This window comes from Antechinus flavipes, chromosome 1 (assembly GCF_016432865.1).
Source record: "Antechinus flavipes isolate AdamAnt ecotype Samford, QLD, Australia chromosome 1, AdamAnt_v2, whole genome shotgun sequence".
In the NCBI taxonomy this organism is placed as follows: Eukaryota; Metazoa; Chordata; class Mammalia; order Dasyuromorphia; family Dasyuridae; genus Antechinus; species Antechinus flavipes.
Window position 1 is genome coordinate 322604474 of NC_067398.1, and position 144179 is coordinate 322748652.

At 34.0% G+C, this 144179-nt stretch overlaps 1 protein-coding gene across 2 annotated transcripts; it reads right to left on the reverse strand.

Annotated features, from left to right (window-relative positions):
- Nucleotides 1-41619: 41619 nt before the first annotated feature.
- Nucleotides 41620-81525, reverse strand: CEP78 (centrosomal protein 78). Of its 2 annotated transcripts, XM_051966601.1 has the most exons (17): nt 81373-81525; nt 79834-80119; nt 76784-76959; nt 76603-76675; nt 75748-75851; nt 74805-74979; nt 69971-70084; nt 68921-68985; nt 68519-68627; nt 65389-65406; nt 63624-63759; nt 61920-61965; nt 60260-60391; nt 48620-48697; nt 47336-47502; nt 46650-46818; nt 41620-42604 (listed from the first exon to the last, which is right to left on the reverse strand). In XM_051966601.1, the coding sequence occupies exons 2-17, from the start codon at nt 80084-80086 to the stop codon at nt 42065-42067; spliced, it is 2355 nt and encodes a 784-aa protein (XP_051822561.1). In that variant the 5' UTR covers nt 80087-80119; nt 81373-81525; the 3' UTR covers nt 41620-42064. The 2 variants fall into 2 exon arrangements, with proteins under 2 accessions (XP_051822561.1, XP_051822569.1); XM_051966609.1 differs by lacking the exon at nt 65389-65406 and having other exon boundaries at nt 81373-81524.
- Nucleotides 81526-144179: the final 62654 nt, after the last annotated feature.

Consider the following 144179-nt stretch of genomic DNA (forward strand, 5'->3'; position numbering starts at 1 on the left):
GAGATTGCACCATCAGACAATGGTTAGGGGCGGCCCTGTTCTCCTTCTCCCATCTTTAGCTCCCAGACTGTTTCTTTATGCAAGAGAACCGAGAAAAACAGACTGCTGCAAACTAATGCTTGGTTGTGTTGTTGTCGTTGTTGTTGTTGTTGTCGTCGTCGTCGTCGTGTTGTTGTTGTTGTTGTTGTTGTTGTCGTTGTTGTTGTTGTTGTTGTTGTTGTTGTTGATGTGTTTTGGGAGTTGGGGAGTTATAAGCTTGTGTTGGTCAGTAAGTCACTTTGTAACGCGCGTTTATTAAGCGCTAGTTAAGCGTCATTCCCTCTGCTAACTGCTGGGAGAAAGGCAAAAACATAGTTCTTGCCCCTGATAAAACTTACATGTTGATGAGGAAACTCCCCCACAGATGTAGGATCTTTGGCAGTGATCTGTAGCCACAGCTAAGACAATACAACTAACTTTATTAAGCTCTTAATTACCTTGGAGTTATAGCTATATTCTTTTTTTTTTTTTTTAAAGAAACTCGGTACCTTCTTGAATTTAGGGGAAGGAGCAATAGAGCCTCTATTGCTTCGATTCAAGCCTCAACTCTTGGAAAAATTTGGGAGGGGGAGGAGAGGAAGGGCTATCGATGAAGGGCAGCACAACCTAAAAGAAACACTGTCTTCTGGAGGGTGCTCCTTTTGCAATTAGAAAAAAAAAAAAAAGTAATTCTAAAATTCTTGCTTTGAAGCCCAGAAAGTAAACTCGTTCTAATTTCACTATAATTTTTTTAGATATTTATTTATTATTATTATTGACTTTTTCTTTATTATTATTACCATTAAAACTTTTTATTTTCAAAACATATGCACTGATAATTTTTCAACATTGATCCTTGCACAGCTTTGTATTCCAAATTTTCCCCTCCTTCCCCCTACCCTCTCCCCTAGATGGCAGTAATCCAATATGTGTTATACATGTTATAATATGTTAAATCCAATATATGTAAACATGTTTGTACAATTATCTTGCTGCATAAAATAGATCAGATCAAAAAAGATAGAAAAAAATAAGAAAACAAAATGCAAAGGAACAACCACAAAAAGGGTGAAAATGTTATATTGTGATCCATACTCAGTTCCTGCAGTACTCTCTCGGGGTGTAGATGGCTCTCATCATCACAAGATTATTGGAACTGGTTTGAATCCTCTCATTGTTGAAGAGAGCCATGTCCATCAGAATTGATCATCGTATAATCTTGTTGTTGCCCTGTACAGAGATCTTCTGGTTCTGTTCATTTCACTAAGCATCAGTTCATGTAAGTCTCTCCAGGCCTCTCTGAAATCACCCTGCTTGAACGTTTCTTATAAAACAATAATATTCCATAACATTCATATACCATAACATATTCAGCCATTCTCCAACTGATGGACATCCATTCAGTTTCCAGTTTCTTATCACTACAAACAGGGTTGCCACAAACATTTTTGCACATGTAGTTCCCTTTCCTTCCTTTAATATCTCTTTGGAATATAAGCCCAGTAAAAACATTAATGGATCTAAGGGTATGCACAGTTTGATAATTTTTTGAGCATTCACTATAATTTCTTTTTTTATTATTATTATAGATTTTTATTGACAAAACATATGCATAGGTAATTTTTCAATATTGACCCTTACAAAACCTTCTGTTCCAGCTTTTCCCCTCCTTCCCCCCACCCCCTCCCCTAAATGGCACTTAGTCCAATACATGTTAAATATGTTAAAGTATAAGTTAAATCCAATATATATATATACATATTTATACAGTTGTCTTGCTGCATAAGAAAAATTGGATCTAAAAAGAAAGAAAAAACCTGAGAAGGAAAACAAAAATGCAAGCAAACAATAACAGAAAGAGTGAAAATGCTATGCTGTGGGCCACACTCATTTCCCAGTGTTCTCTCTCTGGGTGTAGTTGATTCTCTTCATTACTGAACAATTGGAAATGGTTTGAATCATCTCATTGTTGAAGAGAGTTATATCCATCAGAATTGCTCATCGTATTATCTTGTTGTTGGGTATAATGATCTCCTGGTTCTGCTCATTACACTTAGCATCAATTCATGTAAATCTCTCCAGACCTCTCTGAAATCATCCTGTTGGTCATTTCTTACAGAACAATAATATTCCATAACATTCATATACCACAATTTATTCAGCCATTCTCCAATTGATAGCTATCCATTCAATTTCCAGTTTCTAGCCACTACGAAAAGGGCTGCCACAAACATTTTTGCACATGTGGGTCCCTTTCCCTTCTTTAAGATCTCTTTGGAATATAAGCCCAGTAGTAACACCCACTGGATCAAAGGGTATGCAGAATTTGGTAACTGTTTGAGCTTAGTTCCAAATTGCTCTCCAGAATGGTTGGATCCGTTCACAGTTCCACCAACAATGACAGTGTCCCTGTTTTCCCACATCCCCTCCAACGTTTGTCATTATCTTTTCCTGTCATTTTAGCCAATCTGAGAGGTGTGTAGTGGTATCTCAGAGTTGTTTCAATTTGCATTTCTCTGATCAATAGTGATTTAGAGCAGCTTTTCATATGACTAAAAATGATTTCAATTTCTTCATCTGAAAATTATCTGTTTGTATCCTTTGACCATTTATCAATTGGAGAATGACTTGATTTCTTATACATTTGAATCAATTCTCTATATATTTTGGAAATGAGGCCTTTATCAGAATCTTTGAATGTAAAAATGTTTTCCTAGTTTATTGCTTCCCTTCTAATCTTGTCTGCATTAGTTTTGTTTGTACAAAAACTTTTTAGCTTAATATAATTAAAATTATCTATTTTGTAATCAATAATGATCTCTAATTCTTCTTTGGTCACAAATTCCTTTCTCCTCTTAGAGGTAAACTATCCTATGTTCTTCTAATATGTTTATAATTTCATTCTTTATGTTTAGATCATGAATCCATTTTGACCTTACCTTGGTATAAGGTGTTAAGTGTGTGTCAATGCCTAGTTTCTGTCATACTAATTTCTAATTTTCCCAGCAATTTTTGTCAAATAGCAAATTCTTATCCCAAAAGCTGGGGTCTTTGGGTTTGTCAAACACTAGATTGCTATAATTATTAACTATTTTGTCCTATGAACCTAACCTATTCCACTGATCAACTTCTCTATTTCTTAGCCAGTACCAAATGGTTTTGATGACTGCTGCTTCATAATATAGTTTTAGATTTGGTATAGCTAAGTCACCTTCATTTGATTTTTTTTCATTAATTCCTGTAAAGGGCTGAAACTCTTGAGTTGATGCACTGAGGTTGGACCACTGAGCACTTAAGGCTAATTACCAATTGGACATTCTCTATAAGCATAGACTTGGAAAATGGCCCTTCCCACTATCCTGTGCTGGCTCGATAATTGGTGTATACAGAGAATTGTAGGAGGGACTAGGGGGTGGAGTAAGACTAGCCAGGGTCACTTTTGGGCGTGCGACAAAGAGGAGAGGTCGTGGAGATTTTGCGTCCATCCATCCATCCAATTCAATCTTATCCTTAAAGACCAAGAATAAAGACCAAGGACTTTTGCTTATCCTGACTCTGGCTGATTCTAAGGTATCCAGGGTGCTAATGTGGTCATCACAAATTCCCTTGAAATTCCCTTGAAAGTTCCGTTTTGTTCTTCCAGATGAATTTTGTTGTTATTTTTTCTAGATCAGTAAAATAGTTTCTTGGGAGTTTGTTTGGTATAGCACTAAATAAATAGATTAGTTTAGGTAGTATTATCTTCTTTACACTATAATTTCTTAATAAAGAAATAAAAAATTCCTAATTTTCTTCACTATACTTAATAACAGTATTTAATTTCTTTATAGTGCAAACATTATCTCATTTGATCCTTCTGTGAGGAACAATCCTGTGAGGGAGGTGATATTATTAAACTTATTTTATAAATGAGTGAATCAAGGCCCCAGAAAACTAAAATGACTTAAACAGCTAATAAGCTTCTTAGACATTTGACACACATTTGAATGTGGATTTTCCTGATTCAAAATCCTGTGCTCTATCCAAAAATAGGAGAGTTACAATAGATTTATTAAAGTCAACCTATGCATATATATGCTTTTAAAGGCTGTACAATCAAATCTATCATGAGGAAGCTCTCAAGATTAAGTTTTATAATTTCTGTACTTACTATTAGTTGACCTTTTTTCCTCTTTTACTGCATTTTCCACTGCCTCCCTTTGACTCATTCTGCTACACCAGAAATGCAGTTGTAAACCAAAATGGAGGAAGAAGTAAAAGAGAATGATTGAGTAATTCAGCTGAATTTAATGGTAAGGCCAATTACTAAACTTTGCTATAGTGACTTATCTCCAAAGGCAGTTATCTGAGGGAGAACAGTGCCTTTAAGGAAAAGATGGGGAACCTGCCACAACTTTAAGTCCAATTGAATTATTATTCAATTTTTAATTAGAACTCCTAAAGATATGTTGCCAAAATATTTAGATTTTATAATGCATTTTAAATTAATATTAGGGAAGACTTGAAATTGCAAGATTACTTAATGCAGACCTCAATTTGATTCAATCTCCTTGCTAACTAAACAAATTCTCTAACTTTTAAACTAATTTACCAACTACTCAAATTCTAACTTTTAACAAATTCTCCAAAGTGACCAAGTGGCTGAGTGAGAGGGTGAATGGAAAAGCGATTGTGAAAGGTTGTTATGGGTGGGGGTGTATGTCAGTTTTTTTCCAATTCAGGGGGTTGAAAGAAGCTGGAGTTGTCAATTTGTGTTTGTCTTGGTACTTTTAGGCATGCTTAACAATCTGCAAATTTCTGCAATGAGACCTTTGTACAAAGCAGATCACAAATTGCTGCCACAGGGACTTTGGAGTAGAAGATTGTATCCTACAAATCCAGCAAATGTAAATAGATAACCCGCACTGGAAGAATTTGTGGGCTGATCCCACCCTTGATCCCACAGGAGCTTTGACCTATTCCATTTTCAACTTAGTTAGATAAAGAGCCCTGAGCCTGTTGACCCTGGTTTGGGGGCTCACCATATTCATTAGGAGAGTGCATTCAGGATCAAGAGGCCAGAATAGTTTAACCTATTACAACAGAGAACTTGAAAGCTCAAGATGCACCAGCTTTGCACGAGACTTAGTGTATGTACTAGAAGCAGGATCAGCTTAACCTACTGCAAGAGAGAACTTCCAAGCTCAAGATGCACCAGCTTTGCATGTAAGCCCTTAATAAATGCTTCATTCGTTCATTTCAGCCTCTGCCTTCCCCAGTAACAGAGACTACAAGCATGAACCACCATACTGAAAGGCATTAATTCTTATAATGATGGATGGGCTTTCTTTAAGCTAGCATGTGGAAGTCAAAGAGAACTGTATCTAAAAATCAAAATACAGGTTCAAATCCAGGATGTGTCCTAATGTCTGTGTGGCCTCACACAAATTACCACTCTTCTGGTCTTCAATGTCGTCATTTGTAAAATGGTGAGTAAAACTAGGTGATTATCTAAGCTAGCTCCCTTATTTAAATCAATGATTTTATAAGTCTTTCTAAGGGGTATTCTTAACAAAACCTGATTAAGCAGAATGAGTAAAATGCAATGGATTGGCACTAGATTGCAAAAGGATTTTAATTACCAATAAGAGGAGTTTATAGCTACTGGAATTTCTTGAGCAGGAAAGTGATCCGCTCAGACATGCATTATAGTAACATTGCTTTGGCAGCTATGGGAAGTATGGATTGAAAAGGGGAGAGAAATTTGTAGCAGGGAAACCAATTAAGAGGCTATTGCAAGGCAGCTAAATGGTGCAGTGGATAGAGCACCCTCCCTTGTGTCAGAAAGATGTGAATTCAAATTCAAATGACACTTACTAGCTATATGACCCTGAGCAAAATCGCAGTAACCCTGATTGCAACTCCTCCCCCCAGCAAAGGCCATTGCAAGTCTAGTTGAGGAGTTCTTAATTTACAATAAATTAAAAATAATTTTTGGTAACAATTTCAATATAATTGGGATTTTTTTTTGTCCTATATATTCTGTTTTATGCATTTAAAAGCATTATTCTCAGAAGATGTCCATAGGCTCACTAGACTTCCAAATGAGTACATGAGACAAAAAAAGTTAAGATCTGCATTAGTGGATGTGCGAATGGAACTGAATTCCAGCTTTACAACAACCAGAGGTAAAAAATTTGGAGATAGAAATAACAAAATTTGTACATTGGCTACATGGGATGAAGGAGTTAACACAATTATAGAACACTCTTCACACAAATAAAGTGGGCCAAACAATTGAGAAAATATTAATTGCTCAGATAGGCTGAGCAAATATAACAAAAATGAAAAATATAACAAAAAAATAACAAAAATGACAATTCCACCAAATTTACTTATTCATTGCTATACCAAACTACTAAAAATTATTTTATAAGGTCAGAAAAAAATTATCAAAATTACTCTGAAAGAACAAAAAGTCAATAATATCAAAGGAATTAATGAAAAAAAGCCATAACAAATCTCAAACCAAATTACAAAGTGGTAATCATTAAAATAATCTGGTACTGGCTAAAAATAGTGATAGATCAGTGATAGAGACTATATACACATCATACAGTAGTAAATGACCATGGTAATCTAATGTTTGAACCACTATTTGACAAAAGACTTACTATTTGACAAAAAATGCTGGAAAAACTGGAAAGCAGTTTGGCAAAAACTAAGAATAGACCAACATTTCATACAATATATCAAAATGGGTACATGATTTAAACATAAAAGATAATATCATAAGCAAATTCAGGAAATTGAAATAGTTTACCTGTCAGATGTATGGATAAGGTAAAAATTTATTACAAACAATAAATAGAGAGCATTACAGGATGTAAAATAAATAATTTTGATTACATTAAATTAAAAAGAGATTGAATAAGAAAAGCCAATGCAACCAAGATTAGAAGGAAAGCAGAAAACTGGGAGTGGAAAATTAGGGGGGTGGGGAAGGCGGCACATTAAAAATTATTTTATAAGGTCAGAAAAAAATTATCAAAATTACCCTGAAAGAACAAAAAGTCAATAATATCAAAGGAATTAATGAAAAAAAGCCATAACAAATCTCAAACCAAATTACAAAGTGGTAATCATTAAAATAATCTGGTACTGGCTAAAAATAGTGATAGATCAGTGATAGAGACTATATACACATCATACAGTAGTAAATGACCATGGTAATCTAATGTTTGAACAAGTTTCTCTGGTAAAGAGTGCATCTCTCAAATATATTGAGAATTGAGTCAAATTTATTATATGAGGCATTCTCCAACTGATAAATGATCAAAGATATGAACTGGAAGTTTTCAGAAGAAGAAAATTTAATCATATTAAAAAATGCCTCAAATCACTATTGATTAGGGAAATGCAAATCAAAACAATTTTGACATAAAATCTCACACCTATCATATTGAATAATATGACAAAAGAGGAAAATGACAAATGTTGGATGGGATGTGGGAATATTGAAACCCTAATGCATTGTTGGTGGAGTTGTGATCTGATCCAACCAAACTGCATTGATACCAATGCCGATATACGAGATACATATATATATCTCAACCCTTTTAAAAATAATTGCTTTTTATTTTCAAAATATATACACAAGTAGTTTTCTGCATTTACCCTTGCAAAATCTTGTGTTCCAAATTTTTCTCCCCCCACTTTTCTCTATCACTCTCCCCTAGACAGCAAGTAATCCAAGATAGGTTAAATGTGTATGATTCTTCTAAACATATTTCCATAATGTTGTACAAAGACAAATAAGATCAAAAAGGGGTAAAAAAAATTTAAAAAGAGAAAAAAGCAAGCAAACAACAACTAAAAAGGTAAAAATAATATGTTGTGATCTCCATTCAGTCTCCACAGTCCTCTCTCTAGATGCAGATAACTCTCTCCATCGCAAGTATGTTGGAATTGACCTGAATCACCTCATTGCTAAAAAGAGCCAAGTCCATCACAGCAGCCCTTTTCATAAAAGCAAAATATAGTAAATTAAGGAGATGCCCATCAATTGGGGAGTGGCTGAACAAGCTGTGGCATATGAATGTAATAGAATATTATTGAGCAATAACAAATGATGAATAGGCAGGTTTCAGAAAAACCTGGAAAGATTTGTATGATCTGATACAAAGTGAAATGAACAGAGCCAGAAAAATACTGTACATCAACTATATGTGATGATCAATTATAAATGACTTGGCTCTTTTCAGCAACATAATGATCCAAAACAAGTACAAATGACACACAAAAAATGTTATTCATATCCAGGTAAAGAATTAATGAATTCTGAATGCAGATTGAAGCATATTTTTTCACTTATTTGATTCTTTCTTGTGGTCTTTTCTCCTCTTTGATTTTTTCTTCTTTCAAAACTGTGACTAATATGGAAATATGTTTTACATGTAGCACATGTATAAACTTTATCAAACTGCATACCATTTTTGGCAGAGAGGAAGGGAAGCAGGGAAGGAAAAATTTAGGACTCAAAATCTTGCAAAAATCTAGCAAAAATAAATGCTAAAAATTTTATTGCCATATAAGCAGGAGAAAATACTATTCAAAAAATACTAGGGAGCATAGGAAAAAAAATTTTTGGTTACATTGGTTTTGTTTCAGCAAAACTTTTTTATGTAATCAAAATTATCTATTTTATAATGCTTTCTATATCTTGTTTGATACTAAAGTCTTCCCTTATCCATAAATCTGCCAATATATTATTCTCTGCTCTCTTAATTTGCTTATGTTATCAACTTTTATGTGTAAATCATGTACCCATGTTGATCTTATCTTGGTGTATGGTATCTTGGTGTGAGATATTGGTCAGTACCTATTTTCTGCCATACTGTTTCCCAGTTTTCCCAGAAGTTTTTTTTTTTTTTTTCCAAATACTTAGATCTTTACATTTATATACTGCATTACTATGGTAATTTATTGTAATGTATAATTTGCATCTATTCTATTCCACTGATCCATCACCCTTTTTCTTAGTCTGTACCAGATTATTTTGATAACTACCACTTTATAATGCAGTTTGAAATCTGGTATGGCTAAATACCTTTCTTTTGTATTTTTAAAATTGATTCCCTTGATATCCTTGAGCTTTTCTTCTTCCAGATGAACTTTGTCCTTAACTTTTCTAAGTCTATAAAATGACTTTTGATAGTTTCATTGGTATGACATTAAATAAATACATCAAGTTAGATAGAATGGGCATTTTATATTGACTAGTCCTACCCATGAGCAATTCACATTTTTCCAATTATTTTCCAGTTGTTCCATTTGTCTTACTTTTTTGTGTAAAAAGTGTGTTATAGTAGTGTTCATATAATTTCAGGGTTTGTGTTGGCAGGTATACTCCCAAGTATTTTATACTGTATACAATTATTTTTGATGGAATTTTTCTTTCTGTCTCTTGCTGCTAGACTTTGTTGGTAACATATAGAAATGCTGATAATTTATGTGAGTTTATTTTGAATCCTGCAAATTTGCTAGTAATTTCAAGTGATTTTTTAATTGATCCTCTAAGATTTTTTAGTTATAATATCATATCAAATGCAGAGTGATAGTTTTATTTACTCTTTGTTTTTTCTAATTGCTTTAATTTCTTTTTTCTTCTCTTTGTGTTATAGTTAACATTTCTAGTACTATACTGAATAATAATCTGGGCATCCTTACTTCACCCCAATCCTTATCCATTACAGAAAATGTTTGCTGGTAGTTTTAGATAAATATTACTTATCATTTTAGGGTAAGTTCTGTTTATTCCTAGTTTTCTACTATTTTTAATAGAAATAGATGCTGTACTTTATCAGAGACTTTTCCTGCATCTATTGAAGTAATCATATGATTTTTATTGACTTTGTTATTGTTATGATCAATTATGTGGATAGTTTTCGTAACACTGATCCAGTCCTGCATTCCTGGTATAAATCCCACTGGTCATAGTGGATTATTCTGATGATTTATTGCTGTATCTCTTTGCTAGTATTTTATTTAAAATTTTTGCATCAGTTTTTGTTTAAAAAATTGTTGTATGATTTTCTTTCTCTATTTTGGAATTAATTGTTCTTTAAATTTTTCTTAGAATTCACTTGTGAATCCATCTGGCCCTAGAAATGTTTTTCTTAGGGAATTTATTGATGGCTTGTTCAATTTCTTTTTCTAAGATTGAATTAAGTATTTTATTTCTTCTTTTAATCTGGGTAATTTATATTTTTATAGTTATTTGTTCATTTATTTTAGATTGTCAAATTTATTGTCATATAATTGGACAACATATCTTAATTTTCTCTTCATTGGTGGTGAATTCACCCTTTTAAATTTTGATATTAATAATTTGGTATTCTTTCCTTTTTAATCAAATTAACCAATGGTTTATCTGTTTTATGGGTTTTTTTCTATAACATCTTTTTCTAGTTTTTTAAATAATTCAATGATTTTCTTATTTTTAATTTTATTAATATTTCTTTTGATTTTTCAGGATTTCCAATTTGGTGTTTAATTGAGGATTATAACCTATTTCCCCTCTAGTTTTTATTGTTGCTGTTATTGTTGTTGTATGCCCAGTTCACTGATCAAATTTTCCTTTATTTTACTGATGTAAGCGATTACAGGTATAAATTTTTCCCTGAGTATCACTTTGACTGCATCCTGTAAATTTTGGTATGTTGTCTGATTATTATCATTTTCTTTAGTGAAATTATTGTTTCTATTACTTGTTTTTTGATTCATTTGTTAATTTCTAATTAATTTTTAATCTTTTCCATTGTCCATTATTGAATGCAACTTTTATTTCATTACGGTGTTAAAGGGATATGTTTTCTATTTCTGCTTTTAACATTGGGTTGTGAGGTTTTATATTTTAATAAATTACCAATTTTTTGTGTAGGTTCTATGTACTGTTGAGAGAAAGGTATATTACTTTTTTTTTTCCCTGTTCAATTTTCTCCAGAGATCTATTATATCTAGGTTTTGCAGAATTTTGTTGACCTCCTTAATTTTCTTGTTTATTTTTTAGTTAGATTTATCTAGCTCTGATAGGGAAAACTGAGTTTGCCCACTAGTATAGTTTTAGTCTCTATTTACTCCTGTAACTCATTCAACTTCTTCAAAAATTTAGATCCTATACCATTTGGTACATATATGTTTAGCATTGATATGACTTCATTGGCTAGGGTACTTTGTTAGATATAGTTTCCTTCTTTAGGTTTTAAAATTAGGTCTACTTTTGCTTTTGCTTTGTGTGAGATCACGATTGGTACCCATGCTGAAACATAATAGATTCTGCTCCAGCCTCTTACCTTAAGTGTATATTTCTAATTCAAATGTGTTTCTTATAAATAGCACATTGTAGGATTCTGTTTTTTTTAATCCATCTTGCTATCTGCTTCATTTTATGGATGAGTTCATTCTATTCATGTTTATAGTTATGATAAACTCTATTTCTCTCTATACTGTTTTTCATTTGTTTATTCCTCTCTTTCTCTTACCTTTCACTTTTTACCCCCTCAAAAGTATAATAGCTATTTTCATTAATACAATGATCCAAAACAGTTCTGAAGGAATTATAATTAAAAATGATCTTCATCCTTCAAAGAAAAACCTGATAGGATTTGAATACAGATCAAAGCATACTTTTCCCCCTTTTTTGTCTGTTTTCTTTCACAACATGACAAATATGGAAATTTCTTTTGCATGACTGTCCATGTATAACCTACATCAAATCGCTTGCCTTCTCAATGAGGTGGGTTGTGGGAGAGAAAAGATAAAGAGAAAATTTGAAACTCAATTTTTGTTAAATGCTAAAGAAAATTTACTTGAAATTGGAAAAATAAAATATTTTTAAAAGATAAAAGTATATTAAAATAACGAATAAATTGCATGCATACCAGTAACCAGACAATTGATAATATCGAGTGACAGGTCAAGATAAGCCTATTTTTCTTCAATATTCCATTATCACAGACAGAGAAAAAAATTCTGTTAAGAGCTTAAGAAGAACACAACAATAGATGATAATACTGTTTTCCTACATCAATGTTCCTTAAAATTGTATTGGTTGAGTGCTTCATTTTTTAGTTTTGACTTTTTTTTTTTTTTCCCTTGAGACTTCATCACTGCAGTGAATTGTAACTTATGGTCTTAGGGGCAGCTAGGTGACGCAGTGGATAGAGCACCAGCCTGAAGTCAGGAGGATCCGAGTTCAAATCTGGTCTCAGACACTGTCTATCTGTGTGACCCTGGGCAAGTCACTTAACCCCAATTGCCTCAGGAAAAAAAAAAAAAAAAACTTATGGTCTTACACAGCTTTCTGGGATTTGCCCATGTTCGTACAAGTAGTATATACCAGAGGCAGGATTCAAATCTTGATTCCATACATGATCCTGTATACCATGTTTGTATACTTGTATACAATACCAGGGTAGCTTTAATTACTCTTTAACTATCTTTTAACTTTAACTACCTTTAAGAAATATGGAGCTGGAAGGAGACTTGGGTATAATCTAGTCTATAATCTAGTCAAATCCTCCTATCTCCTCCAATTTAATGATAAAGAAACCAAAGCCTAAAGAAATGAGAAGTTCCTCTGGGATAGTCAAGTTACTAGTATTTTTTCCTTTCTCAAATAATCAGATTTATACAATATATTCCCCAGTTGAATGTAAGTCCTGAAAGCACTGGGAATGTTTCTCACTTTGTTTTTGTAACAGTATCTAAAATAATGTCTTGTTTTTAGTAGGCAATTAATAAATACTTATTGGGATTAGAATGTAGACAAGAGTCCAGGCTTCCTTATTCTAGAGAGTCAATGTTCTTTCTAATATGCTATGCTGGATAGTATTATTCTTTACATTTTACAGAAGAGAAAGTCAAGACCAAGTTTTAATTTACTTAAAATGCTCATTAATGATTAATCTTGAAAGAAACCCCTCCTAAGTAAGTGAATAACCCAGAAAAAAAAAATTATCAGAGGCATGCTACCCCAGCTGTAGTGATTTAAAGCAAAATGACTGCAATATTTTCAAAGAAATCCGTGCTACAAAGAAATAGAAAAACACAAAGTACAATTTTTTTTTTGTTTGCTTGTTTTGCTGAGGCAATTGGGGTTAGGTGACTTGCCCAGGGTCACACAATTAAATGTCTGAGGTCAAATTTGAACTCAGATCCTCCTGACTTCAGGGCTGGTACTCTATCCACTGTACCATCTAGCTGCCCCAAAAGTACAAAATTCTACAAGATGAAATTTAATGCAGCATATTAAATATTTGAGGAGAGGAAAATGCAGGAAAATACTTGTCTTACTTTGCCCTAATCTTTTTACAAGACTGCCACTCCCTTCATAAAATATCTTACTGGCTACAGCATGCTCCTTTGAATGAATATTAGCAGGAGAGAAAAAGTGAATCTCCATTTGACATTTCAGATGACAGACCCACAAACCCTCTTATTTTCCTATTCTTGGGCTAAAGGATAGAATTGTAGAATCAGAGAATGATCCATTCAAATCCTGCTTCTTCCACACCTCTAGCTATATGACCTGAACAAATCAAGCTTTCTTGTCTTTTAAGTGGAGTTAATTGTTGTATCACATGAAATAATGCATGGAAAGCGCTTTGCAGGCCCTGAAACTTTGTATAAATGTCAGCCACCATGATTCTTGATATTGGCTCCCTATCATAAGCACCTTTGACTAGGGGGCTTCCTGTCTCACACTTTCTCTGGTGCCTTTTACATTAATTTTGTCCGTTCCATCTCCAAATTGGTCAGATCCACTACTTCCTCATACTTAGCAATTATTAACATTTACTCTTTTTTCACCACTATTAGCATCATTATAGAAGTCTCATTCATTTCTATAAATGACCAGGAAGAAGAAAGTAAATGTATACAAAAGAAAGGCAGAATATGTAGCATCTAGAATTGTCCACAGAGTCAGGATTCCCTGATTTTAAGCCCTGCCTATGACACATAACTGGCTGAATGAATTTGGCAAGTCACATCTTCATAGTGTCCCCAGGCAACTCTAAGGCTCTACCTTATGCAAGAGCTAGCTGCTGGGGTGTATTGAAAGGAGGAATTTCCTGATGGAGAGCTCCCAGGGCTGAAGTTTCACTCCCTCTACAACATTTATTTTGGAATTGTTTCCACAGAAAAAAAGAGGAGATCAACATACTACAGCACAGGATCTAAATGTATGGTTGTGATACACGGGAAGCAGGTAGATCTTTTGGTAGGCTCTCCCTTCCATTTCTCACCCAGAGCTATTACTTAAGGTGTTTGTATGCTCTTTGTGTTAATAAGATATAATATATTATCCCTGGTTGCCTGGAGCTACTGCATTAGTTTTTCTAAAAACTGGAAAAAATTACTCTCGAAATCTTCATATAATAGACTAAGATTGAATAAGCTTCATGATTAAAAGTACAGAAGGTGGCAAGCTTGGGAATGGGAAGGGGAGAAAGAATACCTCTCTTTCTTGAGCTTTTGCTCCTTCTACACACCCAGTAACTCTTTTAATTCATCTTGAACTCTTTACTTAAGTTTAAAAGCAATCTCTCCCCCAAACTGCTCCAAATTGTGACTGATTCCAGGCAAAGGAACTTAGAAAGTCAGCAGAAAAGGTCTATGACACCACAGTGGAAGTCCAGTGAGCAGCCTGGTACAAGCTGTGCCAGCTCTGCCTGGGCCCTAGACACAGGCCTAGACACAGGCCTAGACACAGGCCCAGCCCAGCCCTTGCCCCAAGTAAGGCAGGAATGGGTCTAGGGTCTTCTGAATCAACAGCAGTTCTGCTGGCTTACAGACCTTTCATCCCAGAGACGCCAAAAAGGACCTGGAAGGTCAGCAGAAAAGGTCTGTGGGAGTCCACCATATAATCCCAGCACAGCCCAAGCCAGTGTAGCCCTGGTCCCAGTGCCAGTAAAACAGGACTCTGTTGCTTTAGCACACTAGATCTTACAACTACTGTGAGACACTCCTAACAATTCCAGGGCAGAAAAGAGTGCTTGTGATCAGGTCCCTAGAAGGATTTCTGAAAACAGCTGCATAAAATTCCTGAAGCTTGGGATAATGCACCCTCCACCCTGGAAACAGAGCTCTACATTTACAAAGGGTTAAAAACCAAGTAAGTAATAGGCTGGGAAAATGAGCATAAAATAAAAAAAATCTTTCTGACCATTGAAAGTTATTATGGTGACAAGGAGGAGGATCAAAACACAGACTCAGAAGACAATAAAAAAGTCAAGAAAGAAGAATTGGTTTCAGAGTAGAGCTCAAAAGGACTTTTGCAAATCAAGAGAGATAGAGGAAAAATTAGGAAAAGAATTGAAAAGGGTGCAAAAGGAAACACAAAAAACTAATAAGGAGAAGAATGCCTTAAAAAGAAAAAAATGTTCAATTGGGAAAGGAGTTTCAAAAGCTCACCAAGGAAAATAATACTTAAAAATTAGAACTGAGCAAATGGAAGCTAATGACTTTATGAGAAGTCAAGCTACAACAAAGCAAAAAAAAAAAAAAAAAGAAAAAGAAAAAAGAAAGAAAAAATAGAAAAAAATGTGAAAGATCTCATTGGAAAAACAAGTGACCTGGAAAACAGATCCATGAGAGATAATTTTTAAATTATTGGTCTACCTGAAAGTCATGATCAAAAATAGAGCCTGGACATCATCTTTCAAGAAATTATCAAAGAAAACCATCTTGATATTCTAAAATTAGAGGGTAAAATAGAAATTGAAAGAATCCACTGATCTCTTCCTGAGATTCCAAAATGAAAACTCCCAGGAATATTATAGCCAAATTCCAGAACTCTAAAGTCAAGGAGAAAATATTGCAAGCATCCAGAAAGAAACAATTCAAGTATAGAGACTACAGTCAGGATAACACAAAGATTTAGCCACTTCTGTATTAAAGAACTAGAGGCCTTGGAATATAATAGTTCCAGAGAGCAATGGAGCTAGGATTATAACCAAGAATCACCTACCCAGCAAAACTGAGTGTAATCCTATAGGGGAAAAGATCAATAATCAATGAAATAGAGGATTTTCAAGCATTTGTGATGAAAAGACCGAAGGCGAATGGAAATTTCATATATATATATATAGTATTTACAAAAGAAGCATAAAGAGGTAATCAGGAAAGTAATATCATAAGGGACTTAAGTTTTATCTGTTTATATTCCTACATGGGAGGATAATACTTGTAACTCATTAGAATTTTCTCATTATATAGACAGAGGTCACAGGTGTGAGTTGCAAATGAAGGGATAATATCTAAGAAATTATGAGATTAAGGGATGAGAGGGGAATGTACTGAGAGGAAAGGAAGGAGAGAAGTAGATTTGGTGTAAATTATCTACCATAAAAAAAAGAGAGGCAAGAAAAAGCTTTTAATGCAGGAGAAAAGGAGGAGAGGGTGAATGAGTGAACCTTAATCTCATCAGAATTGTCTCAAAAAAGAAATAACATACACACTCCATATATGTATAAAAATCTATCTTATCATGAAGGAAAATAGGAAGGAAATGGGATACAAGGAGAGGGGAGGATGATAAAAGAGAGGGCTTCATGGGGGAGAGAGTCAGTAGCAAAACACTTTTGAGGAAAAGCAGGGTGAAAGGAGAGAAAGAATAGGGAAATGTAGTTAGCAATAGTAATTCTAAAAAGAATTTACAAGCAAATTTTTCTGATAAGGCTTTATTTCTCAAACATGGAGGGAACTGAGTCAAATTTATAAAAAATAAGAGCCATGCTCCCATTGATAAATGATCCAAAGATATGTTCTGTGCCCAAAGAACTATAAATGTATGTATATCCTTTGACCTAACAATGCCAATACTAAGCATGAATACCAAAAGATATATTTTTCACTTATATGTGAAAAATATTTGTAGCGACTTTTTTCTCAGGGCAAAAATTTGGACCTTGAGGGGATGTCCATCAATTGGGGAATGGTTGAATAAATTGTGGTATGTGATTGTCATGGAATATTATTGTTCTATGGGTAATGATGGGCAAGATGCTCTTAGGAAAAAAAATCTGGAAAGTCCTCTGTGAACTCAAGTAAAGTGAAATGTACCGTGTACAAAGGAATAGCAATGTTCTGGGATGATCAGCTGCACATGACTGCTATTCTCAGCAGTAAAATAATCTACAACTACTTTGAAGGACTTATGATGAAAAATCCTTTCCATTCCTAGAGAAGAAATTGACTTTCTGAATACAGATAGAAGCTCTCTCTCTTTTTCTCTCTCTTCTCCTTTCTTTAACTTTATTTTTGTTTTTGTTTTTGTTTTTTAATTATAGTGGGAGATCTATGTTTTCTTTCATAATATGATTTTTATGGAAATGTTTTGCATTACTTCAAATATGGTTTCTTTTGTGTATGTGAGGCAGCTGGGGTTAAATGACTTGTCCAGAGTCATACAGCTAAGAACTGTTAAGTGTCTGAGGTCAGCTTGGAACTAAGGTTCTCATTGCTCTATCCACTGCACCATCTAGCTACCCCACACAATCGGTTTCATAAAGAGGGCTGGAGGTAGTGATAAGGAAGAGAATCTGAAACACAAAAGTTTAAAAAACAAATGTAAAGATAATTGATTTCAATGTAACTGGATGGAATATTAAATAAATGATTTTTTAAAAATAAAAGTAATAAAGAATGGTTTAGGCAGGGCATAGAATCATTCAAGTGAGAGTAGGGTCAGAAATAGGACCAGATGTCAGTTATGAACTGTTAGACTAAATTAACAATGGGGGGACAGCTAGGTAGTACAGTGGATAGAGAGCTGGACTTGGAGTCATGAAGAATAAATACAAATCCTGATGAGACACAACTAGCTGTGTGATCCTTGGCAAATGATTTATCCTTTGGCCTAGTTTCCTCAACTATAAAATGGTAATAATAACAGCACCCATTGCACAGAGTTGCTGTGAGGACCAAATGAAATATACAAAACCCTTTATAAATCTTAAAACCTTACCAAAAGTTTTAGTGTGGTATTAAGCTATTAAAGTTTAAATGCTAGCAATTATTAGAAAGGTCCTAAGCTGTTGGAATCTTTACAAACTGCTAACTCATTAGAGTTGATAGATTATTGATCTGATCTTACAAGAAGATGTTTTGGGCCAGAACCTGAAACAAGGTACTAAGTAGAACTAATTGATACAATGCTTGTGTTCACAACTTTACTCATTGGAGTTCACAAGTATAGGAGATTCACAAAGTAAACTTTGTAACTTTGTGAATTCACACCTCCCTTGAAGCTCTTTGGGCCAGAGAGCACTATGGGAGAAAACCCACAATCCCTCTCTCTCGTATCCCACAATTCCTCCCTCTTGTATAAAAGAAAAAGACAGAGGCTCTCGGTCAGATTTTAGCGGAATTACGCCAGAAGCCCTCTCTCCAAGGCAAGAGAGAATATTTTCCACTTGGCTGGCTGGTGGCAGAAGAGAGTTCAGCTGGATTGGAGAGGAGCATTCTGGTGCAGACACAGAGCACTTTGGGAGATTTTCAGCAGAATTACGCCAGAAGCCCTCTCTCCGAGGCAAGACAGATTCAACTTGGTGCTGGCTCTGGAGGCTGAAGAAAGCAGAGGCAGAGGCTGAAGGACAAAACCCTTGGATTTGGAGATATTCGGAGGGCTCTAAGCTTAGAGTGTTTTGCAAAGAACAAGAACTCCAACATTTGAACTCCAACATTTTGGTGCCCAACATGTGGCGTGTGTCTGCACCAGAGTGCTCCTCTCCAATCCAGCTGAGCTCTCTTCTGCCACCAGCCAGCCAAGTGGAAAATATTCTCTCTTGCCTTGGAGAGAGGGCTTCTGGCGTAATTCCGCTAAAATCTGACCGAGAGCCTCTGTCTTTTTCTTTTATACAAGAGGGAGGAATTGTGGGATACGAGAGAGAGGGATTATGGGTTTTCTCCCATAGTGCTCTCTGGCCCTAAGAGCTTCAAGGGAGGTGTGAATTCACAAAGTTACAAAGTTTACTTTGTGAATCTACCATACTTGTGAACTCCAATGAGTAAAGGTGTGAACACAAGCCTTGTATTAATTAGTTTTACTTAGTACCTTGTTTCAGGTTCTGGCCCAAAACATCTCCTTGTAAGATCAGATCAATAATCTATCAACTCTAATGAGTTAGCAGTTTGTAAAGATTCCAACACTAAGCTTCTGCATCTAGGTCTCTCCCTTTGCCCAAGGATCCTACATCAATTCCAAACAAGCCAGAGGGGTTCAGGGATGATGTGCTGCTGTGCTATCTTTTACATATTACAATTCAGACAACCATTCACTATGTTCAGAATGAACAGAAGCCAGCCAAGGAGAATTCCAAACAATTCTAAAAAAAAGATTCTAATTATGATAATAATAATAGCTAGCATTTATATTAAACTTATACAGCATTTCACAAATCTCACTTGATCCTTACAATATCTCTGGGAAATGGATGCTCTTATCTCCACTTTACAGATGAGGAAACTGAGGAAAGTAATTTGCTTGGGGTCAAACAACTAATGTCTGATTTGAACTCAGGTATTCTTGAGTTACAGGCTAGTGGTCTCCTCACTGCATCACTAATTGATGTTAATTAACATTCTCTGATTACCAATGATTATTAACATTCGACACATATCAAAGTGCTAGGTGTTTGTATGCAGTTTTATGGTGTGTGTTTTTTTAACTCTCCTTATTGAATGAGATATAGTGTCAATGTGATAGTTTCAACTTTAAAATTACTACATTTTTGTTGCCAAAATCTGACATGACTTTTATTAATAGAGCATCCATTTCTCTTTAGGATTTATTATAATCTTGAAGTGAATGGAGGAAACTGAACCAATACATTGCTTAAAGCAACATCAAACATAATATATGTAACTGTATTTTGTATCTTTAACTGAATCAATAACAAAGTACTCACTCTGTCCTCCTTTTTAGTCATGCCAGATTTGAGTTACTGAGATTGTTAGTAACTTCCCACTTCAGGAAACAAAAGTCAAAAACATGTTCATACATTTTCTCTCAATTATTTACTACTATTTACTACTATTTACTAGGCATGTATCCCAAAAGATTTTTGCCAGTACTTTTGTAGTTAAAAATAAAACAAAAACCTGGAGAGGCAGGACCAAGATGGTAAAGTGAAGGTTCACCTGGCTTTTCCCCCAATGCCTCCAAATAGTTTTAAATAATGACTTTAAATAAATTTTAGAGCATCAGAACCCACAAAATAGATAGAGTGCAACAATTTTCTGGCCAAAGGCAGCTTGGAAGGTCAACAGGAGGAGCCTGTAGCATCAGGGTGACTGGAGCACAATCTCAGTAATCCCTCACCAGCACAAACAGGTCCCAGAAACCCAGGAAATGGGTAATGACCTCCAGACAGTTCAGAAATAGGGCCAAGAACAACTCAGCAAAAAAGTTTTGGTGTACTAAGGTGCAGTGCGAGCCCCAGCCCAGGATCGGGATTTTGCTGCCACTGAATCAATAGCATCTACAGCAGCACTGTGGTAGGAGCAGCCACCATGGCAAGACCATTGACAGCAATGGTTCCAAAGATCTTTGGTCACAGGCAAGGAACTAGACAACTGGGAAGAGAGAGATTTGCAAGGGCCTCTTTGCTGGCACTGGGGCAGAATTCTGTTGCTTTGCCCATTCTCAGCTAGGTAACAGTGCTGGCTCACAATAAAGATCCCTAGAAGGATCTCTGAAAACAACAGCACAAAACCTTCAAGCTTAGGACAGTGCACCCTCCACCCTGAAAACAAAGCCCTACTTTAATAAAGAGTTAAAAACTGAATAATAGGCTTCAGAAATGGATAAATAACAAAAAAAGATTCGAACCATAGAAAGTACTATTGTGACATGGGAGTTAAAAATACACACTCAGAAGAAGATAACAGAATCAAAGCTCCTAAATCTAAGACCTCCAAGAAAAAATAAGAATTGGTCTCAAGCCATGGAAGGGCTCAAAAGGGATTTTGAAAATCAAGTAAGAGAAGTAGAGGAAAACTTGGGAAAAAAATTAAAGTGATGCAAAAGGAAATACAAAATGCCATTGAGGAGAAGAAGGCCTTAAAAAGCAAAATTCCCCAAATGGGAAGGAGGTACAAAAATTCACTGAGGAAAATAATTCCTTAAAAATTGAAATTGATAAATGGAAGCTAATGAGATTTATGAGAAGTCAAGAAACAATAAAACAAATCAAAAAAAAATTGGGCAGGGGGAGGAGAGTGAAATATTTTATTGGAAAAACAACTATCTTGGAAAATAGATCCAGGAGAGAGAATTTTAAAACTGTTGTTCTACTTGAAAACAAAAAAAGAGTCTGGACATCCATTTTTCAAGAAATTATCAAGGAAAACTGCTCTGTTTATTCTAGAACCAGAGGGTAAAGTAAAAATTGAAAGAATCCATTGATCAGCTGAAAGAGATACCAAAATTCCATATATATGGGAAAAGTGTAATGGAGATACACTCAGGATAATACAAAAAATTAGCAGCTTCTATATTAAAGAATCAAAAGGTATGGAATATGATATTCCAGGGGGCAATGGAGCTAAGATTATAACCAAGAATCACCACCAAAACTGAATATAATCCTTTAGGGGAAAAGGTTAATAATCAATGAAATAGAGCACCATCGAGCATTCAAAAGACCAGAGCTAAATAGAATATTTGATTTTCAAATACAGAACTCAGGATAAGAATAAAAAGGTAATCAAGAAAGGGAAATCATAAGGGACTTAAGATTTATTTGTTTATATTCCTATATGGGAAGGTGATATTTGTAACTCATAAGGATTTCCTCTTTGTTATGGCAGTTAGAAGTATACATAGAGCAGTGTGAACTGAGTATGAAGGGATAATATATTAAAAATAGAATAAAATCAAGAGGAAAGAGAGGAATGTATTGAGAGAGGAAAAGAGAAAGGTGGAATGGTTTAAATTACTTGCCATAAAAGAGGCAAGAAAAAGCTTTTACAATGGATTGGAAGAAGATAAGGGAAGGGGAGTGAGTAGAACTTACTCTCATCAGAATTGGCTCACAGAGAAAATAACATACGCTCATTATGGATATAGAAATTTATTTTATCCTGATAGAAAATAGGAAGGGAAGGGGATAAGAGAAGGGAGGAGGATGATAGAAGAGTAGAGAAATTTAGAGGAGGGAGTGGTCAGTAGCATTTTTGGTGAGGATCAGGTGAAAGAAAAGAAAAAAAGAATAAATAGGAGTGAGGGGATACAGTTAGCAATAGTAATTATGAAAATAATTTTGAAGTAAATTTCTCTGATGAAGGTCTCATTTCTCAAATTACAGGGAACTGAGTCAAATTTACTAAAAAAAATCGATTTCCTAATTGATAAATGATCAAAAGTTTTGATCTATGCCCAAGAGGTTATAAAATCATGAACTAACAATCCACTAATAGGCATGAATCCCAAAAGGGCAGGACAAAAATTTGGAAATTGAGGGGATGTCCACCAACAATACATTGTGAATACATTGTTGAATGTTGAATGCATTGTGATATGAGATTATGAAGAAATATTATTATTCTCTAAGAAATTATGAGCAAGATGCTATCAGAAAAAACAGTTTTTCTCAAATCTCTTTTTTTTTCTTCAGGGTTGTTTTTTTGTTATTGTTTTGTTTTGTTTTGTTTTGTTTTTCAGGGAGGCTGAGAAATCTGTTTTCTTTTGCAACATGACTTTTCTAGAAATGTTATGCACAACTTCACATGGAGAGAATTTGGAACTCAAATTTTTAAAAACAAATGTAAAAAAATTATTTTACATGTAACTGGGGAAAATAAAAAATTTTAAATAACAAAAAATAATCCTTGGAAATAAGATGCTTTTTCATTGGTTGATAAATGATTGAAAGAAAAGTGATATATAGACATGAAATATTTTTATATTGTAAGAAACAATAAATATAAGGAATTCAGAGAAACTAATTGGTATAGAGTGAAGAACAAAGAGAATGACATGCACAGTACAAAGGTGGGGGATTATGAGTACAGCATGCACTGATAAACTTGGAATAACATTGTCAGTTGGTTTTATTTGACTAGTTTTTGTTGAAATGGAGTATATAGGTGTGGGTAGATGTGAGTGTAGGTATGGGTATGAGTGTGTCTGATAGGGGTTGGGGAGAAGTAGGGAATATATCCAGAGATGATTGTGATATAAAAAACAAAAAAGCTCAATTAAGTTTTTTTTTATTTTTATTTAGGTGTATTAGTAACAAAACAAAAATGAATGAAGCTATTGTTTGAATGGCTCAACTAAATACAAACATTCCACCCTCAATTATACTTGACTGATGCTTGAGGTTAAGTCTGTCATTGCATCCAAGGCCATCTCTAGTCATTTTGATCTCTATCTGGTCACTGGTTGCAAATGGCTATGGAGAGGAAAGTGAAGCAGGTTACCTTGCATAGCCCTTTCTTAGTTAAATCCAGTTCACTTGCATGTCACAGCATCACTTCCTTGATGGCAAGGTCCTCTTCAGGAATGAAGGACAAACAATAATAACATTTAATTGACAGAAAATAAAGAATTGGGGGGGGGGGAGGGAGAGAGGGTTATTTGTTTTGATTTTGATTTTTACAAAATCTCAGTGGTTTTCTTTAATTCAAGAAATCAAAGGTCTATTTAGCTACTTGTCTTTCAAGTACCAGGTCTAGTACAGTAAGTTGTGAACACTTTTCATCCATACTTTGCTGGTTTTCCCTAGCTTTTCAAAGTTTTACCAATCTTCTAGTTATTTTAACATGGAGAAGAGTTGCTTGATTGAACTGTATGTTAGGAAAAAAATCTACAAAAGTAAAACTTCATGTTTTGTCCATCCCAACTACCAAAATACTCTAAATTAACTTTCATGTCTTGACAGTTAAAGTTGAGAATAATAAAAAAATATCTCTTTTTATAAAGAAACAAGGGAAAGGCAGACTAAATACATCAGTACTAAGTAATCATGTGAAAAATATTTCAGAGATCATGGCATCATGGGAAAAATACAATATTAAACCTATCTTAATTGATATTCCCTACAAAATCTTATTCTGATGCATCATTATACTTTCCCTGCTTTGTTTGGGGTTTTTGGCTTTTTTTTTCCCTCCAAAGACTCCATCAGCAAAGCAGGTGCTCTATCAGTTTTTTTTTTTTTTTTTTTTTTTTTGCCAATAGTTTGAATATTATCCCAGAAATGGATTGTAGCTCTTCCAAATTGTGATGAATATTTTAGCCATGCCAGGTCATGAAATGTAACACCACTACATAACACAACAAATATCCCTGGAGTCTTATGCAACACCCTTATGTGTCTACAGGTACGGTAGCAGAGTGTCAGGGAAGAGATCAGGGAGAATGAGTATCACATGTGTTTTGGACTATCAGTAAACTTCAATTTGGTTATTAGTATTTTGCTGGAGAAATTAAATTATGTCAGCCGTGACCTCCTTATTAAAAATAAAACTAGAATAAAGAATGTGTAACTAAATCCTATATGGAAAGATGGTGTATAGATACTTAGTGGAGAACCAGATAAAGAATTGGCTGAGTGGGTTTTATCATATACTCAAAGGCAACAAGACTAATTATTTCATGATGTTACAGTATTTATAATAAATATTTTCAAAAGGTCCACTATGAAAAGAGTTTATTGCTGAGAATAAAAGAGGTAGAAAATTCCATGAGGACTTAATGAAACCTTCCAAACCAAGTCAACATATACTATAATGGTTGGTGACTTTCATGAAACTGTGGGGCAAGATGAAGATGAGGAGGGGTGTGTGTGTGTGCGTGTGTGCGTGTGTGTGTGTGTGTGTGTGTGTGTGTGTGTATAAATCATGGTTTGTGATGAGATAATGAAAAAAGACAAAGGAAGATTTAAAGATTATGCAGAAACTTCAAGCCTCATGAACACCTCTTCAAGAAAAGAATTGATAAGTGCTGGACACGGTAAACACAAAATACATGATATTTAATGGAAAAAATGTTATTGAAGTAGGAGTTACTTCTGAGTCACATGGTCATCAGACCACGAACTTGTCAGCTATAAGATCAAAAACTGGTAAAAAGCAAAAAGAATTATAAGAAAAAGAGACAAAACATAATTGAAAATTCAGTCCTCAACTATTTAGGAAATTGATCACCAAAAGTGGGAAATAATCAACATAAATTACATTGTCACTGATTATAATAATTTAATGCATAATTTGAACCAATGTAAATTAATTGCTACAATAAGGATTCCAAAAAAAAAAAAGCTAGAAAGTACCTTAGTCAGCAATAGATGATTTACTTGCCAAATGGAGAGAGATGTCTGCCAAAGGCAATGCTGAATTATAAGAGAAACTAGTTTGTGAGGAGGATGATGGGTAATTATAAGAAACATTGCCTTATAAAGCAGAGAGAAATGGTTTCAAGAAAGCTCTCCAAGATTTCCAACTAAGCAAAGTAATCCCAAGGCCATTTAACAGTGAAAATTGGCTGGGAGAGTAGAAATTGTTTTCTCTGTCAGAAACAATGGAATCATCACATTTGGCCTTCAAAATCATAGTCCCAGAAGTAGTTATAGAGAAGGGGAAATGATACTATAGAGAATAAAGATGGGGAAAGCAGCCTGATTGCGCCAATACAAAGGAAATCCACTACTGATGTGATATAATTATGAGAATGTTGAGGAACTTGTAATGGGCTGAGGCTTGAGTTGATGCACTGAGCTCCCAAGCACATGAGGCTAAATAGTAATTGGACCATACTCTATTAATATATAAGCTTGGAGAAAGAATGGCCCCCACCCACTCTTTGTGCAAGTCCTGATGTGTTGTATAGGAAATGACGATTTTGGTGGGTGGAGGCAGGGGAGTGGAAAAGGAAGGGGAGGAGAGACTTTTGGGACTGCCATTGCCACGGTTGGCTCCACAGTTGGCTCTGCTCGAGTCGCTCTCTCTTAGCTGGCTTCCTGTCGCAACTGCCTATATTTGCTATCGCAATCTTTCTTGCCTATATTTGCTATAGCAATCTTTATTCACCTCTTCACTTCCATAAATATTGAAGATTTTTCCCTTAACCTGAATTCCTGACTCCGGCTGACTTTAAATACGTGGTCATTACAGGAACTAATAGAAGGTACCTGAAGAAGAGGAAGATTCCAAGGATACAGAAAAGATCTCCTATCCTATTAATACCAAAAAAGGGTGACTAAAAGAACATCAAAAACTGTATTAAAATTGTTTTTACTAACTATTACCTATATTATATTATGAAACTATTTTATTAGATTAAAATCAAATCAAAATTATATTATTAAATATTAAGTAAAACATATTGTTATATGTAATAGTAAAATATTATATTTTTAACTATATCATTTAAAAGATTTCTAAGAGGACATTAGAGTGCTGACATATACCTACCCTCTTATCTTCACAAATACCTTTTCAAAGTAACCTATATGTGGATGGAGGACATCCTCATGAATGGTTTTGGTAGGGAGAAAGTAGGCTTTCATATGTCTTATGTAAAGTCACACAAGTTTTCAGAATAAAGATAAGATATGAATTCCAGAGATTTAAATTCCAGAGCCAATATACTTTCCATTCTACCATGCTACAAACTTGGAGTTGATGTTACCCTAAAAAAAGAGGAAATACTACACTAATTTTGGTAGTGTTTTTTATCACTTTGAATAAAAATATATGTTATAAAAGAATAGAAAATTTATTTTACATGTAAGAGTCCATATCAATGATTAATTTCAAGGAATTTAACATGGACAAATTGTTTTTTACATGGAAATGTATATCATATGTTTACGATTGACAGCAGCAATTGGATAACTCAAAAGAAAGATTAGAACAGAGATGAGTAGATTCTAAAAAAAAGCAAAACCTCCTAGAAAAAGATAAAAATAGTTATTATGTTATTCAAATGAGGTGCAGAGGAAAAATAGACACAGAGGCATTAGAAGGGGGAGAAGAGCTAGTAGTTCTGAAAACCTATTCACATCAGAGTTAAATAGGCAACACTACACCAAGGGTATAGCACTAACCAAAATCTATAAAGAAACAAGGAGGGAGGGATAGGTAGAGGAGGAAGCAAAGGGTGGGGGAGGAAGATAAGAGAGGGATTTATGGATGGAGGTAGGTTAAGTAATAAAGAGGCAAATTAAGGAGGAGATTTAGAGCAGAAGAGTTAGCAGCAATCAGAAAGAAAAGATAAGTCAAACTAAAAGATTCAATTAAAAAAGAAATCTACATTATATGTCAGCCATACTGTTATTGTTTTGGCTGCATGTTTGCATGTGGGTGAATGCATATGCATACATATATACATATATGTGTACATATATGCAGATATACATATGTGTTTATGTGAGAGTATATGTAGATATATATACATTTTGCTCTTTGTAGGTATGTATAGATGTGTGTATGTTTGAATGGGTCTGTGGGTAGGTGTGAATATATAGATGTGTATGTCCATGTATATATATATATATATATATGTTTATGACATATATTTATAAAAATTATCATCCCTATGCACGTGTTTCTCTTCTGAGTGTTTCAATATTTCTCAACATACACTTGACATTATCCATGTATTAATGTTGAAATTGGTCTGGAGGATTTTTTCAAGTTTTTTTGTAGATTTTCTTTCATTTTTCATCTTCTGAAATAGAAGCTGCAATCATTTTCATGCTGGTTCCTTTGTCTATAGCCAACCTAAGCATTTTGAGATAAGAGATAATGACTAAATGTCATACAGTGATGTCTTTTTTTGCCCTTAGGAGCATAATGAAACTAGACCCACCAGTAGCTATTTGTTCTCCTATTTTGTTGTTGTTATTCAGTCATTTCAATAGTATCTGACTCCATGTAATCTCATTTGAAATTTTCTTGGCAGATAATGGAGTCATTTTGCCATTTCCTTCTCCACCTCATTTTTTACAGAAAAGGGAGACAGAGGGAAATGGGATTAAATGACCTGCCCAGATTTCACCTAATGGAAACCCTGTAAACTGTCCATCCATTACTTGTAACTTTTTTTGTCTTCTAGTTTTATTTACATTTGAAATATCAATATGGAATTGATGATCATTAATCTAAGGTCAGAGAGGTAGGAAAAACTAAAAGAAATAAATGACATGAAAACTCAGAGAGGAGGAGATTTCCAGGGAGAGAAGAGGTAGACAATGTCAAATATGACAGAGGCCAAAAAAGATCATTATTGAGACCACCAATGGAGCCTCAATAAACATTGCTGAAATTCTTTTTATTTCCTAGAATATGGGCTATCTAACCTTGGTTATTTGTATTCAGAAAACAGTTAAACTACTTTCTTACTGTCTTTTCACTTATCGTGGATTGTAATTCTCTATTAACCACTTTTATTCTATTCTCAGTCCATATACCAAGAAAACCAAGATTCAAGGCCTGTCTCAGCTACATATTGACTATTTGGCCTTCAACAAATGCCTCAATACTTCAAATGACTCTCTAACGCTCTAAGTTGCAGAGGAAATGTGAATCTATGTTTATATAGGAATCCTTCCACCTCATTCCTTTCCCAGGCTATCATCTCTGCACTAGCTATATATACTCTCCTCCCTTCCCTATCTCAACCCCTTTCTTCTATAGTTAATAATGTTTTGCAGAACTCCATCCCTAAATTACTTTCACTACTTGCCTTTGTCTTTCCTATTCACATGCTGCTGAACAGATCTGTAGGAAATCATGAAATCCTGCCGACTGTGATCCACCACAAATGTTATCTAATCTCAACTGACACTTTACTGTAGCTAGACAAACATTCTCTTCCTCCTAATTGATACACCATCCCACTTTTCACAGCAGCTATTCCAAACTAACTCTTCAATCCTCCCAAAGAACACCGTCCTCCCACTGTCTAAGCCGATGACCTTGCCCTGAATTTCTTTTTTTAATTTTAGTTTTTATTTTCAAAACGTATGCAAGGATAATTTTTCACCACTGACCCTTGTAAAATTTTGTGTTCCAATTCCTCCTTCTTCCCCCCACCCCTTCTGCTAGATTTGCCCTAAATTTCAATGAAAAAAATGAAACTAATTCTACTCCTCCAGATCCATTCCTCCTCATCTTACAGTATTAAAATATTTTCTTCATTCTTATCTCTGATAAAAAAGGTGGCATTTTCCCTTGCCAAGGTCCCTGGACCTTGCCCCCTCCACATTTATCCTTGATCCCATTTACTCTAGCAAATTGCACCTACTATCATTCCCACTCTCCTATCTTCTCTCTATTGACTGGCTCCTTCCCCAGTACCTACAAACATATCCATAATCTCCATCATCCAAAAAAAAAAAAAGAAAAAACCCAAAAACAAAAACAAATCTTCTTATTCTCTCATCCCTAATACCTATTGACCTATATTTCTTCTTACATTTGCTTTCTCCAATTCCTTTATTTAAAAAAAAAAAATTCTGTAATATGGCTTACATCTACATCATTTAACTGAGATTTGTCTCCAAGTTACCAAATTTTACTTTTAATTGTCAAATCTAACAGCCTTTTTTCCATTTTTCATCCTGTTTAACCCTTCTACAGCAGTTGGCCTTGTAGACCATCTACATGAATACCCTTTTTTCTGTGTGTGTGTGTGTGTGAGACACTGATCTTTTCAGGTTCTTCTATCTATCCAATTGCCCCTTCTCTGTCTCCTTCCATCTATATCATGCTCACTATTCTTGGCTATCTTGCAAGGGTTTATCCTGAACCTTATTCTTCTTTCATTCTATATGATTTTACTTAATGACCTTATCAGTTCCCATAGATTTAGTTATGTCCATGCAAATGATTTCCACATCTATATGTCCAACCTCTCTCTACTAAGCTCCAGTCAACCACTAGTAATTGCTTTTTGACACTTAATACTCTCAAACTAAACATCCCTCAAACATCTCAAACCCAACAAGTCCAAACCAAAACTTCTCTTTCCCCAAAATGCTTCCCCACACCTCCCAACTTCTCTATCATAATCTTTTCTTTATGTTTACATACATTTAAACTCTGTCCTTACCATCAAAAAATAAAACTTTTACATAAACATACACTATACATCAAAACAAATCACATTAGCCATTTCTGAAAATATATAACTCTCTCTGCATTTTATCATCTTTCTTGCTGGAAGTGAATGGTGTATTTCATCAGTCTTCTTGACTGGTGATTTTATTATTTCATTGGTCATAATTACAAATTATTTTATAGCTGTTTTTCTTTGCAATATTATCACTGTGTAAGTTGAACTTCTGCTTCTCACTTTGCTCTGTATCAGTCCATGGAGGTTTTTCTAGTTTCTTCTGAAATTGTTCATTTTCTATTGTCTCAACAATTTTTTCTTTGACCTACAGTTATTTTATTTGGTACCCAATAATTTTTTTAAAAATGCTTTCTTTAAAGATCTATATTCAATCAATCAACATTTCTAAAGTATCAAGTATGTGCCACATACAGTGCTCAGCTCTGATGACAAAACAAGAAAACAAGAGATAAAAGGCAGTCTCTAGTACCCTAGTAGAGTTTACAATTGAATGTGGGAGACAACATGCAAATGTGTGTATGTGTATGTATGTGTGTATACATATGTATGTATATATCTATATACACACACAGATACATATACACATATGTATATGCATACATACAAAGGATACGTATGTATATTTTTGTCTGTGTATATAATTGAGAAGAAGAGCAATAGAATTAAGGATTTGAGAAGGCACCCTATAAATGATGGAATTTTAATTGGGACCAGAGAAGTCAATAAACAGAAACAGAGCACTCCAAGATTGGGTTACAGAAAAAGGAAATGTGAAGATCCAAGAGGTGGAGTATCTTGTTTGTGGAACAGCCAATATGTGGCAAGGAATAAGGTATAAGACTGGAAAGGGAGGAGGGGCTAAATCATGAAAGGCTTTGAATGGCAAACAGAGGGTTTATGTATTTGATTCTGGAAATAATAGAGAGTCACTGGAGTTTATTGAGTAGGAGGTCATAATCAGATCTGATCATGATCAGATAGGACCAGACATGCACTTTCCCACCTTAGTACTTGAATGGAAGATGAGTTGAAGGCAGACCCACCAGCAAGCTATTAGAATAGTCCAGGAATGAGGTGGTAAGAGCCTATACCTGAATGTCAAGGGAGAGAAGAGGGTCTATTTGAGCGAGCAATGTTGCAAAAGAAAAATTGACAGGCCTCAGAAAGAGACTGATATGGGAAGGGGAAAGATAGGAGATCGTGAGGAATGCAATAATTCTTTGTAAACATGAGAGACTGGAGGATTGTGTTATTCTTTATAGCACTATTATCAGTAATAGGTGTATTTAGTATTTCTGCTTTTCTACGTTTTTAAGAAACTGTATATTCTAAATAAAAATTTATATTTTATAAACTTTTGTAAAAGTTTTATGTACAGCTGATTATATTCCTGTCCAGTATTCATCAGGCATTTATCATCTTCCTCCCATTCCCTCAAAGTTTGATTTAGTTATTTAATTTCTTTCTTAACTTTTGGCTTGTTTTGATTAGGTCTGAAAAAGGTATATCCAGATGCCTCTCTATTATAGTTTTATCAATTTTCCTTTCTAGTTTAACTCTTAGACACTGTTATTAAACATGTATATTTTAAGGATTTATGTTCATTCCTTTTTATGGTGCCTTTATTATATTTACTGTAGCCTTAATTAAAATCAGGATTATTACATCTGCTTTTTAAAGATTAGCTGAAACATCAGATTTTTCTCTAGACTTTTATATCAACTCTATGCAAATCTTTGTGTTTCAAATCAGTTTCCTGTAAATAGTATATAGTTGGATTTTGTTGCTTAATTCATCTGGTATATTCTTCCATTTTGTGGGTGAATACACCCCATTTACATACATGAGTATATACTGTTTATTCCTTTCCATACTGTCCTGGTATACTTTTTCTTCTTTGTTCCTGCTTCTTACTTCACAAATAAAAAGATGATAAAAGAAATAGAAATTTGCCTAATATTTGTAATCTATTTAGGAAATAACCTGTTCCTTCTCCTTTCAGCTTTTCTCTTCTTTGACCAACCATTGTTCTCAAGATTTTATTCATTTCCTTTCAATCCCTCCGTTATGTTCCTTCTCCAACATTTGCATTTGTTTTGATTTACTTTTCCTTACCTGTTTTGTAATTTCTCATAGAATTCTCTCTCCTTTTTTGTTCCTATCCATTTTTCTTCTGAGTTTAATATATTTCTGTACTGAGACTACATGGATGTATCTAATTGTGTTCAACCTTCCTTTATTTTTCTTCAGATAAAAGAGAAGTTCATGGGATCCTAGTTCCTCTTACCTGTTCTTCTATGATTAAATACTCTTCCTTTTATGGACCTGTGATATTGATTTCCCTTCTCTTCTTTCTTCTTTCTTTCCCAGCATAATCCCTTTTGTCTCCTATTTTTATTGTCTCTTAGTCTTCAGTCACTTTTTTTTTTTAATCAATCTCTATGACCTTTAAAGATATTAGGGTTCTCATTCTGGAGAGCAATTTGAAACTATACTCAAAAAGTTATCAAACTGTGCATACCCTTTGATCCAACAGTGTTACACTGGGCTTATATCCCAAAGATATCTTAAAGAAGGGAAAGGGACCTGTATGTGCAAAAATGTTTGTGGCAGCCTTTTTCGTAGTGGCTAGAAACTGGAAATTGAATGGATGCCCACCAATTGGAGAATGGCTAAATAAATTGTGGTATATGAATTTTATGGAATATTATTGTTCTACAAGAAATGACCAGCAGGATGAACCTGTATTCAGGCTTAGAGAGACTTACATGAACCAATGCTAAGTGAAATGAGCAGAACTGGGAGATCATTATACACTTCAACAACAATACTATATATATATGATGATCAATTCTGATGGACATGGCTCTCTTCAACAATGAGAGGATCCAAATCAGTTCCAATTGATCTGTAATGAACAAAACCAAGTACACCTAGAGAAAGAACACTGGGAAATTAGTATGGACCACAACATAACATTTCCACTCTTTTGGTTATTGTTTGCTTGAATTTTTGTTTTTTCTTCTCAGGTTATCTTTACCTTCTTTCTAAATCCGTTCTTTCTTATGCAACAAAATAACTGTATAAGTAGGTATACACATATTGTATTTAACATATAATTTAACATATTTAACATGTATGGGATTACCTGCCATCTAGGGGAGGGAGTGGAGGAAAGGAGGGGAAAAGTTGAAACAGGTTTTTGCAAGGGTCAGTGCTGAAAAATTACCCATGTGTATGTTTTGTATATAAAAAGCTATAATAAAAAATTTTTTTAAAAAGGTACTAGGGTTCCAAGAAGACATTTCTTCTTAGAAGAAATTCCTCTATTAATACGTAAATAATCCACTCCCAAATTTCCTTTCCATTTAAGCAAATGTGTATTGTTCTATGTTTCTCTTGTTGCCTGCATTCCATGTTCAGCCTTTTTGTCAAGAATATTTGGAAATTTTCCATTCTATTAAAGATCCATTTTTTCCTCCTCTCCCCATGGAGGATTATACTTAATAGTTTAATTATCAGTCCTTATTTTTTGCCTTTTGGAACACTGTATCACTTTATAATGGTAATTTCCAAATCTTGTGTAAGATTTACTGAGGTTCTTGGTACTTGGAACTTTTCTTTTTTTGGTGGATTGTAGTATTTTTTTCTTTGACTTGGAAGTTAATTTGACTACAATATTCATGTTTTTCATTATGGTGTTTTAGGAAGTGACCTTTGGATTCTTTGTTTTAACCTTGCTCTTTGGTTCTAAATATTCTAAACAACTTTCCTTTATAATTTCTTGAAATATGGTATCAAGATTTTTGCAGTAAGAGGTTTGATTTTCAGATAACATGATTCTTGAATTATCTGAGTCCTCCCCATTTCCCCAGATTGGTTATTTTTGATCCAGTTGTTATATTGTCTTGTGTTTTTTCTCCCTTCAATTCCCATCTCATCCTCCCCCTGATTTTAATATTTCATATTGTCTTAAGAAGTCATTGCTTTCTGTTTGGTCTCTCCTAATTTTCACGGCATTTACTTCTTAGGAGAGTTTGTACATTCTTATATAGTATGAATTTTCCTTATTCTTTCCTCTCTGGCCTTCCATTTTGTACCTCTTATTTGATCTTTTCCAGGTACTCCTGTAAATCCTTTTGTTTTCTGTGAGGTTTTCTTGAACTTCTTGTGGGGTCACTCTCTGCTTCAGTATTTACTCTCTAAGCATTTCTCATGGTGTCCATGGTTTGCTCATCTCAGCAGCCTGAGAATCAAATTTGAGGAAGTATGGGAGCCTGTGCTTAGGTCAAGTTTTGCCACTAAATGGCCTGGGAAGGGTCTACTTGATTTTTAGTATGGTCCTTATGTTTAGACCCCTCTTCTACATAGTAGTTGTTTAATAAATTCTTGTTGGCTTTACTCTGATATAAGGCTTTTTCCTAGGGATTCTCTCTTGCCCCAGGTTATAGGATCTATCTTCTTGAAATTCTGCCATCCTGCTGCCAGCCTCAATGACTATCCCTGCATTGGGGTCCAAGTGATTCAGAGACAACTGGCCTTTGCCTAGGCTTTTCCTCTTGCTTCTGGATCTAGTACCCTAGTGCTCTGTCAAACCTTGCCTACAGCTCCCTGTTTTGTTCTCTGCTAGAATACTGAGCTGGAGTGCTCTGTCTTGAGTATTTCTTTTCCAAGCTCAGTATTGCTGGTAGTCAATGATTCTTGGCCTAATAACTCCTTTCCCACTCCCCATGTCCTGAACTCTACTTTTTCTCTACCATTTTGCCTCCATCAGAATCTTGCAGGATTCTGGAGTCCCAGGACAAGTAATGTTTCTTATAGTCTGGTGCATGTCTAAGCTCCAAGGGAATATTTGTAGGAGATCCGACTTCTAGTTTGATAACATGTTTCCTCACTATTACTTCTGAGGTTAGTGCCAAACTCCCAGTCATCTAAGTCACTGTTGTGTCACTGTTAACTTTTCATTGCCAAATACTGTCATTCGTACCTTTGCATCAAATATATATGTATACATACACACTGTACATGAGATGTATATATGGGTATACACACACACACATATATATATATGAAACACGTATTATACACAAAGATAGGTAGATATCCCTCTTTTCATCCACACAGCCACAACCCTGGCTTAGGCCATTTTTCTGGGCAACTGCATTAGCTTTCTAACTGGCCTCCTCACCTTCTCTTCTCACTCCACTTCATTATCTGCTGCTGCCTAGGTGATTTTTGCAATGCATTGGTCTACTGGCTTCCTATCTCACCATGAGCTCTAGTGGCTCCTTTCACTGCCAAAATCAATAACCAACTCCTCTGTGACTTCATGCTTCTTCTCTGGCCCTTTCCTAATTTCCCACTTGTCTTCTCTATACTCCTTTCCAAAGACTCTACATCTAGCTACAAATTAACTGCTCACTTTCTCAATGGGATATTCTCTTTGCACTGGCTATCCCCATTCCTGGCATATCAATCCCTTCATCTATTGATGCCCTGCTTCCAAGACTCAGTTGGAAGCCTTTCCTTTTTTCCTCTCCCACTCACAACTGCTAGTGCTTTCCTCTCTCAGATTACCTCCTTTGTTTGTACCTAGTTATAACATGTAGATAACTAATTATTCACATATTATTCTCCCATCCCCATTCTCCCCATATAGGGCATGGATCAAAAAAGATGGAACTAGCAGTGTGGCAAGAACAAGGGATAACTGATGAAAAATTCATATACTCTACTGAGATGTTGAAAGAAAACAAAGAACTGTAATGTTCTTGTTGGTTTTCTGGAGGTCTTGGAGCAGCCTTCCTTTCGGCAGGTTAATCACCACAAGAATAGCCAGGTATTAAAGTCCCAATCCTTTATTTTCTCCTTCACAATCTAGTTTCCTTGCCTGGGGCCTGGGCCAACTTTCTAGAGAGCCTTTCAGACTGGCCTTGGTCTTAGTGGGGGAGGTGCAGGAGGCCAGGACTGCCACCAGGGTGATGTGAGATGGAGCGAATGAATCTGGCTCTCCGTGGCTCCGAGAGCTGGAGCTCCTGCTTCCAGTCCTCTTGTCTTCTCTGGCTCTGTCTCTGAGCCTCTCTGTCCCCCAGGAGAGCCACCAAGAGCCTGACTGAAGATGGAAGGAATCTGGGTCTGGGTCCCTTTCGAGTCTCTCTCTGAGCTCTTCTGAGTCTGTCTCTGGCTCTGACAGGCCTTGGTCTCAGTGGGGGAAGTGCAGGAGGCCAGGCCAGTCACAGTGCCGTGAGATGAATTTGGCTCTGAGTCTGAGTCCCAGCTTATATGCTTTACAATGAGTATAAATCAATCATTATATCACTAGGAAACAGTTATTTGTTGTAAGATTAAATCAATCATACTAGAGAACTATTAAGCACCATGCTAAACTGGATAACCAATGTCTCATCAATTCCACTGACTTAACACCTTGTAAGAATCCTTGTTTCAGAGTTTTGGCCCATAACAAAGAGCCATAAGTTAACAAAGAACTTACAGAAAGACTTGAACAGGATTTACACAGGATGGCATGCGTGAAAGAACTGCTACTTTAGAAATGAACTTGTTCAACTTGGTTTTTTTAATAGATGAGGACATTAAGGCCCAGTGAAGTGACTGCTAGAAGCAACATAGTAAATAGTAGTGATAAAATTATGCTTTCTTCAAATATTTAGGTAGGAAGATATTTACAGAAACATAAACCTAAGGCAAGAATGTACAAAGCAATAAAACCTAATTATTTTTCAAGGGAGTTATTTGCTACCATGTGGTATTTTAACATAAGGCTCATTGTTATGTGCTTCACTTTTAATATTCCCAACCTTGAACTGGCTATATAGTTGTTAATTAGGAAATATTATAATTTAAGAAGATCTTTTCTTTACAAAAATCCCTCTATGGTAACCTTGTCATAATGTAGAGGTAACCTGGAATATTCAAAGTCTGTATTTATTGGGACAAAATTTCTGACAGACTTTACCATCTTGTAAAGATTTCAAGTATGGCACTAATGATAAAACTGTATGTTTAATTTTTAAGTACCAGCCAGTTTCATTAAATTTAGAGTGGCTCATTACTACGTGATGATGAATGTTTTTAGTCATTCCAATTTTTGCCTACTAACTCCTGAAGAATTTATGTCAGTGAAGGATATACCTACACCAAGGAAAATATATAAGCCTGTTTTTATTTGGTTATAGAGAAGGCATGAATAATTTTACTCCACTAATTAAGAAAGATTGAATTTTATGTAAAAGTTTTCTGAAGCACTGACTGCACCTTGGCAACTATAACTGTCAATGTACAGCAGTTTTAACATTCTGAACTGGAGAAAAAATAGTATTTTTTACTTGTCTTTAAAAGACAGTTTGAAGGCAGCACAAACTCCATATTCAAGAACATTCATGGTAATGTGAAAATGTTAAACAGTGCAACTTATCCTTAAAAGAATTTCAAAAATTCATTTACCTATTTTAAGTGATAACCTTGTATTAGAACTATCTTTGCTATTTTCCTTATTTCATGATAAAATTAACAAACTGGCATAAGAAACCAGGGTAAGAATGATGTTTCCAACCTCTTCAGTACATTATGCAATACATTATATAAGAAATCAAGAATACTGTATGTATCTTAGGTGGAAAAACTTTTAGCAAAAAAGTTGAGTGCTTTTATGATTTTAATTTATTTAACCTTTAGCCAAATGATGTCTTAACATCACCTACTAATGTATTTCTATTAAGACTCTTCCAGAAAAGTATAACCATTAGTAATTGTGTATTTCAGAAAGTGAGTTAATAATAATTTACTTTATCCCAACTAAGAAAAATTATTCTGTTTAACATTTCCTAGTTACAGTTTTAACTGATTTAGCAGCAAGTTTTACACCTCTGCTGTGGAAGATCCAATGAAGTAGAACATAGTACATAGATACTACAAGGAGTTGGTACTATTTCCTATACTTTCTATAATTTCCTAAATCTTATTTCTAGTCTCAATTTGTTGATTCTACATGGTGCTCCAAAAATAATCTTCCTCAAATGTCACTCCTATTTAAAATCCTTCAGTGATATCTGATTTACCTACAAGATAAAGCTCTCTACACTTCACATTAAAAGGCCAAACTGAAACCACTTCTATTCTGAGCGCTTTCATTTGAGTTCTACTAGTTCTCAGGTAGCATATTATGAAAAAAAGAGCCAAGATCAAAAAAAATTAAGACTAGGAAAATTAGTATATGACCATAAACAAGTCTATTAACCTCTTGTTATTCCAAGCAAACAACAATATAGTTCAGAGAAGATGCCAGCACAGGAAGTAATTTCATCTGGGAATTCTCTATATTAAGTCACAGGTTCAGACCTTATCTCTTTTCTTATTTAATAGTTCTGACTACTAACAACATTCATGATATGGAATATATTCATAGGAATGAGCTCTCTACCCTATTTTAACAATTAAATGCAAATGTCAATTTAGTATTTTCTAAAAAAAACAGAAAGCACCAACGTATTAATTTGGTGATCTAATTGCATAAAGGAATTAAATATACTTGAAGCTTATTAATAATTTCAATTGTTTTATAAACAAAATTGGGGGTGAATGGAGTGCAGTTCAGCACAGACCTTGGCAGTGTAGACTGTGCCAAACCAATCCAGCAGCACGCCTTGGGAGGCAACTGCCTTGATATTAATGACAATTATTCCAGAAATCTCAGCTCATAGACACTAAGGGGGCAGGATAACTACTCAGAAGTAAATTACAGGGAACCTTTGCTGGCATTGGGAGCAGGACTCTTGTTGTCCCTATACATAGTTCAGGATCGCAGCACTAGAATGAGGAGCATTAGCAGAAACAGGGGTCCTGGTCACAGTTCTAGGGCAGAAGAGAGTGCATGGGGTCTCTCACAAACTAAAGCATAGGCCAAGAGAGCAATAACACACCTCTCCTTAGTTCATGGAAGAACTAAAAACTTACAACCCCCCAGAACTAGCTCTGAAAACAAAAGCATGAAAAACCTGAAGCTTGAAATAACACCTATTACACAAAAATTAAATGTTAATAAATAGGTAGGAATAAACAACAACAAGAGAGCTTGACCACTGAAAGTTACTATGGTGACAGGAAGTTCAAAAAACAAACTCAGAAAAAGACAACAAAATCAAAGCAGCTACCTGCAAAGCCTCAAAGAAATATGTGAATTATTCACAAGTCCTAGAAGAAATCAGAAAGGATCTTAAAAATCAAATAAATGAAAAAGTGGGAAAATAATGTAGAGTGATGTAAGACAATCATGACAAAAGAGCCAACAACTTAGGAAAATAGGCACACCCAAATAATTACTGAAAATAACATCTTAAAAAACCAAAATAGATCAAATGGTAAAAGTGGTGTAAAAATCCATTTGAAACAAACAAACCCAAAAAGCAAAATTGGCCAAAAGAAACAGAAGTACAAAAGTTCAGTGAAGAAAATAATTGCTTAAAAATAGAACTGGACAAATGAAAGCTAATGACTCCCCAGAATATCAAGATACAATAAAACAAAATCAAAAGGATGAAAAAAATAGAAAAAATGTAAAATATTTCTTTGCAAAAACTGATCTGAAAAAGAAATTCAGGAGAGATAACTTAGAATCATTGGGCTACCAAAAATCAATAACCAAAAGTCTAGATATTATATTTCGAATAATTATCAAGGGAAACCTGCCTTGGCATCCTAGAATAAGAACGCAAAATACTGAAAATTTATAAAATTATTCCTGGTGAAAAGATCAGAGCTAAGTGAAAACTTTTACTTTCAAATACAAGATTCAAAAGAAACAAAAAAGAGTAAACGGGAAAGAGACATCAGTGATCCAATAAGGTTAAACTGCTTACATCCCTAAATAGGAAGAAAGTACTTTGAATTTTATCATTATTAATGGCAGTTAAGAGTAAGAGGACATGGGTGTCAATTGACTATGATGGGGTGTTATCCAAAAAAAGTAAAGTTACGGCATATACTAAGAAAAGGGAGGCAGAATGGTGTAAATTATTTCATATTAAAAGAGGTAAAAGAGCTTTTACAAGGTACATGAAAATGGAGAGGAAAAGGGGAATGGGGGGGGGGAGGAATAGCAATGCTTCAGATTTTCTCAATTGGCTCAGAAGGAATAAGATATACCATCAATTGGGTATAAAAATCTATCTTACCCCTAAGGGAAGTAATAAGAGTAATAAGGTGGTAAAGTGAAGGGAGAAAGGGGGAATGATTAAAAAAAGAGGTTTGAGGGAACTGGTGGTCATAAGCAAAACGCTTTTGAGGAGGATGAAATAAGAGTGAGAAAAGAATAAATAAGAGAAAATTATATTCAATTAAAGAGGTTTTGCACAAACAAAACCAATGCAGCCAAGATTAAAAGAAAAGTTGAAACCTGGGGAAAATGTTCATAACAAGTTTCTCTGATAAAAGCTTTTTACTCAAATATATAGAAAACTCAGTCAAATTTATAAGAATATAAGTCATTCCCCAATAGATAAATGGTCACAGGGCATAAACAATTTCCAGACAAAGAAATCAAGACCATCTATAGCCATATTAAAAATATGCTTCAAATCACTATTAGAGAAATGCAAATTAAAACAGCTCTGAGGTACCACCTCACACCTATCATACTGACTAATACAACAGTAAAGGAAAATGACCACTGTTGGAGGGGATGTGGGGAAATTGAGACAAATCTGTCTATACTCTTTGATCCAGAAATAGCACTACTAGCTCTATATCCCAGAAATCCAAAAAACAAGACTACTGTCTTGTGTTGTTTTAGTCACATCCAACTCTTTTGTGACCCCGTCTGAAGTTTTCTTGGCAAAGATACTGGAGTGGTTTGTCATTTCCTTCTCCAGTTCATTTTACAGATGAAGAAATTGAGGCAAACAGGGTTAAATGACTTGCTTAGGGTCAACTAGAGTCTTCCTAACTCAAGGGCCAGCACTATCCTTTGCAGCACTTAGCTGCCTGCATGGTGGCAAAGAAACAGAACGTGAAGGGAAGGAGAAATAAATTTTGGAACAGAAGGTTTTGCAAAGGTGAATGTTGAAGACTATCTATGCATGTGTTTTGAAAATAAAGTTTCATAAAAAAATAAAATAAATAAGTGAAGTAGAAAAAAAAGAGATGGAAATTGAGGGGATGTTCAACAACTGGGAAATAGGTAAACAAGTTGTAATATATGACTGTGATGAAATACCATTTTGCTGTAAGAAATGATGAATGGTATGCTTTCAGAAAAACCTGGAAACTTACATAAACTGATGTTAAGTGAAGTGAACAAAGCCAGGAAAGCACTGTAGGTAGTAATAACAATACCATATGATGATCATATGTCAATGACTTAATTACTCAGAATACAATTGATATAAGAAAATTTCTGAAAGACTCATGATGAAAAATGCTATCCACTTTCAGAGAAATAACTGATGGAGTCCGAATCCGAATCAAAGCATATTTTTTTAAACTTTATTTTTTTGGAGGGAGGTGGTACGTGGGGGTGTCTGTGTTTTCTTTTACAACATGACTAATAATGGAAATGTTTTGCATGACTGCAAAGGTATAACCTGTATCAAATTGCTTGCCTTCTCAGGGAAGGGTAGGGGAGAGATTTTGGAATTCAAAATTTTAAAAACACTTTTACATGTTAAGTGGGAAATATATATATATATATATATAAAAGATTAATGAAAACTGAGGAAAATCCAAGATCCTTTAAAGACGTATCTGTAATAAGACCCTAATCAAACTTTTATACTCTGAGAATACATACACCACACATTTCATCATTATATAGTAAAGTTTCTCAAATGGTTTCCAGGCCCATGCTTCCAAGTTTATTGAAATTTTTAAGGCAAGACATAATTTCAAACATCTAGATCTGAGTCATGCACTTGATAGAGAATGGATACTTTCTGGAATTTCAAGATCAGATGCTATTGATTCACTCTTAGAATGTTCTGATGTTCTGTGTTTACTTTTCTCTGTCTTGGAAATTACTGTCACATCTCCCATTTCTTTCCTAGATAGACTGTATTTTTTCGAAGTTGGATATTTTAATTTTTCATGAGCCAAAGGATTATGCTCCCTATGTCCTTTGCTTTTCTGACTACTTGTGCTCTCAGAGAAGGAATGAGAACTTTCAGACTGTTTCTTTGAAGAGTATTTTGAGGTATATTCACTCATTCTGGCACTTTTCTCTGAGGAACTTCTACTTCTGGAAGACTCTTCTTCTTTTCTTTGATCTTGAGTTTCAACAATCATATTTGCTAAAAATGATAATGATGGTGTAGGGACAAATTCTTTAGGAGGAACCTGTTGATGATCAACGCCCTTGATTATCTGAACTTCTTTGGTCTCCTGAGTAGAAACTGGAAACTGGAAGGTGTCAAGAGGCAAAGAAGTTCTAACATCGCCACTAACTTTCTGAAATTGAAAAGTATAATTAAAATTAGTCAAAATCATTTAATTAAATTGAAAATTTCTACTGGTTACTGTCACTTTATTAATAAACATAAAAGACCCCTTAAAATCCAATTCAAATAGTTCTGGGGGGTCATTTCTCCTACAGTCATCTTGCTCCTGAGAAACTTCAACAATTGCTCAGCTGTGTCTAAGGCCATTTCCTATAGCCTACCAAAGTCTCAAGGATGTGAAGAGCAGATGAAAACTTATATACAAGTTCCAAATTAATAAACAGGGTATACTTCAAGAAGAGGCCTACAACAGGGAGGGAAGAGAAGCAGGATGCCAGGGAAAAGAAATCCCTACAGGTCAAATCCATGTAGATGGCCATTTTTGACATATTGAACATAAGTCAGAGAGGGCTCATTTTAAAAAAAAATTGCATCCCTTCTGTATTAAGATGTTTTTATTCTGATTTCTTATCTTTTTGCCTTCCTGCAAAATAGTTTGTTTATACCAGTGTATGGCAAATTGTAAAAAAGTTCTCAGGATTTATCTTAAAATTTCACTTTCTTATTTTGTTAATCTATTTTCCCCCTATTTTCTATTTGCTAATAAATCATCTGGAAAGAATCTTAAAGAGATCAAGTGGTCTAGTTAATAATTCAAAGCTTGTGAAAGTCTCAATCATCCTAGTTCATGTATATTCTATCTTTAAAAACTGTAGATACAGAATCTATTGGCAAATTAATTCGCTGCTTATTATCTTCCATTTAAATCAAGCTAAACTATTACCACTATTTAGCCCATTTCTGTTTTTTCTCTTTATTATAAAGAACTGAATTAGTTAGCATTTCTCACAATAAAACTCTTCTTAAGCAATAAAGTGGGAAAACATTTTTACATTCTGATAAAGGCCTCATTTCTAGGATATATAGAGAATTGACTCAAATTTATAACAGTTCAAGCCATTCTCCAATTGATAAATGGTCAAAGGAAATGAACAGACAATTTTCAGATGAAAAAATTGAAACTATTTGTAGCCACATGAAAAAGTGCTCCAAATCAGTACTTATCAGAGAAATGCAAATTAAGACAAATCTGAGATACCACTACACACCTGTCAGATTGGCTAAGATGACAGGAAAAGATGATGACAAATGTTGGAGGGGATGTGAGAAAACTAGGACACTGATACATTGTTGGTGGAGTTGTGAACGAATCCAACCATTCTGAAAAGCAATTTGGAACTATGCTCAAAAAGTTATCAAACTGTGACCACCCTTTGATCCAGCAGTGTTTCTACTGGGATTATACCCCAAAGAGATCTTAAAGGAGGGAAAGGGAACCACATGTGCGAAAATGTTTGTAGCAGCCCTTTTTGTAGTGGCAAGTGTAGAGAGCTGGAACTCTGGAGAAGTATACTTGAAACAAGGTGTTAACTCAATGAAATTGATGAGATAATGGTTCTCTTGTATACATATATTTAGTACTTAGCTTGGTGATGTAATGGTTCTCTAGTTCACACATACTCAGTATACTGTAATGATGTAATTGTAATAGGGTATTTAAACTGGGGACAAAGTCAGACTCAGAGGGAGACAAGTTGAGACTGGCAATTCTGTCAGACTGCTGGATGAGACTGGGTCAGACTGAGACTGGATTTGACTATGATAGAAAGCTACCTCGAACATTACATTTTGGTGACCAAAGTGGAGTTCCATAATGTAGTGTTTGGGCTAGCTTTTTAGAGGACCTCGGGACCAGCCTTGATCTTTGTGCAGGAGTTCAGGAGGCATGAGAGCCACCACGAGGCTGGTCAAAGATAGAATGTATCTTCTAGTCCTTCTTAGCCCTTATATACCTTATTGTAATTACATCATTACAGTATACTGATTATGAGTGAATTAGAGAACCACCACATCACCACATTCTAAGTACTAAGTATATATGTGAACTAGAGAACCATCATCTCATCAATTCCACTGAGTTAACTCTACAGGCAAGAAACTGGAATTTGAGTGAATACCCATCAATTGGAGAATGGCTGAATAAGTTATGGTCTATGAATGTTATGGAATGTTATTGTTAATTGACCAGCAGGATGATTTCAGAGAGAGTAATGAAGAGAGCCATCTACACACAGAGAAAAACTGGGGGAACTGAGTGTGGAATACAATATAGCATTCTTACTCTTTCTGTTATTTTTTGCTTGCAATTTGTTTTCTCAGTTTTTTTTTTCTTCCTTCTTGGTCTGATTTTTCTTGTGCAGCAAGATAACTGCATAAATATATGTATACATATATGGGATTTAACATGTATTTTAACATATTTAACATGTACTGGACTACCTGCTAGCTAGGGGAGGGGGTGGGGGGAAGAAGGGGAAAATTTGAAGAAAAGGTTTTGCAAGTTTCAATGTTGAAAAATTACCCATATATATGCTCTGTAAATAAAAAGCTTTAATTATGAAAAACAAAAACAACCTGTTCTTAAACTAGCAATACAGCAAAAAGAACACTAACCTAGATGTGTTAAGTTATCTGAATTCTAGTTCAGGTTTTACTAGTTGCTATGTAACTTTAGAGGGGCAACTAGTTGGCACAGTAGATAAGAATGCTGGACCTGAAGTCACAAAGACTCATCTTACTGAGTTCAAATATGGCCTCTAACATCTACTAGCTGTGTGACCCTGGGCAAGTCACTTAATCCTATTTGCCTCAGTTTCCTCATCTATAAATGAGTTGGAGAAAAAAATGGCAAACCATTCCATTATCTTTGCCAAGAAAACCACAAAAGGAGTCACCAAGAGTAAAAAATGACTGAAATGATTGAAGAACATGTAACTTTAGGCAAGTTGTAACCTACTTCGTTTTTCTGTTTCAAAACAAATGACCCCTTTGTTTGAACCTTGTTTTACCCATAAAATGAGAAAAATAATAATTGTACTCTATTTTTTACATTGTAGGAAACAATAAAAGCAGTTCATGAATATAAAGCACTAACCAACTTCAGTAGCTCCCTATGGCCACTAGGATCAAATATAAAATCCTGTTTGACTTTTAAAGTCCTATTCTTCTCATCTTTAACGACACCTCCGTTCTCCTAATTCTGCCCTTCCATGAGACTCACTGACCTTGACTTCCTTATTATTCCTCACGTAAAGACTTCATTTTCATGAAAACTTCATTGTTTTCACTGGGTATCCCCTGCTCCAGGAATTCTCTCCCTACTCATGTCTACCTTCTTCCTGGCTTCACTGACTTCATTCAAGTCTCAACTAAACTCCAATCTTATGGAAGAAAAATTTCCCAGTCCTTTTTACATTAACATTAGTGCTTTCCCTCAGATATCTCCCATTTATTCTGAATCTTGCTTGTATATAGTTACTTATATATTGTCTCCTTCACTACACTGCAAACTCCTTAAGAACAAGCTGGTTTTTTTTGCCTTTCTTTACATTCCAAGATCTAAGCACGGTGTTTGTTACATAATAGGCACCTAAAAATGTTTGCTGACTTGATTAGCTGACTAGACATATTAGCTAATTATAACATATTAATTTACAGTCAAATAATAATAATGTTATTATTGTCATTTAGTCATTTTTCAGGGTGTTCTCAGCAAAGATATTGGAGTGATTTGCCACTTCCTTCTCCTGCCCATTTTACAGCTGAGTAAACTGAAGCAAACAGGGTTAAGTGACTTACCCAGGATTACATAGCTAGTAAGTGTCTATGGCCAGATTTGAACTCAGGAAGAAGAGTTCCTCACTCCTAATCCAGCACTCTATCCACTGTACCACCTACCTTTCCAGTCTACCTATTAAAAATAACATGAAGAAATGAATAATGGATAATAATATAATTTTAATAATACTTCATTGCTTATAATGTACTAACAAACTAAACACTAAGGTAGCACTTGCAACATTAAATCATGAACCTACAGTTACTGAATGGATCTTCATGATGAAATTAAGAAATTCTTTATCATATTCAGGTAGATAACACCAAAATGAAACAGAAAAGATGGTGTGCCTGGATCTTAGCCAACCTTCACTTACTTGGATGCTCTGTATTTGTCCTGGGGTATTCTGACCAGATTCTTGTCTTTCTTCAATTCCTTTCTTTTCTTCCATAAGTATAGCATTAATTGTAGTGTTCATCTGGGACTGATCTAGGAGATCAAAATCCGACTGACTTATACCAGCTACTGTGGCTAGCTGCCCAAGTCTAGAATAGAGATTAGTAGGAAAAACAACAAATGATTATTATAGATGCATATAAATATATCTAAGATCAGAGCAAAGAAACAGACTAAAATGAAGTCTCATATTTCGCCTCAAAATGCAATCCTTTTTCTATCTAATTCACAATAATCTTCTCGTACTCTCTTGGATTGCTGTCCAAATTTTAAGAAGAGTCTCCTAATAAATTACTGTTGAATAGCTATCAACTTTACTTGATATTCTTTGATCTCATACCTGTTAGCAACTACTCTCATGGGATTATTCTTGCATAAATGTACTTTCTAACCCTTTAGAAATATAAATTCATTATTGTGCATTCATGTTTTTTACTGTAATCCCATATGACTTTCAATTTCATAGAGTTTTACACATATCAGTGGAAAAAAGTTAATTATAATTACAATTAATTGGATATTGAACTTTGCTTAGGTAATAAAGTTGCCTAAGCTAAATTTTGAAAACTAAAGTTAAGAAAAGGGAAGAAACAGCATTTAACCTACCCAGCATCTTTAAGGAGATCCAAAAATGCATGGAACTTTTGGAAAGATGTCTCAATACTGCCCAAAACACCATCATCTTCCAAAATCATGGTTGCCAGGGACTGTGCATGAAGAGCCTCAGATAAAGAGAAATTTATATTTCGCAACTGGGAATTTTCAAGTTCCAGCTAGAAAAGAATATAATTTTTACTCACTGTTAATAAAAAGCAAAATTTAAATGAATAAAGGAATAAGAAACTCGTGGTTATATTTCATCAAGTCCAATGTGAAAACAGATTCATTTCCCATAATCATGGGGTAAGAGCAGGAAAACTAAGATTCATTTTTTACTTATTAAATATGAGAACATATCTCTCTCAAAGTAGTATAGGAGCTTCCAGTAAAATCACTTCTACCAACAGATATTAGAAACTGTTCTGTAATTTAGGTAGTTTCAGAAAACTGGCTAGGTAATAATTGGTTCAATTTGTACTAGATTTCCAGAAAATGTTTACTTTTTTTTGTTAGAAAATGGTTAAAACATTCTGTCAATTAGGAAATTAAATTAGAAAACTGACTCCAGAAAAATATACAAAAGTTCAAACTAACAGGATTAATTTCTGAAGTTTCTCTCTGTTGCTTATTGAATTCAATGCTAACTTTTTGACCTTGTGTTCAAGATTCTCCATCATCCCATCAAACCTGCCACTGATACACCACACCACTTCTTCCTCCCCCATGTTCTCTCATCAGGTTGCTGTGTCCTTTTTTTCTTCTCTGCCATGGCTCATGTTACCCTTTCTACTTTGCTTCTGTAGCTAAACTGCTTCTACTAAACGGATACCTCTCAAAGATTTCCCACAAGGTCAGGTTTCACCTCCAAAAAGCCTTTCTTAACCCCGAGGCACCTGAGTCACTCTATTGTTTTACATTTCCTGTGGCCATAAATACCATCTCCTCTTTACTATATTATATTTGCTTTAATATTCTAAATGACCTTACATCTTCCTACATGAATTAAAAGCACCCCAGGATAGTATTAAATTGTTTCTTCTGTACCCTCTATGTTTCTTCACATATTTTTGTACACCATATTGGTGCTTAATGAATAAAAACCGCCAAATAAAGCACAGAAGTAACAAAGTTTTTTACCCTATAAACTAATTAATGGACTATATACATGAATTCAACATTAATATTAACAGAGAGCAACTAATTTTCAAATGTACTAACAACTTCATTCTGAAGTCTAATTATTTCAGCTCAAACACGAATAACAAAAACACAAATTATTTTTAATTTTACCTCAGTTACTCGTTTGTCGGCCTTGACTCTCATTATCCTTTCTGTTTTTAACTGCTCTAGGCACTCTTCCAACTTCTCCTGTAGAAAACCAGCAAAATTATTACACTTAAGAAAGGGCTACAAGGAAATTCTGAGTCACAGATTCTCTGTACCTCAACTTTTTCATGTATAAATTTATGAGAGGATTTGACAGATTAACTTTAAGGTTTCAATCAGTTCTAAAAACTGAATTTTAAAGTGAAAGGTTTCTTTAAAGTAAAAGTGGTGACAGATCTGGTATCATTATCATAATAATTAAGTCACTTCCAAGTGATACTAAATAAAATAGGATGAAGTTTCATTTCATTTTGTCTTTGGAAAGCAATATCCATCTCATGGAAAACTGAATAATACTCAGTACAGTATATTAATATAGCAAAAAGGCATAAAAATCCACATGAATGAGGCAGCTGGCAGCATCACAGTATTCAGAGTGCTGGGCTTGGTGTCAGGAAGACCTGAGTTCAAATCTCACCTCAGGTACTTACTACTATGTAAACCTCTTTGCCTCAGTTTCTCAACTCTAAAATAGGGATAGTAATAGCACCAATCTCCCAGGTTGTGAGGAGTAAATGAAATAATAATCATAAAGTGTGCTCACATAGCAGGCATTTTAAAAAAGCACTTATTCCCTAAGTCCCCTGCTAAAATAAGATTTTTTCAGGTAAAACTCATCATGAAATTTAAGAAAAAATATAATTTAGTTCTACTTTGATATATGTTATCTTCATTCATCAAGTAAATATTTGAGATTCCAATGGCAATGGAATCTAATAATCAAGTCAATCAATAAATATTTATAAAGCATCTATATTTTCTAGGCTCTAAGCTAAACACTGGGGATACAAAAAGAAGGCAAAAGATAGAACCTGCCCTCAAAGAGTTTTCAACATAATGGGAGAAAAAAACATGGAAATAAATAGATTCAGAGAGGTCAGTTGTAGGAGCAGAGGAAGAAAAGCATTCCAAGACTGCTGGATAGTAAGGGGTGATACCTAAAATCAAGAGATGGAGGATTTTGGGGAAAACAAAAAGTTATGTCACTGAATGGAAAAGTATGTGTCAGGGAGTAAGATGCAAGAAGAATGGAAAGGTAGAAAGGAGTTCAATAATAAAAAGTTCTGAATGCCAAATAGAAGATTCTGTGTTAGCTCTTGGAAGTAACAAAGGTCACTGAAATTTTAATGAGTGTGTGTGTGTGTGTGTGTGTGACATGACCATACCTACATTTTAGGACTATCCCTTTATTGGCTGAGTGGGAAGGGACTTGAAGCAGGCAGACCCATCAGCAAACTACTGCAATAATCCAGGTATGAGGTGAGGAGAGCCTGCACATAAGTAGTGTCCATATCAGAAGAGAAAAAGCAACATCAAAATTCTGCAAAAGCAAAATCCATAGGCCTTGGCAATAGATTGGGTATGGAAAGAGTGAGAATTTGTGAGGACAAACAAGTAACTGAGGTAGAATTAAAAATAATTTTTTTTTTGTGATTTGTGTTTGAGCTGAGATAATTAGACTTCAGAATGAAGTTAGTGCATTTGAAAACTGGTTGCTCAATGTTAACATTAATGTTGAATTCATGTACATAGTCTATTAATTAATCTATTAAGGTAAAAAGCTTGTTACTTCTGTACTTAATTTGGCCTTCTTTACACATTAAGCACCAATATGGTGTACAGAAATATATGAAAAAATATAGAAGGTACAGAAGAAATAACATAATACTATCTTGGGATGATTTCTAGATTGTAAGCTTTAGGATTTAGGAAGAATAATGTTTCCCTCTACAGGGAAGACATGCATATGGGGAGGGGAGAGGGGGAAGGTAGGAGGGGAGAAAAATATGAACTATTTTGGATTTTTGGATATATCTAAAATGTCTACTGGACACCCAGTATGAGACACATGAAAGGCAATCGGAGATACAAAATTGGAGGTCAGCAGAGCATTTGGGGTAATATAAGTAAGATTTGAGAATCATTAGCATAGAGATGGTAATTAAATCCATGGGAGCTTATGAGATCACCAAATGAAATAGTACAAAGGAGAGAAAAGGTCTCAAGACAAAATTCCAAGGGACACCTATGGTTAGAGGACATGTTCTAAGGGAGGATCCAGTAAAGAAAATAGGGAAGAATGATCTGACAGAAGAGAAAGTAAGTCCTAAAAACTTGATAAAAAGGAATATTAAGGAGGAAAAAGTGATCAAAGGTCCAAGGTTGCAGAGGTCAAGGAGAGAACCAAGAAAAGTCACTGATTTGTCAACTAAAGAAATCACTGCTAATTCTGGAAACACGATAAAGTCAGGGGCTAAACTGTAAGGGGCGAAGAAAGCAATTGGAGGGAAAGAGGAGGAAAAAGTCAGGACAAATATTAGGACCACAGCTAGCAAGATAGAAGGATCAAAGTGGGCTTCTCCACACTAATAGAAGACACATGGACATGTTTGTAGGCAACAGAAAATGAGCCAGTAGGAAGAGGGAGCTTGAAAATAAATGAAAACCTAAGAATGGCAGAGGGAGTAATCTTCTGGATGAAATGGGATCACTTGAACAAGTAGGGGAGTTTTTAGCCTTGGCAGGTCACTTTATCAAATGAGAGGGAGGTTGAAAGAGGACATAGTGGCAGAAGACATCAGAATGATAGGACAGGAGGTAGAGGGAAGAAGAGAGAATTCTGGGCTGTTTATAGTATTATAAATCATTTAGGAATGATGAGATAGTGCTATTCTGGTGGGGCAAATTCAATTGTATTTTTCAATAATTTTCAAAATTCTTGTCTAATTTTTTATTCAGATACTTTAATATTCAAGACTGGTTAGTTATTTTTAAATTCCCTAATGGGATATGTATGAAACTTCATGGCAACTGATTTTTCCTCTCTCCCCAAACCCTTGATTCCATCTAGTCTGTTTGGGGTTGAGGAGGAAATGTAACTCTCTCTGGAAATGCAAAAAGTATGACTAGTACTTTACCATATAAAATGAGTTTTCTTAAACCAAGGTGATGGGGGGAAGAGGTACAACATAAACCTCAAGATTTAGAGTTAAAAGATACAAATTCAAATTCTACTTCTGACTCACTACTAGTACGATCTTAGAGAAGTTATTTAACTTCACTGGGCCTCAATTTCCTCATTTGCAAAATGCAAAGGTTGGACTGGATGACCTCTGAGGTTCCTTCTAGCTCTTCATCTATGACCCTATGACCTCTCTAATCCATTTAGACCTTTTGTTCTGCTTCAGTCCAATCAGTATATAATGGAGGGAGTTAGCATCTAAGATATGGTCTTGGATGGCCTTTTAAAATAACGGGAATAGCTGATCAGATTGTGTTACATGAATGTGATATATTTTTTCTATGCTGTAAAAAATGATGAAAGAGAAAATTGCAAAGAATTCTGGGTGATATCAAATAATAGTGAAATAAATAGAATCTGGAGGGTAATTTGAAAAAAAAATTTTTAAGTAAAAAAAATTTTTTTTAAAGTTTAAGAATATTGATTTAAAAAAAAATTGACAAGGAGCAGCTAAAAGGTGAAGTAGATAGAGCATTGGTCCTGGAGTCAGGAGGACCTGAGTTAAAATCTAGTCTAAGATACTTAACTATGGACAAGTCACTTAACCCCAAATCCTTTCCCTTCTCCCTCAAAAAGGGGGGGGGGAGCTATAATAAGGCAAGTTACTCCTTTCTTGGCAAAGAAGTAATGAATACAAGGTGAGGAAACACTTTTGAGACATTTCAATTACTTTGAAGCTTCTTTTTGTTTGACTGATTATTTTTTATATTTTTCCCCTCTTTTTTCTCACTCCTTGTTAATTGAGTGGGGATGGTTAAAAGAAAGAGAAGGTAAGCAATACTGATACCAGAGGGCATTGTAACAGTTTTAAAGGTGTAACTATGACAATTAAAAAAAAAAAAAAAAAGGAAATTTAGAAGGCAGCACAAATAGGAATTTTTAAAGAATAGAAAGAATATCATATATTATTAAAATAAAAAAAAAGTGGTATGAAGTGGACATTTATATACTTCCATAATTTTGCATACCATTGTGTATATACAATTGGGGAGTATTTTAGTTCAGAATATATATGTAAAATTTTAACTCCCTGAAATACTCCCATTACCTACTATCTATTCCCCACTCTATTGTTCAAATTCTATGTTCACGTCTCACTCTACTGAAGTAACTTGTCCAATCAACCCTGTATATTCTTCCCCTTGACACAGAATTTTGTAACATACTATATTGTACTGTGAGAAATCTTAGAATCAGAGTGTGTACCGACTCTTTCACAATCTCTTCCACAGTATTTTCATCCTCCTTTCTATCCTGGGCCTTCCTCCTGAGTGATTTTATCCATGGGACTACTATCCTTCAGGAAAAGGGCCAGTCTTGTCTCACTAAAAGTTTTCTTTCAAAACACTTGTCATATTGCCTCATCATTTGTTCCTTTCCTACCTGTCACACTCTACCCTTATCATCAAAAAATCTGCCAGAGTTCATGGATGAGGTTTGTCATTCCCCCTCCCCTTTTTTTAAGCATATTCCCAGAACACAGAACAGAACTTGCCGAGTTGAGCTAAATAAACGCTTTTTCATTTATTTATCTTTGCAGAGCTGAACCTTGTTCATTTCAGGCATAGGGAACAGTGACACCAAGGAATAAGTGAGAACAGTCTGTTGACCAAATGTCCCAATCACTCTTCTCTAGACTTTTGACAACACACTCCATGAACCTTATCATCCTATAAGACTACTTTCCCTAGGAACTCATACTTCCTCAGAAGCCCTATCCCCTGGATCCTCCCTTTGATTATATGGCTCCTTCAGAATCTCCATTTAAGCAGGTACCTAGGTTGCCATCTCTTTATTTTCTACTGGGCTATACTCTTCAAGTGCCCCTGCATCAGATACCTTCCCTTGCCTTTCAGCTTCCTTTTGTATGTTGTCTTTCGCCATTAGATTGTTAGCTCCCTGAGATCAGGACTTTTCCTTTTTTGTATTCCTGGTTCTTACCACATTCAATAAATATTTACCAACTGATAGACTAATCACCCAAGTTGGCTAGAACACCTTATAAAAGATACAAAATGGATTTAAGAGACTGAAATTGAATTAAGAAGGCAGAACATTTTAAGCACAGGAATAGTCAACATAGGGAGACTGAAGGAAAAAGGAGAGTCATGAGTGAGTGAGGAACAAAAAGATCATTTTGGCTAAGTCATAGAAGAGACTATAGCTAATTTCTACTTTCAGTTCAAATTGGATCTTTGTTGTCAGAATTTCATGAAGAGCACACTTCATCCTTTCTGAGCTGTTTTTCTCTGTAGGATCTTAAATCACAGAATCCTATTTTTCTCTTTTAACTCACTAAAATACACTCTCCCCAAGTTTAGAATACATGTGAGACTACCATCTGGATTCTTTTCTTTATATTTCATGTTACCTATTTTAAAGGCCACTATGTGAAAAAGGGTTTGAATTTATTCTGCTTGACCATAGAGGAGAGAACTAAAAGTAATAGGAACAAATTGCAAAGAAGCAAATTTAGGCTTGATGTTTAAACAACAACAACTACACTACAACTTCATAATCATTTAGAGCTTTTCACAAATAAAATGAGCAGCTCCAGATTTTGGTTACCCTAGATTTCAAGATGACCCCTGGTTGGCAATTTGATAAATAGGATTTTTGTTCAGGTACAGCTTGTGCTAGAAGCCTTCAAGATCTCTGAGAATCTGTGATTGTGATCAGTAATATATGTGCTTTGTAATATTTTTTAAGTCAGAATGATAAATCTGCACAGATTATTTTTAAAACACCATTTCACCTTTGAGATTAATGAGATACTTGGTTGGGAAGGCAGATAGATGTAAGGGAGCAGAGAGGATAAAAGTACCAATTGTTGTTACAAGCCACAAAAATTATTGAACTTGCTGATATTAACAAAACATATGCACCAACAGACCCTAACTAACAATGTACAACAACAAATACTGTTCAATTCTGATCCTTGAAAAGAAAGAACTACCTCTAACTTAGAAGACTATTATATACTATTAAGTACAGTTTTTTATTACTCAATTTCACATGGATTGTAAAATTTTATCTGATATTATTCATGACAAAGAGCAGGTCTACATGGTTATAAACAACATCCTGACAAGAAGTACAAAAACCCAGTTAATTTTTCATCTGTTTTTCTATATAATGCCAAAATCTGGATATTTAGCACATACTACATTATGTGGATAGTTTGAAGAAAGTATCTATGTTTACATATATATATGTATATATATATATATGAATAAAATATTGTTAAAGCATTCTGAAAACTATTTTAGCTTTTGTTTAATAATTTTATTGCTTTGAAAAGTAAAATATTGTTAAAGTATTCTGAAAACTATTTTAGCTTTTGTTTAACAATTTTATTGCTCTGAAAAGTACTTCATAAATACATTTCAGAATGATTTTGATTGTCCTATATTAACTTTATTTCAGAAAATGTAAATAATCTCAAGGACACTGATTACAATTTGGCCACAATTTCCTTTAATTACATCATTTTAACTGGGAACACATATTTTCTAACAAGGAATACTCATTCACTATTAAAAAAAAGAAAAATGCATTGTTTCAATCCAATGTAGCAATTGAAGGATTAAATTTAACAACAAAGCTGGGAAAACAATTCTGAAATTTAGCTCTATTTTTGAAGGGGGATGGGGCGGGGACCAATCAGTGCTGTCTTTAAATTTTTACACTTTTGCCTAACATTTCAGAAATTTATTTCACTTCTTGAGCTTTGTTAGATTCTAATCAAGAAATAAAATTTACATGGCCTTGAAATCTTAAAGAAATGACTGATTTTATTTAAAAGAGGGAACTAAAGAATTTTTGGCTTTATGAAAACTTTTTTCTTATAGAAAAGATTGGAACTCAATTTCTGATGTAAACTTTGAGACTAAATTTATTAAGAAAATAAAAATAATAATATTTTCTACAATTCCTTAAATCAACTTCACAAATATTTAAGATTATGATATAATTAATTACTTTCTCTTAGAATAAGTTCAGATTGTTAACTTGTTGTCAACAACAAAAAGTCTGTCTTATTTATCATAAAAGTGCTTAGTTATATTTTAATAACAGGGACAATACTGAATAAATGCAGGAGACACACACACACACACACACACACACACACACACACACACACACAATTTTTATACAGACTATTTCCAGTACACCTGAACATGCAATAGTTCCTAAAATGTAAATCCCTATTTTAGAAATCAAATATCTGCCATTATAATTTCAGATATCTTGTATAACATTTTTATTGTCAATTATTAGTTATACCTCTTACTATTTTAGCTTCTTTTTTTTTTACCCTATCTATTCAAGTTATTCATCTATGAAATACTTAACTGTCAGCCTTGTAAGTTTTTAAAGTGAATTCTTTTTGTAAAATTAAAAAAAATATATAATGGCTTCTGTTATCTACTGGTTAAATTTAAATTTCTATATGTCACGTATTATTTATGGGCATGTAGAATTCAATTGGATTCTTTAGCCACTACTGAAACAAATTTGGAAAATAGTCAAGGAAAAATCATGCAGATTTTACTCCCAATTATAGAAAGCGCTTAAACTTACACAAGAAGGTTAAAATGATGTTTTCAACTTTCATTTTTGCACTTAAATATTACTTCTAATACAAACAACTTATTAATTTGTCATCAAAACAAAAACCCACAGTGGTTTAGCGACTGGTTTTCAAGTTATAACTCAAAAAACCTTAGGACTAAAGTACTTTTCCAGCAAAAATTACATCTTGTCAGGTTAGGAATATAACATTTATTAGACACTAAAATAAACTTCAATTCATTTAGATTTTCATTCTGTATAAATTTTAGAGATAATGAATTCCTGAGTTCATGATCCCACTGTGTAACATAGCACTTCATTTTATTTATCCTATCACTTCTTTTATTTACCACAATTTTATTTAATTGTGGGCTCAATTTGCCTATTTGTACTAGTTGTAAAAGACACTGACAACACAGATCAAAGGAGATCTACAAGCTAATCATTCAATTGCACAGCATGATTTTAAGAATAGGTTTTCTTTCTTTACTGGGCCAAATCCTAGAGGGATTATGGATCATCTAGCAAAACATTATCAACAAATACTAGCATCTGAACACTTCACCTTCTAGAAGTTCCCTTTAACTCCACCATATCTTGCTTCTGATTGATATTAAAAATCAGAATCTTACCAAACAAGGTTATCTCTGTTACAGCTTTTAAATAACCTTTAAATGATCTCCCTTGACAAATTCAGGTGAGACATTTTAGAGAAGCCATCAAGAGCACAGATTCACAGGAGTCTCAAAGGTCACCCTGACAAACTTCCACATTTTACAAATAAGAAAACAAATAAGAGGTACAGTTAGGTTAAGTGATTTGGGCTGGATGGTGTTTTGCTTTACTGAATTGCTTTTTTGTACTTAACAAAAAATGCACATCAGGATCTTGGATTCTTTACATTCTTCACTCATGTGCGAGATAATATAGTCTTCTGTGAAATGCCTCTTGCAAAAACTAGCCCGTTCCCTTATGAATAAGCTCATCAAAGAGAGAGCCTCATTGTATGAATAGATGAGTCTCTTACAAATTTTATATAACTAATAACATGGGAATATGCTTTAGTATTTATGAGCATTCTTTTGTTTCCTTTCTTGGTTAAGATGATTGGAGTTTTTTCCTCCTAAACCTTTGGTACCATTCCCTCAAGTAGCAAACTCTCTGCTATAACATTTAATCTACATTTTTTGAATAAAATTTCCATTGCACATTAAGAGTCCAAAAATAGTTCCACATGGTGAGGAGAATATAAAAACCTTTTTGAATCTTTTCCTAGGCTAACCTGTTTTTCTTTCTCTAACTCAGTTTTACCTTAACATCTTATAATAGGATGTCATTTACTATCCAGGTCATTTACTAAAGATTTAACAAACTTTTTTTTCTCTTCCACTCTTTCTCCGTTTTATTAAGCAAAATTACTCTTGAATTCTCCACTGTCCTTCTTCACCAGCAAACTATTTTATATTCTAAAATTTTTTGTTTGGCAGTCAAATCTTTCTATTTGGCAAGCAGGTCAAATGTTTGTTGATAAAAGTGGTTTTTAGGTTCTTTGGACTTTATAATTAAAGCAATTTTATTTTCTAATCTTCATCTTCAATCATTTGTTCAAGTTGTTTTAATTGGATTCTGTATTTTTCCCCACTCCTATTCTTTCTTTTAACTTTATACTAATTTTTATCTTTTTCTCTAACCAGTCAGTAAAGAAAGGTGATTCAGATACAACTTCTGCCTTAAAGAGTAATTTTCTGTCAAAATATAACCAATTTAATTTTTTCAACATTTTTTGTTATTTGGTGTTTTATCATAATTTTTTTCTCTTTTAGTTGTTGAGTTTGTGGCCATTTGACTTGTAGATAGATGTTGTCTCATAACTGTCTTCTTCTGAGTTTGTGAATTAAGCTTGTCACTATAGAAGCTTTTTATTGTGAGGTTCTTCTGATGTTGTTTGTTCATTTTCCCAGATTATTTCTTGACTTTCAATTTTGTTAAGAATTGGGCTCTGTTCACCTGGAGTTGGGGAAAGAGAAGTAGCAGTGTACTGTCCCACGTTTCAGACTTCTTCACAATACTGTTTTCAGTTGTGGCGTAGGGATGGAGGATGGGTCTGTAATTTTTTGGTAATTCTAAGATGGTGTGATGGAAGAAGTGTGGTCACTGCTCTTTTGGTGCGTATTCTGACATTTACCAAGTAGATCCCCTACTCCCTTTCAATCACATGCTTCTTTCTACCTTGGAATTCTGATCAAAGCTGCTGCTCTCTCTCCTTGCCCTGAAACTATAATGGGTCCTTGCTTGTGACCACAAGCCCTCCTCTATGTTTTGGAACTACAATTCAGAAGTAAGTAATAGGCAATGAAGATCGTAAGCACTACAGAATCTTGCATCCAGTGCCCATACACAGGTCCCTGATAATCTCTTTCTGACCAATTGTCCAAACTGTTGACTATCGCTCGGAAGGGAGAGCTACCATAACTGTTCCTACTACTGTTCTCGTAATCTTTGAAGACCACATCTGTTACTGCCACATGTGCTCTGGACTATCCCCTACCCCAGTTTCACAGAACTTTCCTTCCAATCTCCTAAATTGACTTGGATTGGAAAAAATGTTTCATCCTGACCTTCTGTTGGCTGTACTGCTGCAGAATTTGATTTGTTATTTTAAAGTTGTTTGGAAGGAAATATTGAAAGTTCAGCTTGAATACTCCCTCTACTCAGACATCTTAGCTCTACTCTCTAGCTAGTATTTATCATATTTAGAATTCAGAAGCTTTATGAATTCATGATATATTTATAATACATATATATAATACACACACACACACGTACTTTTATACACACATATATAGCACTAAATCAAGAGGTTTCTATGCAATTTGCAAGTCTCTGGCTCTTTTATTTCGAACATATTTTCTTCTCTCTTTACCCAAGCCTATCTTTGCATTAAAAGCACTTAAGTATGAAATTTATTTAATTTGGAAAATCTTATCTACTTCTCTTAGAATTTCTCTATCTCTTCAGCTTCTGTGATACACGTTGGCACATTTACTCTAATTATTTGGATTATGGTTTTTCTATAAATAGTTATCATGACCACTGCTAAATGAGACAACTAAAAGGACCACAAAATGATATCCTGTTGTTTTTCAATGTCAAATGAAATCACTACACTAAATTTTATTTCCCTCTCAAAGAGATCTGTAATCCATGATTCAATTTAACTGTGACTTTCTTTTGTTTTCTGCTTTTGCATAGAACAAAAATAAATTCAGTTCCTCCAGTAGTATGTTCCATCTACCCATCTTTTGCTAGGCTAGTCATTAGAAATTTTAGCCTTTTCAGCAGCTATGTCAAAGCTTGTATTCCAACTTGCATAGTCTTTAAGAAACCTTGGTCATTCACCTCCAAAAATTACAGAATTTGAGAATTATATAGGATTTCAATAGCTATCTAGGTCCAAGCTATACACAAAACAAATTCCCATTAAAATGTCCAAAACTTAGGTATATCTAGTTTTTGACCTGCCCCCAAATGATAAATTAGTTGTAAATAATATAATGAAGAATTCACTGCTCCTACAAACATAGGAACTACAAGGCTAAAATTTTAGCCTTATTATACTTGATTGATATTAATTCTTTATTTCCAAGATTACCAATTGAAAACTCATGATTCTCTCTGGTAGAGATAAAGGGGTATTTTTTTCTTTTCAAAAATAGATATCCTACAATTAAACCCAACAAAAATCAGATACTTGGTGAGCAAATTACTTTTCAGAGAAGATCCAATGAATTAAATTTACATGATGATCCTAACTTTATTAAAAAATATATATATATAGACTCTGGAAGTCCTTATGAAGAAACAGCATATTATGGTGGAAAATTTGGAAAATATAATCTACTAAGTAGAATAAACCTATCCAAACTTTAAAGATGATGGATTCATACCTCTATTTCATTTATTCTATATGGTGTTAGGCTAGTTTTTTCACGAAGAGGTTGTAAATTAGTGCCTTCTGACTCTTCTGTTTCTGAGCAGGATGGGGTCTCCACAGTTACTTTCACAGGAAAATCCAATTCCTTAAAGAAAATCACAGGAAACTGTTTAAGCAAGGTTAAAATGATCAAATATTAAAGCATATTTCAGAACATTTCCAAACTCTTAGTAAAATATTCTTATCTTACATCTTCATCATTTAATAGTTGGCTGTAATATTTGGATAATATGACAAATAGGTAAATGTGCAAATCTATCTGCCAAGTACTTTTCTTTCATTTCATCTTGGAGATACAAGTTATTGTAGTTATTACTAACTATTGATAGTTATTAAAAAACCAAGCTGAATGAATATAGTTTTCCTTGATGGATACACTGTGATTAGCTAATTTCATCATTCTGAACCACACTTTTAATTTCACATAAGCAGAAGTTGGATTTAGAATCATAGATAAAGGGCTGAAAGGGACTTCAGAGAAAATCTAATACAAACCTCATCCTTAGGGAAACCTAAGGTCCAAAAATTAAGTGTACTGGCCAAATTATATCTTAGGTTTTAAGCAGTGGAAAGCTCCTAAAAGACAATTAATTTAAGTCACAAAGTAGTGGGTAGGAGGTAAAGATTATTGCTTGGATGGAGAAATACTATGAGTGAACTAGAATTCTTTTTCCCTTTCTATCTCCTTCACAGTACATTAGAAGACTATTCATCAAATTTGTTAATACCATAAAACTCTTCAGAAAGGATAACCAAATTCCTGATGAATAAACAGTGGACATTCAATACATTTTTTTTTTTTGAATGAAGAGCATCCCAAATCAAAGCTTAGAAGGGATTGCGATGGAAAGAACATCTTTCACATTATTTTACTTTTGGAACATAGAATGTAAATATATGTCACCATTAGCTATTTTTTCTCTCAAAACAATAAATAGTTTTTCAAGGAGGAATGGACACAGCAAAGTTATCAATGTCAGGGCAAATCACTTTAGTGTCAAAAAACAAATCTAGATTATGTGACAGTTAATAAACCATGGAAATAGACATTGCTTGAATCTCCAATTAATTAGCTACAAAACAGAAGTCCATAACATCAAATCCTAGATTCCTATTTATTACAGTTCAAACAACTATCTTACAACTTTCCTTTAAGTCAAATGTCTCTATTTAAAATTTATTCTAATCAACTGAGGAGCAAGGTAGCACACATTAAGAAGACACTAACTTCCTTCTTTTCTTCTTAATAGCATATGGCCTCTATTTGATAAATCAAATATATACAATATCAACACAGGAAAATTAAAGATGCAAATAATAAAAATAGCTCACTGGCAAGACTTGAAAGACTTAACAAGGCAGGACTTCATAAACTTTTTCCATTTAAATCCCTTTTCACTAGAGAAATTTTTATGAGACCGCAGGTATAGAGGTATATAAAATAGGTATACAAATCAAACATTTACAAGTCCCATATTCAGTTACAAGACCCCACATAGAGTCACAAACCACAGTTTAAGAAGCTGGGTTCTAAGGGACAACCAACTTGAACAGAAAAGTTGGGACAGAAATTTCCTCTCAATCCCCAAAAGTGAAATGTAATAAATTATTACCTGAACTGGCCAAGGTAAATCTCGGGTTTTAATCAATGGAAATCCCCTAAAGAGAGAATTAATTTAAGTCATATTAAGATAAAAATGTTGGGATTTATAATAACATACAATGGAACATTAAACTGACATCTTTGGAGAAGTATATATTTTATATAAGTGAATTTTCCAGATAAATGAATATTAACCTTCAAAGTGCAAAAAATTAATAAATAATTTTTGAATGCTCTAAATACTTTAAAGTTTAATATTTCACACATTCTTCTCTTTCTGAGAGAATATAATGAAGATATTTGACATTTTCTTGACTGTCACTATAAAAAACAAGATAAAACCTATATTAAATTACCCTTGGCTACATTTCTTTTTAGGTTTGGCTTCCCCCCCCCCTTTCCCTTAAAAAAACAAAAACAAAATCTTGATGTGTCAAAACTTTAAAGCTGGAAAAATCCAGAGAAATCATTTAGTCTAGGAGTTTTACATCAGGGATGCAATGCATAAATCTGTTTTTTTCAGAATTTAAAAACAATATTTAAATATAACCTATTTCCTTAGTAATCCAAAATACTATACTTTATGCATTAAAAAACACTGTGAGAAAGGATTCAGAGGTTTCACCAGACTGCTCAAAGAGTCCACATTCATAAAAAAGAATAAATCTAGTCCAACTCTTGACTATGTAAGTGAACAAAGTGAGGCCTGCAGAAGAGAAGGTGACTTTTTTGTGGCTTCACTGTCAGCTGTCACTTTATATTACTGTCAGCATAACTATCCATAATGCCACAATTACACTATTTTTTCTGTTCCCATTTAATTTATGGCTTTCTCATCTTCTCTAGACCAACAAAGTTGTAAGAACTAAATATAAAATAAGAGTTCAGATCCTGAGAGAAGGCAAGACAAGTTTTCATGTAGTCAAGTGAATATGAGCCAATATTGTTAAAGCATTTTTAACTGCTCAGAAGTCTTTTTCATTTGATTTGTAGTTATATTCTGGATGCCCGAGATTGCTAAAGTTTGACCTACAAATTAATTAGAATATCTGTACTTTGATTTGAAGTCTTCCTGAAGAGAATTAAGATTAAATTTCCATGAAATATTTATTTACAAGTATAAAAATATGATACTCAGGAAAGTCAAAGGAACACTCAATTCTTAAAATTATATTATATTTAAAGGAAATTTTAATTCATCATAATTAATAATACAAGGTTTACTCTAAGTAAAATATACATTAGTATAAAATATACTAAAACACGTACCTCAAAGTATTTTCATGAGTAGCTAGATCTTGATATAGTATCACTGAAATCTATTATGAATGTAAGCTCTTTAAGAGCAAAGACTATTTGTTTTTTGTCTCTTTGTCCCCAGTGCTTCAAAAATTTATGCTACTGATTTTAATTTTTTTATGAAAAAAAATTAACTTCATTTCAAGACCAAAATGATCTCACTGAGCCATTTAAAAAATAACTTTTATAAAATGATCTTTTTATTAGAATTGAAATCTGAATGTTTACTCTTTTCCCCCTTTGGCAAAAATTCTCTTTCTCCCTTCCCCAGTTTCTAAATAAAATGTCTAAATATGAATATCAATGTATCTTATACTTGGGTTCAAAAGATATGTAATCTGGTAAGTTATCTGGCTCATTTCATAGAATCAGTATTTTTTTTCCATTATAAAGACAGAAGCTAAAAATACTCTACCTGGTCCTATTGGCACGTTCTGCAGTACGCCAGGGCAAGAAGCCATAAGTACCAGGTGGCAATGACTCTGGAGTATAAGAATCTTTACTACATAACTGTTTTCTTCCTGTACTTAGAGGTTTCATTGTTGTTACTCCTGAATAGTTTGAAGAGGCATTTAAAGGAAAGAATTAAAAGCAACATGAAACACATACATATAATTAAATTACCATATATATATATACACCCTGGAGCAAAAGAAAAATATACATGTAGCATTTATGCTAATGCAATACAAAATAAGTTCATTTACTTAAATGTCTTTTTATAAAGAACAGTCATTTCATTACTGCTGTGCTGTGCCAAGTACACTTTTAGTATGATGTCGAAGTCACATACAATATGCTGAAAAAGTTAGCAACTCATGGACTGGCTTGAAAAGACTGTGTCCATTTGCCCAAGTGTGGAAGATATATGCCACAAATCTTTCCAAAATATTATCACAGGAGAAGTTATGAAGTTATATTAGAGTGTTTTTCTATTTAGTCCTTGTTTCTTTAAAAAGGAGGCTATGGGAATGATGCTTAAGTCACTTAGGCAATAGGCTATAATCTTCTATGCTGTCATGTATATTTCATATCAAAGCTGGTCACAGAATTATCTCAGCATGGGGGAAGCTATCACATGGGCATGGCTATGATGAACAGTGCTAGTACTATGGGCTGCACTAAAGATTTTCACCTGCTCCAATCGATGAATCTTTCAATTAATGTCCAGTCTTATGAGTTATACCTTGTAATCCAAACCTAAGAATGATGGTACATGATGCTTAAGCATGTATTGGATACTCAAAAAAAAGTTAACTTAAAGAATGATCCCAGTAATTTATTGGCTAAGAATTAATTTCTAGAACATTTTTCTAACCAGCCTCAGACATCCACATACTTGGCACTCCTACCTATACTTTAGAGAAATGGGAAAAAACAAAGGTATGCAAATTCTCTGGGACGGTTGCACTTTGCAGCTACGGTATTATATCACTCTGAGACTACTGTCTTATCCTAACATCATTACAGAGGGTTGTTAGCATGAAAGTTAGGAATCTGTTCCCTACATTCACAGAATGACACTAAACTGCCTATAAAACAATCTGAATAATTCAAACTTACTTTCATATGGAAGACAAAGTACAAATGTAAACAAAAACAGCAAAAAATTGGTGAAAGAAAAAAATTTGAGACTATAAGAAATGAAGTAATTTATGCATTTATTGTCTCTCAACAATAGCTTATTATTATGTATAATTAGCTCATAATCGTATTAATATATTATCATTGTATATTTATTTTAATGATCAAGACAGAATTATGACTTATGAATAAGTAGAAAGGACAGTAAAAGCTTACATTTACATTCAAAAATTGAATTTCCTCTTACAACATTAAAAACACTTTAGTTAGGTTTTTATATATTTGCAAGAATTTATTAGTCAAGTTCAACTCTCCTAGCATTTCAAATGGCATGTAAAATAAGTACACAGTATAAAAGATGTCCTAATCACTGTCAGTAATTTGCAAATCTTTATATGATTTTTACTCTACCATGCCCATGGCAAAAATTCATAACTCACTAATTACATTAAAATTTAGTTCATCTTGTGTTATTTATTTTTTTCTTAACATGTCTAAACGTGATATTGAATTTTTACTTTGCAGCATATACTAAATACTGCAATTATACTTTCTGAAATTGATTACTAATCTGGACACCAATTTGAAGTACTTACCTTTGTGCCTCCAAATTACTGAAGCAAGTATGAAAAAGCCCAAGAAACAAAATTACTTTTTCAGTAGCCCATCACAGCTTGCAAACGTGTCACATTTTCACTTTCCTTAACCATATTAAGAATTTTATGAATATTTTTATTCTTAGGAAGGATTTGGGATTTCCTTAATATAGGAAGCTCCCACTAAGGAGAAAGTGGGTTCCTTCATCCAATTTTGTCTCAAGAGAGTTGCCTGAGGCACTTAGCTATTGAATACCTTGCTCAGGGTAACAGCTAGTATATGGGAGAAGTAGCATTTGAATACAAATCTTCCTCACCACAAATTAGGATCCGGACCTTCCTCACTATAAAGCCAACTCTAGCCACCATACCAAACTTTTTTTATTCCAAGACACTTTATTATATATTATCAGATACCACTATTAAGTTATAGAAATTTACCTATAATATTCTGTATGTAAACAATGATTTGTCTGATTTCAAGAAATCTTGTAAATGTAACATGAATTCTTAAGGTAATAATGAATATTTTTTTAATAAAGCATTTCTTTTTATATACTAATTATTTTGTTCATTATTTGATGTAATTTAAATATTTAGAAATAATAATGGTAGGCAAATCTTTAGTCTAACTACCTCTTTCCACTTTGTAATCTAATCTCTTTTAAAGATCATTGTTATATGTATCTTCCAATAAAAGAACTGGTGTGAAGTCAAAGATGTATAATATTTAAAGGATGATTTAAGGCTATTTATATTAATAAAAGGATAGGAGTACATCTATGATGTCATTAGTACAGGACTCAACAGTGAGAAACTTCCACTGCTATATGTTGGCATTAATTATGTGACTTGCTTAGACTTGAGTCAACATGTGTCAGAAGGACAGACTTTAACACTATTCTGATTTAACTCTCTACTATGCAAATTAAAGAGCTCAAAAAATATAATGTCCTCACTGAACATGTCCTTCTCATGTACCCACAGGGTTGGCATTGGGAAAGAATTCACACTTGGTTTCCACATCTAATCCCCACAGGACTGCTATGTTAGCTCTATTTGAGAGATAAGGTGGTACATAATAATAGTATGTGGCCTTTGCCAGGACTTTAGAAAGTCACTTTCTAAATCTAAAAAGTTATAGAGGATTTGATAATCTGTATTGAAGAAGGTAATTTCCTTGATGAAATCTCAGGTTCAGAAAAAAAAAATTCTCCTGTATAGCACATGACGTACCAAATTATTATACAGGTTATCAAATTTGAGTGGATCATCTGTGGGAACAGTAGAACAGCTTGAACAAGAACTGAACACGATGAAAAGAAACAAATGGATTTGTTATTTATACTGATGAATGAAATAATCTCAAAATTCACTAAATTGTATATCTTATCATGGGTAATAAAATAATGATTAACTTTTGAATCAACAATAAAAATTTTAACAACCATTCTTTCTCATTAATAATTGCTCTAATGTATCAGTATTTATAAAGCTGTAAAAGCTACATTTTAAATCTAATCAAATCCTTTATGAAAATTATCCATTTTGATCCACTTATTTAGTATAAATCTAAGGAATCTTTTCATTACCAAAAAAAAAAAAAAAAAAAACAAACAACCCAACACTTGGACCCCTATTTATTTGTAAGAGAAGTTCAATTAAGAATGAGACTCCTTCCAGAATTCCTTCTTTTAGAATGAACCATTTTAAAGGTTTCAGAATAAGGAAAAAAAAAAAATCACAGCTGACCATGGAAAAAACATGTTTTAATTTGGGAGCAAAATGTACTTAATTTTACTATATATTTATTAACACATTTAATTTTATGTTATCTGTTGTGCCTCTCATTTAGACTTTTTAAAAGATAACTTTTGACCTAAGAATTTATTTTTCATAAAATTGCATAATACCTGTTAAAATCTGTATAACAGGGGGGAAAAGTAGGCTCTTTTTCCCTACTGTCAGGGAAAAACTGTTCTACAAAATAAGTATATAATCAATCAAAATTCCTGCTCAAGAAAATAAATATAAAAGCTCCCTAACAAATAAGCAAGCTTGTTTCTTTTGTTTTTGGCTTGGGACACACTTTTTTCACGTAAAAGTACAGCAAAGACCATCTATGTTCTTAAGTTTCCTTAAAGTGCCTACAATCTACAATAAAAGCAATCTTGTTATTTTCCTACATAGATATTATCTTCCCAAGACCATTCTCATCCAACCACAAGATAGCATATAAAAAAGGCTGATCACCAAGAGCAAATGAGAGGAGAAAAAGAAACTGAAAGAAAAAGAGACTGAAAGAAAAAGAACTGAGTTCTTAGCCTTTGCTCATAGTATTTTAAAAATTCTAACAGCATAGAAGTTTATGAGACTTTTAAAAAATATATAAATTTTAACTATACTTGATCATGGAATTACAGCTATAATTTCAAAAATCTAGATATACTCAAATTTGGCAAGTCTTTGAATGAAAATATCTAATCTTCCAATGTATTACTCAAAGACAAATTCTCACTTTAAATCTATTTCATCTGAATTAGTGAACCATTTTTTAAATATTTCAAAAAATAAATGTAGATATGTCCTCCTCCAAAAATATCAGACACATTCTCATATTTATTTTCAGTTTTCGCACTTCATTCATTCACTTTAGGTAAATGTACATAAGGGAAGGGAGAAAGACAGAGGAAAAGAGATATCGTCAGAAATATTACAGATTTTAAAAAACATTACCTTTAGGTTTTACTCTTCATCAAAACCCTTCCTCAAAATTTACTTGCAAAATATTAGAATAAACAGATATTCTTCTCATAACAGTCAATATAAAAATCCCCAACAGGACAAATAAGTTAGGATTGGGGTGTTGGACAGGAGTTTAATTAGAAGCACTTTTTTCCTAAGTTGATTTTTCTCTAAAAAGTTGAAAATATTATGCCTGTGCCAAATTATCATCATTAAAATGTTCACAATTTGAACAAAGTCATCATTTATATTTTTAATACAGTATAGTATTTCGAGCACATTTCAATTCTGAAGCTCTGTTGCTGAATTTTTTGAGCACCCATAAAAAAAAGTAAGTAAATATTACAGGGGGAACTTCCAAGCGGCGTTAAAAAAGCAGGGTTACCAATACGAATAGTAGCTTTTCCTTTTCGACCACTTCCCAGAATTATAGTTCTTTTTTTCTGTTTAGTTTTGAAAAGGTCCTTTAAAGTTGGAGAACTTAACCACTTGTACTAGAAAAGAGAAGTAAAATACTACATTTCAGTGACAAGCAACTTATGAGGTTTTGGCTTCAGCCAGCAATTATAATTTTAAATAAATAAAAAATGTGTTTAACTTTCTTTTGGTGATATAATTAGCAATATAATCTTTGGCAATACTAACTGAAGGAAAAGTATAAGATTGCCTTTATGTTATTAGCCAGAAAATGGCTGACTTGTAATTGAAAAATGAATTTCATGTGTGCCTTTGCTATTAAAGAATACATCAGCAAATCCTTCTGGACAAAATAAAAAGTACACCATACCTCTGATTTAGCACTCTTTCCATTCTGTACAGCTCTCTCAATAACTGATTTCATCAAAGAATGATCTATAAGTAAAATGACAATTAAATTACAATTTTTTTCAATGATTCTGCATGTTTTTGTTTTCAAACAAAAAACAAACCAAATACCACTGCTGTCTCTTTTCCAGAAAGAGGGAAAATTCTTATTATTGTATTTATATACAAGTGGCCTCTTTGTGTATATTTTCCTTTCCCCTGAAAAGCATTTGAGGTTATTTCTACATATAAATTTCTTCCCAAAGGCTTTTTTGTCAATAACAAGTGATGTAGATGGAAGAATGGATGAAGAGGCCTGAAAAATATTTTTTTGCTTGACATTTTTACTCCATCGTTGCTGAAATCACCTAATATACTCTTAGAAACTCCAGTAGCACCTCTAGAGGATCTCAGACTCTAGGGGTAAAGGTCTTCCAACAAAAATGTAGTAAACAAGAGATATGAAGTACATTCTAAATATTCTAAGCATAATCTCAAAGATCATAGAAACATTATGAATTTATTGGTTAAAAAATTCACCTTTGCAACAGAATGTTAAGCTAAGACTCCCTGTAAGGAAATAGGTTCTAACTGGTCTAACAGACAAAGAAGGGAAAGAAAAATAAAGGTTAGGGAGATACTTATGTGTATTGAAATACTGAAAGTCAAAATATTTAATAGTATACAGTCCTGATAAGGATAAACAGTTCAACTGAGTTGGAGCAAAGGGCACTTCCACCCTACTGGGCCAAACATCAAGTGGCAGACAAAACCGTAGCAAAAAATTACATAATAACATGCTAACATTATTCTTCAGTTCCAGGCCTATAATTACAAAGGACGAAAACCCACCCTGTCTTCATCACAGAACAACCAGGAACTATTTACTTGTATAACCCATTTAATAATACAAAAATCCCCTTTAAAAAAATGTAAAAGAAGCTGAGATAGAGTGAACTTGCTAATATTTATATTCTGAACACTTTTCCTTAAGCTCTGTCATGATTAATTAAGTAAAATAAATTTAACATACCAACTAGTGGGTTTTTTCTTATATCCAGAATCACCATGGTTGTATTTCCTTCCAGGGCTTTTAGAAGAGTTTTAGCTCCCTCATTGCTAAGTCCACACTGCTGCAGATCAAGTGCTTGAAATAAGAAAAAATACTTCAACTTACCAATTTATATATTTAACATGCAGTCATCACTCCTCATATATGGAATATCTTTTTTTACATTATTACATTTATTACTGAAATGGATCTATAATCTCATTTACATGGATATCACAATCTATTTATGTCTACTTATCCAATATGACTCTTACAAAAGACTTTTAAATTTACCATCACAGATCTAACTGACATGTGAGGTGCCTTCTTCATTTTCTTTTTATCGTCATCAACACCATCATATCTGTATAAATATTCAGATTATACAAAAATATACAAAAATACCCCTCAGGAGGAGGGTGGGAAATGTGAGTACTGTTTTCTTTCTTTCTTTCTTTCTTTTTTGCTGAGGAAACTGGGGTTAAGTGGCTTGCCCAGGGACACACAACTAGGAAGTGTTAAGTGTCTGAAGCCAAATTTGAACTTAAGTCCTCCTGATTTCAAGGCCGATGCTTAATATTTTCTCTATATTACACACAAGGAAACTGAGTTCCACAGAGACTAGAAGACTTGTCTAAAGTCACATAGCAAGTGTCAGAGCAGAGACTTCAAAACCACTTCATGATTAAATTATGTTTTTTGAAGATTTTTATTTTAATTCTAACTAGTTTCCTGTTACTCAAAACATTTCTGGGTTGCTAACACTACATGTATGCACAAAGAAATGTAAACTAATTTTTAAATAAGTTAAATTAAAAATATCAATGAGTTTTAAATTCCTTTCATTTTTAATGGGGTGAGGAAAGAAAATCTGTATTACATTTTCTATTAGTGCCCAGGACCAAAATCATACTGATAAACTTTCATAGTTATGGCAAAAATACCATAACTAATCAATCTAATCATAACAAATTTATTGGTTTATTAGCAAGAGTTAGAAGTAAAAATTTTCTACTACATCTCCTAATCATAATCTACCTGGTCTCAATAATCAGCCAAACAAGACTCTCACAGACTCAATAGTAACAAGTATTTATTATCTTTATTATTAACTCAATATTATTATGTGTGCATATATACACATACACAAAAATAAAACTCAATATTATCATATAATTCAAAATTAACAAGTATTTATTACACCTACTTTGTCCTCAGTCCTTGTGATACAAAGAGCTTACATTTTAGTGGGAGAGACAAGCACACAAGCAGAATAAATGCAAAGAGAGTAAGTATAAAATAGTATAAAATTACGAGATTTTGTGAGAGAAGGCTCTAGCAGTCAAGAGGCTTGACACAGGCTGAGGCTTTTGAGATACATTTTGAGGAAAGAGATGGGGCAGACATGAGGAAAAAACACATTTGAGGAATTGGGGGTGGTCAATATAAAGGTACAGAGGTGGGAGACAGAGCATCATGTGTGAGGAGCAAAGGGAAGACTAAGTTTGGCTATATCATAGAGTTCAGAAGGAAGAGAAATGTACAGTTATGCAGGAAAGATAGTCTGGAGTCAAGCTGATAAGGGTGTTTTAAAGCCAAACAGAGGAATTTATAGTTGTCCAGAGACAATAAAGATTGTGGCTTATTCCTCTGATTAGAACACTTAAGGAAAATCACTAAAGTTGTGTGGAAGATGTACTGGAATAGAGAAAGACTTGATGCTGGGAGACAAAGTAAGAGGCTGTTGCAATAAATCTACATAAGAGGTAACAAGGGCCAGAAATAAGATGGTGGCTGTGCAACACAAGGGGTGGACCTTACACTAAAAAGTCAGAAATAGCAAGATGTGACAACTGAGTATAAGACATGAGTAACTTAAAAAGAAAAGGAAAATAAAGTTTTAAACCTGGGAGCCTGGAAAAGTGGTGAAGCCTTAGACATAGGGAGATTGGGAGGAAGAGAGTGTTTAGAGAAAAGATAGGAGTTCTATTTTAGATACACTGAGCTTGAGCTGTGCTGGGAAAATTCAGTTTGAAATGTCCAATAGGCAACTATGGAGTGAAACTCCAGACTAAGACTGGATAGATGATAATAAAAGATCTGTAAGGTATGTGAAGAAAGGTGAGAGAAAAGGACCCACAACAGTAAAAATGGAGGGAAGGGCAAAAGATAAGAGTTAAAAAAGAAGAGAAAGAATGTTAAGAGGGAAAAATTATGAAAAACCCAGAAAAAAAAAAAGATAAGAGTTTTCCAAAAGTTTTAGTGCTCTTTTATACCATTATACCATTAAAGCTTAAAACAGCACTAAGATTCACCAACAAAATCCAACAGCAAGAGATACAAAGAGAAATTCCATTCAGAATAACTGTTGATAGCATAAAATATTTGGGAATCTATCTACCAAAGGAAAGTCAGGAATTATATGAGCAAAAATACAAAAAAGTTTCCACACAAATAAAGTCAGACTTAAATAATTGGAAAAATATTAAGTGCTCTTGGATAGGCCGAGCGAATATAATAAAGATGACAATACTCCCTAAACTAATCTATTTATTTAGTGCTATACCAATCAGACTTCCAAGAAAATATTTTAATGATCTAGGAAAAATAACAACAAAATTCATATGGAACAATAAAAAGTCGAGAATCTCAAGGGAATCAATGAAAAAAATATCAAATGAAGGTGGCCTAGCTGTACCTGATCTAAAATTATATTATAAAGCAGCAGTCACCAAAACCATTTGGTATTGGCTAAGAAATAGATTAGTTGATCAGGGGAAAAGGTTAGGTTCACAAGACAGAATAGTCAACTATAGTTATCTAGTGTTTGACAAACCCAAAGATCCTAACTTTTGGGATAAGAATTCATTATTTGATAAAAACTGCTGGGATAACTGGAAATTAGTATGGCAGAAATTAGGCATGGACCCACACTTAACACCATATACCAAGATAAGATCAAAATGGGTCCATGACCTAGGCATAAAGAACGAGATTATAAATAAATTAGAGGAACATAGAATAGTTTATCTCTCAGACTTGTGGAGGAGAAAGAAATTTGTGACCAAAGATGAACTAGAGACCATTACTGATCACAAAATAGAAAATTTTGATTACATCAAATTAAAAAGCCTTTGTACAAACAAAACTAATGCAAACAAGATTAGAAGGGAAGCAACAAACTGGGAAAACATCTTCACAGTTAAAGGTTCTGATAAAGGCCTCATTTCCAAAATATATAGAGAACTGACTCAAATTTATAAGAAATCAAGCCATTCTCCAATTGATAAATGGTCAAAGGATATGAACAGACAATTTTCAGATGATGAAATTGAAACTATTACCACTCATATGAAAGAGTGTTCCAAATCATTATTGATCAGAGAAATGCAAATTAAGACAACTCTGAGATACCACTATACACTTGTCAGATTGGCTAAGATGACAGGAAAAAATAATGATGAATGTTGGAGGGGATGCGGGAAAACTGGGACACTGATACATTGTTGGTGGAACTGTGAACAAATCCAACCATTCTGGAGAGCAATCTGGAATTATGCCCAAAAAGTTATCAAATTGTGCATACCCAGCAGTGTTTCTATTGGGCTTATATCCCAAAGAAACACTAAAGAAGGGAAAATGACCTGTATGTGCCAAAATGTTTGTGGCAGCCCTGTTTGTAGTGGCGAGAAACTGGAAATTGAATGAATGCCCATCAATTGGAGAATGGTTGGGTAAATTGTGGTATATGAATGTTATGGAATATTATTGTTCTGTAAGAAATGACCAGCAGGATGAATACAGAGAGGCTTGGAGAGACTTACATGAACTGATGCTAAGTGAAATGAGCAGAACCAGGAGATCACTTTACACTTTGACAACGATATTATATGAGGATGTATTCTGATGGAAGTGGATTTCTTTGACAAAGACTCAGGTTCAATTGATAAATGATGGACAGAAGCAGCTACACCCAAAGAAAGAACACTGGGATACGAATGTGAACTATTTGCATTTTTGTTTTTCTTTCCAAGTTGTTTTTACCTTCTGAATCCAATTCTCCCTGTGCAACAAGAGAACTGCTCAGTTCTGCAAACATATATTGTATCTAGGATATACTGCAACATATCCAACATATATAGGACTACTTGCCATCTAGGGGAGGGGTGGAGGGAGGGAGGGGAAAAATCGGAACAGAAGCGAGTGCAAGGGATAATGTTGTAAAAAAATTACCCTGGCATGGATTCTGTCAATATAAATTTATTATAAAATAAAATAAAATATTAAAAAAAAACACACTAAGATTTTATAGACATTTGAAAAAACATTTCATATATTTTATTAAAAACAAAAATTATATTAAAATATTCAAAATACAGTATTTTATATCTTTTAGATATAAGACTTTCATATACACACACACATACACACATACACACACTCTCTCTTTCTCTCGCTAAATAAAAGCAAAAAAGAATAAAGAAAAGGCTATAAAGAATTTTCTAAGCAATGTTTCCTAGGAGTGAGGAGTCAATAAAGGCACTTCTCTAAACCAAATAAGCTTTAAATATAGGTAAAACCCCTAACCCTAACCCTAAAGATTTTGTATGTACTGTCCCTTGTTTCAACATTATTTATCAACTAACATTCTGAAAACCAGGATAAAAATAAAACTAAAATTCCTTATTCTACAATAGAGCAAAGCAAAGAATTTTGTAATTAGTCATTTTCATACTTGTCATGACAGAGCAGATCGGAGGTCACTTCTACTACAATCCATCCCCTCCCCCCCACCCAAATGAATGTTTTTACCAACCTCTCAGCCACAAAGTTTCACAAAGACATTCTGCAAAAGCCTTGGCACCCTGATCACCAATAAGGATGTTGCAGTTGAGTGAAAGACGCTGCAAGCCCGCCATGCCATCCAGATCAGGGTTCCGATAGCGAAGACTTTCTGCCCACACATCCTCATGCCTCTTTATTGCCTGGTACTTGAAAGATTTAGACAAATGAAATGTTTCTGGGGATAACCAATACTCAGATAAACAAAATCATTTATAAAATGATCTATTAAATTCTAAAATTATATATGCTACCAATAGGCCATGAAAACAAATTTGAAAACAAGGTTAAGTAAAAACTAAAATGTACAAACTGGGGCAAGCTTTTCAACTCTAATAGGTTTTGTTTTTTTCTATATTAGATGAAGAAATGATCACTAAGATTTTAAAACTGCAGGATTCAATATAGTAAGTATGAACACAATGTATACTAAAGCAGATAAAAGATTATTTAGACAACTGCTATGGCAAGCTTCTTAACTTCATGCTTTAAAAATAAGCAGAAGTAAATTAAAATGATTTGAGCAAGGTCATATAAAAGCATGCTGAAACAGAACAGGACTAAAATCCATCTCTAACTACTAGTCAATAAACTTTCCATCATACCACGCTATCTGCCTCCTACAATTATTTAATCAGAAGTATTCACCATCATACATTATTAAAAAAAAAAAAAAAACAAGCAAGCTTCTCAAGTGAAATTCCATATATAAATGGAAAAGCTGTGAGAATTATGTGTGGTTAGAACAACCAGAATTATAGGTATCTTCCAAATACCAAAATCTAGTCACTTCTCTTTAGCAATAGCTTCATTCACTTTGTGTTTGGTCATCTAAGAAAATAAAAATTTTGATCAAGAGTCATTTTTATGTGTGCCAGATGCACTGTTATTAAGATTAAAGTTCAAATATGAATTACCTTTAAGATATTGGCCAGATGTTCTGCTCCACGCCAAGTTAGATTACACCCTGAGAAGTTTACAGTCTTGAGGGTTATTGAGGTCTTAACACTTTGACAGATAGCTAAAAACAATAGAGAAACCAAAGACAACAGATTAGACATAAAAAGTCATTATGCACTTTTCTGAATCTATTCTTATTCAGTAGCTATTTTGAATTACTAAGTTTTTGTAATACCTATATATATCTCAACCCTGTGAAACAGAAAAGACATGACAAGTAAGTCTATTTTAATTACAATGTTATTCTAATTTACAAAAATCACAAGTTAGCTAACTAAAAATTATACCGTCTGAGAGTTTGGAATATGCTTTTGATACACCAAGAATTTTCCTGTATTTTGAAAGCACAAATTATAAATGTTTCTTCCCGTCTATGCTTTAATTTCTATGTAATTATTAAAACAATTTCTCCAAAAATCACATGCTGTACAATCTTTTTTCATTTGTTTCTGTTTTCAATCATTAAGAATTTATTAAATAAGAACTATATGTCTATGATTGCATTGTTATCATCCAAGGAGGACTACAAGGAAAGCATAGACAATTCCTGACCTCAGCAACTACATAATCTATTTGAGAAGACAATACAATGCTCATTTTTTAAAAATGACAATACAAAACAAGATACAATTAAGTGCTAACTAATAATAGTGCAAAATAATAAAAAAGGTTAAGAGATTGGGGAGCTCAGCATAATGTTCTGTAGTGGTAGGAGAAGTTTGCAGTTAGCTTCATGCTAGAAGACTTGGTCTGACTTCTGAAAAATAAGTAAGATTAGGACAGCTGGCAGGAAAAATAAATTAAAAACTCACTTTCTAAACCTCCATCTCCAATTGGACAATTTGCTAGAGATAGATGTACCAAAGATGCTGATTTATTCAATCCCTTCAATGGGGAAAAAAAAATCATATCATTAAAAATACATGAGGATTATAAAATAAAATAAACAGAATTAGTATTAAATGTTGCCATGATGAATTTTAGAAACCTTACCCTTGTTAACAATATTAAATCTCGTTCTCTTAAATATAATCCCTGAAGTTCTAGGTTCTTCAGAGTAGTAGATACACTTAAACAGCCTTTAACAGCTTTACATATTTGGATGGTCACTTCTTTGGATCTAATTGTAGGAATTCGCCTTTTAGAATAGCCTTTATACCTATCGAAAGCTAGAAAAAAATGTTTTTCAAAGTTGTTACCAAAGAAAATTTGTCCCAAAGACAACCAAAAAAAGCTTATGTAGGATATTCTTTTTTCCTACATTAAGAAACAGATTCTGTGTGAAGAAGCTATTTCCCCTTTTCCAACTTTGCACATAAATACAAATATTAAACAACTACACGAGGAAAGAAAAAAAGTTTAGGTAACTGTCTCTAAGAGCAGAAAATTTTAGCAAATGGTTAAGAGCTATAATATACAAGATTAATTGCATTAATCATGTTACAAATATAAAACAAAGTGTGAGATCTAAGAGAAAAGTTTGTTGTCACCTATGGAGGTCAGAGAAGGCTAATTTCTTAGATGTAGTATTTGAGTAAACATTAAAGGATGAGCAATGATTTGACAAGTAGAGGGAAAGTAAGGAATATAAAGGGATTGTGCAAAAAAGAATGGAATTCTAAGTGCTTAGGAGTAAAGAGATTAATCCCATTTTGATGGAATGCAGACTAATGTGAGAAAAATTTTTTCAGGTAGCATGCTACAGGGCTACTTGTTTGATGCAGCTTCCTTATACATGTATCACAGTAAGCATAAATGGATGTAAACAAGTATAAAAAGACCATAAACATTTTTAGATGAAAATGCAATGAAATATCTTTCAGAACTATGCCTACAGGTACTTAAAAAAAAGAAAGCAAAAATATAATGGATCTCCCCTATCTTGCCCAGGCTGGAAAAAATTAGGGAAATCTTAAGGACTCCTCTCACTGATACTCTCAGAACTTTAACCTGCTCCACTTCTGTCCTTTGCTGATTGGTCCTCCCTAGGCAACCTTGTGGCTTGCCCACTCCCAGGGGCACACCATATTCATACTAAACTTAGTGGGAATACCTGATTGGCATAGCCCACTGCAGCTCAGAACTCTGGATCTCAAGGAATCAGCCAGTCTCAGACTCCCCAGTAGCTGGGATTATAACTGTATGCCATCTCATCCAGCTGTGAGGTAAATTTTTAGAAAATAAAAGACAATTTTGACTACACAAAATTAAAAAGCTTCATTCACTAATGAAAACAGAATTAAGAGAAACTGCAGTGTGGGGAAAATATTTTCATAAATATTAATAAAAGTCTGATATTCAAAATATATGTGGAATTGACAAGATTTTAACCCCAATAGTCATTATAGTTTTCAAATTACAAACTAGAAATGTTTCAAAACATGTCCCAAATTATTTATGAAACTAAAAATACTCTTAAGTTTTACCTCACAAGACAAATGAACAAAAATGAACAATGCTTGATATCTGTGGGAAAATACACATTGATGAATGAGTGTTGGTAGATTTCTGAAGGGTCTAAACAGCCTAGATTTCAATTTGGGACTATTTAAAATGGTGATTAAACCATTATTGGATATGTAATCCAAAGATACAAAAAAAACAAAGGTTCGAAATATAACCAAAACATTCATGACAGTGCTCTTCATGGTAGCAAAGAGTTAGGAACCAAGTGGGTATCAATGACTGGAGAATGGCCAAAATAAATTCCATGTGAATTTTATAGATTACTGGATAGTAAGAAAAGAAGGATAACAAGAATTCAGAGCAATGGGGGAAGATATGTATGAAGTGGAGCAAAAAGAAACAAGTAGAACCAAAAAGAAAAATACATACAAGGAATACAATATGAATGAAAAGCAGAGTCACAACTCTATTGGTAATGAAACACACCCTTAACCCTTACTGGGAGAAAAGAGCTAACAGGACAGAATATCATCTATACTATCAGAAGTTACAAAATTAGAAACCTCAACTTAGTGGTTCTTCTTTGTCCCCTGGGAGAATTCCAGAATCTGGAGAATTGAGTTGAAATGACAAAGGAAAAATGTTATCGATTAAGTTGATTTTTCAAAAGCAAAGATAAAATGATGGGGCTGGACTAGACAATCACTCAAGTCCATTCCCACACTATATCTATGAGCCAATGAATATCCTCAGTAATTTTAGTAATAAAAAGTAACATTTATTAACTGCCTACTATGTGTCGGGCACTGTACTAAGTACTTTACAAGTATCTCATTTAATCCTCACAACCTTATGAAGCAGATCTCATTATTATCCTCAATTTAAAGATGAGGAAAGGGAAGCAGACAGGGATTAAGTGACTTGACTTGACTTGGATCACACTGATAGATCTGAAGTCAATCCTGATTCCAGGCCAGGAACTCTTAATTACTGTACCACCTAATTTCCTTCAACACTTTAGTACAAGTACTAAGCATATAGCACTAAGCTATATTAAAATAACTTACTGGGAATATTATATATCACTACTATTCCATTTATTAAATTACTTTTGAATCCCTAAGTAGCAAACAAGAGGTGTTAGAAAGTTAGAAAATAGTTTTGTGCAAAGCTATTTTATGATACCGTGTAGCAAAGTAAGTACACGATAAATGCCACATACAAAATGATGAATTAAAGCTAAAGTAGAAAACAATTCAATGTAATGAAAAGAATAATGGATTTGTAATTAAATGATTTGGATTGGAAAGCACAGTGCCTGGTGCATGCATGTGCTTAATGAATGGCGACTGTCTGAATGCCAACTCTGCTCCTACAATTTTTTCCTAGTAAAATTTTGCCACAAGAAAATGCTTCTTTAAATTTACTTCGAGAAAACTAATGAAGAATATTCTACTTTCCTCACATCTTAAATCTACTCTATGGGGCACAGTTATTACAGTTAAAGCCTAGGGGTACCCACCCACCTACCAATGGAAATGTAATTTCCCAATTGCTTAAAATTTCACACATTCTCTTCTTGTGAACCCAAAAGCAGCCTAAAGATTTAAGTAGCATTTCAGTTCTGAACCACAAACCTGAATCTCCAAAACCTGGTTGATATGAACTCCTGATGGCAACAGAGGGCAAGTTTTTATTTATCCTAAGAGCACTTAGCAAAGGTGCCCAGTCCAGGAGCTTAAGGCGATCTGCATTGAAATCGAGCACCCCCAGCCTCAGGTTGGCTCTCACAACAGGCAGAGGTATAGAATCTTGAAGTGCACAAAGATATTCATAGTGAGAAAAGAAATCTGCAGCACTCTCTCTCCGGAGCTTCACTGAGTCGATCATTTTCTGGCCACCAGTTGAAACCCACCCTGACCCCTGAGAAGGGAAAAAAAAGGTAGAGATTTACTCCTAGTAGGAACTGGAATTAGAATAATCACCACTCATTTTAGAAGGGTATATGTATGGGGTTTGGATTTTTTTTTTCCTGAGGGGGGAGTGTTGGGGGTCTTTCTGAGTATAAGGGAAAAGTGGGAAGAAAGTTTAATAAACTTATTAAACTTTTCCTGGTGACAAATGTATTCCACCTTCTACAATTCCTAATAGTAGAGAAATTCTGAGAAAGGGTACGTATCAGAAGGGACTATTTCCAAGATGCTAGCATAGCAACTGAAATTAACCTTCACACCTCTGGCCTGTGTGGTTTGTGTAAACTCTCCTTTACACCGAAATTGTTGTTTTTTCAGTTTTTTCCAACATCCCATTGGGGTTTTCTTGGCAAACATCTCAGATGAGGAAACAGAGCCAAACAGGCTTAAATTAAGTGTCTCATCACTTGTTACAGCTAATAAGGTCTGAAGCCAGATTTGAATTTAGGAAGAGTCTTCCTGATTCCAAACCTGGCACTCTATCCACTATGCCAGTTAGCTGCCCTTTTATACTAAAAAGCAGATTAAAAAAAAAAATGTGAGAAGAGATTATTTGAAGAATGTTAGGACAGCGGTTGGATTCAGCCTCCTCCACCACACCTCTGGCTGATGCACTGTTTATGATGAACCTCCTTACATAAAAAATCAAATTTTGTAAAAAAGATGTATGGGGGGAGGGGTTGTAGGATGCTAGAGCAATAGATGGCTGTTCGATGCTTTATAATAAATTATCTTTATATCGATAGATTTTTAAAAAGGCTATGTGGGAGATTGATGGTTACTTAAAAGATGCTAGGATAACAACCGAAATTAGCTCTCCCCCCTCCTCCCAGGCTCTGTTACACAGCATATGAACTTCCTTTGCATTTAAAAGATAGGATTTTGAGTGTGTATGGGGGAGTGTCTTGTCTGCAGGACATTTAAGGCAGTAATTAAAATCTGGTCCCCGAAAGGTCTCTGGGTGGAGTGTGGTTTATTACGAACCCCCTTTACACCGAAAAGCAGATCAAATCTCCACACACACCAGGACAAGCAGCGCGGGAAGAAGCGCGGGGCTGGCAGCAGCCACGGGGGCCGCGAGGCTCCGTCGGCCCAGGGCGGGAAGGCGCCACGATCCTGGGGTAGCTGCACTGACCGCCGCCGCTCGGCTCCCCAGACTCAATCCATTCCCTCACCCGATGCCCCGCGCTCCGCGGCGTTCACCTTTTCGGTTAAAGAAAGTTGACCCCCGCTACATGTCTTCCGATCCGGTGCTCGGCCGGGGTTCGGCCGTTAGCCGCAGGTTCATTGTACTGCCCAGCCTGGCGCCGCCCACCGCACCGCTTCAGTTTGGTGTAACCCGGGAAGATTGCGCCGAAGCCGACGACCCAGCGACGTCCCCACGCAGGCCCGTTACGTCAGCGCGTCACCGCCCGCGGGGCATCTGGGAAGGGGCGGGGCTATCCTGTTCGGGTTCCGGGGGTTGGCCGTCGGACCTTGGCTGGGTTCAAGTAGCCTTCTGCTCTCTTCCCTCTGCGGTTCTGAGAGTGTAAGTTCTGAGAGCTTCCCTTCAAGTTGAGAAATCCAAAATTTAGGTTTTGAGGGTCATTCAAAGCGATCTAATCCAAACCTTTTCCTTTTGCACGTAAGGAAATGTAAATGACGTAAGGCGTACAGGTAGAAAATGGCAAAGGCGCTGATTGCAAAGAAGGATGCTTGGAACCAGCTCTTTCTGCCCCCAACCCCACCTTTTTTCCTGTGGACTTCGCCACTCATCCACAAGAGGCCCCTAAACTATCAAAGAGATTTTCCTAAAGCCCTTTGTAGGCTTTACATGTGTTCCCCGATCTCCAGTGACTCCTTATCTCGGGGATCAAATATAAAGTTCTAGCATTTTAAGCCCTTCAAAATCTGGCTGCTTCTCACTCCAGTTTTCCTATGCTTTCTAAGCATATGCTATGAGCCAGAGACACTGACCTTGCAGTTCCTTGTACAGGATGCCTCATCTCCGGACTGTGCCTTTTCATTGGCTGTCTCTCATATCTTCCTCATATCTCAGAATGTTCTCCTCACCTCCTACTCCTGGTTTTCCTGATTGCCTTCAGCACATCCCACCTTCTGCACGAGGCCCTTTGTGGTTCCTTTATGTGTATGTTACCCAAAGCTATATAGGTATAGGATTCTCATTGGGAGGTCAGTGCTCTGCTCTGCATGAGGGATTGAGTGGAATTGGTAAGGTTGGGAGAGAAGAGAGATCCCATCTCTTCAGCTTTTCTGATTTCCTGCTTTAAGAGAGATGATGGCCATACCAACCCCTACTTAGGATGCTGAAAAAAAGAAAAAATATGCTGGGAAGAAACCAACAGGAATCCTGTCCTTATTCTTGGTTTTGGAGAATTTTCCCTTGGGTGAAATCTGGGACTGTCTTTTGATTGAGTTATCTTGCTCTTAGTGGGATTGCTCTTTCAATTTGTATTGTCTGTGATAATCTATTGGTTAAATATATATGTGTATATGTACATATATATTCTCATAATATATTTTTTCCGATCTCTATTTCTCTATCAATTTAAATAAATGAGTTTCTTTGCTATTTGCTCAATGTGTTTATTTTGAACGGTATTTGATGGGAAAGAGGTCAACTTGGATATATGGCTTGAAGGGCTTTCTTTCTCCAATAAGAAATAGTAATCAAGAGTTTAGCTTGAATGTGAAAATTGCATCATTCTTTAGACCAATACTATTTAAGGGAGAAGATAGATATATTTCTAGCCTGAGATTCCATCTAACTGAACTAGTCTTTGGAGAATTTGAGGGAGAAGTCAGTAGAATGTCGAACCACACTAATGGTAATCCTTGCTACATTTATTTTGGATGTACATTTTCCTCCCATATTTATCTCCCATTGAAATGTGAGTTCCTTTATTTCATCTCTTTATTTCAGGGACCAGGCTTGTGCTTTTAACAGGCCTTACTTAGCCTGGAACATAGTAAACACTCTGTGGCTCAGTATTAAAAACCTCTCTGTGATACTTGCTGCATCAATGACATTGGACAAATCATTTCATCTTTTTGATCCTCATTTTCCTCATCTATAGAAAGGGATAGAGTCCCTTTATTAAATGTTTAACAACCAGCTCTGTCAAAAAACCACAAGTTTTCAACTTTTTTAAGTTGAAATTTTTAACTTTAATTTGCAATATTAACATGTTTTCCATTACTTTTTAAAATTAACAATCATCAAAATAATAAGTTCTGATTTAGAGCATTTGCTGATTTCTGACATAAAAATTAAAAATCAGGCCTTGAATCAGTACCTCTCTTGGCCAGAACATAGGGTATATGCAAGAAAATTGTATGAGGTAAGACTGGAAAAAGCCTTTTCTCTTACTATTGACTGTAACATACTGTGACTTAGAAAGTCAACTGTGAGAAAATTAGAGAACTTGGTTTTTACTCAGCACTTCCATCCAGTGGAATAGATGGGCATAACAGCAAAGATAAATAGGATTGTCTATCTCTGATTCCTTCCTATTCAATAGAATGATAGTAATGGCTAAAAAAAGACTACATACATACATACATACATACTACATACATACATATGTCCAAGGCCCCAACTTTGACCTTTTTTTCTTTAATTTTTCTCCCTTGTCAAACATATTCACTGCCATGAATTAAATTATCAGCTCAATTCAGGATGCTTCTCAAATTTATATTTTCAACCCTCACTTCTCCCCTAAGCTTCTCTATCATATGGAGCCTATTGACCTCTATGTCCCACTAACCCCTCAAATTCAATATACTCAATGTTAATTTTACCAAATTCTCCCCTTAAAACCTAGACCTACTCCTAAATTTCTCTGCTTTAGTTGATATCAGAAACCTTTGGCTTAAAACTTGTTAGCTGTCTTTCACTCTTCCTTTTATCAGACTTCCCTCTCATATTTGATGAGTTTCAAAAACCATTTAATATTTCTGGGCTACATCTTTTCCTTTCTACTTCCACAGTGAAAACCCTAATTCAAGCCCTTTTGCTTAACTATTTCCCTAATCTCCTAAAGTGGTCATTTTGTCTACATTATCTCCTGACTAATATATTCTTTACTCCACCATATTTTCCTTAACTACTGTTCTTTTTAGTACTCATAGTTAAAAATCTTCTTGGTTTCTATTTCTCTACAAAGTATCACTATCTTAGTCAGGCATCCAAGACTATCTGCAATATTTGTCCAAACTGCTTTTCCAGCCTTATACTATTTTCTTGTATATATTCTATGTTCTTGCCAAATTTTACTATTTCTCATTGATGAGGTCCTGAATGGTAGGGGAGGTAGGCAGAGAGAAACTGAAGAATTGATAAAATTGATCCCTGAGGCAAGCAGGGAGAAGGCTCTGATAGAAATCAGTTTAGCTCCCTGGTCCCACCCTTTGGGGAAATCATGGGCAGTCTCACCTTACCATGTTACGTCCCTGAGGTTAAATTTCCCCTATAAATCTACTTAGGGCCCAAGCCACACTTACTGCCCTTTTTGCGTTAGTCTGCGGTGACACTCTCTCCCATGATGTCTTTGCTCTTACCCTTCTCCCATTCCATGTGGTACGCCTCCAAACCTTCCTCTCAGACTCCACTTCTTATTGCTAATTAACTCTTTTAGGGTGCTAAGTCCCTTTCAGGTTTTAGCCTGCCAGCTAAGAGCATATCCCAACCTCATGACATGTTTCCTTTCTCTTCGTAAAGAATAAGCAGTGAAATTTGCCCTTTCCATCATTAATTATTAAAACCACTTTCTATGCTCTCCCAACACTATTTCATATTTACCATTCCTGGTGTCTATTGTATCCCATCATTTTATTTAAATGTAACCTCTTCCCCTAAATAAGCCTACTGTTTGGGTAAGAGAATGGCCAGTGTGAATTTTTCACATGACCAAACCCTAACATTTGGTGCCTACAATCATCTGGTATCTATTGCAGCCACATCACTTATCTTCCCCCACTCCTTACTCTATGTTTTTGCTTCTTGCTATCATCTTTAATTGGAAAAGACTCTTCCTCTCTTTATCCCATTATATTTTGCTTTAAATTTTTTTTGAATTTGAATTTTAGAATTTTTAGTATTTGTTTATTTTACAATTTTCAATTCCAAATTCTATCTCACCCTGCCTTCCTTCCTCTATCATTGAGAACACAATCAATTTTATAAAGGTTATGGATGTGCGGTCATAAAAACATATTAGTCATGTTGTAAAAGAAAATATAAACAAAAAAAAAAGAAAAATAAAGTAAAATAACAATATTTCTATCTGCATTCAGATTCCATCAGTCTTCTTCCTTTTCTTTTTGTTTCTTTTTTATTTCTCTTTTCAGTTGATAAGATTTGAAGGCAAATAAAGATTTCTATTGAAAATATAATGAGATGGGAATTAATGAAAAGAAAATGTTCACACAGAGTATTATACTCTTACCTGCCAGTGCTTTCCCCAAAGGAATGTAAATTTTGATGGCAGAAATTTCCCAAAATATCTTGGGTTTTATGTAGTAGATTTCATTCTTAAAAACCAAATTTTAAACCCAAATCACTCTGTCTTTGGTTGGCAAACAGTAGGTCAACTGGCCAAGTTCCACTTTGTTTGGGCCAGATTGACTGAGAATGAATGGGAATACCCATTGTTTTTGTTTTGGCCAGAAATCCTAAGGGTCTTTTTTTTTTTTTTTTTTAAGCTAAGTGAAAGAGGCCATTCTCTGCCTCTTTAATGCCGAATGCCTAGCTTTAACCATTGAATGAATAGTTACCTCAGTCAAACCAAGACCTGTTAAATACCTTAGCTTAAAAAGACCTGGTGCCTCCTGGGCTATCTCCAGTATTCCTGATCTATATCTTGCCACTGGATGCAAAGGAGTGAAGAGTGGATTCCTTTAGAGTGAAGGAAGCTGGTAACTTTGCCGTCACTTAAATCCAATTCCCTTACATGTCATGGCATCACCTCCCTGATGTCATTGGTCCTCTTTGAGAATGAAGGACAAACAAGAACAAAATGTATGGCCGGGTATGCACAGTTTTATAGCCATTTGGAACAGAGTCCCAAATTGTTTTTTAGAGTGGTTGAATTAGTTCATGACTTCACCAACAGTGTTTTCTGTCCCAGTTTTTTCACCCTTTTTTTTTTTTCATATTAACCAATCTGATAAGTGTGAGATGGTAACTTATAGTTGCTTTAATTTGCATTTCTCTAATGAAAAGTGATTTACAGCATATTTTCTTATGGTTATAAATAGCTTTATTTTCTTTGTGAGAAAGATATTTGTTCATATCCTTTGGTTACTTATCAATTAGAGAATGTCTCATTCTTCTAAATTTGATTCAGTTCTCTATATAGTTGAGAGATGAGGTATCTATCAATGAAACTGTTAATGAGGTTAGGGTAACAATTTCTAGTTTGAAATAAACAAGTGACAAATTCACAATGGCCATTCTCTTTGCCAAAAGATAGATTTATTTATGAGAAAAAGTTTTCCTAAATAAGAGGCAAAGTAGGTGCCAGGAGCAGCAAATATGAAATAGAGTTGGGAAAGCAATAGGGTTAATATTATCAAGAAAAGGTGTTTAGAAGAATCCATTAAAGGAATATGCCATGAGGCCTGAGGATGCCATTGACTGGCAGGTTAAATCCATAGAGGAGTTTAGCAGAGTAACCTGAATTAGCTGTATAGTAAAGAGAAAAATGTCATTAGAAGGAAGTGTGTGGAATGGCAAATCCAATTTACAAATACTCAGAGATCTCTCAAGTGAAGAATAGAAGTGTTCATTCTTAGAATCTTGCAAGAAGCAAACTTTACTAAACTGGGATTCAGCCAGTCTAGAGAGATTAATTCCACAGAGAGATAAATGAGTTATATAGTTGTGACCCCAAGAATAATGCTTGGAAGTAACATGAACTTGTTAAATTTTGACCTGAATTTTATGATGGTCAGTTTTGCAACTGCTTACAATTGTTTATCCTATTTCATTTCCCCAAATTCCCCAGATAAATTGAATCTAAGTTATAAATTCAATCTACCTTAGTTAATGATTTTATAAGAAACCATATAATCCCCCACAAAGAGGATATTTGTTTAGAGATAAGTAGTTCATTAAACTAGAATAACCAAGGAGACTTAGTTTATCTCAGGCTTCCCCAACAAATAGAGATTACTCAGTTTATAAACCTCTTAGAATATCTCCAGGTCATTAAGGTTCAGGAGATCAGATATTTCTGCTAGAAGAGCAAGTCTTTTGTTCTCCTTCCCAGAGCCTTAATGATTAACAGACTTTTGAAATTGGGTCTGGAATTATTAAATGAGAGGTCCTCAGTTTCCCCTCAGAAGGCACTATGAAGAAGAGAGATAGTAGCTTACAGTGGGCTTAATTATTAATCATGAAGGATCTTTTATAGGGGAAGTACAGCCTTGAGGGTTTCTCCAGGAAGAAACAGAAGTAAAGGCAGGAACTCAGAGGGAGATACCAAGGAGCCAGATGAAATGCACTTGGAAGACCAGGCCTTAGATCTGTCTAAAGATATGCTAATCAATATCTCAAAGGTTGATACCCAGAAACAAGATACCCAGAGGTTGGGAGGTAGACACTGGAGGTTGAAAAGGAGTTCCATCCTCACTACCACTCTATTCAAGTCTGGGACTTGGTTTTATTTGGTAATTGCTGGTTGGGCTTCTTCCTGACAAGGGAAGAGAGTAAGTCCACATTACTGTTGTACAAAATTTCCCCCAGTTTTCTTCTTACCTACATTGTTTTTGTGCAAAACTCTTTTAATTAAGTGTAATCAAAATTACTCATTTTACATTCCATATAGCTCTCTATCCCTTATTTGATAATAAATTCTTCCTTCATCCATAAATCTAACAGGTAATTTTTAATTTACCTATTGTATCACCTTTTATGTCTATATCATCTATCCAATTTGACCTAATTTACCATATGGTATGAGATGTTAGTCTATGCTTAGTTTCTGACAAACTGCTTTCCAGTTTTCCCAGTAGTTTTTGTTAAATAATGAATTCCAAAAATCTGGATTTTTGTTATTTATCAGAATTTACTATTGAAGAGCAGTAATGAACTGAATCAGCTAAACCCAGGAAAAGAACTCTGGGAGATGACTATAAATTACTATATAGAATTCCCAATCCCTCCATTTTTGTCCACCTGCATTTTTTATTTCCTTCATAGGCTAATTGTATACTATTTCAAAGTCCAACTCTTTTTATACAGCAAAATAACTGTTTGAACATGTATACATATATTGTATTTAACTTATACTTTAACATATTTAACATGTATTGGTCAACCTGCCATCTGGGGGAAGGGGTGGGAGGAAGGTGGGAAAAAGTTGGAACAAAAGCATTTGCAACTGTCAATGCTGAAAAATTACCTATGCATATATTTGTAAATAAAAAAGCTATAAAAAAGTAATAAAAATGTATTATTGAAAGAAACAAAATATCTTACCAAGAACTCTACTGACTCACTGATGAATGCAGGAAAGATTTATTTTATATTCTTGTAAGAATGGATGTACTCCAGTTCCAAAGAATGGGAACATACCTACAGAGACCAGGTCAAGCCTTTTTATGGGGTTTAATTAGCCCTACCTTCTCCTTTAGGATTCAGATTGTCCAGGATTCTTTCCAGGTTACGATTCTCTCTTGTAAGATAAGTAATATACCTAATTTTAAGTAAAATGTGATCAGAGCAGTTCTTTCTTTGAGTATTTGAGCTCATGTTGTTGGTCATGTCTCTATTTTCCCAAACCTTCCTTATCTAAGAGGCAAACTCCCTCTCCCTATCACATTCCCTGGGATATTTATCCCTCCTCAAGGCAACTATGGAAGCAGCACGACTAAGACTGCAAAGTCCCATTTCTTACACTAAGATCATTTTTCATTATGTATTGTGTACCTAATCTAGTCCACTGATCCACCATTCTATTTCTTAGCCAGTATCAGATTGTTTTAATGATTACTGCTTTGTGTTACAGTTTGAGATCTATTATGTCTAGGCCACCTTCCTTTCCATTTTCTTGTTATTAATTCCTACCCCATTATATTTTCAATAGAAATCTTTATTCATCTTCAAATCTTAACAGCTGAAAGTGATTTTAGATTGCTCACTGTACTTTCTCTAGACTTCAACTCTGAATTTGTCACATTCTCTTCTATATTCTAGCTACTTTTTTACATGTCTCATCTCTCCTATTAATCTGTAAGCTTTGAAAGGTAGAATCCAAGTCCTATTTTTTTTTTTTTTTTTTTTGGTATATTCAGACAGCATCTCAGTTTTGTTGTTGTTCAGTCATTTTTCACTTGTGTCCAACTCTTGGTGAACCCATTTGGGATTTCCTTGGCAAAGACTCTGAGATAGTTTCCTTTTTTTTCTCTACCTCATTTTATAGATGAAGAATTGGGCAAACAAAATTAAATCACTTGCTCAGGGTTACCTAGCTAGTAAGTTCCTGAGGTCATATTTGAATTCAGGTCTTCCTGACTTCAGACCTAGTACTCTATTCACAATGCCACTTAGCTGCCCCAGCACATCAATCATCAATAATGGGTTCTTAATAAAGGCTGAGTTTAATGCCTTTTAAATTTAATTTAATTTTTGATAATTAAATCAAATTAATTTATTAATTATCAATAAATTATTATTTATATTATGTATTATTTATATATTTATATATAAATTTTATAATATATATATAAATGTTATACAAATATATAACATATATCACATATTAATATATAATTAATATGTTAAATTATATGAATAAAGTATTAAATTAAATTTAAAATTTTATTAAATTAAATAAATAAAACATATTAAATTTGAATTTAATTTAATGCCTTAATTAAAGACTGATGTGATTTGAATTGAATGACACTTCAAATATCTAAATTGATAAGGTTTAGATTTAGAAAACCAAAATGAGATTAGGGTTTCTGGTGGTCAAGGAGTTAAATGATAAGATCTAGTGGTAGGTTAGAGGTTCAGGGAACCCAATGGAGAGGTTTGGCTCCCCTGCAACCCTTTGGGATTTGGCTCAAGGGTAGGGAGTTTGGGATACTCCCTTCTGGTGGCACAGAAGTTCTCTGTAAAGGAATTTATAGACCCGAAAACCTAAATTGATAAAAGAGGTTTATTATGGGGATTGGAAGTAAGGTTAGAAATCCTAATAAAGAGGCAGAAAGTCTGGTTAGGGAAATAGGTGAGGGTAAAGAGAGGATGACACTGGAAAAGAATATTCCAGTGGACAGAGGCTCCTTGACATCCCAAGCATGGAGCTGGCATGTTTGGAACCTGTGCAAAGAGATCTAGTGGGGGCTGGGAGAGCCTGGGATCTCCTATTAGAATTCAAAGGGATGCCTTTTGACCAGGATTTGTAAGGCCCTGGCATTCTGGAAAGACAACTTGTCTGAGGAGGATATATTTCAGTCAGGAGGGGCTGAGAATCTGAAAGGGATCAATAGATCAATAGAAAATACAATTTCTTAAAGGGACCACAACCCGCTTCAAAATGAGTGTTTACCAATAGGTATAATATTGATATTTTCCATGTTTGAATTATATAATTCTAATTAATCTATATCTACTTATCATGGTTCGTATAAGGCTTGAATAATAACCATAACCACAGACTTCTTTATAATTAATATAGCTTTTTTCCCCTTGAGGCAGTCGGAGTTAAATAACTTGCCCAGGGTCATACAGTCAGGAAGTGTTAAGTGTCTGAGGTCATATTTTAACTCAGGTCCTCCAACTTCAGGGCTGGTATTCTATCCATTACATCAACTAACTGCCCCAATAATTTTTTGATAGGAATTAATTCTCAGCTGATTTTTAGAACAATAAAGTAAGATAGAAAGGAGAAAAGTTTTTATTCTTATATTGCAAACGAAGAAACTCAGGGTCAAAGCAGATAAATGACTTGTCCAAAGACACATCAATTGTAGAAGCAGAGGTTGAATTTAGGTTTCCTTGAGAGTAGATCACTTCTCCAGGGCTCTTTTAATAGCATCATACTTATTAGAAGACAAAATGAGTATAAAAGATGCTTAGAAGTCTACAAAGTGGTATACAAATGTAGAGTATTATTGTTGAATTAATGATTGTTTCAGCTTATGGATTGGGGTTTTCCAGGAGTCACATCTTGAACACTACACAGTTATATAATCATTTCCTCATTTTGTATTAATTCCACAACTCTTATCACAAATTTTCTGTAATCTCACATTTTAAAAAATAACAATAGCTTTTTATTTTTCAAAATACATACAAAGATAGTTTTCAACATTCCAAATTTTTCTCCCTATCTCCCACCTCTCCACTCTGATAGACAGCAAGTAACCCAACATAGTTAAACATGCACAATTCTTCTAAACATATTTCCAGGTTTGTCATGCTGCATAAGAAAAATCAGATCAAAAGGGGAAAAGATGAGAAAAAACAATCAAGCAAACAACAACAACAACAAAGCTGAAAATACTATGTTGTACTCCCCATTCAGTCCTCATAATCCTCTCTCTCTGCATGCAGATGGCCCTCTCCATTACAAATCTATTGGAATTGCCCTGAATCACTTCATTGTTGAAAAGAACCAAGTCCATCACAATTGATCGTCACATAATTTTGTTGCAGTGTACAATGTTCTCCTGGTTTTAGTTATTTCACTTAACATCAGTTTATGTAAGTTACTTAAGACCTTTCTAAAATCAGCCTGCTGATCATTTCTTATAGAACAGTAATATTCCATATAATCTCACATAAAATGGACTAAGGATTCTTTTTAAAGTCTTACATTTTGTCTAAATGATGAAAATGATGAAAAACAATAATTTGACAAGCATCTACCATGTACTAGACAGTTTTAGGCTCTCAGATAGACAAAAATAAATCCATATCCTTTCTTAAAGAATTTATAATTTAGAGAGGGAGAGAGAATAGCTACAATAATATGGATACAGATACGTAAATTAAAACATACAGATACATAAGTAAAAATACATGCAAAGCAAATACAGAACAGAAGAAAAGCACTAACTATGGGAGTCAAGAAATGCTTCAGATAGGATGTGACATGTGAGTTAAGCTTTGAAGAGAAATAGGGCTTCCAAGAGATGAGATGCAGGAGAACATTCCAGGCACAGGGGACTGTGTGCAAAAGAAGTAAGAGACAGAAAATTGTCTGTAGAGATTGGCATGCAAGTCAGGTTGTCTAGTGCATAAAATATATAAAGGGAACATTAAGGATGTGATATGAAATCAGTCTAATAAAGACATATTGGAGCCAGATTGTGAAGGGCTTTAAATGCTAAAAATAATATTATATTTTTTTCTCCTAGAGCAGAACTTCTTAAGCTGGGACCTGGGTACTGGGATGGTGAATTATTATTGTTGTTGTTATTATTAATTTTTCCACCACACATTTATTTAATATTTCGATAGATCTGTTATCTCATTTCTGTGTCTGCTCCTTTTAAGAATGACCATCAAAATCAAACCTATCTTTTAATCACAGAGGATAATAAAGGGACAAATGCAAGGGATATGCCATTACTACACTGCAGTATAGAAATTCATATCCGCCAATAAAGCTTCCCATAGAGACTCTGTAAGGAGAAAAATATAGCTTTGAAATTTTGTGAAGAATATATAGGATTCTTTATTGATGCAGAAGTAACTTCATTCAACAATATTTTATTTGTCATTTTCAAAGATATAAACACATGAATGCTCATGATGCTGTCATGATGATATTGTGAATTGAATGGAATCATGTTTTAAATATGTAGATATTATGATTTCCTGTGCAATATCCTACTAGAAAAGAGATTTCCTATAGATTGTTAGGTTTTCCAATTATTCCTATTTGGAAACATATTGAAGCCTCAGACCCATCATGAGACTTCAGAATTTAACTTTGAGAGAGGAGAATTGTGTTTTGTTTTGAATTTGTATCACTAATTCCTAGAACAATACTTTTTAATATAAAAGGTGTTTAATTAAGGCTTGTTGAATTGTATTCAATGCAATGCATGATAAATATGGACATATCTTTAAAATGATTGCACATGTATAACATATATCAGATTGCTTATTGTTTGGGGGAGAGGGAAGAAAGAAAGCAAGGAGAAAAAAATTAAAATCTTACAAAAATGAATGTTGAAAAGTATCTTTACATGTAATTGGAAAAATAAAATACTATTGAGTTAAAAAATTGTTAAGTCTAACAATCCACACAAGAAAACCAAGGAGATGATGAATGTATATTGTATAGATTATGCTATGCAGTTGCATACAAAGCCTACTGAATCAGTTCCTTAGTACACATGTGTTAGATATGTTAGATAAACAATATCTTCCCTAAGTTCCTATGTCTAGCTATGCTTCCTTTATCCTATAGTTAGGAGACTGCTTATTCAACCCACGCGTAGGACTTTTATCACTATTAAATTTCATTCAGATTTAGTCTATTATTTTTTGATCTTTTGGAATCAATATTGTCATCTAAGTGGTAATTATTACATATGGTTTTATGACCCCTGAAGAATTGATAAATATGTCATACTTTTATATAAGTCAATGATAAAACTTAAAGAGCCCAACATCAAGAACAACTCTCCAAGGCACATCACTGCTCCCAAGTTAAGAGTAACCCATTAGTAAATTCTCTTTGGTTTTATTTATTCAGCCAATCCCAAATCTAGCTAACCATACTGTCCTCACATCTAGTCTGTCCCTTTCACTTTTTTCCATAACATTAGAATGAAAGATTTGGGCAAATGTTTTGTTAAAATCTGAATCTCCTATGTCTAATTATAAAATTTCAGTAAGTTGTCAAATAAGGTTGGCCTGAAATATTCTGTTCTTGATTCAACCATCTTGGTTCCTTATAATCATTATTTCTTTTTCTAAATAATCACAAACTATTCTTTAATAAATGGGACATTTGATAAATGAAATTAGTGTGTCATGACATGTTCTTTTTTTTAATCTTGTAAAAAATTGATACCTTTGTTTTAACATTTCATTTATTTTATATCTCTTCTCAGATATCCAATAAGCCATCTCTTGCAACAATGATTTGAAAAAGAGATAAAAATCTAAGCAAAACCAACTAATACATTAATCACATTTGATAGTCTATATAATATTATATACCTGTAGCTATCCACCTTTACCATGAAAAAAAGATTTATATTTTTAACTCTTCTCCAAGTCCAAATACATTATTTCTATGGATTTACTCACTTTGATATGTATCAGTTCATAGAAGTGTTCCCATGTTCTCTGAATATTCTATATATTTTAAATGAAATTCTGTTGTTATCATTTATTTTTAAAATGCTTTCATTTCTAAATATAAACTTTTCCTACCCTGGAGACCATCCCTTAGGATAAAGCTGTTCAGCAAAACTAATCAACACATTCATTTAATCTGACAAACTATACAATGTTTTACAATGTAATTTCCCACTTCTGTCAAGAGTGGAGGATGGTGCATCTTCTCATTTCTTCTTGGGGAATTGTTTCCCCAAAACAATGAGCATGTCTCATTCTTGATGAGGCTATGTTGGTTCCTTCCTTAGTACTCATAAACTTTCCCTTTAACAAATAGATGGATGAATGAATGAATAAGTATTTATTGAGTGTTTGCTATAATGTAAGTATTGTACTAAGTATAGAGAAAACATAGGAAAAGCTAGAAAGTTTCTTCTCTCAAGGTCACAATCTAATTGGGAAGACTATATAAAATAAATTCTTGAATTGTCACCAAAGTTTGCCAATTTTGATTTTTTGAAATCAAGATATTTGCTTTTCTTCAATCTTGTCATGTATCTCCCAGTAGAGGCAACAACATAGCATCAGTGGATAAGGCACTGGGCCTAATAAGACCTGAGTTCAAATCTAGTCTCAGAATCAATTGCTAGATATGTAATCTTGGGAAATTCCCTTAATCTCATTTTCTTCAAGTGTAAAATGGGATAGTACCTACCAACCTAATAAGTTTGTTGTGAGGATCAAATGAAATAATACTTGTATTTTTAAAATGTGCTTAGCACAGAGCCTGGCACTATATATTTATTCTCTTATCCATTATTCCCTATTATTTTCCAGTTTTTCAAAATGCAATGAATGAATCTCCACAATTAAATTTGGCAATACCCAGGATGAAATTAGTTTAGTCCCAGGCACTTGAACTCATGGACAACAATAAAGTATTTTCTTATTTTTCTTTTGGCATCCCAAAAAAGAAGAAACAAATTAAGAATTAAATAGTTCTGCATTTTTTTCTGTCACATTATGATGTTTTCCAATCTGTCCATCCTCTCAGGGTCTGTGATTTTCCATCAAGACTAGGTCATTAACAAGATAATAATGAAAGGATAAGCAGGAATTAAAAAAAAAAATAAAAGAACACATTTCATTCCAAGTCATTAGCTGGTAATAAAAAATTTAATCAGGAATTGAAGTCAATAAAATGGTTAAGTCTCACACTCAAAGGAAGTCTATGAAGATAAAGGCAAAATATGATAAGGCTTACACAGAAAAGGCATATAAGTTATTGTTTGGTCAGGAGTTTCTAGTCTAACAACTTGTTCAATATGCATTTTGTTTTTTAAAATTTTTTTGTTAATGCCTTCTGTTTTTCATACCATTCAGTTTTTCTTCTTCGTTGAGCCTTCATTTACATTAACTACAACAAAAGACCAGTGAAGTGAAACTAGTCAACAAAACCACCTCAAATGCATCTTTTTGCAACTGTAATTTCTTTATTGAGACTAGGGAAAATGTTCTTCATTTTCTGCTCCTGGGGATCAAGACTGCTTATTATGATTAATCTAAATTTAATCACTTCATCAGGTTATTTTCCTTTATATTCTCATAGTCTTTGGGTATATTGTTCTCTTAGTCCTGCTTACATTGCTGTGTATCAATTCAAAACAAATCACGTTTCTCTGAATTCTTCACAGTCACCCATTTCTTATGGTGCAATAGTATCTCATGTACCACAAGTTGTTCAACAGTTGTCCAAGATATATCTAGTTTGTTTTTTTTTTTTAACCACCAAAAATAATGCTATGAATATTTTGGTATAAGATTTTGGGATTTTCTTTGTATCTTTGAAATATATACTTCATTGTAGGATCAAGAAGTATTAACATGTGTTTTTTCTTATAATTCCAAATTGTTTTTCAGAATGATTTGACCAATCTATAGCTTCACCACTATTGTGTTAGAGTCCCTGTCTTCACACAGTTTTACCACTGTTTACTGTTTTTTTTTTTCCAAGTCTGTCAATCATCTGGGTATGAAATAAAACTTCAGAATTATTTCATTTATGTGTCTTATTATTGATTTGAAACATTTTTTCATGTTGTTGTTGACAACTTTTTTAAAAATAATTATTTATATCCTTTTACTACATTCTTCATATCATACCTTTGCTCTCTCTGCAATCTAGTTTTCATTCATAGAATTCCATTCAACTGAAATTACCTGAACAAAGTTTCCAAAGTTACCTGTAGTCCCTGACTTACTAAACCTAATGACCTTTGCTAAGTCTTTTTTTCTTTTTGACATCTCTGTAGCTTTTGACGCTGCTGACCACTCCTTCTGAATATTCTTTTGGCTTTGGATTTTGATGGACACCACTCTTTCTTGGTTCTCTTTCTACCTGTTTGACCAATCTACTTGTTTGAGCAACCTCCATTGATCAATCATTATCAATCACATTGTCCCTAAAAGCCTTTGCACTAATTGCCCTGTCTTTTTACTGTCACATGTTGGAATCCCTCATTTCCTGCAAGACTTTTCTCAAACATTACCTACTGCATTAGATCTTCTCTACTTCCCCTAGTTGCTAATATCTCTTCTCTTTCAAGATCACTTTATATTTCTTTTGTATATATTTATGCATTTTTGTATGTTGTTTCCTTGGTCCTTAAAATCAGGAATTATTATATCTCCAGAGCCTATAACAATTCCTGCTTCATATTAGGCTCTTAATAAATGCTTATTGATTAATTAGTTAATATCTTGAATCTCAAACTTTCATCAAAAATATTTGATTTAATGCAACTTGCTCTAAAGCTTCTCCCCCCCTTCTCCCCTACTCAGGAGTATCTCCTCTTATTATGTCTGTGTTAATTTTATTCATTAAACTGTCTATTAACCTCATATAATCAAAATGATATTTTATCTTTTACAATCACTTATCTTGTTCTCCCAACAAAACTTAACTACTATCCAAAGCTAACAAAACCGTGTACCAGATTCAAACAGCTACTCCCTTCTCCTATTATGACAGACTAAGGCCAGATCACATGTTCCCTCCTGCTCACAAGATAACAAATGAGTCCCCTAGAAGGCACCTTTAACTTATAGAGAAACACAGAGATAAAACAAAAATGGATCAGTGCTAAGGAATAAAGCAGATGATAGAGGGAGGGCTCTCCTCTACAGAAAAAGAGCTAATTGATTTCATTAAACCTGTGATAGGGAGCCCACAAATGTCTCTCAACAATACCTTGCTTGTATTATGCAGGTAGGTCAAATTGCCATTGTCGAGCCAAGCTTGCCTTTTATTTTTATAGTCATGATGAGGTGGTAGTATCAGCTGATAAAACTTTTCAGTTGCATGTCTTCTATAAATGAATTTCACCATTTACTGTTGAATATTTGTGCTTTCTCTGTCCTTCCATTTTTTGACAATTCCCTTTATGCATGTTCTTGCATAGGAGGATATGGTACTTGAAAAGCAAATACTTATATTTGCTTCATGTCAATTACCTAGGCCTATTAATCACGGAGTATATCATAGGGAAATAACATTGATATACCACTGAAACTAATATCCAGATCATAAGTAACATAATAAATTTATTATTATTATTATCATTATTATTATCACCACCACCCGCAACAACAATAATGGCACATATATACAGAGAAAACTTTAAGGATTGCAAAGGTAGTTCATATATGTTATTTTATTTGTTTCTCACCAAAACCCTGAAAAATAGATATTATTATCATCTCCATTTTACAGATCAGGAAACCAAGACAGAAAAAGGTTAAGTGAGTTGCCTAGGATCATACAATTAGTAAGTGTCTCAAGCCTTCTTGATTCTAAAGCTTAGAGTCTATTTATCAAATCAAAGCAAGATCCAAATCTAGATTTCTTGACTTCCAATTCAATACTACTGGTGCTATCCCATACTACCTTACCTACTGTTTTCTGTACTTCCCCCCTCTAATTCACCCTATAGCCATTGTCAAATAATCTCTTAAATTAGCACTTTAATTATATTAGACTTCTAGGTTCAAATTCTTTAGTTTAGCATTGAATGCTTTCCATAATCTGGCAGTGACCTAGTTTTTTTCCATTTAGGTGATTTGGTAGATACAATGTTGAATTAGGAAAAAGTGAGTTCAAATCCCCCCCAGGCATATATTGACTGTAAGACTGAGCAAGACATTCTACCTCTATTTCTTCATCTATGAAACAGAGATGACATAATAGCACTTATCTCACAAGGTTGTTATGATGATTAAATGAGATAATATTTGTAAAGTATCTGGCATCTAGATGCTTAATATATTTTTGTTTCCTTCTCCTTTTTCCCTTATTTTCTATAATCTTGTACTGTAGTTATTTGAGAACGTGCTTTATCTCCTTCACTGGATTATAGTTCTTTACAGAGAATAACCATTTCTTGTTCAGTTTATATCCTACATAGCATCTAAAACAGTGTCTGGTCTAGAGTAAATCCTTAACAAACATTTCTTGGATGAATTAATCAATCATTCAACCAATCTTCATAAACACATGGTTTCTGACTGCTTCCAGGTAATTTTCCACTTTCAAGACTATATGATTGAATTTAGACAGCATACTGTTTTATGGCAACACTAAGCACACAAACCTACAGAGAAATTCTAAGTGTTTATCTTTAGTTTTAGAACAGTTTACTCTCCCTTCCTAAACAGGAGAACTAAGCCTCAATATTTATTAAATGTATATGGAATTTAGCTATTAAATTCATAAAACTAGTTCACATAGCATTCACAAGTGATTGATACATGATCACAAAGAAATGCAAAATTTGTGACAATTTCCCCAATAAATAAGTTATCTAAATTGCACAACTATTTCAAAATTAATTTCTTATCTGTTTAGTATCATAAAAGTAATTTCTAACTAAATATATGCTTTGATATTTAGGGGCAGGAATTGCATTTTTGTATACCCAGCATTTAAATCTTTCTTTGTAGCTCTAGCATTAAAAAAACAAAACAAAAAAAAAAAAAAAACTTGTTAATTCAGTGAATGAAGAATACATGAATTTGTCAGTGTGGGTAATTCACTTACTAAATATAAATTATGGTTATAATAGGCCACTTTTGTGAGTTGTTGTGAACCAAACATTCATCATCTGGTTGTCGTCCTTAGAATGATAACAGACTTCTAATAAGACAAACACTTTCTATTGCTTAATCTTGAATTCTTTCCAAGTTTCAAGGATAGGGCCTATCAGATAGGGATCTACCAGATCTTCAGGGATAACCTCCAAGAACTCAAGGTCATCTCCATGACATAACAAGGTAACAAAGTAAGATTTTCATTGTTGTCTAAATATATACCTAAAATTGAATAATGATTATACATTATTGTACAATAATGTACATTATGACAATGTTGAACACAAATTCAAATGAAATGTTCTTATATCATTTGAGACTAATATCTTTTTTATTATAGCTTTTTATTTACAAGATATATGCATGGGTAATTTTTTAGCATTGATCCTTGCAATCACTTTTGTTCCAACTTTTCCCCTCCTTTCCCCCACCCTCTCCCCTAGATGGCAGGCAGACCTATACCTGTTAAATATGTTAAAGTATATGGGGACTAACATCTTTTAATCCAAATTATGCCCTCTATCCAAGCCATGCTGCCTTTCCCATTGTAAATATTATCATTTAATTATTATTAGAATAATTGAAGTTGACAATATGACTAGTTGCAATGTATCTATAGAGCCCAGTATCTATATCACTTTAGCAAGCCCTGGCTACTGCCTCTTCCAACCATGGAGAAATCATTTCCTATGCAATTCATTAGAAGATATTGTAACTAAGAGGAGGACTTTATTTTCTTTAAGTTTTGAATTGATCAAATTCTGATTTAATTTCTTTCTGAATTTTCTTCTTTTTCATTATTTCAAAATTCTTTAAAAAATTGCATTCATTACTGAGACATCATTGGAATAAAAAAACAGAAAATTACAATTATGTCATTGAATACTAGAAAACAGTGAAAATCTTAGAAGGGGGATAGACACTGAATCTGTGATTTCATTGATATAGAGTATGCCTTGGTCAGGAAACTCCTGCTGAAACAGATCAACACCTTCTTTGCCTCTTCTCTTAAGAGTTGCTTGGGATATTGGGACATTATGTAGCTTGTCCAGAGTCATACAATCTATATGAGTTAGATGCAGGACTCAAACCCATGCCCTCTTGGCTTTGAAGTTAGTTCTCTATCTATTTTGCCCACACAGCTTTTATTTGAGAAAATCTTCATTTACTACTTCAAATATCTGTGATTTTGTCAAAGTATTTCACCAATTCTGATTTTCTCATTTCACTAGATGGTTTTTTTAAAAGTATTATTGTGATTAAAAAAATTTCATCACCCTGTGCCCAAACTGGTAGAATCTCTCCAAAATTAGCTAGGTTTAGCACTATATATAAATGCTGGCTACTTTTATTTTCTTTATTGTTAGCCACGAAGCTAGCAGAGGTTCAGTGACAATTAGAATGAATGAATTAAAAATGCTAAAATATTTCAAATATAGAGTCTTAAAAAGTCATTAAGTCTATCCTCTTGCAAATGATCTCATTCAAAAAGATAACTCTTGTACCTTTAAAAATATCTGGGAGTGGGGGAGAACCTCCAGTCTCCCTTAGCAACCCATTCCTATTACTACATAATCAACTTCAATTCAAGATAAATATATGATACTTTTCTAGAAGTGATGGAAAGGAAATCTGTTGAAATAGCAGTTTAAATGTCTAGGCCCCATTTGATAACCAAGGCAGCTTTGAGCCTTTTTAGCCTTGACCATTAAGCCAAGAGAAGACCTGAGGAGATAAAAAGGGAAGGAACATAGTCTTCAATTGAGCAGAATTCAAATACAAAAAGCATAAGGAAAGTTGAAGGACACAAGGGAACAAGAAAGGCACCCTGGAGATGAAGGTGGAGAGAATCTAGCAATGTGTGAGGTCTGACCTTGACTACACCCTTGTACTAGGGATGAACAAACTGGTAGGAGTATTTAGAGGCCTCTAAAATTTAGCTGATGAATAACCTACAAGGAAGCAGAGGAAAAATTGGAGGCTGCTGCTGGCAATGAAATTCTAAACAGAAAAATAGTGGAATTCGACTCTCCTGGATTCTATGAATGGATCAGAATTTAGAATGCATGTTTTATTGCAAAATTATCTTTTGCTTGCTCCTAAGGAAAAAAGCCAGTGAGGTTAAAAGAAAAGAAAAGAAAAGAAAAGAAAAAAGAACTATTTCTTTCCTAGAATCCCTATGCGGTTGAAACATGTCTGTAAATTGGTTAAAGAGTGCCAAATTCAGGAAGATTGTGGGTACATAACCTATATGTTAGTATTGAATTAAATTTCTAATGTTTTCCTTTTGTCAACAAAGTTTATAGCTCAAGTTTATACCTGAACAAAACAAAACAAAACAAAAAAAAATTCAATATGTACAATTAAATATGTCTATTGTCTCAGGTAGAAAATGTCATGTCATAGTCTTATGACTAGACTAAGTGAAATATAGAAAATTTAGGGAGGAGATGGGATTTCTATGGGGTACTTCTTATTAGATGGACCGACACTTGACTACATGTCTTAAGGTAACAGTTCAAATAGAGCCACTTAAATAAAGGTAGAATTAGGTTGCTTATCCTCTGAGAAAGCTTGGCATTCAGCACTTTCTTAGAGCTCCCTCTGATAGGGGATGAAAGATGGAAGATAACACAATAAATAGAGTCAGGAAGACCTAACTTCAAATCCTCCCCCAGAAACTAACTAACTAGTTGTGTAACCCTGGGCAAAGTCATTTAAACTCTCTCTTCTCCATTTTCTCATCTGTAAACTAGGGATAATAATAGAATAATAAGATAATATCAAATGTTTTGTGAACATTAAAATGACATAAAAATATTAGTTATTATGTCTTCCAGGAGGAGCATGGGACTTCCTAGAACTAGCTTGTATTAGGAATAGGATTAGCAACACCAGCTAGAGCTTAAACTATTGAGTTAGCAAAGGAAAGCATAAAAGTAAGAAGAAAAGAAAAACCTAAAACTGAGGGAACATTAGTAATGTTCCTTCTAATTAGAGATTAGAAATCAGAAAAACTGAGAAAAGAAAGGAATTTTGAGAGTGAGGGAATAGACTTTTTAAATGAGAGTAACTTTCATTCTGTATTTCCAGATACTCATTGCTATTATCTATGGATCTCTAATCTATTTTCTCTACTTCTCAATAAGTTTAGCATCTGCCCTATGGTCTTTTAATCCACCCAGTCCCTACATTCTTTTATCTTGGACTTCTTCAACTTCCTCACCTTCATGACATTTGTGTCTAGTACACTAAAATCACACATAGGAGTGAATATGTCTTAGATGTTATTTTAGAAGTCTTTTTAATCATTATAACACAGAAAGAGATCATTGACTATACCATTTGGCCTGCATTTAAAAATATCCCTCATGTAGTATGTGGTATTTGTATAGTTGTTGAATTTCCTCCTCTTTTTCACTACTTTCTCAGTGTAGAGAGATAATCTTGTAGAGAGAGCATTATCTCTATTATTATGTGGGAAAATCCACATGGATCTTTTACAACATTTTCTCCAATAATTTCATTTAAATCAGTTTGGGGCCATTATAGTCTGACTGCCATTTTGAAGAAGAAATTCTCCAGAGGCTTCCATTCTACCTTTTGATTTTTCACTGTTTAATTCTATCCCTTTGAAGTAGTTGCAATTCAGGGAGATGTTAGTCTTTAGAGAAAAGCATCTGCCTGAAGTATGTCTTCCCTGATACATCTTGTGAATTCAGAAACACTTGAGTAGATGACTATTAGGTTTTATTTTTTCTTTCCGAAAAAAAATGACATATTGTGAAATTAAACTTTTCATAAGTTTCTGAGTTATTTGATACCACAGTGATCCACAAAGCAAATATTTTGTGCCATTCCTTTCTAGGGCATTTTTCCTATCAGAATTTAGGGTTTTTATGGATTGAGATTACTTGCTCATTTCCAGCTCAATAACTCTTAAGATTATCTGAAGAAATACCTAAGATTTAAAGGGCTATTGGAAAATCCACCCCCATTTAAGCTAAATTTATGTGTAGCATCCTTTGTGACAACAGAGAAAAAAAGGATACAACTTCCAGCAAAAAATATGTATTCACCAGTATTCTTGCAGCCTTCATGAAAATAGGTGAAAAAGGATAAAATGAAACTCATTGTAGCAAGGAAAATGCTATACAATTTTCAGGAATAGTCTTGACTATCAAAATGTTATCAAAATGAGTTATACACAGAGAGCATTTCATATATTCCTTCTATAATTTCAATGGAAAGTAATTATTCTGTCAGGCCATCATTATATGACCATTTGATGATATGACCAATAATATAAACAGTAATCAAAAAGAAATTAGATTGGAAATTAGAAATTCCACAGTACTCATTCTTAACTATGTGTAACAAGTAATAATATAGTCTTGTCTGTAGGACTCACAAACTGTCCCCAGGTTTGAAAAGGTTAGACCTTGAAGGAAGGAAGAGATTTTCTGGTGCTGAAGACAAAAAGGGAAGGCATTTTCTTGAAAATATGAGTAGCATGCCAAGTCCATTAAACTTTATGCACAAATCTTTTCTCACTATAGCAAGCTTTTTTAATAACAAAATTCCTCTGATAAACAATAGCTATATATTTCTCCTTAGCTCCAAAAAATTCTGCATTTTATTGTTTTTGATTTATTTTATTTTATTTTTACTTGAATTTTTATAAAAGACCCTCCATCCTTAATTTTTTTTTTCTGGGGGGAAATCCTTCAAAGAAGATTTGACTTAACTGATTTGGGAGACTTCCAGTCTGGAATCTTGGCTATTCATTGACAGATGGATTCTGCATAGAGACACTCTATTGCCAGCAGGGTGACTATTTCAAAAAAAAGAAAATTAAATGAGTGAGAGTAAACAAAGCACAACTAAAAAATACCATATCTGTTTGGAACCAGCCCAAGCTTTCTCACCTCACTCTCATATGGGTTCCCTACAGGCGGGCTATTCCCGTTTCAAGGTACTTATAGGTTCACATTTACTATAAAAAATTTTAAAAAGTTCATGAGCTTGCATTAATGTGTCTATTTTTAATAATCATTCAGAATGAGTTCAAATTAAAGGAATTTCATGAAATGTCATAGTAAGAGAATTATTAATAGAATATCTTCATTATCTTTTTTAATTAGATCAATTTTTGCTTTTGCTTGATCTGCTTTTTTTTTTTTTAACCTCAGCTGAAGCATATAGATTCTGCTCTAGCCTTTTACATTTATAGAATATCTTCCATATAAACATTGGGTATAATATCCCATAAATATATCATCAATGGGAAAAGTAGACATACCTAGGAAATACACACAAAGAGACACACATGGAGAGAGCACACATGGCTAGGTCATACATATGGAAAGGTTACTTAACTTTGATGCTACTGGGTTGACATTGCCTTCCGCTGATGTCATCATACTTGTACCACTGGGTCTACTATCCAGTGCTGTTTTTTCCCAAATAGGGATTTCTAGCAGATGGATTGTTGCACTGGATGGTATTTACAGTAGTTGATGAAAAGCATCACTCAAATAGCTAATCTTTTCTCTAGTGTTTTTTTGGCTTTAGTTAGAGTCCTCAACATAGGAACTCTACATTTTCCATAAGAAAAATAATATTTCCTGACATCTTGAACCCAGGGATTAAAATTTAGGCTCTTTTCATGAGAAAAGCAGATCCTTCATACACCTAGTATTCAAATTAAGGAAAAACTCTCTGCTGCTTTCTTTCTGTAATCCATTGCCTAAGATCCCCAAGCTTTGGATGTGTCACAGATATTAGGTTCAATCCTATGGGCCATTCTTCAAGGTCAATATTTTCTTTGGAACATTATGCCCCTGAGTTTACTCTACAAAATCACCAGATATAGGTGTTATATATATGTGTGTGTGTGTGTGTGTGTATACATACATACACAAATCTGGGTTAGATAGGTAAAGTATTTATTAAGTGTTTACTCTGTGCCAAGCATTATGCTAAATTATAGGAATACAAATGCAAGAAAATTAGACAGTTCTTACAAGAACTAATCCTAACAATGGAAAATAAAACATAAATGGGAACCAGAAACTTAGGGAAGTTGAGAGGAAGATACCTGGAGCTGGAGAAGAGCAGCAAGCCTTCCAGTAAAGAAAGTAAGTTGATGTATAAGTGAAGTGAGCATGACTGGTTAACTTAATGAAACTATGATCTAGATAAGGATCAGAGAGTAGGGTCCAGGATGGAGTGATATTGAGGTAAGACCAGTAACAAATTCTTGAGCTCCTGTAGAAATATTCAAAGTTCCTACTGTATAATGGATGGAAGACAACCTTTATTTGGCCTTACAAAAGATACAAAAACCTCAAAGAACTCACAGGAATGCGTAAACAAGTACAGAAAACACATACAGTATTTGCAATAGCACATAATCTCCCTTCAGAATAGAATTGAACTTGGGGGTTGCCAATGAGGCAATATCCTGGCATTCTGGTGAACTTTGTCTTTCTTAAGGTCCTACATAGTCCCTATCAAACTTTTAGTGTCACCCTGTTGTTTGAACATATCCTAAAGGGCAAACACATTTTGGGGCTCCTGGATTTGGGACTGCAATTCTCTTCCTGTAAGATCCAGCTATCAGAATAACTTACCGTAAAGACCAATGACCAAAGTATTTCTCTTCAGTTTATTGTGATTTATTATACCTTTTAGTCTCTTACTAGCCCTCCAGTTGCAAATGCCATGTGGATTTTACTACTTTATCTCCAAGAAGTTTGCTGAGCAGGAACTCTCCTCTTTAAGACCACAACTCCAAACTCCTAAACTTGTAATAACTATCAAGGCTTGTGCTTGAGCCCCTTTCTTTCTGCCTTCTGCCCCACCTTCTCTTTCCACCACATTGTGAGACCATTTCCACTGGAGAAAAGGAATTGTCTTATAAGCCCACTATCTAGAATCTCCACTTTTTTTTAACCCTTTTTCCGAATGCAACTAAAGGTAAAGAACTGCTTCCCCCTGGGACTAAAGAGTATATCTATATAAGAATTTAATTGAAAAGATCCTCACCCCTCTCCCAGGAATCGTTGATGATTACAATAAGAAGAAAACTAATGAAAGTATTTAAGAAGAAATTTGCTTGCAATGATACTATAATGGAACATATAGAATATAGAGAAGTAATTCAGCTACAAAGTGACCAGTATAAGAATATATGCCAGAGGAAATCCTATAAGGCTGTCCTATATGTGAGTGGTTAAACCTTTGAAGAAAGGTCTCTCTATTCATACTTCTAGTCACGGAGGATTTCAGTGAAACAAGGTTCCTGCTGAACTACTATGCAGGTATTATAGGGGATAAGTCATAGTCCAAAGTCAGAGGGAAGAGTAAAGATTCAGGATCAAGTTACTTGACATAGGACTTGAGAAGCCAAGAGGCATAAGAAAAGCAGCATAGATCAAAAGCTGGAACAAAACAGAAAAATAAAGGTGGGTTACCCTTAAGAAGAGAATAAATAAAGATTTTGGAGAGCTGCTTTCTTGATTTTACCTTAGCTTGAAGGTTAAGACCCACATGCTTAATCCATGGGCTTCTCCATTGGAAGTCTAAGTTCCTGAACTAAGAGATAATAGCCGAAACCAAAGGAGTCCAGGGAAGCTCCCCTGGGAAAAAAAGTGACCCTTGGTACACAAAAACATCTGGATGCAGAGCACAGCATTCATTGAACCATCCATTGGATCAGCAAAGGAGGAAGAGTTACAAGATCTGAAATGGAAGCCTTGGTCTTTAGTGTAGTTGTTATCTGTTTGTGAAGGGCACAGACACCAGAGAGAAACAGGCAAGAGTGATTTTTAGTGTAGTATTTCCATTTATTATTAGAATCCTATGCTCTACCATCTTAATTGAGAGACCATCTTGTAATACCCATTATAACAGATAACTCTGGGCAAAAGGTGAGTGCATCATCTATTTGGTAGCAACAAGTGAACAATTGCATATACATAATATGTATTTATATATGTATGGGGGAGAAAAGGGTGGAAAGAAAGAGACAGAGATAGAGACAGAGAGACAGAGACAGACAGAACACAATTTGGAGAATATGCATTTACAAAAAACTACCAATAGTTTATTCTATGCACCTCTTATTGCCTGCCAAAGACTGTACTCAGTCTGTCTTTATTGATAGAGATCTCATCTCTATCAATGAACTTTGTAAGTTATAATGACTCAAGGAGAGAAACAGATGAACAGTATGATTTAAATTTTCCAGGACTAAAACTTCTGGGTCCTTCAAGAAGCAGATCTACAGGTTATTCAGTAAATGAGAGCTATTAGGATACCCAGGGAGGGAATATGAGTTCTTCAAAACTTAGAGTCTAGTCTTCTAGATTTCCTTCTTAAATTGGGGGATAGTAGCTTATTCTGGATGGTGCCCAGAATCTTCTGGATTTCCTGCACTCAAATATTCCTCAGAACTTAAACTGAGTTTTCCTAAAGTTGATTTCCTTCTTTTTGTCCCTCAGATGTTATGGGATATCACCTGATTTAGGACCAACATGCTTCTGCAGCCAACATGATTTCAACCAGAAGAGGATCTCATCTGTATAAAATATTAGGGGCAAGCCTAATGCCAGCATCTTGTTGGTTCAGGTTTGGTTTTTGAATAAAATGATGTAATTGTAAATCAGGCTGTTAACCAGAGGTTCATTTTGCCATAAAACATCAAGGGAATGAAATGAGAATATAGTAACACTTAACTTCTATAGATACTCCTCCTCATCCCTTTATGGAAGCATGTTAGTCAACAGGTCAGGGTGTAGTAACTCACATGTTTTTTAGATATTCAAATTGTAGGGGCCCTGAATACAAGTAGATGGGACTTTTTATATCTTTAGGTGATCCAGAAACAGTTTGAAGGGAGGTAGAGGCAAATCAGTTCCTAGAGGCCAAATTTGTTTTCTTTTAGGGAAAACTAATCTGACAAGGAACCTGTGGTCCTATCACATCTAGCAAGAATCCAAATAGTGAATGTATTTCTTTAATTTTCTTGTGAGAATTTCATTCAATTATTTTCATCAATATTCATCATCGAAATCTGTGCTATAGTTTTCTTTTCCTGCTTTGTCTCTCCCTTGTTTGGTATGAAGACCATATTTGTTTTATAAAAAGAGTCTTGATTTCAAAAATCATTTTTGTGGCATAGATATTCATTGCTTTTTAAATATGTAATGAAATTTATCTCTAAATTATTTTCTTTGACAATTTATTTGTGTCTTACTCATTTTGGGGGGGATATTGGGATATCATGATCTTGTTTTTCTACTTGGTTATAGATAATTCCTTGGCTACTAGATTGTAAATTCCTTGAAGATAGTAATGGATAAACATTCAAATTTTTGTTAAATAATAAATTTTTAAAGAATTAGTATATTCATAAATTCAGTTTTTCTACATCAGTTATTCTAAATATTCTTTGTGAAAGGGTAGAAATATTTTAAAAAGCAAATCCAGACTTAGAAACCAGACAAATTATAAGATTATACTTCAGGACTTTGGGTTTGGGGTATCCAGCAAAAATAAATATTTATAAGAGCAACAGAATCCCTGTTGTCACAATTCAGAAACCTATATTTACTATAATAGATGACAATGGGCCAAAGAGGAACATTAAATTAATAAGTTGAAAGTGTCTTTTTTTCAAATTATATAACACCTACTTAACAATACAAAAAAGCAAAAGATTTCCATTATATATTCCTAAAAAATTCAAAAGGGAAGATTCCTTAGTTATATTGGATATATATATATGTATAGCCTCATGTGGCTAGGCATAAGAGAAGGAAAAAAAGAAGACATAAGTAGGAAAAAAAGTAATTTTTAAAGACTCTAAATTCTTTATGTCATAAAAATTTTTAACAATGGTTTTCCTATTGTGAAGATTGGGGTGGGGGAGAATGAGCTAGGGAAAGAAATCAATCCTCTGTTCTCATTCTAAATTTTTGCCTTTGCAAGATTCATGTTCTCTTCTTTTCTAAACCTAACATTTTCATATAAGTGAAATCTGCTTAAAATTAACATGTAAGGATAGCTTTGGGGGTGGGGAGGAGTTGGAAAAATCAACAAAAGAGTATAATGTTTAAGGGGAGGAGAGCTTTTGCCAGAGCCTTGTCCCACTCATGTTGATTCATACATATACTTATACATACATGCTTGTTAGGTCTTTTTATGCCCTACTGGGTCTCAAAAATTTCCTTCTTCTATCCACTGTAAATCGGTTTTAGATGTTTTGTCCCCAAAACACAATGGGACCTTCCAAAGCACAGGACAGAGGGACAATAACTTATTTTGTCACATATCAGAGATGCTTCTGGCTATATCTATCCTTGCTGAAAAAATGCAACACAAAGTTGCTAGACAACTGCTATCTACTTTTGGAAGCAATGCAGTGAAGCTCCCTCCAAGAATAGTAGAATCTTCCCCAACAGGTATGGGGGTTGGGAGGTGGAGATAGGATTGGTGGGAATGCATTTTGCTCATTAAATTCCCTTAGTTGATTTTATGGTTCTCTGAGGCTTTTGAAAGTGCTTATTTTTGTAAAATGAGAATTCTTAACCTGGAATCCCTAAATCTTTTTTTTAATTATTATGTTCATAACTTTCAGCATATTGATTTCCTTTGTTATCCTTATATGTTTTATTTTATTCACTTAAAAGCATTACTTTGAGAAGAAATTTTCCATCAAACTGTCAAAGGATTCTATCATAACAAAAAATATTTTGAACCTTTGCTCTTAGAGTATGAACTTAATATTGACAGCATTTAAAGATGACTATTACAGCTTCTGATTGAAATCAGAACCCAAGATTGCTTTAAGTAGTTTTAGGCTGGTCAGTTTCTCTAAAATATGAAATGAAAAACAGTCTCGGGATTCAAGGTTTAGATATTTGAAATCAGTAACTGTAGCTTTGCTCAATTTTTTTTTAAAACTTTGTGGTCTATGATGCTAAGTATATATTAAAGCTTTCCTGATTTTCCATAATAATAATAATAACTAATATTAATATAACTCTTACTATGTGTCAGGTACTCTACTAAGTGTTCTACAGTTATTATTCCATTTGCTTTTTACAAGAACCCTGGTAGGCATCATCCTCATTTTCCAGACAAGGAAATTATGAAATTATGAAGCAGACATAATTTAAGTTACTTGCTCAAAATCACACAGCTAGGAAGTGTTTGAGGATGGATTTGAACTCAAGGCTTCCTGACTCCAGACCAGTGCTCTATCCACTATACCATCAAACTGCCCAAAGCAAAAGCAATGGTTGTAGTAGCTGATAGAGTTCATGGTAGTATCTGGTGAATGAAAATGATCTAGGTTCTTCAGAAAGGATAATATCAGCTAAAGTCTTAGGCTTACCTATCCACAGCTGGAAGGGACTTTGGAAGCTTTGCAATTCTTAATATATAGGGCAACTGAGGTCTAAGGAGCTTATACATGATCAACCAGGTTCACATAAGTAGTAAAGTGTTGAAGATGAAATTTGAACCTAGCCTCTTTAACTCCAGAGTCAATGTTCCTTCTACTGTAACATTTGCTTCTTTTCCCTATAAGGGCTTCTGAAATAAGCCAGAAAATATAAATAATCCCTCTTTAAAATATTAGCTTTCTTCATGTTCCTTTTCAACAATTGTCATTATTGTTGCCTCAAAAGAATGAATGGAGAAAGGAAAGGAAAAGTCATCATATCTACCAAGTTAGCACCATCTACTATTATGTTTGAAATGTCTTGAATAAGTAGAATCATTTTCAGTCTGGAATTTCTTTGCTTTAATTTACATTAGAGGTTTGGAGTTACATATTTACTCTGATGTATGTAGTTTATCAGTTCAGAAGATCATAAAGTCTTACATCACAGAGGACCTTAGAAGTTATCAAGTCCAGCCCTCTCATTTTACAGATGAAGAAACTGAGCTTGGGTGAAGTGAAGTGATTTGTCCAGGGTCATACAAGTCTTAGTAGAGGCAAAATATGAACCCAGATCCTTCTGCTTCCAAGACTGCATCCAAAATTAGAAGGCAATCAGCATGGTAAAAAGTTGTAAGATGATCCTGATTCAGGACTTTCTCTATGGAGAAAGGAAGATCTTTAGCCTGAAGAAGAAAAAATTTACAAGTATAGGTACTGAATGATCTCTTCAAGTATTTGAAAAACTGTTGCTTGGAAAAGCATTTGGTCAAAGAAAGTAAAAGTAGTGACAATGTACTAAAGTTGCAAAAGGGATAAATTTGGATTTGATGTGAGGAAACATTTCCTAACAATTAGAGCTATCTCAAAATGGAGTGATTTTCTTTGGAGATACTGGGTTCCCATTGGAATCTCATTGGAAACTATTAGGATCACATTGGAGATCTTCAAGCAGAAGATGACCACTCTTAGAATGGAGATTTCTTGAAGACAAGAGCTGGTTTGCTTTTGGCTTTCGATCCTAGCATTGTGCCTGGCATTTAACAAATACTTATTGATTAATTATTGAGTGGAGGAAGTAAGACTTCTTGTTCTGGTATGAATTAAACTAGATTTCTTATAAGCTCTTTTTTAATTCCATAAGTCAATGATTTTGTGATTCAATTAAAAAAAAGTAATGGAAAAGATTTAACCTTCTCCCCCTTTTAAAACAAACAAAGGAACCAAAAAACTCCCCAAAAACCCAACTCTTCTAACTTTCTCAGAAAGATTAAAATTAATTTACCATCATAAACAATGATTATATGTATCATATATACTAAGAAAAAAGAATTAGTAATACAAAAAGGCTATCTGCACATGTGGTAAGCATAATAAACAAAATAATTAAGACCATAAGAGGTAACTTTTCCTTTTGTTAAAACTTAGATTTTTTTTCTTGTGTAATAGAACTAGTCCCCAAGTTAGTGAACATTTTCTCTACTCTATGTGAAACTAGAGTCAATGACCTTAAAGGTTTTGAATGAGCCTACTTTCAACACAGGCCCCCTTACTTGTTTTTCAAGCATTTCTATTCAATCCTATTCATGTTCCAGAAGTCTGGGCATTTGGACATATTTTATCCATTGCAAAATAAACAAACATTGATCTGATCTAAATGGGTTTCCAGGACCTCCTCAACCATTTGTTAAAGTGAAGTCAGTACTTAATAAATGTTTGGTGAGTTCAATCTAATTGAATAAAATTTCTCAATGTGAAGTGTTCTGGTGGATTCTTTCTTTCTTTCTTTTTTTTTTTTTTTTATAAAGAGTCCATTTATTTTTGTTTTTGCACTTAGGAACACTTACTTGAAAGCATACTAAATAAAGTCTATTCTTATTTATAAAGTAGGCTCTTTTCTTTAAGATTCTTTTCCCTGCTGGGGCTTTCCTTTTTATCAACTTAGTCTCCACTAGTGAATGCTGCTATTTCTCTCCTACCTTCTGCACAAAGTCTACCAGCACTGCATGCTAAGTAGCCAGGGAACAAAAACACTCCCCAAACCCTGTACTTGAAAATGAACTTGCTGCTACTGAACCTTTTTCTCTGCAGTTTTTGTCCAGAGCCCTGGAGAGAATACTGGATTCCGTTGCTAGGTGGCAATGTTCTTTTAGCAAAGAGATAGTCATTTATGACTGCAAACTTTTTTTTTTTTTTTTTTAGCTTCTCAAATTGATAGGAAATACTGATCTCACTGTCTCTTCATTAGGAACTTCTTAACCAGACTTCTCTTTTCAGTCTATTCTGAGAAATCAGCAGTCACACACTATCAACAATGCAGGAAAGGATCAAAAGCAAAAATCTTTTCCTGAAGGTCACAACAGATTTCAAAATTAGGAAAGCCTGAAGCCATAAGCATTTTGTTGCCTTGGGCAACAGCAGAAATCAATTATAGATATTAGTTTACCTCTGTCCAAGACACTGGGAAAGACACAATTTCACCTGACTAATGATTCAGGGAATACACTAATTTAATTTATTAGAATTTTGTTGGAAATCCACTAGGTTCTCATGTGAGCTATAGTTTTATTGCAAAGCAAAAGTCCTTTCAAACAGATGAGAAAAAAATTCCCATACACCTACTACTCATTTAGCATCTGCCCTCTCTTTGTCTTTGGCTTCATTCTTTTTAGTGTAAGAGCCTTCTTTGTTAGTTCTGCCATCTGAAACTGTCCTTTGTAGCTCTGTTTTCATCCTGAATTGGAAATGACAAATTTTTTCTTCTTGCCAGTAGTTCCTAATGTTCACTTAAAAAATCCTGCAATATAGTTAATATTGAAAAAAAAAACCTCCTCTTATATAGTGATACTTATATAGTGAGGCTTTGCTAAATCTATTATCATTTGTAACACTATATATAGACTAGGTTTTAATTTCAGATACTTACTAGTTTTGTGGCCCTGAGCAAATCACCTCACATTTTAGTGCCTCAATTTCCTCATTAGTAAAAACAAAAGGTCAGATTTAATGGCCTCTAAAGTTCATTCTAGTTCTCATTGTATGATCCTATAATAATTAAAAAGACATTCCTTCCATTTAGCTAGGCTTAATTCAATGTGAGTCATTAATAATAACAGATAAATCTGATAAAGTTTTATTTAAGGTTCATTGAGGCAACATTACTTTAGAAAAAGAATTTTTAATAGTGTTAACTATGTTGCAGAATTTTAAAAATGTGACCAACATAAACTACTGGAAAGAAGAAAAAGTATATCATTTCCAATTCAAATTCTTTAAATACCTCAATGAAAGAATCTAAGGTGTAGCAACTTATTTACTTGAGTATGTATCTACTGGGGATGAATAAAAATATAACAATCTGTTGAATTATTGAATCATAGATCAGGATGAGACCTGAAGAGATCATCTAGTTTTATTCTTTATTTTTAGGTAGGTACATGCCTAAATCATTTAGCAGGACTAGGCATCTGAGGACAAAAGTACACTATATAGGTTTCTCAGTCCATCGCTTCCCCTTTAAAAAGAAATTCTTTTTTTATTGGTAAATTTTATTTTTATGTTACCTTCATTTCCAAATAGCATCCTAGCAAGCCATTCTTTATAGAAAAAAAGTAAAAAAAAAAGAAAGAATAAAGAGTAGTTCTTCAAAACCAACATATCAACAGTATATGACTGTATACCATAATCAGCACTCAAGAGAAAAGAAAGGAATGAGTTACACTTTCTCAACTCTTCCCATTTTCAATTTTTATGCACAATAATTGATTTAAATATATTATAAAGGCATTTACAAGGGAGATAAGAAGCCACAAAATATTAGGATGCAACCACTATGGAAAAAAGTATAGGAAATACTTCCAAGGGCCTAGCTTCAATTCCTTAACAGTTAAGGATACAGTGATTGTATGAGTTTGAATGACTCAAATCATTTTTAGGACCACCTTACCATATACTTCTATCACTGCTATTGTTGCATCTCTGAATCACAGGACATTTCAAAGGAAAAGACCAGGGATATTAGTTTGATTTGTCCAATATTAGGAATGGCTTTATCATCCAGGATATGTAATTATCTATCCTAATTTCTTGAGTATCTGTAGAGCTATAGGCTTTTCAAACATAAGTAGTAATTTTTTTTTCCCATCTGAGGCAAAAACTTGCTTGTGAATGGGGATGGAGGAGCAGTTTGGAGAGGAAAAGATAAACCCCTGGGGAGGCTGCCATGGGGCTGGAGAAAGCAAGATGGGGCAGGTTTGAAGAGTTAAAGCTAGCCTAGTATACCTTAACCTAAATGACAAGCTCCCCTTTTCTAGTGCTATCTGCATCCTAAAAATTTAGTGTTCTCAAATCTGACCAATCTTGGGTCTCAAGTTCTGACTCTGCTTCTTAAATTCCTTCAGTATCCTATTTCAGTGCTTCATTACCCTGAATGTCAAGAAGTGTTCCTTATATCCATTTGAAATTTCTCCTTTTTTTTTTTTTTAAACTTAAGCCCATTTCCCCTGTCTGATTCAACCCTCTGGGGGATTGGAGAGAGTAACTGCTCCACATCCACTTCCCAAACTGGGAGGCAGTAATCAGGTCAACTCTTAGCCTTCTCTTTTTTAGGCTAAACCACTCCAATTCTGCTAACCTTTCCTCAAAGGACCTGTTTTCTATCTATTTAATAATTTTTTGTTTGCCTACTAGTTGGCAGCTTCTTGTGGAACAGAATGAGGCCGCATGGTGGATTGGAACAATTCTGGAGATCCAAATTATAGTCCCAACTCTGCCAATAAATACTTTTGTTACCTCGGATCACATACTCTGTGAAATAACCTCTCAGTTTCTTCTTCTTTTGACAAAAACAGAAACCAGATCAGCTTAAATCAATTAGACCAGTATCTATCACAGAATCACCATAAAGCCCTTAATAAATAAATGTTTTTTGATGAAATTGTCAGTCAATGAAATGCTATTTCCACTTAACCAAGATAACTTTTCTGTGTCCCAATGTCCTTATTTTAAAATGGGTTAACAATACTAGCCTGCTACACTAAAGTATCACGAGTATTAAACCAGTAATCAAGTAATGGATAAATTTAGTCAAGTAAGACAAATTCGAACATTGTCTGAGTTTGAAAATTTATATCTGATTCTACACCTCTATTCTACCACCCTTTTTTGCCAGTAAATGGGAAAACAAGTTTCTTCATTAGGATTGATCATCAGCATCATGATTGGTCATTGCATTGATCAAAACTCAGAAGCCTTTTATAGTTATTTAATTCTCATTCTATTGTAGCATCCTATATAAATCCTATATATATATATGTAATATATATATATATAAATCTTATATATGTCCTATATAATTCATGATTGTGTCCCCACACACATAATATAAACAAGTAGTTTTATATATATATATATATACATATATATGTATATATGTATATGTTACATATGATAAGCCCAATTTTCTATGATATTTTATCATTTAAATTGATTCTTGATTTCATGAATATAACTATGTGCACTTAAGATCAAAATCACAAATCATTTATATTGTCTCATCCTGTGAAACTCTTATTCAGATCTTCATGGAAAATTTCATGGAAAATCAGTCCAATATATTGGGAGCCTTCCTCTGAGTCTTTTAGCATTCTGTGAATATTAGGTCAGTATTCTGGCCATTCATATTATCCATTATTATTGCTACAGCATTAGCTGACCTCCTTTTCTAATCATATCTTTTTCTTTTATGTTGCTTTTGAGAACTGTTTTTCCTTACTAATATGCCACTTATATTCACCCTTATCCTTTAGATTACCTGGAATTTAGATTCTTTGCAGATTGAATTATGCCTGCATAAAGCACACTTGGAAGATTTGGGGGTGGGTGGAGTTCAGTGGCACAGTGTTAGTTTACTGGTGTAGAGAACTTTCTCAATCAATGTAGATCATTAACTGCTATGAAACTCCAAATTTCAGAGTTTCCTGGGGCACCAAGAGTTAAGGAGCTTGTCCAGGGTCTTTCACTCATGTTATATTAAAAGTAAAATTTGAATCTTACTCTTTCTGACTTCAAGGAGGTTAGTTTTAAAATATATATTGCAGAGCAGTTTGGAATCATTGAAAGCAATGCAGTTTCCCAGCTAATTTTATTCTTTCCATTCAGTTGTAGCTCTTCTTTATTGACAATCTGCAGTCCTATCTAAGATATGTCGTATGTCTATTGATAGATTAACTCAAAGAATTTTTTTTTGGTTTTTGTTTTTGCAAGATGATTAGGATTAAGTGACTTGCTCAGTAAGTATTATCTGAGGTCAAATTTGAATTCAGGTCCAGGATCAGTGCTCTTTCCATTGGACCACCTAGTTGACCCTGAATTATTTCTACAATCAAAGAATATAGTGTAGATGATATGCTTTCTTTATGATTTTGCTTTTTCTTGTGTGGAAATACACATACACCCACACACAAATACACAGAGATATAAATTAAGCCCATGATTTTGGAAGTGTAAAGTGATACCCTGTCCTTTTTACCAAAATTTTAAAAATCTGACATTTAAAACATTACTTTAATTCAGCTTTTCTCCAGACTTTCATTTCCTTGTTGAATTAACACTCACTCTGGCAGTCCAAAGTCAGAGAGTCTGGCAACCATCAAAGCTGTGAGAGACTAAAGAGATTTGTATATTTTGTGTAAGACCGAAGTAATGGAAGGAGCTCTTGCCCGAGTTCTGTTCCAATCTTCTCTGGTGTTAACTTGCTATGTATGTGACTTGGAACAAGTTTGGTTTAGACTTTTGGCCTCAGTTTCTTCCACTGTAAAGAGAACATAGTCTAAATCCTATTTATGGTTTTTTCTGGATTCAAAATGTGTCACATTCATTGGAAACAAGAAGAACCAGAAGTCTGATAGGGAAGAGAAGTAAGTTAAAAAGTCTCTAATAGAAGAAAACTTTTCACTAGCTTTTAAAATTTAGGGAGTGATAACTTTAGTAGACATGGAGAGTCTCTTTATCAACAGTCATCTATCGGTATATTAATAATAATACTAGAAGAAGCACTGTAAGTTCTGAATGTCTGTTCATCTTTTGGAAACATATTCAGACTTTTTTTCTATTAATTTTTTTAAATGCCCTTTTTTGTTTTTATATCACCTTGATTTTCAAATATATACTTTCTTCTTTCCTCCCCAGTGAGCCATCCTTTGTAACAAAGAATGTAAAAGAAAGAAATAAAATCATTTCAGCAAAAATAAGTAATCCATCAGCCAAGTCTAACAGTATAACAGTGAAGTTCAATACCCATAGTCTTCCGTTTCGGCAAAGAAGAGAGAAAAGGAACCTTTTCTTCTGTTTTCTCTGAGACTGATGTTGATCACTATGATTACATGACTTTTTGGGTTTTTTTTCTTGTTGTTGTTGTTCTTTTCATGTATACTTCAAAAGTTGTTTATTTTGTTTTCTTGGTTCTGATTACTTCTCTTTGAACCAAAACACAAAAGTTTTCCCTGTTTTTGCGACTTCTTTGTTTTCATAATTTCTTGAAGTAGTAAATATTCCATTTTATTTATAGATATAAATTTATCACATCTAATGTGATTAAAATATATATATACATATATGTATATATATATATATATATTTACAGATGTAAATTTATCACAATTTGCTTAGCCATTGATCAATCAATGGTCCTTCAGTTCTTAAAAAGAGTGCAACTCAAAGAAATATAGTTCAGTGAAACCACCATTTTTTTTTAATGAATATCACTAATAATCCTTCTTAGAAAACAGTTTAGGGCTCAAAAAGTTTGAGAGATCAATAATGCTGTTTTTTCTCTTAAGTTCTCTTTTCCTTTTCCCCCCTCTTTATTATTTCATCTAATAGTGTAGTTTCTCTCTTTCTCTCTCTCTTTCTCTCAATCTCTCTCTTTCTTCTTTCTTACATATACACACATACTAATTTGTTTTCTATAGTCATCTCAGGTCAACAACTTTTTTTCACTTCCAGATTCAAATACTCTGAATTTAGAGAAGTATTTGCCTTTATAATATATCATAAATAGGAGCTTAATGATAACCTAGTCTTAACCCCCTACCCCAGAGGAAAGATTAAGGACAAATAGTTCAGATGAAAATAGAAGTGATTTACTCCAACAACCTTTCTCATCATCATTAATCCTGGCAAAATATTTATTTAATATCTATATGCACATGGTTCCGCATAATTTAAGTGAACAACCTGGCAATCTTTGACAATATTGTTGAATTTAGATATAAAACTAATCAAGTAAAAACCGAAAAAAAAAAAAAGACAAATGAGAAATAAGTGCAATTCATACAAATATCTGAATGAAAAAGAAAGCTAATATTTTCTGGTTTAAGAGCCAAATCATTGGAACCTATCATTCCCTTATGGTTTAAATAAAACAATATTTCCATTATTGCTCACCCAGGAAAGTTAGGAGATAAAGAGCCTGACAATCACAAGAGCTGAGAGAAAAACTGAAAAAGTTCATATTCTTTTGTGTAGGATTGTTTTATAGTGGAAAGAGTATTTGGAAAGGAAAAAGCAAAGGGAGGGGGGAAACAGTCATTTATTTAATAAACCAACTGTTAGCTGGATCCTACATCCCTGGATTTTCCATTTATATTCTGGTATGACCAAAGGGGAAAAATCATTCTCTCTCATCTTTCTCCATTATTTCCACCTCTCCCCTAGCCTTCACAGACCTGACCACACACAGACACTGCAGCTCCATCTTTGCCTAGCCATAATATCTGTGTGAAGCCATAGAAACATTTATTTTGAAAGAGATATGGCCTGGGTTGTGCCAGGGAAAAAAAACCTGAAAAGAGCTGGTTTATTGTGTATGTGATAACAGATCTGTTTCCATGAATTACAATGATAGTAGTGTTTTTATATCTAATCATTCTAAATACCTCTATGTGATATTTGAAAACAAATCCCACATAAAATAATAAGCACTAATAAATAACTAATTTTTTTTTTACATTTTACAGAATGACAATGTTCTTTTTTATAACATATTTCCTATGTGGAGGTGGAAGGGGCAACAGTGAGTTACAGTATTCTGTACATTATGACAATAAGGATGGAGAAGGAACAATTCCCTGAATAGAAGAAGAGAGTGCTATTCTGAATTAGCATACGAGAAAGAAGAAAGTCTATTTAGTTTATTTACCAAAGTTTCTTCAAGAAATGGAAAGCTTTCCAGGATTAAGATTACAGTCATAAGTGGAGAGAGGATTCAGAAAGAGTTGGAATGATTGTTTGACTCGTTATCTTCCCATAGCATCAGCTTTTTATGAACACTGTGTTCAACTTACCCCATCCCACCACTGCTCTGATAAATCAGCTTTGTTGTCTTCTCTAAAGTTTGCTTTCTGGTACCATCTTCCCTATTCTTTCTTCATTCACCATTCATAAAATAGATTCAGGTCACTGCACTAAACATAAATAGGTATATCTATGAGAAAATTAAAAAAACACCCTACAACATTTTGGTAGATAATATGGATTTGGTGACTGTTTTCTAATTTTTCCTCCAGGATTTTTACATTCTTGTTTATGGCCCTTTTGGGGGGGATTGGAGGTTATGTCAATAAGGCCATTGCCTCAGACGGTAATGACACCTGCTACTGTTCAAAGGACTTACTGATATTTTAGCAGTCATAAGTAGCCATGCCACAGAGAATTCCCTTGAGAGTTAGACATACATTTTGACTGTATTTTGTTGAGCAAATCACTTAAACTTTCATAGCTCCTGTCAACTCTAAGATATAAGTGGCTCTGCTTTGCTGGGAGTGGGAGTTTTCTTGTTGTGAGAAATCACAGGTGCTGGCTTTTCCCTTCTCCCAAAAAGGCCCATCAACAAGGATATGAAAATACTAAAGAGAAAAACAGCCACCAAATCAGATGATCACAAAAGCCTTATAGTTTTTTATTGCTGCTGAATTTCCTCACAGAGACATGGAAATGACAAGTCTATTATGCATAGAACAGGGATCAAAATTTATTTTATGAGTGGTGAGAGAAGAGAATGCTAGGAATCAAATCTTTAGAACCATTATGTTCTCCTTCAAGAAGATAGAAAAACTGGCCTCCTCCACAAAGGGGCGCCCTCACCACCTTTCAACAGCAGGTAGACTACATAGCACTTTTAATTGCTCAACCAATTGAGTAAATGCATCATAATTCTAGTAGGAGCATCTTTTAATGGATTTGCTCTGTTGTGTATAGGAAGGAAAATAGTAAAATCATGGTGTAGTGAATATAATTCTGGCCTTGGAATCAGAAAGACCAAAGTTCAAATTTTACCTCAGACACTAATTAGATGATCCTGGCATTGATGGTCTCTGAGGATGGTTCTAGCTCTTTTTCCATGATAATAGGGCAGTATAGTCTTCCTGGGATCTCAGATGAGCAACTCATATTTATAGTGACATCCATATGTCCCTTTAAGATTTTTAATGCACTTTCCTCAAAACAAAACTACAAATTTGGTGCAGCCAGATCCCAATTAGTGATGATAATAAACTCCTGGAGTAGTCATGTGTATTAAGTTCATTGTTTTAAGTTTTAATTATATAAAATATGGCAATTGGCTCCAGCTCAATGGAAATATGCAGTGTGAATTCAAATACTAACGCTAGTTGGCAAAATTCATTATTCACATTAGTCTGGACTACCTATTATTATTTCCATTTTACACATAAAAAATAATGTTCAAAAAGATGAAGTTACTTAGTCACACAACTGTCAAAGGATACAGCTTCGATTTGAATTCAGTTCTTCTCACTCCAATTCAGGTACCCTTTTCATTATACCATGCTAACTTTCCTGAATTTCTTAGTCTTTCTTCATTTGAGCTTGTTCTTCTCTTGTCATGGGTGTATGCTAGTGAAGGAAGAAGCAGAAGAAAAAGTATGGAGGGATATGGTAGGGAGGGACCAAGACCACTAGGTTCATGCATGTAGATAACAATGTTGAAAGTGAGAGAGGAAGAGAAGGAAGAGGAAGAGAAAGAAGAGTCCAGTGAGAACCATGGATTTGGGTTAGGCTTATTTCAGTAAATTACCGTTTGTGGGTGTTAGCAGTAAGCTAGTGCTGGGAATGAGGATGTATGTTTCTATTTATTATTTGGACTGTTTCCCTTTCCCTCAACTCTTGGGGCTGTGCCTAGTTCGTTTTGTGTCTGTGCAGGATTATGTTCCTTACCCAACAATTACTTAAACTAGTAACACCTAGCCCACCAGCCACTCTAGACTGTGGAAGCATCTTAATTTTTTATATCATCTCCATGCACTTATGAATGGGAGGAGCAAGCCTAAAAAGAATCATGCTAGATTGGAACTGGTATTGAATTAGTAAGCTAAAGGAAAAGGCAAAACAACTTGAGAGAGGGTATGATATAGAAATAGCACTGAAATTTTCTAACTTGATCTGAATGAGGAATTTGAGACAGTGATCATAGGAAAGTCACTTAGCCTCAGTTTCCTCATCTACAAAATGGGAATAATGACCTGAACTATTTAACTCAAAGATTATTTCTCAATTCATGTTTTAAAAAGGCATGAAAGTTTAAATTCATGCAAATTAAAAAAATAATTCTCAGTTCTACCTCATAATCATTAGATTGATAAAAATGACAAAAAAAAAAAAAAAAAAAAGGAAAAAAGACCATAATTGGAAAGACTCTGAGAAGATTTTATTGCACTATCAGTGTCGTTGTGACTTGTTCTAGCAATTCTGGAAAGCAATTTGGAACCATGTTTCAAAAGACATTCTTCTATCATTACTTTTGACCCAGCAAAACTGCTCCTAGGCCTATACTCCAAAGAGACCAAATAAGGAGGGAAAAGGTTCATAGATACAGAAGGGCATTCTGGTGCCCTGTCAAATTGTCTTCCAAGAATCAATTGTTAAATTTTCAGTGTGAGCATTTACACTTCCAAAATCAGCAAACATTACAAATGAAAGCTTAATTTGTTGCTTTATTGATTGTGTAGACAATCAATGAATCATTTAAGAAAGTGATAAAGTAAATGCTAATAATATAAATTAACCTTAAAATGTGTCTTATTAACCTTCCCACAACAATTTAACAAAATTGTTAAATCTTTATCAGCATACCCCTGGATATATGCAAAAAATATTTATAGCAGCTCTTTTTTTGTTGTTATAGCAAAGAACTGGAAACAAATCTATTGGGCAATGGCTAAATAAATAATTAAATATTAATGTAATGTAATAATACTATAAGATATAACAAAAAGAAACTGGGAAAGTTGGAATGGACTGATGAACTGATGTAAGCAGAACAAGAACAATTTGTACAGTAAAAACAACACTGTGAAGAAAAAATGGCTCTGAAAGACTTAAGAAATCTGGTGATTCAATAAACAGCCATGTTTACAGAGTACATGGTATCTCCTGAAAGGTGAGCAATCAAGATGGAGAATAATATTTTTGGACATGAAAACTGTGTTTTTACATTTATTTGCTTCATGAATTGTGATTTTTCTCTTTTAATATTGAGGAAGAGAGTTATAGAGTTGTCAAAAAAAAGTAGAAGAAAAAAAGATTTTTTTAAATACAAAGAAGAAATGGAAGTTCAGAAGGAAATAGTCAAGTGTGACAGCTCTGAAAGTAACATGTTGAATTTATTAAATACTTTAAAAAACAAGCTGTAGATAATGAGATTCACATATAATTCTTTTTTTCTACTTTGTATATAGAAATTTTTTTGTCTTAGTTTTCCTAAAATTCAGAATAAAACATTATCCAAAAAAGTTAAAAAAGGGAAAAAAATAATTTAAAGTATTATGCAAGTCCTAGTGGGCATGTATTTAATGATGTGAGGCATCATTTGCATGTGAGGCAGTTAGATGGTCCAGTGGCTTATTGTTGAACTTATAGTCCACAAGACCTGAATTTAAATCTCACTTCAGACTCTTTCTACCTCTGTAAGATTCTAATCAAGTCACTTAATCTCTATCAGACTCGGTTTTCACATCTGTAAAATGGGGATGATAATAGCACCTATCTTATTAGATTGTTGTAAGGATCAAATGAGATGGCACACATGTACAGAGTCTTGCAAATCTTAAAGCACTATATGTAAATGCTTGATTTTATTATGCTGAAAATATCATTGTGACAGTTCCCTTGAAGAGGGATATAACATTGTATTCTATTTATAACACTTATATAGACTAGTTCTTAATGTTTTCCCATCTGATATTCCACAGGTATCTAGCCACTCATAGTAATGATGATGATAATAATACATTTATCTGATATTTTATAGTTTACAGAATGCTTTTCATTCAACCCTATGAAATGAGTAGTATATTTTTCATTTCTAAATGAGGAAACAAAGGCTTAGGAGATTATTATATGACTTTCCCTTGATAAAACAGCTATTGTAAAACTTGAATCTGGAAATGGAACTCAGATTCTTTTATTCCAATTTAGTGTTTTTTCCATACCACTCTGCTTTGTTTTTACCATTCTTATGTATCTGTTTCATTCCTATCAGAAGACTATGTGTAGTGTTCTTGGGTGAGGAAGGAGATTAGCTTATTTCTTTTTTATATTGTGTTATTTTCCCAGAGTTGTCATCTTTTTCCCCTCTGAACTGTGACATAAGCCCCTTAGAGCTAAAATGTCCATGACTAGTTTTAGATTTGACTTTCAACCTCTTTCTCTTAGAATGCAGCATATATTTTCAACATCTTTTGCGCAGTACCCTCTAGGCATTTTCAAAAAACCTAAAACAAAATACACAATAGTCCTCAATGCAACTGCTATTTTATCACTGGTTTTTCCTTTCAAAATATTTTTAAAAATATCTACGGCTTTACTCCTGTGGGAAGAAAATGATCCTGCATTTCTCTCTCAACTTTATTGCAGAAATGAATGCTGCTGTGTCTCCCAAAACAAATAAGCCTTAGGCACCCAAAAACACAGAGAAGCACTCAACCTTGCATAGATATGTGAGACCATTCTGAGCAGAATTTTGTGTCCATGTAGAAAGACAGAGGTCTTTATAACTTACTCATAGTAACCTATCATAAATTTGGAACTAGAGAACACAGAACAGAAGATATTTAGACTGTGGGAAAAAATAAGTAGATCAAGAGATAGATTGGATTTTTGTGTATCTGATGAGAGATTACAAAATAAGAATTTGGCTTTGGGAGATATAACAATAGCATGAAAAATAGACATGATGGATGCCACAGTAGTTTTCTTATTTCGGGGAGTGTTTTATATTGGGAGTCATCTCAATCAGTTTTCCTAGGCTCTAGGCAAAATAACCTTCCTCAGCCTCTGAGCTGAGATATAGGCAGAAAGAGTACTTTGACAGCTGGAGAAGGAGGTTGGAAAGGGTCACATGGAGAATATTCATTGCTGTTACCTTAAATGCAGAAGGTCAATCTTTGAGGATTCCTAGAATTACCATCATGTCAGAACAACCATGTACATAAAGTATATGTACTATTTATACTATGTAAAATACACAGTGTGTATAATTTCCCATTGTACCTTTGCATCAACAATCTCTACAAAGTTCAGTATTCATTTTACATATGAGGAAATTAAGACAGAGATTTAGTGATTTGTCCAATGTCACATAGTTGGTAACTGGAAGAACCAGATTTTCTCATTTATAAATCCTGTGCTCTTTCTTATCACAGAAACCTCTCTAAACTCTAAACTTCAAACAGTCATCCTATTTTAATTGATTCTAAATTACTGTTAATGTGTTCTATCATTTGGGCAGAGCTTATGATTCCATTCTCAGAAAGATAATTTTAAATATTCAAAAATAGATTAGATTCCATATATGATTTATGATTCATGATAATATAACAATCTCTATATACCATATAGATAGATATAGATACACATACATGGGTCTCTTATTTCATCAATTCAGTAGTTCCCTTCAGTGATACCATAACCGATTCATGCTTGTACAACCAGTGTGACTCTCATACATGTACTCCATATGGGATTATTCATTGTACTTTCTCCAGATGTCAGAAGTTATCAGTGGAGGGAGGGAGAGAGCTAGAGACAGAGAGAAAGAGGGATAGACAGAGACAAACAGAGAACTGGGGGGGGGGAGAGAGAGAAAGAAAGAGAGAGAGAGAGAGAGAGAGAGAGAGAGAGAGAGAGAGAGAGAGAGAGAGACAGAGAAAGACAGAGAGAGACAGAGAAAGAGACAGAGAGACAGTGACTAGAATTCAGGTTCAGTATACATATATTGAACATATATGTGTGTATATTATGTTGCATCTTTATATATAGATGCCATAAACACATGCCCTATTTGTACACAATGTATATATGTGTGCATATATGTATATGCAATATATTATGTATACACACATGTATATATATGTATGTATATATGTGTATACACAAATAAATGCAAATATATATGCAAGAGCTAAGTGGTGAGGAGTATAGAGTGCTGGACCTGCAATCAGGAAGATCGAGTTCAAATACAGCCTCAGCCCTTGCTAGTTGTATGACCCTGGACAAGTCAGTTAACCTCTTAGTTTCTTCATTTAATTTCAAATTACCAAAGGAAAACACTCCTGGGACTGATGGATTTATAAGAGAATTCTATCAGACTTTTAAAAAACTTCTTACTACTTCACAAAATTTTCTCCGAAATTGAGAAAGAAAGCATTCTACCGGAATCATATGAGACACAGTTCTAATATCTAAATAAGAGAAAGATAAAGTACAAAATAAAACTATAGGCAAATTTCAATAATAATAATAAGAAGTAACATTTAGGAAATATTTATTATGTGCCAGGCAACATATTATATGATTATTATTTTGTTTGATCTTCACAACAACCTTGAAAGGTAGATGCTATTATTTCCATTTTATAGATTAATATTGACTAAAAAAATTAAAATTATATCAAAGAGACTATCAATTTATGTAAGAAATCATTCATTATTGCCAAATGAGATTTATACCAAGGATGCAAGGATGTTCCAACATTATGAAAACAATTAACATAATTCACTGTATGAAAAACTAAAACATCCCAAACTAAACGATCATCTCAATAGATATGTAGAAAAATTCTTTGACAAAACATAATTCTAAAAGCAGACACAGAAGGATCTTTGTTAACATGATAAAAAGCATCTGTTTAAAGCCAAAAGCAAGTATCATATGCAATGGGGATACAGGATAAATAAGAAAGTGAAGCCAAGATGCTCAATCTCTCTTGTACTATTAGACATATTTCTGGAGATTTTAGCAACAATGATAGAATAGGGAAAAGAAATTAAAGGCATAAAGATAGTTAAAAGAAGATAAAACTATTCTTACTTGATGATGATATGACAGTATACTTGGAAAATTCTGCTGAATCAACAGAGATACTAATTGAGAAAATTGATAGCTTCAGCAAAGCTGAAGTCTAAACAGGTTTTTAAAAATTCTCCAAAATCAACAGCATTTTTATATAATAAAAAATAGAAGAACCATAGTAGAAAGAAAATCCTATTCCAAAATAATTATAAAATGCACAGTATGTCTGAGGATCAATCTATTAGGGCACACAAGAAACTTGTATAGATTCAATTATGGCATGGCTTTATATGTATGATTTGTATCATATTTCTTGTCTTCTCAATGGTGGGGGAAACTAAAAATTATAAAAAAGAAAAAAATTAAAGAAAAGATGGACAGGTTTTTTTTTCCCCCAAAAGAAATAAAGAAGTGGAGAAATTGTCAGTGCTCATGGCCATGCCAATATCATAAAAATTATAAAACTACCAAAATTAATTTACATTTTTAATGTAAATCATTACCAATCAAATTACCAATACTTTGTAGTATTGATAAAATAATAATAAAAATTCATTTGGAAAAACAAAAAATCTAAAATATCAAATGAAATGATAAAAAAGAAGTAAGGATGAAGGGTAAATAGAACTTCCAGACCCCAAACTATGTCATAAAGAAATAGTCATCGAAATCATGTAGTATTGGCTTAAAAATAAATTAATGGAGCATACTAGATAAAAGAACAAGAGACATTTGAATTTAATAACCTAATATTTGATAAAGTGGAGAAATAAATTACCTAGTAGAAAAAACTTCATTTGATGAAAAATGCTTGGAAAACTGGAAAGCATTCTGGCAGAAATTAGATTTAGACTAACATATCACACCATATTACTCCACAATACATTCTAAATGGCATGTAACCTTAACATTAAAAATCATATTATAAAAAATTAGAAAAGAAACAAATTATAGAACTCTCACAACTATGGGTAGAAATTATATTCATAAGCAAATAAGAGATAGAAACAATCACAAAAGATAAAATAGATAACTGAATACATGAAACTGAAAAACTTCTTCACAGACAAAATGCACCTAAGATAAGAAGCAAAGTGATAAAAGGGGAAAAAAACTTTTATCATATTTCTCAAATAAAAGTTTTATGACCAAGATATTTAAAAATTAATAAATTTATGACAGCCTTTCTCCAGTACATATATATTCAAAGGGTATGAACAAACAGGTCTCAAAAAACAGCAAAATATCTATGACTACATGAAATAATGCTCTAAAATACTAATAATAAAAAAATGCAAGTTGAAACAACCCTGAGATTCCACTTCGCACCCTGCAAATTGGTAAAAATGACAAGTCAATATTAGAAGAGTTGTGGAATAATGGGTACATTAAGGCATTGCTGGTGGAGCTCTGAAATGGTATGACCACTTGGGAAAACACTTTGGAATTATGCAAATAAAGTGACTAAAATGTCTGCTCTTTGAACTCAAAACTCCATTACTGAGTTTATGCCTCAAAAAGTCCCCATATTTACAAAAATGTTGATAGCAGTTCCTTTTGTCATAACAAAGAATTGTAAATAAAGTATATGGCTTTATTTGGAGATTGGCTAATCAAATTGAGGTCCATGAATGCAGTGTGATATTACAGTGCTCTAAGAAATGATGGGCAATGAATAGAGAGAAGCACTGAAAGATCTATATGAAATGATGAAGAGTGAAGTGAGCCTATGAAATAATATACATAGTAAATACAACTATGTTAGTAAAAAGAGCAACTACACATACACACGAAAAATTAAATGTGAATGTAACAAAATTATAAAGATCAAGCATGACTCCAATGAAGAAATATGTATGAGAAGACACCCTCACCCCACTCCTTTGTGGAAGTCTCCAAGTGTTACACATTGCACATGTTTTTGGGTTTTTTCAATTAGTTGGATTTTTTGTTTTGTTTTGTTTTTAGGTTTTTGTATCTCAAAAAAAAAAGACTTTGTTATATAGGATGGCTATCTGGGAAGGGGAATATCTATGATGATATAAGAAATAGAAGACATTGATAAAAACTTATTTTTAAAAAACAAATTCAGTTCAGACACCATTTTCTACATCAAACCTTTTCTGATTCTTCCCAGCTACAAGTACTTTCCCTTCCAAATGACCACATATTTAATTATTTTTTATTAATATTAATTATTTTTAGATAGTCATATATACTTTATATTTGTGCTATATATTTTTATATGCACTTATTTCCTTTATAAGAATGTAAACTCAGTGATAGTAGACATTGTTTCATTTTTTTATACTTGTATCCTCAGTGCCTAGCACCTGGCACATAGTAAGTGCTTAATAAATATTTGATTCATTACATTGTCTACACCGTATTTGTGGTTGCAGAGGCAGGCAGTCTAAGAATTTGGACAAACCGCCTGCATTTTTGATTTCCTTCACAGGCTAATAGTACACTATTTCAAAGTCTGATTCTTTCTGTATAGCAAAATAACTGTTAAGACATGTATACTTAAAATTGTGGTATATGAACGTTATGGAATATTATTGTTCTGTAAGAAATGACCAGCAGCATGAATACAGAGAGGACTGGCGAGACTTACTTGAACTGATGCTAAGTGAAATGAGCAGAACCAGGAGATCATTATATACCTCAACAACGATACTGTATGAGGATATATTCTGATGGAAGTGGATCTCTTCAATAAGGAGAGCTAATTCAGTTTTAATTGATCAAGGATGGACAGAAATAACTACACCCAAAGAAAGAACACTGGGAAATGAATATAAACTACTTGTATTTTTGTTTTTCTTCCCGGGTTATTTATACCTTCTGAATCCAATTCTCCCTGTGCAACAAGAGAACTGTTTGGTTCTGCACACATATAGTGTATTTAGGATATACTGTAACCTATTTAACATGTAAAGAACTGCTTGCCATCTGGGGGAGGGGGTGGAGGGAGGGAGGAGAAAAATCAGAACAGAAGTGAGTGCAAGGGATAATGTTGTAAAAAATTACCCTGGCATGGGTTCTGTCAATAAAAAGTTATTTAAAAAAAAGACATGTATACTTATATTGTATTTAATTTATACTTTAACATATTTAACATGTATTGGTCAACCTGCCATGGGGGGGGGGGAGGGAATGGGAAGAAGGAGGGGAAAAAGTGGAACAAAAGGTTTGGCAATTGTCAATGCTGTAAAATTGCCCATGCATATAACTTCTAAATAAAAAGCTATTAAAAAAAAAAAAGAATTTGGACAAAGAAGGCAGTAAAGGATCTGGCCAATAACAGAATGAATGCCTGCAGATTTACTTATTTCCTGCTTGCCTGAAACTTCTTACTAAAGCCACCCCCTTTTTACACATAGTTTCTTGCTTGTTAACCATGATTTTTAACTAAGCTTTGACAGAGTTCTGACATTTATGACATCAGCAACCATGGCATCAGGTTTTGTGACAAAATATTGTATGAGGAAGAAGTGTTGGGGGCTTCCAGGATGATTTAAAGACAGACGAAAAATGCTATGCATGGGGAAAGAAAGAGTAAAGGATGTTATGGTAGAGAATAATGAGAAATTGTTAGTGAACTGAAGCCATGCAATTGATAGAAGATTTTGATAAACAGAGTTGTTGTATGTTAATATGACATTCAATAGGGGAGTCACTGCATTCTCTGGCACAAAAGTGATATACAGAGTGTGAGGGAAACTAATTTAGAAACTACCCAAGTTTCTCTTTATCTACTACATTAACACCCACTCAGGAAGAAGGAGTGGTTCAGAAGGCTAACTGTCGGGGCTGATACTGTCACTCAGAACACTCACTCCCAAATCCTCTCCGTGTCTTCTGTGTCTCACACTCTGGAAAGCATGTCCACTACACAAAGCTCCCTCAGGAACATCCACAGCACAGAGAAAAACCATCTAGAGACAAAGCAGGAATGATATTTAGGAACACCTGAATCTTGCATCTGTGCTGCAATCCTGAAATAACTTTTTCTGCTATGCCCTCCTTTTCACCTCTGACTTTGCAAGATTCAAGATCATCTCAAGCACTCTCAGGAAAAAACCTCTTTTCTCTCAACTCTCTTTTATATGTAACTTATAGCCATTTCTAGTAAGGGAGAACGGATGGTAAACTCTGCTGAATGATTTATTGCAGCTTTGGCCTTGCCTCTCCCATATCTCAGCTGTCTTTTCTTTCTTCCTGTCTCATTCTACCTGTTAGGTATATTCCCAGCATTTTTCCATTAACTCTATTAAGAATAAGTAAATCAATGCTTGGGATTAAAAATGTGACCTTACTTCAGTAAACCCACTTAGTGTCTCTGATCCTCATTTTATTCATTATGTGGGTTTTAGATAAGTTATTATAACAATCTTTTAGACTCTAAAATTCAATGATTTCTAGATATAAAAAGTTAAATATTACTTAATAATAATACATAACCAGTTTTGAGCTCTATTTAAGATTCAGAACTCTTTGTGAGTTGTATCTCAAATGCCTGAGTATGCTGAAGTATCTTTCTATTGATCCTTAGGATACGATACAACTCCTGGATTTTACTGTTACGTGAATAATTAAGATCAGTTGATACCAAGCAATGTGAACCACTAATGGCAGTTCCTGGGCTTCCTTCCAGGGGATTTTTAATTTTCTCAAGATAGCCCTTCTTCCTGTAGACTCCTCATTGTACATTGAACCTGAAAGCAGGGCACTCTTCCAAACTTCAATACTCTGTGCAGGTTATATCACAACCAATTCACATATATTGTAGAAAAAAATTTTTTTCCTGTGTTTTGGTGACTCACTGGGCAAGAGGTCTCTATCTGTGTATTATGGATAGTATTTGTCCTAGGAGTCAATTCATTAATTTCTGTGATGGGTAGTGGTGCAGTCTCTGTTGGCAAGAACTATTACGAATATCAAACTTGGTTCAGTCAAGAAACCCTGTGAAAGGGCTTCACTGGAAGCTCCACATATAAAACAACCTCACATATTAGACAAACCTACAGCTTCCTGCAAACCCTTTATCTATAGAGCAAGAGACAAGATCATTTGTCCAGGGGAGAAGGGAAGGAGGACTGGGGTTTGAAAAGATAAGAGCTGCTATGAGAATGTGATAAAGAATTGAACAGGGAATAATAAAAAAATTTTCATGTAGCAGTAAGGACTTAGTTGCAATTAATGAATTTATAGTAGTAGGCATCTTTGTGTGAATTTAGCATTACCCAGCACTATGTGAGTAGAAAGGAATAAGGTGGTAGTGATAGTAACCCAGTGATGGGGTATAGGACAAAGAGGCAAAATATTCAAAGATAACAGACAGTATCTTTTTGAACTATTTAACTATAGGGTTAAGACTTTGAAGGAGGAAAGTGCTGTCAGAGTAGGGACTAGAATAGGAGTGAGGTGCTGGCAGGGAAAGAGCTGAGGAGAGGGCAACAGGTCACAGAGAAGCTAATGAATACATTTAGAATAAGTTTAGGAGAAACAAAGAGGTTAGGAACAATAGAAGAATAAAAGGCTAGGATAAGAGAAAGGAATATAGTTACAAATAGTTAAATATCATGTTAGAAATTATGGTGAAAGAAGGCGATATTAATGGTGCTGGTAAGATCATAAGTATTCATCTATATTAAGAAGGTAGAAGAAAGGCATGTGTTCTGGGAATGGAAAAGTTTATTGAATTAGGAGACCAGAATATTTGAGGAGACAACACAGTTTTATTGATCTCTAAACAGAGTATGAAGAGGAAAATTGGAAGCTATGTATTGTACTCCTTCATAAGAAGAATAACTTTGAATAAGGTGGTAGGTAATTATAATAAGGATTATAATAGGATGATAATAAATGGATTGATTGAAACTCAAAGGAAAAGAGATAAATGAGAAATGGAAATATAAAAAATACCTGGAAGTAGCAGTAAGGATCAAGAATTATCTTTATTTTTCCTTTTGACCCAGGATGTCAGAGGGCAAGAGAGAAAACACAATACTGGAAGGAATAGTCATGCATTCATTGTCTTTGGCACTTCACAACTATATTCAAGCCATATTGCCACCATTCCAAATCCTTTTTCTTCCTCTTCCTATGGGATCTTAAATTCCTTATTGTGGGACTCCATGTTTTGATTGGTGAACTTTTGTCTTTTATTGTCTGATATCAAGGCCACTATAACACATCGTGGATATCTTCAAGTTATATAGTCAGAAGTCCAGACTCCTCTTCTTCTTCTCCCTAGAATTAGAACTTGGATTTTCCTTTTTCCTACCACCCCAATGTTACTTTCTAAGTCTAGCTCCCCTAGGTGAATTATCCCTATTAGAATACATGCTTTTGTAATGATGATCATCTGTGAAAGATTTGGCTACTCTGATCAATACAATGATCTAAGAAAATACCATCTCTAGAGGTGACTGATGAATTCTGAATGAAAATTCCTCCACGTCTCCCACAAATACAGAAATCATCAGTGGAAAGAGTAAGTATGCATAGGAATAATTCATGAGTTGCATAAATTTTGGGAACATATGTGATCAGGGCACATTGTAGAAGAGCAATACATGCCAATAACCCTAGGACAATCCATGCCTTTTGGAGATTCATCATGCGGCTCTCTCCAGGGCGGGTCAATTACTGTCTTGGTCCCTCTGTCTTATGATGATTGCTGGTGTCTCCTAAGCACGTTAGTCCCTGCTGAGCATTTCCCCTAGGGTCTTAGGTGGCTTCATTGGGGCACATATTTTTAGGTATGTAGTCTTTCTACCATCAGTTGCAGAATTACAGCCTGCTAGCTCATTTCTAGGATGATAGAATATAGTGGATAGGATCTCTTTCTGCAATCACAATCAGCTAAAGAAAACCAGACAGGTTGCCCACAGGCTCAAATTAAATCTTCCTTCACCCTCACCCCATACCTCAATCTCCACATCTGAGTTGAGATCACAGCGTGGTTACTTACAGATATGCATCCAGCTTAAAGTTTGATATCCCCAAGATACTCTCTGATTTAGCATGTACACTTCTTTGAATTCAAACAATCAAAAGGCAAGACCATTGTTTTCCATTCACCTAAAAGGCATCTCAGCCTTTATGCATATGTATCAGTAGCATAGTAAAAATCTCATATTTTATGCTACATTTTGGCCAGTGAAAAACTCAGTGTCTCCTTATATTTGCAAGAAGATTCTTCAGTCTTATCCTAGTAATATTTAATGTTACTGGGCCCAATAAAGCACAAATGAATAACATGTTCCCTGCCCACAAGAAGGTCATAATCTAGCTGTGTTTCAGTAATACAACGCTTGTGTTACTTCCTTGTTGGCAGATGCATCAGATATCAGCAATTCGTAATAAAATCTTCTCATTGGCCATGGGTCAGATGCTGAGAATCCAGGAAAAAAGGGCTGGCTCTAAGCACAAGCTGGCTTTCAGTGACCCTCACATCTCTTTTCAGTGCCCTTTCCAGCCAATCCATCAGTGCCTCAGGGAATATCTATTATAAAACATCTAATATGAGAGAAGTAGTATCATGTAAGAGACAGGAAGCCAGCTAAAACTTGGGTTCAGGTTAACCTTTAACACATACCAGCTAAGTGACTGAGACTAAGTCTCAGTACTTGAGACAATTGTCTAGAGAAGGTGCTGACCTGAATTATTAGAGTGAGTTAACTCACCCATGGGTGAGTTTTCTATGACAATGAAATCACAGGTTCCATGTTTAATCTTAAGACTGACTTTATGCTAGGCATTGTAGGACATACAGAGATGAATAAGGAAATTCTCCTGCCCTCAAAGAACTTACCACCTGATTGAGGCAGCTACATATTCTACAATAAATTGTATAATATGGATTCTAATTAATTACTCAATTATGTGGGAAATGCTATAAGTACTTTACCAAAGAGGGATCTCAACATAGTCAGAATGATAAGATTTGAATAGAAAGAAGGGAAAGAAGAGCATTTCATAGGACAAGAACAACATGAGTAAAGAAAGACAGAGTGGATGTAGCATATTGTAAGAGCCTGAGGAGGTTGACTAGAAGCAAAGGAATATGTTGTGGAGTTGTAAGATAAAATATTATGTAGGAAAGTATATATAATCGTATTATGGAAAGTCTTGAAAGGCTAGTGGAGGAATTTAGATTTGGCTGCATTAAGGGAAAGTTAACATGATGAAAGGATGCAGGATGGGTGAAGAGTAAAAGGTCTCTGACTTTCAATGTTCTCTTTCTTTTTTCCATGTCATATACTTCTCAATTCTTTCACAGTGCCTTATTTCACCTTTAAAGTCTCACTCTCATATAGGAGAGTGCCACTTCTTAGCATCTAACATATTTGATTGCTCTATATTCCTAGTTGTATTCTCCAGAACAGAGAATGCAATTTTTCTCCTGACTTTGTTCACACCAAATCAAGAGGAATGATGGATATATTTCTTATCCTTTACTGCCAATTCCATACCTTTCCTCAAATACTGTCACTCATCAGCCTTTTCAAATTCACTCTCTCCAAATATATCACAGAATGACAGAGTTTGCTAGCTATGAAGAATCTCAGAGACCATCTGGTCTGATCTGTGCAAGAAAGTCATCACCATTATAACAAGACTCAAAGAATAATAAATATATCTGCTGCTTGAAGACCTCCAAGGGAATTTATTCTTCTTTTGGACAATTCTAATCTTTAGAGTTTTTAATATTTAAATTATCCTTTCAGAAACTTCTACCCATTGCTCCTAGTTCTGAGCATTGAGGTCAAACAGAGAATGTCTCATCCCTCCCCCAAAGGACAAATGTAAGTTGTCTCATCTTTATTGGACCCTCATTACTGCATTATATAATCCTTTTATTCTTCCCTGATTGTCTCTTTACCAAACTCTAAAATATCAGTTCTTAACTTTCTCTTCTCAATATCACCATGCTTTCAATAAAGTACTTTGTCACCTTTACAGAAAAAAACTATAATTCATTATAAACTCTCTTTTCCTCAATCTACTGATTCATATACTCTCCACATCATCCTCTATTCTCTTCTCCTTTGCTTCAGTTTTAGAGGAAGAGGTGATCCTTCTCTTGGCCAAAGCCAATCCTTCTTGTGTCTTAATCTTATCCTTTTCCACATTATCTATGAGTTTTCTTCTCTGATCATTTTTGGGTTTTGTTTTGGTTTGTTGTTTTTTGTATTTCATTTATTTACTTATTATTTTCTTCCAGTTACATTTAAAACAATTTTTATATTTGTTTTTAATTTTTTGAGTTCTAGGTCTTCTCTCTTATCTCCACTCACAATTAAGAAACCACATGAAAAATTATAAAAACATTTCCATAAAAGTCATATTGTAAAAGAAATCTCCCACCCTAATGAAAATAAAAACCATCAAGAAAAATGAAATTAAAAAACAGAGAGAGATACAGGGAAAAAGAGAGAATGTTTCGATCTGAATTCAGACACAATTAGTTCCTTCTCTGGGTATGGATAGAATTTTTTATCATAAGTCCTTCAGAGTAGTCATAGAGCATTATAATGCTGAGAATAACAGTGTCATTCACAGCTGGTCATTTCAGAATATTGCTTTTACTTTGTATACAGTGCATTTCACTTTGCTTGAGTTCATGGAGGACTTTTCAGGTTTGTTTTTTTCTGAGTGCATCCTGTTCACCATTACACATAGAACAATAATATTTCATGCTGATGATCTTTGTAATTTCAATCACTTCCTTCCCTGATGCCCAGAAATAATCCTTTTTTTTAAAGACCATCCTTTGACTCTGCCATTTCCTCTAGTAGTAATCACTTTATATCTATTCCTTTGACAGCCAAACATCTAGAAACTCTTGTTCCCTCTACTTCCTCTAATTTCTCAATCCCTTAGAATCTAGGTTTTGACTGTACCATTTAATGAAATCCATTTTCTTTAAGGTAACTAATAGTTATTTAATTGCTAAATTCAATAATAGCCTTTTCTCATTTCTCACCCTTCTGGACTTCTGCACACTGTGACAACATTCATCATCTCTTCTTCCTGGATACTGTCTCTTCCTCCCACAGGACTCTCCTTCTGCAGTCTTTGTTCTAGGCAAAGATCCCTATCTGTCCTTCATTTCTAAGCTGTTGCACTGGTCATCTCCCTTCCCTGTATCACTCTCCCTTAACATTTCTAGCTGTTAAAACCCCTCATTTCCTTCAAGACTGTGCTTGGGTGTGACTTTCACTACAAAACCTGATTTTCCCGGCTGAAAATATGCTATACTTCCTTTATATTTTCTTACAGCACTTTATCTGGATCTCTCCTTTGCCTCTATCACCCTCTATTTTGTATCTTGTCCATTCATATAGGTGTCTTATCCATCCTCTTAGATTTTAAAATAATTGAGAACTGAAAGTAAATTTTAAATTTGTATCCCCAGAACCTACCTTGTACCAAACTTTAAATAATTAGTTAATAAATGATGATTTTTTAAAAAATCGAACTGGATAATATGCATTAGAGCTAGAGGGAGTTGCCACCAACTCAGGGACAGGGAATCTATCTCTGGAGCTGAGTAGGTGGTAGTGTGGTCTGGATTTTATGGGGAAGAACTATTCTAATTTTATTTTTGTCCCTTCTACCTCATACCCTAGGAAGAGGGCAGAATTGAATTTGAATATTTAGAAACATAGCCCTCTATAAAGAATATTTTCATAGTAGGTGAACTATGTCTTTTAAATAACAGATTTGTTCTGGTTCTTGTTACTTTCAATGTGTTTGATTGTTATAATCTCTAAATCAGCAGTGCTTATCACTGGACTGATTTCTGAGGAAATGCAGAATTATGACAATAGGTCCAGGAATATCAAACTATCTCATTAAGTTATTCTGTATCATATATAAGGAAGTACAACTCTTCAGACTGAATAAAGATGCTTCAAAAGTATAAGAATATAGTACTATTATTAAAATATATGTAGGTAATATTGCTTTAACTAAAATACAAATTCTTTTAAAAGCATTTTTTGGATTTGGGATAGCTTTTTGCCATCATGGACTTTTTCAATCAATTAATATCAATAGTACAGAGAAAGATATTTCATGATGATGATTACTAATCATGTGAAAGAGATTTACATTTTTTAGAAAGTATTCCTCATACTACAATAATTTCAGAATAGTTGTAGCTGATTTTTATGTTGTACCTTAATATTTACAAAGAAGTTTTGCATCATTATCTCATTTGATTCTGACAACTTGGTAAGATAGGTACTAGATTTGCTACTCTATATTTTTAATTCCCATTTTAGAGAAAAGGTAACTGAGTCTCAGTGATGATATCAGTGGGTAAACTCAAATCAAGGTCTAACCTGAATCCAGTCCCAGTAATCATTTTTTTCTCTTAATTAAAAAAACTCCTATTAATTTCTGTTGTTTATATACCTCATCCATTTCTTCATATATGTCCTCCCTCCCTTTGAAATCTCCCTTGTATCTCCCTTTTCCTCTAATATAGAAACCATTCTGACAACATTATGCCACATTCTACACCAGAAATTCTTCACCTTTCTAGAGAGAATAGGGAAACATGTTTCATCTGTCCTTCAGGATTCTAGCATACTTACCCATACATCACATTGCTAATTAATTATTTACTCTAGATATTTCCCCTAAGAAATCTGGTGCAATTTTATTTATTTACTTATTTTTGAGAAATGAAATACTTCTCTTTATTTCTTTTTGCTTTTTAAAAAATAAATGACTATCTATAGTAACAACAGAATTCCAAGATTCAGAGTTGGGACTGACTTCAGTGGCCATCTAGTCCAACATATAATTAAAATAAATTTCCACTGCCATCTACTTGATAAGTTGGAAAGTGATCATCCATTCCTGAGGGGGGATGCCCATTCCATTTTTGAATAGCTTTAAATATTAATTAGTTCTTCCCTATATAGAGTTTAAATTTGCTTTTTTGCAATTTCCACTTATTTCTCCTAGTTCTATACCAGTGTACAAGTCAATTGATCTATGCAAACCTCAGTTTCCTCACCTATCAAATCGGGATAATATCAAGTTCCCAGGGTTTTTATGAGGACAAAATGAGATATTATTTGTAAAGCACTTTACAAATCTTAGAATCCCATATAAATGCTAGCTTTATTATTATGAATAATCATTCCTTTTCTATCTGGCAATTTTTCAAATACTTGCAGACGTTCTCTATTAGTCTTTACTTCTCTAAGATAGACATTTCTATCTTTTAACTGATCCTCATATGGAATGTAGACTCAAAGGCCCTTCACTATGCAGATGGCCTCATAGACCCTCTTTAGCTTATCAGTGTCTTTTCAAAGAGAGGAATATGATGTGTGGTGTTTATTAATATAATTTTCAATATAATCCACACAAAGTTCAGCATCAATTTGATTAATTTGGTCCCTGATATCTTAAGAAATACAAATAAGAAAAGAATTTTGCATGATTAATGCTGAACTCCTTGTAAATATCAGAAGATAATGTGGTGTAATAAATAGTGTCCTGGAACTAGTGTTAGAAAGCTTTGATTTGAATTTCTGCCATGTAACTTAATTGTTTGATCTTAACTGGGTCTCTTCACCTTTCTCTGTGTTAATTTTCTCATCTGTAAAATGAAGGGGGGGGGGATCCCTTTCATTTCTAGAACTATGATTCTTTGTCACTTTTTTTTCTTATGAATATAGTACTCATTACTTTCCCGTGCTTGCATTTTATCTATCTATCTATTCATCTATCTATCTTTCTATCTATTTATTATTTATTAGGCAATTGAGGTCAAGTGACTTGCCCAGGGTCACACAGGTAGGAAGTGTTAAGTGTCTGAGGACAGATTTGAACTCAGGTCCTCCTGACTTCAGGGCTGGTGCACTGTACTAATTAGCTGCCCCTTTGTGTTTGCATTTTAAAACAGATCTAATTCATTTGTGTTGCTGTTCAGTCGTTTTCAATTGTGTGTGACTTTTTGCGACCCCATTTAGAGTTTTCTTGACAAAGATACTAGAAAGGTTTGCCATTTCCTTGTCCAGCTCATATTACAGATGAGAAAACTGAGACAAACAAGGGTAAATGACTTCCCTTACTAGAGTCACATAGCTAGTAAGTGTCTGAAGCCAAATTTGAACTCGGAAAGATGAATCTTCCTGACTCCAGGACTGAAATCCTTTCCACTAAGCTGCCCCATTCATACTGCATATAAATCTCACAAGGCTGGAACTGTCAGTTTCTATATTCCATATATCACCCAGCATATTTGTCTGGCTGAATGCATGAGAAACCATAATATTAATGTAGCCATGCTCAGGCTTTCAAAAGCAGAGCCAATCACTAAGAAGAAATTTAACAGAAGTAGAGGGATTGAAGGGACCTTGAGATGATATCTAGTCCATATCCTTGCCTCCAGCCAGGTCTACTCTTACATCATCCTAGCTTCACACTGGTAGCATCTGTCCTATTTTTTTAAAGACCACAGGGGAGAACTCTGCAATTTCCCTTGGTAGCACTTTCCATTGTTTAACAATCTTCTCTGCCCCTGACCTAGAACATGGGAGCTGTACGTAGTACAGGCTTTGACTAATGGTCTGTTAGAATTTGGAACTCACTGCTAGAAGGTCTGCTCTGAAATGCATCCTTCTCCAGATCTGTGGGACCTTTAATCAAGGGGTGATTCTTTGTTGTCTCTTTCTAAGGGGTAAAATAAATCAGCTTAGAGGAAGAACACTGAGTAGTGATGTGGTATATTCTGGTTTTCTGAAGGTATTCTAGTCACTTCAAATACCCTTTGGAAAAAAAAAAAAAAAAAAAAACAACAACAGCCTCCATGATGATTTAGATCCTTTTAATGAAATGAAAACATTTTCCTTCATGGCAACTAAAAACAATTCTGATAGATGATTCAAATTAAGAGTAAATTAAAGATTGGTGGAATAAATGTAAGGAAGAATATATAAGCTCTTTTAAATGGTTTTCCTTCATCTTTGTATCCCCAGTGGCTATAGCGTCCAGTCCCTGGCCCCTAGTAAGTATTTAATAAATGCTTGTGGATTGAATGAATTGTGGAAAAATAATACATATGACAAAAGAAAATGTGGAATATAACATAAAATATGCTGGAAAAAAGAATTATACAGTTACAAAATGAGTCACCCTTGCAGTAGAGTGCAGGAGTTTGCAAATATTACAGGGTATAACTTGACATTTCCAATAAAGTCCAGTCTGGCAGCCAGCCAGTGTGAGGCTGCTTGTTTAGAAAAATTCAAAGAGATAAAATATGAAAATGGTGTGTATGTATGTGTTTGTGTGTGTGTGTGTAAATATTCACACAAACATGTATATAAAGGATCATGCTGTTTACATTCTAGCAGGAAAAATCCATTAATTCCCCATGTTTCCCCACTCAAATCAGACTAAAAAGGTACTAGTATTCTTTGATACAATGTTCTGTGAAGGGGTGAGGAGAAAGTCTCTTTGTGATAGAAAGAATAGGGAAAAAAAAAACAAAGTAATCTATTATATTAGCAAATATTTATATTCGAATATTTTTGAAGCTGGGCAACATAATTTTTTAAAAATTTCCTTTTTATTCTATGAATTTGAAAAACAACAACATAGAATATTTCTCTATACAATGATCCAAAAAAGAGGGCCATGAATGAAACCATAAATATTCATTACATAAAGCTTAGAGTTGTATTTTTTATATTTCAATTTTAATGGATATTTTGAACAGATACCATTCTGCTTGTTTCTATCTCCTTCTGAACTTACTGCTCTATTTTGTGGATTTTTAAAAATGTTTTATTGAGCCTCTTTGTGTTCTCTTCTTGTTGTTGTTCTTATTTTTCTTGTTCTTTTCTTGTTTTTGTTGTTCTTGTTCTGTTCTTGTGCTTTTTCTTGTCTTGCTTTCCATTATCATTGTCATCACATCTTTAAACTCCTGTATTCCCCCAAATCTCCTTTGCAATAAGGGGATGATAGGGAAGAAGACAGATATCAGTTATTATAGTACCCCAGGTTATAATAATAGTCTAGGCAAAAAATAATATGTTGACACTATGAGTACAGAGAAGGGAATAGACACAAGAGATATTGTCATGATAGAAATGACAATGCTTGGCAATTAATTGTATGGGAGAGATAGGAGAGAGAGAAAAGAGTTGAAGAGGATCCTAATGTTTCTTTATTTCTTCCCTTTTATCTTATTTTTTATTCTGAGAGAAATGAAGTCTATTGTGTAGAACTTGTTTTTTTCCTAAGGATATAATAAATTCAACAAACAACTTTCAAAATGTCCTGCTTGTTTGTGTTTCATTCTAGCCTTTTTAAAATTCTTCTCATTTCAATCAATCAATCAAAAAATATTTGGTAAGCAACTATTATGTGCCTGACACTATGGCAAGTGCTGAGGATATAAAGAGGCAAAAGATATAAATTGTCCTTAAGGAGCTTAGGGAGACAACTTGCAAACTGATATATACAAATTATATATATATGAGAGAGTATCCTGTCCCTAGATCCTTTCTACTTCTTACCTTCTAACTCAAACTGGAAAAATTAAAATTTAATTTTCTGTGAAAAATATGCAAAATAAAGTTGCATATTAGTCTTGGCCAAACAGGCATATCTCATTTTCATTTTGAGTCTGTCTCCTCTTGGTCAGGAGGTGGAAAGAACTTTGGTATTATTCATCAGGAATCATTGTTGATCCTGATGTTTTAAACCCAAAGAATTGAAAGGAAGAATTTAATGAAACCATTAAATAAAGACAGACTAAGAGAAACACATACACACACAGAAACAAAGCAAGGAGGGGATAAATTTAGGAAAGGAAGAAAGGTAAAACAGGTGAATGACAAGGAAACCAAGAACGGAAAGAATTTGGGGACACCCACCAATTGGGTTATGACTTACAAGTTATGCTTTATGATTGTAATAGAATACTATTGTGCTATAGGAAATAATGAACTTAATGATCTTAGATAAAAATGGATAGAATAATGAAAAGTGAAGTGAACAGAACCAAGAGAATATTGTATATAGTAATGGCAATATTGTTTTAAGAATAACTGAGAACTAATTCATTTTGCCTATTATAAATACCCAAATTAATTACAAAGGACCTGAGAAGGAAAATGGTATCTCATCCAGAAAAAATATAAATAATAGGGAAATGGATAGAATGATTTTACATGTATACACAAATTTGTGTTTATTGGTAGCCATAGGAGAGGGGAGAAAAAAAAAAGTTACACGATAACTTTATTATATATTTAAAATTGGACATCATTTGTAATTTCATGCACATTTGTCTTTTTTCACTTTATTATGTTATGGAAATGCTTGTTTTATTACTTAAGTTGAGAATAAAATAAATAAAATTTTAAAAAAGGAAAAAGTCAAGAGTGTAAGGTATTGAACAAAGTGTCAAGGAGGAGGAAGATAGAGAAAAAGCCATTTATTTTATCACTGGTACTTTTGAAAGAGCTATTTCAGTTGAGTGAGGACAATGGAAGCCAAATTGCAAGGAATTCAAAGGTAGTGAGAGAGTAGAGGCAGTGACTAGACAGAAAAGATTACTCATTTTAGGTGTTTTGAGGTAAGGAAAGGAGAAATAACACCTTCCCAAAGGGAAAAGCATGTTTGTGGTTATAAAGGAAGAAGGTAGACAGAGACAGTCCTCAGCACTTAACACCGTGCTTCTAGTGTCTT

Excerpts from the sequence above, each read along its gene's own strand:
- CEP78 (XM_051966601.1), bottom strand. The coding sequence starts at position 80,086 with ATGATCGACTCAGTGAAGCTCCGGAGAGAGAGTGCTGCAGATTTCTTT. Across the intron at positions 68,986-69,970 it reads AAGAAAAAACCCACTAGTTG|ATCATTCTTTGATGAAATCA; the intron begins GTATGTTAAATT and ends TTTTACTTATAG. Across the intron at positions 60,392-61,919 it reads ATTTACCTTGGCCAGTTCAG|GAATTGGATTTTCCTGTGAA; the intron begins GTAATAATTTAT and ends ATTTTCTTTAAG.